The sequence below is a fragment of the Crotalus tigris genome, unplaced genomic scaffold, assembly GCF_016545835.1.
Source record: "Crotalus tigris isolate CLP2741 ecotype Arizona unplaced genomic scaffold, ASM1654583v1 scf7180000024453.458620722:586385, whole genome shotgun sequence".
NCBI lineage: Eukaryota > Metazoa > Chordata > Lepidosauria > Squamata > Viperidae > Crotalus > Crotalus tigris.
The window spans coordinates 8775-152953 of record NW_024100622.1 but is presented as its reverse complement, the minus strand read 5'-3'; the positions used below and the strand labels follow the sequence as shown (position 1 = coordinate 152953).

Here is a 144179-nt window from a genome sequence, read left to right as displayed (position 1 = left end):
AAATTCTTAAACTGAAGTACTGTACAGGGTGATTATCAGCTTTTCTCCATTTGTACCTGACCATCACACAAACATGCTTTGCCAACTTTTCTATGCTCCTATGAAGTTGTCTTCTTCTTGTCCTCAACCTATACCTGAGACAGGATCCAATCTGAGTCGGTCCCTGGAACCAGATTTTTAGACTTTTGGATTCATGCTGGAGCCCATCCTCAGGGAACTTCTTTCTCTCCAGAATACTTGCAATAGCTTAAGGCTATCTTTAGCTATTCTGGTATTATAGTGCTATTTTCCCCTTAAACAACCACCAAGCCACAGCAATGTTACTAAGTCTGCATTATAATATAATTCAATGTCATTTTTCATGCTGCTTTTGGCTAGAATGAGGCACTGTGGATTGTGGCTTCTTTCCTGGGCTTTTTACTTTAAGCAGTGGGATAGTCTGTTTATTTAAAAAACACAAGTTTAGCAGGCTTCACGAATAACATTGTATTTGTGTTCTTTATTAGCCCAATAACACTAGACAGATGTAATAGGAGCACTAAAGGATAATGAACCCCAATATGAGATGGGGAAAGAAAGAGAGTGAATGAGAGAGATGATTTATATAATGTTTGTCACCTGTTTGGGCTGATTTGGGACTTTGGACCAAGCTACAGAGCAGAGATCTCGTGAGGAGAGATTGTCCCACTTTTTCTACTATCTTCCTCAAGCCAGGACTGGAGAGGTAGCAGTTGAAAGTGAAAGGCAAGTTGTTACAGATGGCTAAACCTTCAGGTTTGACTATTTATGAGAATAATCACAAAACTGCATGTAGTAAGTTTTGTGGGTAGGAGAACTTCACTGGCTAGTGATTTTAAGAGGTGGGGAGAGACATTCATTCTGATGTGAATTAAGAGGAATATTGGCATCTGGTTGCAAGCTACAACAAAGATAGTTGTGTTGGTAATGGGAACAACAAATTGTATGCAAGAAAAAGTTGCCCACTTTTGCTTTAGAGCAGGAAGCAAACAATATATGAGGAGTAAGGCCACAGCTCAGCCTTTTAAATTTATGGAAGATCTCAGGAGGCTATGCTGAGATCTTGTAGCAAGAACATTCATATATTTTAGTAAGTTTTAAGGTACAGATTACGATATAGGTCTAAGTGAAAATACCCTAGATCAGTGATTCTCAACCTGTGGGTCGGGACCCCATTTGGGGTCGAATGACCATTTCATGGGGGTCGCCAAACAACGCAGTCCGCCATTTTTTCCCCTTTTCCTTAGCTGTGCTACTCCCTTTTATTCTATTGGCTTTTGAAAGCCAATAGAATTATACTCTATTCAAGAATAGAGTCTAATTCTATTGGCTTTCAAAAGCCAATAGGAATTGTCCAGGCTGTCTCTGCCCTGCTGAGCCCACCAAAAGTCCCATTCTGCAAATGGTGCTGCAAGTTGTCTGCAGTGAAGGCGAGCTGTCTGGAAGTTTCCACCCCTCCCTGCTGAGCAACTACTAAAAATGTAAGTAAAAGAGGGCCAGGGGTGGGAGGTGGGAGGCCGGCAGGCGCAGGGAGGGTTGCTGGCACATGTGGGGCCCGGTGGGTGCCTTACCTCCCTTGGGCTGGGCCAGCTGGTGGCCCAGCCAGTGGTCTGCCTGCGCCATCTCTGCTGCTTGCCAGGTACGCCTCAGCTGGCGCAGGGGGCGGCACCACGCATGCGTGGCGCTCCCAGGCAGGGAAAGTTCTCAACTTACGACCAGTTGGGTAGACCTCGACTTATGACTGGTTGGGTAGTCCTCGACTTACGACCAGTTGGGGTCGCAGCATTAAAAAGGTTAAGAACCACTGCCCTAGATGTTTTGTTTTCCCTGATGGCATAGTGGTTAAAATGCAATACTGCAGGCTAATTCTGCTGACTTCTGCTGCCAGCAGTTTGGGAGTTCGATTTTCACTAGCTCAAGCTTGACTCAGCCTTCTATTATTCCGAGGTTGTAAAATGAGGACCCAGATTGTTGGGGATAATATGCTGACCCTGTAAACCACTTAGAGAATGCTGTAAAGCACTGAGAAGCAATATATAAATCTACATGCTATTCCTATTGCTATTTCCATTCATAAAAACCAGAAACAAGCTGACCTTTTGTCAATAAAATTTGGTTATTTTATGGTTGAATATTGGTAACAAGCTATTCAAGTCCTGGAAATTTATGCAGCCTGCATGTGGTATGTTGCCTATTTCTGCCTTAGGGCCTTGCTGGGTGTTTTTGCACTCAAAGAAAATGTTACTTCTTACTTTACAAAAGCATGGTTGAAGCATCTGGCTGATCAGTTCAAGACTTTCTTGGGGTGGGGGCTTCCTCTAGGGTCATTTGATGGTCATCCAGATCAGAACTATCAGTTCCATAACACATGGTATTCTTCCATAACTATCTGAGGGCAAAAGCAGAATTTCATATAATTTTGATTAAATTTAAGATGAGCCTTATACCATTCACTCATATTTATGTAAATTTGGGTAAATTTGTAATCTTGTGCATTGTTTTCTGTTCTGCCATTTATCCATTGGTGAAGCATGACAGAGAACTCTGAGTACATTGCTGTTAAACGACTACAAGGTTAATTCTATTGTCCTTCCCTTTTTTTTCTTGAATTATAACCTATGGCATTTTATTTATTTCAAGTGCATCTGTAACAACAGGCATTCATGAATAGTTTGAAAAATGCTATTGATGTGTCTTGCAGGAAGAGAGGTCTGAGACCATGAACACTGCTTCCTATGTTTCCTATAGCAAGCAGGAGCATTATTTTAAACAAAGTTAAATATTCAAGCTGGCTTCCTGGGAAAAAGAAAGAAGGCAGATTTTAGCCATCTCTTTGCTACCAAACAATGGAGTTTACAGTGGCTGCTCATCTTACAATGTTTTGTAAGAGATGTCTTCCCCATTAGTTTTTATGTTCACATATTCTCTGTGTGATTGTGTATGCATAAAATACACCTATAATAATTAAAATCTAAAATAATTCTAGATTATCATTTCACCTAAAGTATAAGTTCATTAGTAAAGAAAATTTTAAAATGTAGCAAGCAAATGATCAAACATTGGTATAATCAGAGGAGCCTAATAAGGATCTTTGTTGGTATAATCATATATTTTCTCATCAGCTACTCATAGTTGGATTGTGCTTTGTATTAAATTCAATTATCCTAAGCACCTAATATGCGTCCAAGAATGCTGAAGTCTTATAACTATTTTTCTATCTCTTAATTATGTTAAAATTATTCACTCCATGGACTGTCCATTCCCATTTATGATGAACAGAAACTGTCAGAAATCACTGCTCTTTAGGCAACATTGTGGCAGCCACATTTTTCCTGCTGATTTCTCTCATCCCACTTTCTGCCTCTCCTTGTCCATGTTTTCAGTTGTCAGCATTATTACCATCTTCCCCCAGTGTTGGAAGATTTCCAAATTGGGGGTTAACTAGTCATGTCTTCTCTCTCATCCTGAAAGTCTGCAGACGCCTGGCTGCTGGCTGCCTGCTTGTCATCTTTGAGCAAAAGACATTTAATAAGCACGCCAGACTCACTGGCTGTTATAGTTTACTTTAAGAAAGGGCTGGCCTTGTCAAGCTGCAGTCTCACATCAGCTTGGCCTTTCAAGGTTATCTGAGCCATTCCTGCCTCCATTTCAAAAGTGTGAGCCCTTCCCCACCATTATTGCATCCAGTCTTCGAGATTTCAAGAACAGTTTGAAGACAATGCGTGAGCATTTTCTCTTCTGCTACGCTCACAGCACTGATAACAAAGGGCAAAAATCGTTATCAAGACCTTAGCTGCTGCAAGACAGTAATCTTCTCACTGACCTCTCCCTATGAAAAAGAGGCTGAAGTAAACGCCTTTTGTCTTGCTCACATCCATTTACTTATTTCATACAATGTGCACTGTCTGGCCATTTACGGAAAAAGATCCCAGGGATTTCTATGAGAGGAAACTGAAAACGGGTCAAATTAACTTTCCCTTGAGAGGCCTGAAAACCAGAAGAAGAAGGGAGGGAGGGAGGGAGGGTTGCAAGTGAGAGGCACATTCCCCATCAATTCCCCAGAGATGGTATTTCAGAGACAGAGGACTTTACTGCAGTTTCAAATTTACGGTCACCATTGGCTCAATTTTTGAATGCTGCTGGCACTAGAGGATCACAGAGGTTCAAAGCTGCTTTCAGTCTGGTAGATTCTTTCTGTGGAAGTCTTCTAAGGTCCTGCCCTCTAGGTAGAGCCATGTGGAGAACTTTCTATTCAAATTGCACATATTGCCTTCTAACTGCAGGCTTTCCTGTCACGTTTTTGCCAGTGCCCAAAACTGAATCAAAGGTATTTTAGCAAGTGAGGTGACCAAAGTCACATGTTTTCTATTTAAGTTTTTTTCTGCCTAAAGCACCTTGCCCCAGTCTAGCGCTTCAAGTGTGCTTCACTGGAAGTATCCATCCTACACAAATTTAAGGGCAGAGAGCTTATATAGAGAGCTCCAGGTAAGGAAAACTGATTTACATACTATATCATGCCCACTCCAAGTGATCGACGAGATGGGAAGAATAACCATTTGCCTCTACTCCTTCATATATAGAAATCCTTGCTTATTTTAAGGATTTACCATTTGATACAAGGCACAAAATCAGCCTATTATATTGTCTTTAATAGCAGGTTGATGTGCAAAAAATAGCAGGGAAAAGCAATGCAGCTTATTAGGAGATATGGTTACTCCCATAGAACTGATTTTTAATTTTAAAAAAATCCAAATCTATTGTGCTAGAGAATTGCAAAAAAGGCCATTGGGAATGATGGCAATGCTCATGAAAAACTAACAAAATACATTGAGCCATTCACGTTATATTAGGACTGCAAAAATCTAAGTGACCTTTAGATGGCAGTAAAGGATTAAAGTCATCTGTACTCTCTGTTGTCACTTAGTGTTTATTTGGTTTTCTGCAGCCTAATATTTACTGCTGATCACAACTGCCAAAGCAAACAAATAAACAACAAATGGTTCAGACACACAAACTCTGTTTTGAACAATATGCTTGTCATAGACTTAAAGCACAAAGTAGTCTGAAATTTTCCTGTGATTAATCTGGATGAATGACATGTGTTAGAAGAGTCACAGCTGATATTGCCCTTTAAAACAAACCTGATCCTATAATTCCAGTGAGAAGTATCGGAAAGTACATAAAATGGTTTGCTGAACGGTAAAAAATAAGGGAGAAGTAGCTTTGTTCACAGAAATCTAACATAAAAATAACAAAAAGTTATCTTTAAATTTTTATTTAAATAAAATGAGGGTTAATAAAAGAAAAAAAATTAAATACAGTTCAAATATATACAGTGTGGTATCAAAGTATATACACAATTGACTTTTGAATCAAAATGAAAAGAATAGAGAGTCACCAATACATGTTTCATAATAAATGAAGAAAAAGCAATGGAAAAATATATCAACTCATTTATCATTTTGAATTATACAATTTCAGAATTCAAGTGATTCCAGGCAAAATGCCAAACACAGTTTGACATTTAAGAATATTGAAAACAGTCCTTCTTGTAATATAGTAACCCCAAGTTTGTTCTCATAAGACGGTCAGCAAAATTAATAGCAACATATCTATTGCATTTAATGAGATTTGTAGCCACTCATCAATGAACAAACAAGGTTCCCATAACATAATGATCTTGGTGACATCAGGCAGACAAAATGACAATATTCTTTGATCAATAGAGTTGTTTAGCTCTGTTGAAACTGAAATTAGAACTAATGCCTTAAAATAGAAGTGAAAAGTAGGACTTTTATCTCATTTGTGCCTATTCCCTTTCTGTTTTTACAAACTGTATCCAATGGCAATACATATCTTTCTGCACTATTTAACTTGGAAAACTCAGAGTTTTGGCAGTGTTTTTGTTCTCATACTTATAAGCCCAGTCTGAATGTTCAGTGCAATGCAAGCTAGAAGTAATGAATTTTGGGATCACTGTTACATACATAACTTTTTAAACTCCATGTAACATTTTCACCAATATAAGTATTTGTAAAATACTGTAACAAATTATCATAAAAATTCCTGAGCTATAGTTTGAATTCTTTCTAAAATGAATATATCATTATTTAAACCAGAAATCCAGAATGAGAAACTCACCATGTTTAAATCAACATTTTCTACTCATTATGTATCAATAAAGAGCTGCAATGATGACAGCTACAGACCAAGAGCATCTGAGTGTCCATACCACACCTGCTTTCTGTGCAGTTATATCTTAATTGGGCATTATAGCCCCTCCTCTTTTTGTGATTCATGACTTGTTCAGAATGAAAGGATGTTGAGCTGTTAAACAGAACTAAATTATCAGTTTTGTACTGATCTAGAAATTTACATCAATGTAGGATTTACTTCCACAGCCATTCTACTGGGATAAACAAGGAACAAATAAAAAATAGCAATTATTTTTGTTTGCTGTTATATACCTAGAAGTTAAAAGTTTCATGCCATTTCATTATCATGCCCCCTTCCCAATTGCTGTTCATATATCTGTATAAACTTACTTCTTCTACACAATTATACATATCTGAAAGTAAGGAATTCATTCAAGTGGGCTGCTGCTTAGTCACTCAGTGATGCAAAGATTGATTTTTGCACTTACTATTGCTGTTAGTCACTTTTAGATTAGAATGTCTCATTGAGACATTTAATAGGGTAAAATATTTGTGACATTAGTTGTCAAATTACTGATTATTCATAAGCTGAAGGAAGGCCATGATATTTCCTTCAGAGAAAAAAAAATCCTTCTCTGACTTTAGTAACCAAGCCATTCTGTTTTACATTATATTTGGGCTTATTACTTTTCTTTCAAAGTTCCAATAACATAATAATCCATCCTGGTGATGGATGGATCGACGGCAGAAGAAAAACTGATTATAATTTTTTAAAAGGTCTTCAGAGCCTGGAAATGCTAGGAATGTTGATGGATGGTTTCTGAAGAACCTTCACTACTGTCCTTGAGCAGGGCTATTTCGGTTGATTCTCCTAGTTCATCAATAGGCATTTCTTCTTCAATAGTGAGGTGAACATCTGGCAAGGAAGATTCACTGCTTCCCTCCACAGAACACAAGGTGCAGGAAAAAGCTGGTACCATGCTGTCTTGTAGCATACTGATCATCATTGGAAACTGGACAGACCTCAGTCCTGATACTGTTGGCAGAGACTTTACAGCTTGTCCCCATTTCCTCTGCTCATCTTTATAGAGCAGCAGCAAGTTAGATTTCTTTTCTTTCCTCTTGGAGTTCATATAGCCTACCATGATTCCCATTAAAAAGATTCCATAGAAGGTCATGACAATCAGGATATAAAAGTATTCATTGCTACTACGTCCATTCTTTTCAGACAGGGAAGCAACAGAGCCAGAATTTTCAACAGCCAGCATGGACTGTGTTGTGTTAGGATGATCCATTGCAAACATCAAAGCTTTTGGAAGAAGGCTGGATCCTGGAGAAAGTAAGAGATCAAGGCATGAATATCAAACAATGATGATAGAAAATTAATCCTAATGCATATGTGAATTTATAGTTATTTGTTGGTTATTGAGATATGCCAAATGATCATCTATGAACATTTGATAAGAGTTCATGGGAATTAGCTTCATAATATACATAATAAACTGTTTTGTACATCACCTAAGCTTATTCTTCCTTTATGTAACCTAGTGTTACATTGTCCACTTAGACAACTCTGAGAATCTCAGGAACAAGTCTTTAATACCAGTTGCCTGATCTTCTAAAACTGAAGACAGCAAAAATTGAATCCAGGAATATCTGCATGTACAATATGAGATCTAAGTGCTAGTGAGCCACTACTATAACTTATTATAATGCAAATCATCAGTTTTATGAAAATATGTACAGTACAGCAGCTGATAGACCTACTAGTAGATTGGAAAAGTGTTGCTTAATTTTGTTCTCTGAGCAATAATTTCACTATGCCCTGAATGAGCAGGTAATAGGCTTGAATTTGGTTCTCTTCAGTCCAAGTCCAATACTTTAATTATACTACACTGACTCTCCTTTTCCTTTTTCCCATCCTACTCAGCCTTCCCCATTAAATGTATTAAGACTAGTTGATGACATTTTACACAGCCTAAGTGCTAATGGAGATTATTGTGATTTTTGGACCATTTAGTTTAGAAACACAGAATTTTGCAAACCAAAATTTCCATTGAAGTAGTATTTCTAGTTATATCCAAATATTTCTTTACATGAGAATACATAGCAATGAATGATTGAAAAAGTACTTCTGAAATTCAAGGAGAGACAGAGTTGGTTTACAACCAAACCAGTTATTGTAGTGAAGCATCGCATAGTTTACCAACTCTGAAACAATGGAAAATTGTTATTATATTCAGTACCTTAGAATAATAATAAAAAGAAACGTTCAACAACTTACGTGAGCCTGCAAATAATTCTGTGCTTCCCAAAGCCCTAAGGAAACACTACATCTGCCGGATTCCAGAAGCTCTGAAACTTTCTCTTGCTGCTGCCAGAATTAATAGACTTGCTTGGATGAAATGTTATGCCATGTGACCCAGAGTATATAATAGTTTCATGCTAAAGTCAGCCCACAAACTGAAATGGCCTCACAGTTTTAACTGGTTAAATTCCTGACACATCTGTAAAACGAAGAACAGTGGGATGGCTGAGTCATTCTTTCCTAAACAAAGGCCAATGCTAGAAAGTTTGGACACAAAACTTGGGTCAAGCACTGACACTTTGCAGATGAATTATGTGACTTGGGCTAAACACTGCTTTGTATGCACAGTGGATTGTCATCAGCAGAAAACCCCTTTCATGGCTATGTGTAAGCACTGCTTCCTTCCTAGTACTCTTGCAGATGGCCTTTATAACTTACAGAAAAGTTTGACTTCATTTAAATTAAAGCTATCAAATCTTAAATTTAATCCATCCCTTGGATCAGACAAAAAGGCCCCCTGAGACTTGCAGGGTTAGAGTTAGGATGTTTCGGTTTACAATACTAATATAAACCATTTGATTTCATGGGATTTGTTTCTTTAGTAAAAGTGGTTAGAATGGGTATCATAAAACAGCATAAAATAGTTTGGAGTTGCAACCTGGACTACATTCCACTTAACTGTGGTTGTAAAATGGAAGGTGCTTAAGGTAATTATGAAAATAATCATGAAAATAATCAGTAGCATCTTGTATTAGACAAAATGCAGGTGATATTGCCATGGGAACCAAATCATAAGCAGATCATTCCAATAACCAACATACATTTGTATAGAAAAATATATCACAAGTATATGAAGCAGTGGACAGGGTATGTGGTAAATTTCTGAGTTATTTCCAAAATATGAACCCAAAACTTTGATTTTCAAATGTTTAATACTATAAAGGATGTGCTTCCCACAATTCCATTTTGTTTCTGAAATGAAGAATATTGGAAGGAAGACAGGGCTGTTATCTAGCTGTTTTAGTCCACTGATGAGGCACAGTTTTTACATTTTCTTACATATTAAAGCTAAGCCAATAACTCACAGTCTTTCTGCCCTGCCTGGAGAAACTGGTTTATCAGGACATAAGGGAAGGCATTCACAAGCCAAGCTGGAGCCCTGACAAGGCTATGTTGCAGACAGACAGCTTGTTCAGGGAAAGTGAGGAAAATGCCAAGTTTTGGCTTAGATACAAGAAAATTTTAGAACTTAAGCTCTTAATGAATATTTCAACTTCTGATACTTCAACTACTTTTTAATAAAATTTGATGTGCACAAAACTTGTTTATTCATAAAAGTCGCTCCCCAGTTGTTATGTATACATGCAACTATTTAGTTCAATAGAACTAGATTACTTCAACACAGTTCTAAGCAGAAATAAGCAGTGATTGGGATGTAACTGATACCCCCAAATTAGTAAATTCTTCAACAAGTATGCACAAATTTAGTTAGTTAGTTAGTTACTGAATAGCCAATATACCATTGGCTTTATTCAGGTGGTCAGTGGTTCAAACATAAAATCCACACAAGCATAAAATCTATTCCTCCAAAATGAAACTCTGGCATCATAGCATATTCTACATTCTTGTAAAATTGATTATCTAACTATGTGCCATATCAGCAATATTAAAAGGCGGGAATAAAAGGAGGGAAAAATAGTTTTCAAATCATTCATACTTTCAGTATCCACCCTCAAGAAAGATATAAAACTCAAGTCTTTGGTTGTTTTTTGTTTGTTTGTTTTTAAATAAAACAACCAGGAACACATGTTCTAAATTTTATCATCATGGAATATCATCCAACTCAAAATAATTATTAAATAGAATAATTTTTCTCTCAAGCCTATTCTAAAGCCAACCACATTGCTCAAGGATTTCTATGTTGATTATATTATTTAAAGCAAATTCAGGAAGTCGTAATTTTAAAAAAGTGATGAAAAAGTAGAATTTTTCACTTTAAATTTTAGAGACTTGGAACACTGAAAATTTAGATAACCCCTAACTTATTTCTGTTATTTATTGGTTTGTTAATAAATATATATGTGGAAATATGTGTGGGGATTGTTCCTCATCATAAAGTCACCATTATTAAATACATTGAATCAGATGGTAAATTATTGCCTAACTTAGATAATATCCATAGAGAAAAGCAAGATGAAATGAAATTTGATATTGCTGAATAACCAAGAACTGAATTCTTGACTAGTAGGAGGGTGGTTTAGATAGGAAAGAAAATCCTAGACTGAAGATTCCTTATACGAACTATAAAATGTTTGCCTCAGATTTGGATGGAATTTAGAATTCAAGGAAGCACAAATTTAAAATCTGGCATACCCTCACTCCCTTGTGGCTTAAAGCGGGTGATGAAACTTTTGGTTATAGCTTCATTCTGGGTACATCTCTTGGTAGTAATCCGATTTATCTTGCCCTGGAATGATTACTGCACAATAGCCATATTTATAATACTCTCTTATGTGTCTTAAACACTTAAATGAGATTTGTTTAATTAATCCAAATTTCTGAATGTCCCTGCCCCACAAACATTGAATCCTAAACTAGCTTTACTTTCTGGATTTGTACAACACAATTTGCTGTAAGGATGCTTGGTAGATTGTTCAATAGATTTGCCAATGAATGTGAACTGAACATGCAAACTTGTGACATGGACAGGTTTGTTAACTAATTAGAAGCCCACTTTAAAATGTCAGTATTCTAAAAGAAATCATTTTTATCCCTATTTTAAAAAAATTCCAAATAAGATCAGCAAGCAGTTCTTTGCTCTTCCCATCAAATGAGGAGGAAGAAGAACTGAAGAAGGAGTTGAAATGCTCTGGGAAGGAAGCCAGAAGCCAGGAGCAACCAGAAAACTCCCTAAAGAGTTGAAAAGGCCTATTCTACTTATAGAATAGTGTTTGTAGAAAAGTTCACTCTTTATGAAGAAATGAAAATACACCAATTTTTTCAAGTTATATGACATATTGACCATGGTAACTTATCATTAAGATCACGTCTTCAGAATAGCTTGCGCTATCTTAAATTCTCTACTGATGCTACAATATAATAACAGTGAATTTTTTAGGAACTGGGGAAGACTACTGCTTATTGGGATGAAAATGTAAGAAAAAAAGAGAGACACCCATTTTAAACAAAAATATACCAAGAACAAGCCTCCAAAGGAAACAGAATCATGAATCATTTCAAAAGAATGAGGAAGACCAAATAAAAACTAGAACAATTGAAAAAGACTTTCTTAAGTCAAAGATTTGAATAAGTTAAACATACTATATGTTACAAAAGGAAGGAAGAAGATATTAGAAATTTTAGGCATGAAAAATTGGTTAAATAGTCTAAGTGAAATAGGATAAAATAAGTATCAGAATGAAGATTATTAATAAAGATTTAATGAGCAAGAAAAAGTGATATCGTAGAGAAGACCCCTCAAATACCCTTTCCCATGCAAGCACTACATTAATCTGAATTTAGTGCAATGGCTCTATGTTCTGGCAATGCACTTGAACTACAGGAATCTGAGCCAGTCAGCAATCATTTCAGAAAAAAATATTACAAAGAAAGTTTTGCAATACTTCTGGAATTGAAGGACAGGTGATTTCCCACTGGTAGGATTTGTGATCTCATCCTGGCTTCCAGGATTTCCAGTCTTCACAGAGGTCAAGATGCCATGATGCCTTGCTATCATTACTTGTCCTCTCACCAGTCTGTGTGAGCATAGAAACATCTGTGTTCCATCTTGATTGAGCTTATTGTCACATTGTGAACAATTCACTGGGTTCTAGTGTCTCAGAGTACAATCCTAGTGGAAACTGAGGAGCTGCCAAATTCCTGCAAATGACTAGTAGATATTTGAAGAAATGTTTTAATACTTATTAGAGAATAAGTAACTTTTTCTTCTCAGTCTATCTGGTAACTTATAAAATTATTGTGAAATCTAACTTCCATGCAAAGAAACAGGAAACAGAAAGTAAGACTGAAATACTAAGAAATAAATTATCTTTAGAAATAATTTAGATTATATTATTGTAATTTTAAGACATTTTTCTTTTGGTATTAATAAAAGTGAGGATAATTTATTTTCATTGCGTAAGGAAGGTCACCAGAGTGCTTTCTCTATCTGTGGAGGGACCACAATCATGTGGAAAACTTGAATAGATGGAAGGTAGTATGAGTACTGTAGATACAGTATATAGTGCTATTATAGCTACTCCCATTCCTCTGAATATGTATAGAGAATCTTTATTTTTAATAAGTACTAAATAAATCTATTCAACCATCCATAGTAAGCTAAGATACAGACTATATAGAATGCAGAATAACTATCAGTTGTTTCTGATTGCTCCCTATTCAAAGTTATCAAGGATAAAAGAATTATGCAATATTATGCAATATTTTTTTTAAAAAAATCAGAATGATTCAGTGTAATTCAGATTATCAAATCAATTTTCACTGATTCAGGACACTTTCTATGCATATTTTAATTATTCAGATCAGTTGAATATTTTTTTAAAATGAATTCTGATCTGATTAAGTATTTGATTTCTATACCCTGTTAAGAATTAGTAATTTTTCAAAGGACAGTTAAGCTACTGGTTATCATTCTTCCAATTGAATTTTACCTTTTCTAACTGCCATTGAAAGTTTCCCAAATTAGATTAAATATGCCAAGTTCTTACCATATAAATAGAAACTTAATTCAATGCAAGAAAATTGAGTATGTTTAAATTAAGAGAGTACACAGCAGGTAGTACTGTAGTAAAAGGGGCAAAGGAGGAGGATACATTTAATTGAAGGCAAAATGGTTCTGAAAGTATTTAAAGTCGTTCTATGAGAGCCAGTTTGGTGTAGTAGTTAAAGGCACAAGATAAGAATCCAGGAGACTGTACATTTTAGTCCTACCTTAGGCACAAAGCCAGCTGGGTGATCATGGGATAGTCACTTTGTCTCAGCCCCAGGAAGGAAGCAATGGCAAACAATTTCTGAAAGACCTTGCCAAGAAAACTTCAGGGACTTGTCCAGGCAGTCTCCAAGAATTGGACATGATTGAATGTAAAAAAAAAAAAAAAAAGTTCTGAAAAGCTTCCACAATTTTTTTTCACTGAACAAACTAATTATGCAATTGCATTTTTTGTATATATTATTTTAATCGTCACAGATTATGCCTTAAAAAACAAATACACTGTATTAGGTTTTTAAAATATGAATGATGACTTTTCTAGATTAAATAGCTAGCATGGAAGCTAACCAAGAAACTATCCAAATGAAAATGAAAACTTCTCTTTTTTGCATAATAATTTGGATAAAGATAAATTCTTTTCTGCTTTTCTTTTCACTTGGCTTGCTTTATATGGTTTTCATTATTTGTACTGTAAACTGCCTTAAAGGAATGAATTAGCTAGAAAGGCAAATACCTAATAAAATATGGATGCAATTTAGCAGCTGTTTTTGTTCATTGTATTTTCAAACAGTAAATGTAAGAATTCACTCTCTGCCATAATCCTGTCTGTTTTCTGTTGATTGAAATTGCATATCAGACAAACCAGTCTAGATTCAATATATGAAAACAGTTGAGAATCAACCATATTTTGGATTTATGATATAGATATTGCCTTGGCTGAATCACTTTCAGAGAAAAGTATAGAAGAAAAACCATTTAGATTCTTATCATATGAGGATTCTTCGATAGCATCATAATTTCTCTAGGATAAGATCTAAATAATTCTTGGCTCTTCTTTACATGTTAAAAATGGTGTTTTTACAAAAATCTATTTTTTCAGAACTTTTGCACACAATCTCTCTTTAATGCAAGATGTACACTTGAATAATGGGATTTTTTTTTTATTCCTGCACAATAATTCAAAAGTTGTTGATACTGGATTCACGCTCACTGAGATCTGATGCAGCATTGTTTTACTTATCTTTACTTTACTTTTACTGTACATATACCATTATAATGATCTTGTTAATATTTACTTAATTTTTATCATAACTGCCTTTTTTATACATATACTTATAGCACACATCAAAATATTGTATAAAAGATTAGCAGGGGGTTAATAAACTAAATATTAATACCAAAGGTTTGTTTAACCCAGTGCATTTTCTGGCTTTACAGAACTTTATTGGAGTAAAGAAAGTTCACCCAAGTATGTTGCCTCCATTTGAATAAACCAAGGAAAAACAAATAAACACAGAAGCTTTTCTCCAGGGTGGTAAGGAGATTGCTACAATAGACTATCTAGCAATCCAGCTGTAACAAAAACAAATGTAATTAGCTATAGTGGGAACTTTTTAGCAAAATTCATGTGACTACAGATTTGTCCAAACTACTCCTTGCTTCCTCTTTTGCTCCCCACACTCCCAAATTCATAAATTTTGTGATAAGATAGGCAGAGAACAAACAAAAATTCTTTCTGGATGTTTTTTCTGTAGCTTTGCATCCTGTGTTTGTTCCATAGTTTTCCAACATAAAACAAAAAATTGATCCTATCATTGCACACTAGCTAAGAAGTGTGGACAATTTCATTCAAACAAAGCTCTCTCATCAGACCGCTTTGAGTCAAAGATATTATTCTAGTATCCCAGAGGAAACCTGGAATATAGTTGGGCAATGGAGTGAAAAAAGACATTCAGCAAACTGCATAGCTCATATGATTGCATAATTGCTTGCATTTTTATAAAGGTTCCCATAATATTTGAATGGATATTTCTCAACAATCTTTGCCACTGTATTTCCACATATGTTTCATCATGCATTCCAACTGTCTGCACTGACAGCAGAAAAATTGTTTCTGGAGCCATACTATCACTCTTTCATCCCAGTTTCTATGTTTTGGAATAAAGCCCAACAGCAAAGTGAACAGGTTTCAAACTAAATTAAACAAACATATTAATTCACAGAAAAGTTGCTTTCTGTGGCTACTTCAAATTCTGCTTCAGTGGCAGAATACCTTTGAATCCTGAGAAACATGACCAACATCATGCCATTGCACTCACAATCTTTAAATCCTTGATTGCCTACTGTGGGAATAGAACATTGCAAAAAGGAAGCTTTCAGTCTGAATCAGCATGTATTCCCATGTCTTTCTGAAGATTTTTTATACTTTATTTATTGGAAAACTTTCCACTTATTTATTGGTAAACATTCAATTTACTAAGTTTGACGCCCATAATATGGTGATGTCCATATTGTGGTGATATCCTGATGTCTTTATGGACTATCACCATAATATAATGATGTCCTGGTGACTTTGTTTCTCCCCCACACTCCCCTCCCACACACAAAATGGCAAGCAGTTCAATGGGTCAGCTGAGGGAGGAAGGACGAGGAGGAGGAGGAAAAGGAGACTTTACAATGCTCTCCTAATGATCATGAGGGAAAAGGAAATGGTGCAAGCATATATTATATGTGGAGAGAAGAAGGACGAGGGAATGAGTGGCAGTGGGTGAGGTCTGGCTGGCAAAGGGTGAGCCCTTTTCCTCCCTGGAAAGAGATGGCCCTCGGGGACATGTCAGGAATAGAAGTGTAGTTTTTCTCATTGTCTGCTACTCTTTTTGTCCCCTGCCCTCCAACAAAATGCAGGCACTTATGCAAGAGGTTTCACTGGGATCTCCTGAGTTTTGTGAGTTGAGGGGAAATGGTGAAAACCAACATTTATATATGGAAAGAAGAATGACCCAAAGAATCACAGATTGTCTAGTCTTCAATATAAATGTGTTTGCAGTAACATTAGACAATCAGAGAGGTATATTACATGCCATCCAACTGCAGGTAAAATTTTCTTTAAAATAACAGTAGCAGCAGCAGCAGCAGCAGCAGCAGCAAATAACTCAGTTTACTTTTAAAACATACTTTGTACATGAAGTGGAGGGGCATCTTTAAAAAAATGTTCATTGGATAAATTGGCAGAGTAAATGTGCATGATCAACAAAAGTCAGAAGAGAATGTTGGGCCCTACGATATGATGACAAACAAATTAGGGGAAAACAGGCAAAACATGTTTTTTGGAGTCATTTGCAACTCATATACCAGCACTTGTTATATGTTTGCATGCCTTCATTCATTGTACAGGATTGTCTATATAAGCTCTACTCTGCCTCATGTGACTAGAGGTTTGGAATAACTTAATTGACAACATTTTGAATTGTTACCCTAACTGCCTCCTCCAGAGAGACTTGCAGTCCCCTGTTGGATCTGATAGACTTTTTATCCAGATCTTTCTTTTGCTAGCTTCCCCATCCATACCAAATAAGATAGCATTCTTTTTATGGCTGGAGAAAATAAAATAGTACAACACTTTAATTAGTATTTAATATCAAATCTTGAAGTTGCCAAGTTATACTCGTAACTGGGAAAATATAAATTTCTTATGGCTGTCCAGTCCATGACATGTGACATTCCAAAGAAAAAACCTGATAGCTTGTGATTGTGGCATACAGCCCAGCCTGCACACTTGCCCACTCTCATGCCAGTTCTTACTCTGACCACTAAAAAAATATAGCACCCCCAGTGGGCTATGGCATTTTGTAGTGCAAACTGACTTTTGATTTCTTTCATCTAAAAAAAGAATGACCCTCCCCACAATTTCCTAATGTTACAAAAAAGGCAAACAAATCTTACAGCATTATAATCCAATATTTGCAACTTAATATGAGGATTGAGGGAGATGGGCAGTCTAGAAACATGAAATATAAATAAATAAACAAATTAAAGAAATAAACAAATAGCATAGATTCACATCATCCACTTTGAACAATCGCAACAACTATTTTAAAGGCGTTTTATATCATATGATAATGGTGCTGAAAAATTCCCACCCATCCCCCCACCAAATGACTCTATGTTTCATCCTATTCTACAGCATTTCCGGTTTAAAAAAATGTTTTCAAAGGAAGCTATAGGATCTAAACTAAAGCAAACATTTTCCCCAGGAAACTGAACAGTTACCATCCAGCACATTACAACTCATCCATATTAACCCCTTGAAAAAGATCATCCTTTTCCAGCTATGTTTATTTGCCGGATTCTCTCTTGTCATGAGTCAATGAGGATTAATGGAATCAACTCCCAGGATTTAGTAAATTTTAAGAAATTAGTCCCCATTCATTTCCCATTGGCTTTTCATTTCTGTACACGCAGCTGACTTGGTGTTAGCCTTTTCTGGGGCCATCTGTTTATGATCAGTGAACAGGGCAAGAGAATAATATGTGTCAGGATTTCTCCACTTTTAAAACCAAAGACATACTGAGAGTGAGACATGCAGACAAATATGAGGAAAGCCCAAAAGTTTTCTTCGTAGGCAAAAGATTCCCATTTCTGTCTTCCAAATAATAATCCAACCCTTCAAATAACCTTTCCAAAAGAGATAAGTCCTTGAATAATTTGGGATTGGGCTGAGAGGAAGTCTTCTGCTCAGTTTGGAGTAATCTTTCATTTTTACAGGTTTTGTTTTTTTTTATTTTGTGACCTTACCCAATCCATAGATTATATCTGGACATTATTCAATGGAGTAATAATAAGAATATTCTAAGAAAGAAACCAAAGACTAAAACTATAGTTAAGATAAATGCACAAATCTACCTCAATAGGTTCAAGCTGAAAATACATGGAACGGAGCTGTTTAACTGTCTTTGATAGAAAGCAGGGAGCCACCTCTGCAAATAGAGTTCCATAATGTGGAGGCCACAACGAAAAAGGCCAGTCTTTTCATTCAAGTTCCCCTGATTGAAAATAGCCTGAGTAGATTCAATCTTCACAAGATCAAATCCATTCCAATACTATGCAATACTGTCTCTTAATGCCCTTTTTTATTGGGGGGAATCCTTTCTCCCAAATAAATAGGTAAAAATCTGCTGTGTGGGACGAACGTTTTTTCACTTAATTAAGAAGCTAAAGAAAGATGCAGGTGTACTGTCTTTCTTTACATCAGTGCTTTTTTTCTTAAAAAAAAAAAGGTGCCAGAATTCACACACGTAATACAACCCGCCTTGCCTACCCTACAAGGTTCCATCCAAAAAAGGTGCCGGAACTCTGTTCTGGCCATTCTATGAGAAAAAAAGCCCTGCTTTACATAGTTGTCTCACTGATAGGGAAGAAACCTTAGGAAAATTATTCCTATGGGCCTTTTTCAGGTCAGGAAACATGGATAGCTTGGGAAGCCATAAAGTAATGAAAAGATGCATAATTGGAAAAGTGAAACAAACAATTGCAGTACAGTAATAACCTGAAGTCAGAAGTTCCACAAAAAGAGATTCTAAGCACCTGGAAAATGATGTCCAAAACCAAAAGTCTCCTTCACAGGGAAGAAAAATTGGAGAAACAGGGAGACAATTTTTTTCAATATGGCTATCTGTGGTGGGAATACTATTCGTTTACAGTGGGACCTGGGATTACAAGAGACCAGACTTGCTTCCACCTTCACAGAACTGTTCCTACTCTGACCAATTTTACCTTTTCCTTCTCTCTTCCTTGAGGCTGTTTCACGGTTCAAGTAAGCCTACAAGTGACACTTAAATAAAGAGCAGGAAGGGAATCAGCAAAGAGAATATTATGTCCATGGGAAATACATTCAGCACTGGGCTTTAAGTTAAACAGACATAGATATTAATGCAAAATGTTATGTTGCTCTTTAAAAGGTTTTTTAAAAAATTAAAACTTGTGAATGCTCATAAAAACATTGCATGTGAAATTTGCAAGTGGCAGGAAAACCCCAGTGGGTGGGAATCCATTTGAATTGCTGTACAACAAGGCATTTGGGGTGGGGAGAATGTGAAAATAAAACATCTGGTATATGTTTAAGCTTAGAATGACCTCGTCTGCTCTTCTGAGATAACTATGAAATATGGGGGAAGGGAAAGAGGTTCTTTCCTTACTGGGCTTCAAAAATGCTTGGAAAAGAATAAGACTGCAATTTATGTCCTTTTCTGAAGCTGCAGACTTGGCTTGGGGGGCTTACTGGGAAGAGGGGGAAATTGGGATCTGATCCCATGATTTATGTTACACCATATCTTTGATCTGCATCTATGTGGTTTATAAATATAGTTTCTGATGCAGCATGAGATGTGAACCCAATCACTGTAGATTATTCAACAAACTGTGGTGAAAAGAAACTATGACAGTACAGAAGTGCACAATCAGATGATCCCAGGACTGCACACAGGTCTTGAAAGCTTTAAATAATGACCATTAAGCCCTCCAAAAGTTTCCATTAAATCACATGTTCCAAACTGGATGGAAACAGAGAAAATAGTTTAAAAAGGGGAGAATAATTTTGTCAACTACAATTTATTTATTTACATTAATTTTAATATACTTGCATTTAAATTATATTTTTAATGCTAAGTCACCTACTTTTGGAATGAGTCTCTGGCATAAAGCCAAAATATAGCCCTGAGGCTGAGAAAAGTTCTGCATCCCTAACTTAGTGCAGTGTTGAACCTGGCCAATATGTGAAGTATTATTTTATAACTACAAGAGAAGAAGGGAAAGCATCTTTGGAGCTTGTTCAAGCTCTAACCTGTTTATTCAATTTCCTCATAATAAGATGATTTTCTTATTTATAAGAATGTCTATGGAGATTCTCAGTCATCCAGGTCGTGGTTATCCTAAAGGTGTTTTTGCAGACCTGAAGAAGCTTCTTGGATGAGAAGTGAAACATCTTCAAAGAAAAACAAGAAATTCCAGTTGCCTTTTAAAATAGCACCTTTGGGACATCTAACATCTCCCTTGATCTTTAATCTATTCCACAAATTTAGTGAACTGTTAAACAGGCTGATTAAAAGAGAATTCACATAGATTTTTAAAAGGCTGCAGCTAGACATTGCAGCTAAAAACCTGGGTCCCATTCACTGAAATAAGCAGCATAGCCCCCAAATCCTGGCCTGTCTGATTTTGGAATAAGTAAACAAGTGTACAATGCCATCTTTGAAAGACCTCCCAGTAATGCAAAACCAAACTCAACCCCTTATGGGTTAATTATAGTGTATGTGGAGATTCTTCTCCAGAAGATGGTCCTGAATGTAACCAGACCCAAACTGCATATGACTTTATAAAACCAAACCGACACTTGGGAATATATAAGGAATCAATACTACAGTCATAGTAAAGAAGTTAACAGTCCTGAAATTGCTGTTATTCATCAGCAAGTAGGCTATCAGAAAGCATTCTAAAGATAAAGTGTTGATGTTGCTATTGCCAAAACCACTTGCTCAAAGAAAGGCAGAAGACATTTAACAACATTGGAGCAAGAACAGAGGAACAGGAGCCAAAGCCTTAATCACAGAATCCTCAGTCTTGAAGACTAACAGCTGGAACCAGCCTTTTTTAGAAGGCATGAAACCACTGCAGAATGATGCTTCCACTTCAACCCTTTCAATAACTTCTAATACTGTAGATATCATGGTCAATGGTAGACTGCTCTTGAGTGATCTAACAAAAGTCAACCACTACAGTGACCAATGCTATTTCTATCTTACCCATAGATCTAAACAGAAGAGATTAAGTTAATTCATTCCATCCAAGATTCTCTATAACTAATATAACACACCTTTCTTCAAAATCTTTCCTAAACAGAACAAATTTGTAGACCAGGAGGAAGTTCTCAAATCCAACTGGATCAATAGAACACTTCTTCAGAATGACTGTATCACCATTTTCTTTAAGACAGAAGGAACATCCTTCTTCTCTCGATACATAAAAAAAGTATTAATAGCCTTCTAATTCAGTCACGTGCATCCTGCAGGCTGCTTTGTCTTGTCTTGTTCTTTGGTTTCAAATAGATTTTTCAGCTGAATGATTTAAAGACAGAATTGTATATTTTAAACAAAAGCTTCTTGTAAATCTTATGGAATGTTCATAGTTTTGCTTATAGTTTTTAAATCGTAGTCAGCTATTTTCCAGGCACATACAATTAGATGTTCAATATAAACAATAAACAGCTGGTGTATAGAAATTTGTGTGGTCCTTACTGCTATATATAATCAGTTTTTGAATATAAAATAATCCAGGACAGGGAATAAAGTGAGTATTTAGATATGGGATAGACAGTAGTTGATGGCTGAGAACTACCCTCCTTGGAATGAACAGGAAATAAAATGATGCAACATAGCTGATGCCATGCCATATGTGAGGGATTTTATAGTTTAGTTTGGGTTTTTTAGTTGTGTATGTTGGCTACCCTACCTAAAGATGCATTCTTGGGCAGCCATTCACTTTTTTTCTAAGGTGGCCTAATATCTAAGCCAAATAATTCAGATGAGAGACAACCCTGCAAGATGCTACACCTTCACAAGAGCTGTTCTCAAAGGGAAATTATGGAGTACCCCATTTGAACAATATTTTCTCCCTGTGGTGACAGAATTCTTGAAATTTACCCTCTTTTTTAATACAGTATTTCCAAGTGATTGAGATTCTTCTTATGATTGTTCCTATCAATGTAATTTCATTTTTTTTCCTGAATATGCCTGAATTTTGTTTTGCTACTTGCAAAGTGTATCATATTTCAATTCCCATCAATTTTATAATTACTAGGTTTTACTGTGTTTTTTACATCTATCTGGTTTTTTGGGAGGGTGAGAAGGAAAATAGTCAGTTACCTTAATAGAGTACTATTACTACACTGGAAGTACTTTACAGCTGTTTCAGGGAGTTTGCTTATGACTTGGCTGAACATGGCTTTGGCTGACAGAGGATTCCCACAGGATGGCTTGAACATCACAGCCTGAACCGCAGTGCTTCTGACAGGCCTGTGAAATGAAACAGCATTTGGGTTCCATTCAACAGACCAGATAAATTTACATATTCCATCACGCTGACAATATGCTTATGGCTTGGGTTTAGAAGAGGAATCATATTTAATCTAAGCCTCCCTCTGTCTCTCTCTCTCCTTTTTTTTTTTTTACAAAAAATAGTGTTTTTAATACATACTTGCCTAAAATATCTCAAAAATGAGGACATCAGTACATGAAACAGCTGCCTGCAAGGAGGCAGAAAAACGGTTTACTACTCTTTTGCAATATTTTGGTGTTTCTTCATTTTATCACTTTCTGTAAGGAAACCACTTCTTTCTGGGAGATCTGATTTTGGTTTAATTATAGTAAAATTTTTATTCTCTGATTTACTCAACTTCAACAAATTACTGGGAAAAATCTTTCTTATGACAGCTAACTTTTATTTTGGAGAAACAGCTGGCCAGATGCTGAGAACTGAAGTGTTCTGATTTTATCAGTAACATATTACTGGAAACACTTTTGGAAATCCTAATGCCATTGGTAAAACTGGGGGTTTTCATACAGCTCAACTGATAAGCATGCAAGTTTGAAGTTTGTAATTAAGTACAAAGGTTAAGTATTTTAACTGTATTAAATACATTCTCAATTTCACTTCTTTATGTGTTAAACAAATGATAGCATTTCAAATATAAGTTTTGATAGAAGAGATTATTTGTAGCTCAGGGTTGAACTGTGAGATTCTTAGTGCTTTTTGATCGTGGTGTTTTTTTTGTAGATGTTTCATTACCCAAACTAGATTAATGTTATCAGTATTGTTTGGGTAATGAAATGTCTGCAAGAAAACCACCAACTCAGAAAGCACCAAGGACCCCAAAGTATAAGTTTTCTGGTCCTCCACCAAGCTGAATGTAGATTATGTAATGGTAATGGTGCAGATTGTGTAATGGTATTGCATTTAAAAATTGGTGCACTTTATAGTTAACACAGGTTTTATCATACAAATAAGCACAATGTAATAGACATACAGGCAGTCCTCAACTTACGACCACAACTGGATGAGTTCTGTTCTGAAGTGGCTGTTAAGTGAGTCACACCCCATATTATGACATTTTTTGCCACAATTGTTAAGCAAATCACTGCAGTTAAATGAAATCGTGTAGCTGATAAGTCAAACTGGCTTCCCCCATTGACTCTACTTTTCAGAAGCTGGCTGGGAAGGTTGCAAATGGTAATCCCATGAACCAGGAAGGGGGGGCGGTTTCAATCATTGTAAATATCTGCTAGTTGCCAGGGACCTGATCATATGACCGTAGGGATGCTGTGATGGATTGCGAGACCACTTGTAAGTCCCTTTTTTTTGAGTGCCATTGCAACTTCAAATGGCTGCTAAATGAATGTTTGTAAGTTGAAAACTGTCTTATGAAAATCACAGCATCCCTTTGTATCACTTTAAGATCTTAAAGAGTTATATGGAATCAGATAAAAACTATCTATTCTTACAAAGCAAATGAGATACCACATTTACAAGCAGGATTTGAACTGAATCACATAGAAATTAAATGCTGGATTAAACAATACTTTTACAAGGTTATTAAATGAATATTTTTCTTTCCTTAACTTTCCATGTACCAGTTTCACTGGAAGACCAGAAGAAAAATCCTCTCAATTTCCCATTGTTTCTGTACAATTTGATACAACAAATTACGCTTCTCTCTTTTTTATATAAAAAATCTTTCCCAACATCGACAGACTTCCAGTCTATGTATCTGCTTATATTTCAGTGTGATCTTAGTTTCTATATGATATATTATTTGTTTACTTCTCTTAGAACCAAATTCACTGAACCCCACACTTAAGTTTCCTGACACATATGAATGTGAATAATTCTCCATACACATAGGACAGATCGTAATGATTCTCTACTTTTAGAAATAAAGTGGTACAGATAACAGAAACACCAGGGTTTTTCTTTTTCTTTTTGCATTGCACTTAAATATGCTTGCACATTCACCACTTCAAAAACTATTAACTCTATCTGTTGTGGATATAATTTTTAGAAACAAATATAAAAGAGCCAGCAACAGATGAAAATAATTAAATCGTTAACCTTTTGGCATACTCTGGGAATAAGTACATCAGATTATGCCAAAGTCAAGTTAGGAACTTTGCACATAGATGAACATTTAATGCAAAAGGGCAAGAGGACAAGTTCTGTTAATATTGCTTGTAGGAATGTAGAAAGTATTTTGATTCCTACAGTCACTAGAATCAGTTGATATGATTTGAGAATTAGAACCTTGAAGTAGAATCTTTCAGAGTAACCAGAATTGCTGTTTAAGACATTCTTAGCAACCTTTACATTTAAATGCTGTTATCTGTAATGAAATAAAATTTGTTTTAAAAGCTGCAGCTTCCTGATACATTTATAGGAGGGGGTACTAGCACATGTGAATAAGTATTGTGTGGTGCAAAGTCTCTTTCAAGAGACATACTACAGCACTCAATATTAAACTGTGATATGATATTAAACTGTGATATGATCTAATCTGTTACTCTTCAATATGTTGGACCACAGTTGTCAATTATAAGTCTGAGGGGAGATTGGAAAGGCTAGATTTTTTGTGTGAAAATCAAAGTCATTATATATAAACAACGCTGCCAAACTGCACAATCTCCAGTAGAGAAAAATATTTGTAACTCAGGTTTGAATTATGGGGTCCTTAGGATTCTCTGAACCTGTTTTCTTGCAGACATTTCATTTTCCAACTAGGTAACATCATCAGTGCTAGAGGGGAGTGGGTTTGCTCTCTGCACAATCTCCATCAGCATCATGATATACAGAATATTGTTTCAAAATATAACTTTAAAATGAAGTTCATATACAATAATGCACATCTTCTGATCTCTTTTTCTTGACAGTGGTTTTTTAGAGATAAGCTAAGGCAAAAAAATAATTATAGACTTGAAAGTGTAACTTGACACCAAATAAAATACTGTACCATTCATATACATAACTATGGCTAAAGAACTCACATTTTTTTTTAACCTAGCTTGCTTTCCAGGCAAGTTCATAAACTATATAAGCAATAAAGCAGTTTACTTAATTTTGACTTAGTATATTGTGTGAATCCAGTCATTGTGATTTGTAAGCATCATTATCCTTAACCTATTCAAAAAAGGCATAGAAAGCAACCTGTATTTATAGAGTGTCATGCTGGGGAGAAAAAATTCTCATTACAACCAGTACTATTTTTTTTGTGCTGAATTGGAAGATGCTCTGAAAATTGTTGTACTAATTCACTGATAAGTTTTCTACCTGGTCTGAAATATTACTAACTGGTTCCGGGAGGTGTGATGAGTATTAAAAACGATTGAGTACAAAACAAATTTTTCCCATAAGGAATAATGTAGTGAGTCAAAAGGCAGCTGATATCAAGTTCTAGCTTGTGCATTGAGTACAAACGTTGAGTACCGGGACAAAATTTTCACGTTGACTACCAAATTTGACGAGTTTCAAAGCAGTTGAACCTCAAAGTACCTATTGTCTCCATTATACCATACTGTAAAGAGCCCGAAATCCCATCGCTCAAAGATTGGATTAAGCAATTGCAAAATACCTAGCTGATTGTTCATAAAGCACTTGATGAGGCCAGAGAGACCTACAAATTGCAAGTGGATAAAAAGAGGATGGAACAAAAACCTTTCAAAGTAGGCAAGCATATTTCTTTCCACTAAATATTTAAAATTGTTACAACCCTCAAAATAGTTAGGATCTATGTTGGGCTTTTCCCAATTACACATATCATTAACCCAGTAACAGTCGAATTAGATCTGCCAAAGAATCTACGGAAAATTCACCCGGTGTTCCATTGCAGCTTGCTGAAACCAGAAGTCACCTCCACTCTCAGGCCCCCTGTTCCACCGTTACCTCCGCCGTGATTAGTTGAAGTGGGTCCTGATAATATCCCTCTGTACACTAAATCTGGTATTGGTTCATATTCATCATTTTCTAGAGCAACTTGCTAATTTAAGATAAAATGCTTAACTGCTTACAAAAATTAGAAGCAGACTACTTTTCAAAGTATTTTTTCTTCTGACCAATAGGCATTGTTTGAGCTAATAAGTATTTCAATCCACTTTTCTTATTTAATGCTCATATAAGCAGGATGGGTTATGGGAAAAGAGAATGTGATATGATGACTGTAATGATAACCTGGGTGTTTAAAAAAAAAAACAAAATTGCTTCTTTGTGCAAACTGAAGGTAACAATTTCTGTTCAGAGTGTGCCATTATACTTAGAAATAACTACTTTTCATATATACATGTATAAGAGTTCATGTAATATTCTATGGCAGGAATGGCTAAAATGTGTCAGGTTTAGAAATTCAACTCCCAACAACTGTAGCTGGTGTGGCTAACAGAGGATAGAATATCTGAAAGACCATGTTGCTTACCCCATTCTAGGAGGATTAGAATTAATGCCCCTAAAGTGAAAACTCAGACACAAGAAAAAAGTAAACTTGTGAAACTCAATTTTATTTTGTCCAATGAAATGTCCAATGAAAAATAAATAATTATATAATAAAGCTCTGTGGTAATAGACACATTTTAGGCTGTTCAGAATAACAATCAAGTCCATGAATTTTCATTAAATAACCAATTGCTAGAACAATTGGTCATCCAGTTCCATTTTTTAGTTTGGTGTAACATGGGTACAGCCTTAAAGTTCCCTCTTTTTACCTGGTTAGAAGACATCCATTGCAGATAATTGTTTACAGTATAAAAGAACATTAACAATTAATATACTTGAAAAATCAAAATCAAAATAAGTGGAAATGAAAAGCAGAAAAACAAGCTTATTTTTATGTTATTTTCAAAGGATTTCAATTTTGTTGAGTTTACTATGCAAAATCTCAAGCTTTAATGGATGAAACACATCTGTGTTTCAATTCAATATTTTTTTTTAAACTTTATTTAAAGCAAATGAGAATCTATAACACAGGTACAGGGCTTCGTTAAGCTTTTAACTGCACACTGCATTTAACAATTGTGGCAAAATATCTTTCAAATCCAGCAAAATATTTTACTGCTAAAGGACAGTTTCCCCTGAGGTAAACAGAAGTAATATAGCTGTAAACTGCATCCACTGGAAACTGTTTTCTGACACTAAGGATGCTGCTGCTATAGTTATTTTTAATAGAATTTGCATGGGATTCCATCTAAGTGAAATGAACTGAAACTGGTTAGAAGTAGTGCTTTGACTCTTTCATGCAGTATAGCCACGCCCAGAAAGACTGAAATTCTATTAACAAAGAGACAACCCTTTCAGTTCTTATCTCATTTTCAAAGGGAAGACAATAAGGCAAAAAACATGCATGTGATTGCCTCCATTAACATTACTGTATTTTTATCCACATACTGTGGAGATGAAACATGAAGCAAATATACCCTGCAAAGAGTTTAACGTAACTACAGCAAATCTGCTTATTACACGACTCTAAAAACATAAAAATGTTACATAGTAATCATGAGATATTTCCTATTGTAATTCCACGCGAAGAACATCAACTGAGGAAATTACATCATGAGCATTTTTAAAGTATAAACCTATTTGTAAGTGAATAATGGCTCAAAGTTTTGTAGGGGGAGAGAAAGGAGTATATTGCACCATATTCTATGTAGCCCATACATTGCCTATATCCCCTTTGTTGTAAACCTCTACACAAGGAAGTCTGGGATTGAAAACATGTGGAAGAGCACAGTATGCAGTTTCTCCCATTACATATTTCAAATTCTCACATAATCCTTTGAAGGGAGGAATACATTTAAACAATTCTAGAAATAACAGTGACAGAGATTAGCCCCATAGAATCAAATACTAAAACAAAGGATTAGTTTGTATCCAAATGCCACACCCAGCTATTATACAATAGAACTAGAAATATGCGAAATCCAGACAATATTCATTAGGTTTTTACAACACTCCTGGTTTTCTTTTTTTTTTTTTTTTTACAAATTATAAAGTGAATTTTAACAGAAAAACACACATTGTTGATTTAAGCATGGGACTTAAAATTTGTATTTTTTTTACTGACCAATTTCATTCCATGTGGTAAGCAGAATAACATTTTCATGAACTGGAACCCAATACAGATCACTCTTAGTACAGATTAATTTTCAAAACAATAAAGCATTAACCATTATAAATAACTTCCTGTTGCATATTAGAAGAAAATGTTCTGCTGTACACAATTTTTGTCTTTCTAATTAAAATGCAACTGAATTGTATTGTTTCTCAAATAAAAGCTATTGTGGAAAGCATAGAATAGCATAGTCTATGCAAAATTAAACAGTTGGAAAACTAGCATTTCTGACAGGAAAAGAAGAAGCAACAAGCACTAAATTGTCAACTGAAGCCAATGACTTCAAAAATACTTAATGTTGGCTGAACAGTGTATATACGTAATCATTACTGCATTACTCAGATACAGATTAAAAATCATAGGGTGTGCTACTGTGCTAGTTTGTTGCATCACAGAAAGGAAATCAAAGCATTTTGCAAATAACATCGCGAACATATGTTTCATGTTCTTAAGTTGCCTGTATAATTGGATAAATGAAACTCATATTTAGACCTTATATATGTGGAACTTTAACTCATCATGAATATAGATGCTCATGCAGAAGAAAATAATCACCATCTCTTGAATGGTAAGAAAAGCACACTTCCATGGTGCACCTGGGCTTTTCCCAGTTTGGGGTCAGGTCTGCTCTGCTTTTGCAAAAACATCTATACGAACAAGGGCAGATGGTCAAGAGCCAAAGGTTTTGCAGTACTATTTCAAAGGGACCAAAAAAAAATGGAACTTACTGTCAAGTGACAGGTTTAGTGCATAAACAATGTTTAGAAATCCAAAGAAAATTGGCATGGATTATGTCCACAAACATAGCTAACTAGTAAGAATTGTTTACATTCCGCCCAAATAATACACCCAAGATTCCTATAACCAGGTAATTAAAAATATCACTTCTATCATCATTCATGACAGTTAAAACAAAGAGACTATAAAAACAAACAATGGTTCATTGGAAATATACTCCAAGTACACAATCCATTATAAACTGATACAGGGAACTTTCCCACCCACCATATCCTCTTCCCCATTGAAAGGTATGCAACAATGCTGATCCATTTTAGCTGACTCATGCAGGAAACGGCCATAATGGACTTTAAATTTATTTAATTGAACTTTTGATTTACACATACAAATAAAAGGAGTGGGTCTGAACTGTAAAACAATACAATCAATATAATAAAAGACCCATTGAGAAAAACAGATTACCAATCAAAATGTAATTCAATTAAAACTGAGTTCTCACTAGTTTCGATAATTCATTTTTTTTGTTAAATGGTCTGAATGCATTTTGAAAAGTGAATTACCTGTGTTAGGCAGGTGATTCACAGATGTAACATTTTCTATGTGACGGCATACTCTGCACAAGTAAAATATTGATATACTTTCTTTTGCAGGTGATCTCACACATACAGCATTTTGCCATGAACATTTTCCATATCTGAGATTAAAAATAAAATATATATGTAGGAGGAAATTGTCAGGTATATATTTCAGTTGTTCTCTATTAGTCAGAATCTCAGATGATTTCTCTGATAATTTGATCCAAAATAATTGCACAGCAACAAATAACCTCCATCTTCTGGTTAACAATGATTTTCAACTGTAAGTGATTTTATTGTACATAATTTCACATTGATAGCTTTTGAATATTGAAATATGCATGTAAAAAAGGCTTAGAATATTAATTTGTTTTATAGCCAAGTTCTTCCTCTATTTAGCCAAACTTCAAAAAAGTTACAAATAAACAGAACATTATACAGGATCTATAAATCCGGTTTAAAAATTTGAGGCTTCAAAATCATGGTAGTCCAAATGGACTTATAGGAAAATTTGCACATTAACAAGAGACTGGAACAAATGAAGACAGACAAAAAGTTGCTGCCTTAGAATTTTACTAATCCTGTCAGTTTAAAGATGGTGATATTATCAGAAGTAACAGCATATGCTAAAAGGAAGGAGAGATGTTTTAAGGTTGGTCCCAAGTGGTAGGACTAAGAGTTCAAGTATTTCCTATTTGATCTGAGCTCACCATAGCAAAGTGATAAAAAATAAAAAAAGACAAAGAGAGAAAAAGAGAGGGATGAGTTATTTTACTTTTGTTCCATACATTCGATTAATATCTTCTTGATAATGTGCAGTAAGCTCTTTACGCTTTAGTTTGAAGGCATCTGTCACCAAACCCATTTCAGGGGTCCAAGGTTCAGGAGACAACCGAATTTTGAGGGGAATTTCAAATTTCTCCAGGTCAGCTGTAACAGAAAGATAAAATTTCAGCTTACAAATTATATATTTTAAAGGTTATTATAATTCTGGAACAAATGCTATAAACTTGGAATAAATGCAGAAAAAGATAAAATGTAAATTTTAACACTTTTCCTTATGAGAAGCATCTAAAACCTCTGGGCTATTTGACCTGAAGTCAGAGATCTGGCAATTATAAATGTTAAGAAATGTACAGTGTGGGAAAGAACTTTTACTCTTTTTTTGAAATAATATTAGAATTTAGGATCATAAAGAAGGCAGCAAGATTTAAGAAATACAGTGTAGTATTTGCTCATGAAGTGTCTGGACCCAAAATTTAATGATGGTTAGCTTTGAAGTCTTTAGAAAGCTCTTACACAAACTCAGCGAGAAAAGTCAAATTATAAAAGTTAGCATGCAGTATTTGCACAATCAAGTCCAGTCCCCAGTTCAGTGGATGAATTTAAAACATCCCTATTTAAAGTATCCCAGACAGAAGGCTAGCCAGCCTCTCTTGGAACACATCTAGCAAAGTAGTGGGGTAACAGTTTCCATTATTCTAATGTTAGAAAAAAATATTTTGAAGTATTCAATTAGACTCTTCCTTCTACAACTTAAAATGCATTGTTTGGTAGCCCACATTCTAGAACAGTGGAGTAGAGCAGAAGTCTCCAACCCCCAGGTTGTGGACAGGCACCAGTCTGCAGGTTCCCACAAACCAGGAGGCGCAAGCGAGTTATGCCCCACTGTGCATACGTGGGTCCAGGCAGCATGCGAAACCATGCCCTCCCGGTCTGTGAAAAAACTACCCTCCATGGAGTCGGTCCCTGTCACCCAAAAGGTTGAGGGCCCCGGGGTAGAGGACTTGAGCTTTATCCAGGCAATATCTTTTCTTCTCTTCCCATGATTAAAATCCCCACTATTTTCAATATGTCTTCACAGAACCTGATTTCTAGTCCTTTGATAATTTACATTCCATTTTTCTGAATCATTTTGAATTTACCTAAATTATTCCTAACTATGGTACCCAAATTCAAGCATAATACTCTAGCTAGAACTTGATCAATTCAAAATAAAATGGACATTTCCACAATTTAAAATTGTATTACAAAAATATCCTTTTGTTTAGCCACATCTACTGGCATATACTGTATTAAGTTTGTAATATAATTATTGCCAAGGCTTGGGATGGGGAAAAGGGTACCTTCAAGACATGCTTGACTTCTGGATTAGTCCCTGAAATTTTCTTGGTGATGTTTTTGGAAGTAGTTTGCTACTGCTTTCTTCTTAAGGAAGAGAGAGAGTGACTGACCAAAGTCACCCAGATGGCTCTGTATTTAAAGCAGGACTGAATTCTACATTATATCAAAGTATCAGTATGGATACTTTGATATAATGTAGAATGGATCTTTTTCATTTTAAAAACAGAGGCATTGTCTGACTATTTATTATTTTTCCAGGATTTCCTAAAAATAATACAGAATAGTTAGTCCTTAGCCTACAACCATTCATTTGGTGACCGAAGTAACAATGACACTGAAAAAAATGACTTACAACCAGTCCTCACATTTACTATCAGTGCAGAATTCCTGGGCTCACATGATCAAAATTCAGGTGCTTGGCAATAGGCATATATTTATGATAGTTGCAATGTTCTGGGGTCATGTGATTGCTATTTGTGACCTTCCCAGCAGCTTCTAAACAAGCAAAATATATGGAAAGATCCAGATTCACTTAACAACTGCAGGGATTTGCAAAAAAGGCCGTAAAATCAGGCACAACTCACTTTACAATTGTCTTGCTTAGCAATGGAAATTCTGGTCCTAAGTGTGGTCATAAGTTGAGGATGACCTATTATTAAGCTTCCTTCAATAACCTGGAATATAATTCATCTGGCCCTATAATCAGTTCTCATAGTGACTATTTCTTATTTCAAAGAAAATCTGCATCTGAGTAACACTGTAGGAAAGCAATAGCAGGAGGATGGCACTGAAAAATATTTTGTACATGCACAGAAATATTTTCACATTGTTTATGTATCAATTGAAAAAGGCTGTTTTGATGTCTTATTCTAGAAACTTGATTGTTCCAGATTGAGGTATCTTGAGCGTTCTGTTTTAGCCGCTCAGATTGGAAGTTATTTAATATTTTGTAAGCATTGGGTGTTATCTCTTGCATTCTTCTGTGTGGGTTAGAATAGCAGAAAGAAATAATTATATCCCAACTGCTGCTCACATAGGTTGAAGTGGGGGCAGAGGTATGTGTTAATCTGGGTAGAATTATGAAGTGATGCATCAGGCATTTAAATAGCATGTGCTACGAAGGAGCTTTCTGGACCTGTGTTGTTAAAAGACTGATTAGAGAACTAGCCCCAAGGAAGAAACAGCCTTGAGAGTCTATTGGACCCAATGCTGGAATAATGGGGACTGGTATTAAGGTTTCTGGTTGCCTCTTTCACTTTGAGATAACCTTCATAGATACTTTAGATCCCTGTGAGTATAAATTTATAGCCAGGCTAATTTCTGCACTTCAGCTTTCTTTATAAAGAACCTTTACAATGCAAAGACAATCACAATAAGTCACGTTTTGTCATTTTTTCCCTCTTACAAATATCCTTGGGTGAACTCCAGGAGAAATTGGCAGGCCAGACTGTAAAATCATGCAGTGGCTGAACCCTTGGATTTGAGAAGTATTTGCATTTTCCAGCCTATGTGACCAAGAGTGAAAGAGATGACAAGTCCACATTGGTCATTTCCCCTGGTAGATAGGGCTTCTGGTTGCAGAATGGCAACCAGGGGGAGAACAAAATTTAATATTTTTGCCAGCATGTCTGCTTTTGTATCTGCTTAAAGGGTTATGTGTAGTAAGGAATCAAAATTCAGAGTTAAATTATCTTTCCTCTCATTCCTTTCAATCTGAAACCTATCCACCAAGGACAAGTGACTGTATTTAAAATATAAGGAAAATTAGGAATAAGATTACCAATCTGCACTGAAAATATATGTATGACTGGCAGCAAAGTCTAACAGCTTCTACATTACTTTCTTATTGTTCAGTGGCCATTATTATTATAAAACTGACTGATTGATAATTAAATAAATTTGAAGCCAAGAAGTATTTCTGAATCTTGCTCTTTCCCATAGTCCACACATAAAAAAGGATTATAATTTTTGTTGTCTACTGAATCATGATTGATCCAATATTTGGTAGAACTTCCATGATTCAATATTTTGAGTTGAAAATAAAACACCTTTTCTATTTTATGCACATGGGTGCTTCTTTCATATTCTGATTATGAGCTTCTTGGATTCATCTGATTTGTCATAATGGGAAACAGGGTGTTGAGATACAATTTTGGGCAGTTCTATGGGATTTGTTTGTCCCAATCCTATTGTAATAATAATAAAGAAGAATCTTAAGAATATATTTCAGCATATCTCTAGGGGACACTAATGTATCCTCATGACTTCTTAGTAATTTTGTTTTACATGGTAACTTGAACAAAACTGGTAACTTACCTGTTCTAGCAGCCTCAGCCAAAAGCTTCTGTGCTTCTTTCTCCACTTCAGAATTATTACATATCTCTTCCAAAGTTCCTCTGAATCCTTTCTTTCTTGCTAACTCTTTAAGTTCTTTATGATTTGGCACAACAAATCCAATGATATAAGAATGGAAACTAATACAAAAGATAAGTACAATTTCATAATTAAGTTCCTCATCTGTTTAATAAAATGTCAGTAATTTTCTACATGTTTATTATATATTTTTCTAAAAAAAATTCTCCAAATATAATCAAGCAATTTTTGTCACAAAGGTTTCAATTGTGACAGCATCCCTATTTTTTCACAGTTCTTAATACATTATTTTTATGTTCCTCAAAGAAGCAGTAAATCCATCACATGGGTTATAAAACAGATATATTTAGCAACAGAATAGCATTATAGTAGATTCTTTAACTGCCTAGCATTAGAAAGACTTTAGAGGCCGCCTGGTCCAACCCTGTGCTCAGTATAGGAATCCTCATACCATCCTGGAGAAATATTTGTCCAATATTTTTTTGAAAACACTTACACTTGTGTGATCCACCAAGATATCCAGATCTTTCTTAAAAGTACTATCACTAAACTAGGTACCACTTCTCTTGTACCTGTGTAACTGATTTTTCTTAAGTGTAGAACCTTGTATTTCATATCACTGAAAATCATTTTTTGATAAGCCAAGTTGAAGTCTTTCAAGATTCTTTTGAAGCTTGAACCTGTCTTCTGGGGCAATTCCCCAAGTTTTGTGGAATCCCCAAATTTTATGAGCATGTAACACATCCACATCTGCTTATCCAAGGTCCTTGGAAAGGACCCTTTAGGTAGAAACAAAAATGCTAAATCCAGCCTGAATATTTGGTATACTTTAAATAAAAAAATTTACACTGCTACATAATTTCTCTAGTCACTTTACAGTATAAAATTAAGAATGTAAAACACACAATACAAAATTGGAAAAATATAAATAAAAAAAGTAATGTAACTTTATTATTACGTAAGTATTGTCTTATCTACAAGGGATTTAATCATAAGGTCTTATAGAACCAAAATGACAAAACAGAATTTGGACATCAAAATAATGAAAATGTGTTAAATTGGGAGAATAGAGAAGTCTTAGACTAGTAATGATAGAATAATAGGAAAGGCTGAAAAGCATTTTGGAACTGTCAGTCAGAGATATTTTTTCATCTAATGACTAGTGGATTTTAATTTGTTAAACTCTAGTGATATTAAGGAAAAGACAAAAGAGATTTGGAATTTGAGAGTTAAATGCTCTATCAATTAAAAACACAAAATGAAAAACAAACAAGAAACTCAGTCAGGCAGAAACATGGTATTTTTCCTCAGGCAAAAATCTATTCCCAACTTCTCTTCTCTTGTTTGGGGCTCTTTATTTTTCTTAAAAGGGCAGAGAAAGGTGATGGAGGAGTCAGGGCTTCAAGACACTCCAGGGAACCTGTCCGGTGAGATAGCTGTGGGAGAGAGAACTCCAGGATTTTAAAGTCTCCTAGTATACACAGCTGTAAGAAGCAAACAGGCTCTAGGCTGAGAGATCATATGAAAATTCTGATTCTGGGGACATTGGGAGAAAAAACTTATCAACAGCTGTCTTTCAGAAAGAGCTAAATATGGGCATTTCTGGACAGTAATTCAAAATTAACTGAAGTAACCTAATAATGCCTGATGTTGAGTGCAGCCAAAAGGAATATATTTTTCTGCAAAATGTGAACAGGTTTAAAAGGCAAATACTGCTTTTTTCACAAAAACTCACAATACCAAGGAAGACATTTCTAGAAAATAAATGTTGCCCATGCAAAAATGAATAAAAAGTTACACCGCTTTACTTACCTGCTTGCATATACACAAATATTATCTACCAGGGGAAGATTCTTCAGAGCTGCTTCAACTTTACCAAGGGAAACATATTCACCTGCTTGAAGCTTTACAAGATCCTTTTTACGATCTATTGAATGAGAAATTAAAATGAATGTTATAATGATTAAACTACAAGATGTCTAGATGTAAAAGGTTAGATTTATGAAGGTCTAATTATTCATTTCTGCTTTAAAATTACTAGCATTTAACAAATCTGGATAGAACAACTTTTATTAACTTACAGCAATATGCATTTAACAACTCCAAAATATCTTAGCTTTTATCTTGAATTGAGCTTTCTAAATAAATTCACATATAATGCTGAACCATAACTAAAGCATGAACTACTCTGTCAAATGAATACTGATTTGGAAATTAACCCAATATGTTAAAATAACGAAGTGAAGGCAATGTCTTGGCCACTGTGTATCTTCCCAGAACTCCAATTATCTCAAATTTACTCTAATAACTACATCTAAAACGCTATCTAGTAAATAGAGAGAGTTATCTAAAATACAGAAGTTGTCCAAAAAGAAATATCCAAAAAGATATTGTCCTAATATCCAAAAAGATATTATATTGTCCAAAAGGAGAAAGAAAATAATAAAGATATAGACTTTTACCTCTAAATAACCATAGACAAGAGTGTCCTATAACTTAGTAGTCACACTGATTGTAAAAATGTGTAAATTTAGTACATTGTGTCTTACACTCTAAGGCAATCTCCCTAGTGTATTATGTTCCACAGCTCTTACCAATCACCACTGACTAGGAATTCTGAGAACTTAAATCAATATATTTGGAAGGTGCTTAAGGTAGAGAAAACTAATCTAAGGTTACAGGCCTATCCCAGGAAGAGACTTAATAAATCCAATGAATCAAACGTTCTATTTTCCTCTATTCAATCATGTCCTTGGAGATTGCCTGGACAAATCCCTGCATTTTTCTTGGCAAGTTTTTCAGAAGTGGTTTGCCATTATCTCCTTCCTAGGACTGAGAAAAGTGAATGGCCCATACCTAAAACAAGTCTAGAACTCGTGGTCTACCAGCTTTTGGCCTGATGCCTTAATCACTACACCAAACTAACTCTCCAATGTATTGAAAGTAAATGCTATTATAAGCAAGAAATGAACTTTCAATAGAACATACATATACTTAGCATTAAATATACTCAAATAAATAATAGAGAACCCAATCTACCATAGTGAAATGATTTTGCAGAAAAAAATATTTCAATTAAATTCTGCATACTACACTCACCAATAATTTTAAGACAACCGTCTGATTGGAATTCCCCAATATCTCCAGTGTAGAGCCATCTCTCTCCATTCTCATCAACTATAAAATCAGTTCTGGTTCGTTCTTCATTTTTGTAGTATCCCATAGTTATATTTGGACCACCAATAACAATTTCACCTCTAGGGTATGGTTTATCTGTGTTAAAGTAACCACCTATAGAAAAGATATATATCAAATTCAACACAAGTAAATTTCTATAAACAGATACATTTTTTAAAAAATGCACATATATATACACACTACCATACCTAGAGAAAGCAGCAAAACAGGATTTCCCTAAATTTGTTCCTGTTCCTGCCAATGGATGTAGCTAACAACCCCAATTTGCAATGTCCTAGTTTTGGTTTATTATTATATATAAACAAGAATTCTGCATTGCTATGAAAGAAAACAAGAAAGGAAAAGAAGTCATGGTATATTATTAAATGTTGACTTCTAAGGACAGAAACAACCAGTTCATACAGATAATAAACACATGGGTTCTGTAGCTGTTCCCAGTGAGAAAAAGAATCAAACATTAAACACTGGGGATGTGGAGTGGAAGAGCTCTACAATGAAATACTTTGATGGACTAGACAGTATGCAATTACGCATATACACATATAAATGGTTATTGTGCAAATGGTTCACAAGACATAACGAACTGTGTAATACAGCAATTAAAGCTGCAGGCACAATTCTAAACAATGAATTGAGAACTATCTCTCCAGCATCCTATATTCTATATCCTATGTTCTATCATTCAACACTGGTCATCTGCTTAGTAGCTAAAAATTGAAATTAAGTTCTATCAATCTATAAATTCTGTTCAGGAAAAATAAATCCCAAAAGGGCTGACTTAGCTTGGAATCAAAAGCAATGTTCAGTTTTCTTTCTACCATTCCCAAAACTTTCAAGATAAACTCAGGTTTGCAGAGTAAAAACAAAGGTTACCTTCAAATTATGCAAAGCAGGTTAACTGAAGAAGGTATAGTGTGTGTAATAGACCTGAAAATAGCATCTACAATAAATATTTTAATTCAAGGCTTCTTTAGTTAAATCCAGTATAATCCACTGTTATCACAGTTTTTAGAGTGTCAGCTCCACAGTACTAGCCTTTTATATTTATCTTATTAACAATGACTAAATTTTTCCATTGTGTGATCCAAGTATAAACAGCAAAAATAATTTATTAGAATTTTGATAAAGTCATCACAAATATTATGGAAATAAGATTTTAAGACCAGCAAATTCTTCTGTGTATTTTCTTCACTTAATATTATTTATAAATCATACTTAATACATATATAATTTTAAAATGCAATATTTAGTGAAAGAACCCTAACTATTTGAAATAGAATAAACATGCAGAAAGTATTATTAATCTCTCATCTTGCATTTTTTGTTCAAAATTTATGTGTACCATGTGACAGATTATTTTTTTTAAGATCTGGCTGTAGGAAGTGCAGCTAGAAAATATATATTAAAAAAGCATGTATCATGCATGTACTTTGCTTCTACATTACTTATGAAAAGAAATCTGTATACTTCTGCAAATGTTTATGGTTTCTTGATAATACTTGTAAAGTTGTTAACATACACACATTAGATGCTAATTCTCTGTCTTTCAGAAAGCCCTCAAAATGCCTCTGCTGACACCAGGAAACCTGCACAGTAGCTACATCATACATAACATTTTGATTTTAACTCTTTCATGATCTTGGTTTTGAAATAAATTGTTGGTTTTATTGATGCCCCCCCCCCAAATTCACCTTGTGTCAGATGGCAGCCATATAAATTTGATAAATACATTAAAACTAGAAAACCCATGACCTGTTAGGTCATCCTACTTTCCATGTATAATATAAGGTGGCACTGTTTTCCCTCCCCTCATGACCCTAAGTAGAGCCCTGGTGAAGTCTCATCCTCCTTTTCCTTCTTGGCTGACCTTTGGCATTGCCTGCCACTTTGCTGAGAGAACGTTTGGGGAAATATAGTTGAAAACTACTGCTAACTATGGAGATATTATAGCTGTCACAACTTTGCAAATAGAACTGATGTGAAATCCTTGAAATTTCAATTACATGAAAGCAATGGTCCCAGATTTGTATGCATTCTTTATGTTATGAAATTTGGAATCTTGACTCAAAAATATACGATGAGGCACCATTTGGGCTAATTTAAGGTTACAAACAGACAAGAGAGTTTTAATAATATATACATAGAATATTCTCCTGAGATGATAAGATCAATGTCTGTGCCTGAGGACAGTCACATAATATCAACAATAATACTAATATTTTTATACTTAAATAAAAAATCCACTTACAATGGAAGGAATTGTATGGGCATGCAACAGGTTACTTATTCAACCAACTCATAATCAAAAGAACTTGTTTACTGCTATAATATATGAAAACTCAGGACTCCCAAATCTATATTGCCTTTATTCCATCTGTGATATATCACAGGACATGTGATATAAAATTAATCAGGATACAAAAAGACAAGGATTACTCTACAACCAATCTTTCTGGGAAAAATGGATTTCATAGAATTCCTCCTACCAAGGGTGCATATATTTTCTCTTGGCTTATGATCACCAGTGATCTATGTGCAACATTTAAGCTTTATTTTTATTAGATATATACTGTCTTTCATTGGATAGCTACCTCCTCCTCCTTTTTTTCTTTATAGCAACTCTGTGAAGTTGACAGAGCTGGGCGAGTGTGATTGGCTGGCGATTCAGAGAGCTTCCACAGTTGAAAGACTAGAACCTGGATGCCCCTGCTCCTATTCCAACACCTCAGTCTCTATACCACAATGGCTCCCGTACCTCAGCTGAAAGAGAACATCTATTGTTTCACTTTGTGCCAAATAAATATTTTAAATACCAAATTTCCTAATGGCTCCAACTTGTAGTAATGATCAGAATCACCCATATGTAGAACCATAGGGTAGCATAGAAGATTTATTGCTTTTTAAACTAAAAATGGCAAAAGTAAAAAAGTGTTCTGAAATCAAGATGGCCTCTTAGAACCATCAATCCACTTCTTATTTTCTTCATAGATGAAATTGCAACACTAACAGTGAACACCAAGAGGCTACAAATAAAAACCTGTAAGATCAGATGGACCAAAATGCAGGAGGCCAGCAGCAATAAGGGCTGGATGAACAAGTCTTCATAGTTCCTCTAAACAATGGCAGAATTCGGGTTATCCAGATCTTGGTGGGAATCTTGTTTCAGAGGGCAGACACTGCTACAGGGAAGGTGTGCTTCTGAGTCTTTATAAATGACTTTGTCATAGGTAACAATCAGCACATTCCCAAATGCTGAGAATGGTGGTAGGACTCGTTTATTAAACACTTTATTAGCAAAGTAAGATTGCTTATTGCTAGTATTTTATAACTGTATACGCTATTTTTTATGGTAATTTTTATAATGTATTCTGATTTTATGTGCTGTTTAATTTTTGTTAATTTGGTGGATGGCAAATAATCGGTAAAACTTTTATTTATATGTCTAAGAAAATTTATTGTTCTGTTATCTTCTGTTCTGTTTACAACTCTTCATTTCTTCCTTTTTATTATTGTAAGTCGCCTAGAGTAGCCTCACAATGAGATGCACAGCAAATAAATATAACTGATATTAATAGTAATATTGAAAAACAAATGTCCTTAATTCCAGAGATAACTATCAAGACTAACGGTATCAGCATTATATGAGGTGAAAAATTCAAAATCTGTAATTTTCTTTGTTGGAGGAAGAGATAACTACTGATTTTTCAGGCATTGCAATTTAATAAGAGATTCAGGATCCCAGCTCTCCTTTTTTACTTTGATGAAATAGGATTTAGGAGGCATTTCACAACATGCTGCTGGGAACTATACAAACCTAGAACAAGAAAGAGTTTGAGGTGCTAGCCTTAAACTTAGTAGGACTGAAACAGAAACTAAAACAGGGCTGAAACCTAACAGCTGTCAGATCAAATGTTGATAGCAAAATTATTGAAAATCTGCTTTATTTAGATGAAGGGATTGTTAAATCTATTGAGCTTCAGAGAGGCCTACTTTAGAACTCAGAGAAACTAAATAGAGAACCTGCACTCATTTCTGCCACTAACAATAAACCCTTTCCAGTATGTTAATGTGTTCAACTTTTTCCAAAAGAACCATCACACAATCATTAAAGTTTCTTCCTACCTTCTTCCCAATTCATCAGCTTGATTTCACAACAAACTAAGGGTGATCCCACTCTGCCTGTTGTGTAGTCCCAAACTGAAATTTAGGAAAATAAAACATAATAAAAAAAATCAGCAATAATTTCAGGAGCAATTTATTATGTCTCTGAATAACAATATGCAATGTCAGTGTTTTGAAATAATATCAACCAGTATGCTGATAACACCCAATTATATTGTTACAATCTACTAGCAATTATATTGTTACAATCTACTAGCAATTATATTGTTACAATCTACTGATCTAAAAATACTACTCACCTTCTGTTATTGTTCCAGCCCCAGAGGATTCTGTCAGGCCATAGCCCTGTCCCACAGGACAACAAAAACAGATATTCATAAACCTCTGAGTTGCTGCAGAAAGTGGAGCTCCTCCACACAGTAAGACTCGTATCTTCCCACCTAGTAGCATCCGGACTTTCCGGAAAACAAAGCTAAAAGAGAGAGGGGATGGGGATGGGAGGAAGAAGAACATGAAGAGTTGTTTTTTTTACTTAACAACATCAGTTTATCCATCGATCAGAAGATTTAACAAACTTTGCAAAATGAGGTTTCATAAAAAATGCAATTGCATCCTATACATGGCTACCAAGAAATAAATTATCCTCTTCTCAATAGAACACTCCCTAATAAGAATGCATGTTACAACCAAAGACAGATAAATAAATTTATACAATAAGGTATTATTTTCTTTTAAAGAGTCTAGTTGAAAGTAACTTTCCAAAATAAAATTACTGTTTTGTAAGTCTAACTTCTGCCATTTCCCAAATGGGCTCTTTTTAGGAACCTTGTACCTCTTCATAAAAATGTTGCTCTTTGGAGAAAAACAAATCAACCTCTCTTACCAACCTGTCACATAGTGGAGTGCTGTAGCCTTTTAAAATCTGTTCCATCTTGTAATTATAAGCTAAAATAAACAAGTTGCGCTGAAAACTGGACATTTCATTAACTCGAGTCATAACATTTTTGTAGATTCGATCCATGATTTCCTAGTTATAGAAATAAATTACATCAAGCAGAGATAAATTGCAGTGGGTTATACATTAATCTATTTACTGTAATCTGGAGGCGTACTATATGGTTTAATATTAGATAAAATCTTAGATTGCCCCAATAACTTGAACATTCAAACATATAAGAATACAATTTCAGATAAAAGGCAAAACTTTGAAACTATTCCTGCAAAAGAATGTAGTGAAAAATTATTACAAGAGTCCCATTTTTTTTTCCATGCTCACATTCACATCATTTTTCAAGGACCTAAGCACTACTTTAACATAAGGCTATAATGAGTATTTATACATTTCGTATGATTGTGAGCCTTTGAAAGTCCAGAAGAGAGAGGAAACAAGGATGCATAGTCTCACAGGGTACAGAAAACTGGTTTTTGCTTTTGTTTTGTTTTTTCAAGCAATGAACTACATGATTGTGAGGTACAAAAACTATTCTAAAGATTCTGATTTACTTAGAAAGCTTTTTTACAATGTTAATTGACTTAAAATTTATATTTCCCGTTTCCCTCTCCCTCTCTCATCGCCTGCCTGAAGTATGCTTACCTAGAAAAGAATGGATAGTGCTATATATAAACGTATTCTAAATGCAATTCAAATGTTTAAAAGACATAAATGCCTAAAATAATTTCCATACATTGTCATTAATAGAACTTCTTTTAATTAAAATTGTCAAGTTTTTCTCCTTTTTTAATTAATTACTTCCTTAACTTGTTAATGCATTAATAGTATACAAATATGAAGCATAATAAGAAAATAAGCTGCATTTTTAGTTATTCTGTAGCACCTTAAATTAATCATGTTACTTTCATGGGAAAAGACATGAACAGCTGAAATGAGAATGAAAAGCAAAAAAAACTAACATTTTATTAGCTTCTTTTAATCTGCAGTTATCAGATCTAACTAATATTATATGTTTAAAGTAATTTTATAAACTTCTTTTAATCAGTAATTATCACATTCTAATATTACATGTTAAAATAATTTTATAAGCTTCTTTTAATCTGTAGTTATCATATCTAACTAATATTACATGTTTAAAATAATGTTATAAGCTTCTTTTAATCTGTAGTTATCAGATTCTAACTAATATTACATGTTTAAAACAATGCAGTATTCATATGTAGTATATGACCATATCATACCACTATTATGAAGGTTGCATATACTTCAAGTTTTTTTTTTATTTCTGGGTGCAATTCTAGGTACTGATTATTATCTCTAAAGCCTTACATGGCACAAGATCAAATTATCTGCAGGAATGTCTCTTCCTGATGGTATCCTTGGTTAAACTGGGTACACTCCAGATTCCTTCCCTTAAATATTGCATCTAGTGGGACCTAGGAAGTATGCCATTTCTGTAGTACCCCTTATCTTGAGGAATACCCTTCACCCTTCCATATTCTGTCTTGTAGAATAAAAGCCTCAGTTTTTTCTGTAAGGCATCCGTTCATGTATCCGAAGGGCATTATATACACCCTTGGCTTTCTCTTCTCAAAAGTCAACATTCTCAATTCCCTTCAATGTTTCTTCACAAGGATTAATTCTAGTCCCCAATTATCCTCACTGTCATTCTCTGACCCTATTCTAATTTCTTCAAATTCTTCTTAAAATATATTTCCTAGAACTATATACAGCAGCTGAGTTAGATTTTGACCAATGCAAAATTTAATGGAATAGTTAAAACCCTTGATTAGTTAGTACCCACTCAATTCGATCCATGATTTCCTAGTTATAGAAATAAATTATATCAAGTAGAGATAAATTGCAGTGTGTTATACATTTACTGTCACAACAATATGTAGGAATGTTGTATGGTGATGATGCATACCAAGCCAGATATGCTCAATCTGATGCATTTACATTTTACCTGCATTTCCTAGGATATTTCCTACGATAATAACTAAGCTATTTCTTGTTCCCATCTCATGCTTTTGTCCACTTAGAATAGGGGTGTCAAACTGCTGGCCCACAGGCTGGATGCATCATGCCGAAACCACGCCCACCCCATTGCCGGCAATGGAGAAAAAGTTGCGATACATCGCAACACGTCATGTGACTTTACGAGTTTGACAACCCTGATTTAGAAGGAAAGGTTGTTAAAGACTATTCTGCCTATTAGCTCTTCTTGTTCATTTGGACAATGAACTTGGTCCTGGAAGTTGGCTCCCTTATATTCCAGGCTCTGCTTACTCAGCCTGAAACAATCAATCATTCATTATTCATGCAGTTTTAAGAAGATTCTAAGCATACAATACATAAATATGAATATTTTTCTTTAAAAATATGTTTTCCATAATCACATAGCTCACATGCTGCTCACAAATATTTTCCACATATATTAAATAATATTTTAAAGTTGCAGGCATCAACTTACTGGAACAGCTGCCATTAAAGTTGGCTTCAATACAGACACATCACCTTTACTCCCTTTCTTTATTTTAGATGACTGAAAGAAAAATAGACGAAGTAATGTGTTACCTTCATCCAATCTGCTTTTATTTGTTCACAATGTAGCATATACTAAAGAAAGAAAGGTTTTTACTATGACTTCAGAAAATAGGCCAAGAATATTTTGCCAGAAATACAAAAAAAACACTGATTTTTTTTTTTTTAGACAAATGGATTCGTAGCTGGCTGACCGGCCGTACTCATGAGGGAAGTGTGTAATGGGGTGCCCCAGGGCTCTGTTCTGGGCCCAGTGCTCTTCAACATCTTCATCAACAATTTGGACGAGGGGATAGATGGAGAAATCATCAAATTTGGAATAGCCAACACTCCAGAAGACAGGCTTAAGATACAGAAGGATCTGGACAGACTTGAACACTAGGCACTATCTAACAAAATGAAATTCAATGGTGAAAAAAGTAAAGTTCTACATTTAGGCAAGAAAAACCAAATGTACAGGTATAGTATAGAGGGTACCTTGCTCAATAGTAATAACTGTGAGAGGGACCTCGGAGTCCTAGTGGACAATCACCTAAATATGAGCCAGCAGTGTGCTGCAGCTGCCAAAAAGGCCAACACAGTGCTAGGCTGCATTAACAGAGGGATAGAATCAAGATCACACGAAGTATTAATATCACTCTACAATGCCTTGGTAAGGCCACACTTGGAATACTGCATCCAGTTTTGGTCACTGCGATGTAAAAAAGATGTTGAGACTCTAGAAAGAGTACAGAGAAGAGCAACAAAGATGATTAGGGGACTGGAGGCTAAAGCATATAAGAAACGGCTGCTGGAATTGGGTATGTCTAGTTTAATGAATGTTCCAACACTGGAAGTTTTTAAGAAGATACTGGACAGCCATTTGTCTGAAATGGTATAGGGTTTCCTGCCTGAGCAGCGAGTTAGGCTAGATGACCTCCAAGGTCCTTTCCAACTTTACTACTACTACTATTAAATACTTCCATTTTGTATTTAGGAAATACTGTGAAATGTAGGATGTCATATTTATTAAAAAAGTTTACCTGATCACTTAGAGTTTGAGGTGATGAATAACCAATTCGGCAACCATGGGTCAAACAAACAAGTTCAGCACTTAACTCTAAAACATGAGCAAGGGGCAAGTAGCCAATGTAAGTATCTTTCTCTCTGAAAATAAATTAAGATATTTGTCAGACTATGCTAACTCATTGCTAAGATGATAATAATATATTCTAAAACACATCTTGGCACACTGCATTCTGCATCAAGAAACCAAACAAAAGAAAGCATAATATGGATAAAAAATGCAAATTCTCTTATAGTATAAAGAAAAGCACATATGTCCCTAAGGATGAAGCCCAAATGCATTTAACAATATAAACTGTTTACAGTTCTGTTAAATAGTTTTTCACTGAAAAGCAACCATTCTTTCCAGTCAGATTTTCTTCTATTATTTAGTTTTCTATTATAACCTTGATTTAATGAAAGCATTATCATTATAGTATTGTAAAGAAATATAAAAGCTATTTAAACCCCTAAAGTGAATTTAATACATACCCCAAATTTGGAATCCTTTCAGCCATCCCTGTTATGGTAGAAATAAGATTACAATGGGAAATCATGACACCTTTTGGGACTCCTGTAGAACCACTTGTATACATAATAACTGCAATATCTGATGATACTGGTTTCAATTTCTGTTTGAAAGATGCTTTACAAAAAGAAAAGGTACAAACATAAATATTCATTAGATAAAAAGGCATGTGCAAAAATATTTTTAAATTGTCCCCAAATATACACATTCTAAGAGATAATAACCAATCTCCTTTTCTTGACAACAGCCAACACATTCAGAATCTTGCAAGCTTTCAGCAGTCATATTAGAATGAAAAAAATGTCTATGGAGATCAGTCATCTAGGTCATGGTTGTCCCAAAGGTGCTTTTTCAAAGGCAATTTTCTTGTTTTTTCCTTGAAGACTTTTCAGTCAGAACTGAAGAAGCTTCTTCGATGAGAAGCAAAATATCTTCAAGGGGGAAAAAAAAGTCCAGTTGCCTTTTGAAATAGCACATTGGAACTAGAAAAAAAAAAGGGGGGGGGGGTTTCCATGATATTCTTTTTATTATTTTTAAATATACTTTATTAAATTTCTGCAAAAGATAAAATATAAAAAACAAGGAAAGGAATTAAAAATAGGGAAGGGGAAGTGCAAGGGAAAAAAAAGAAAAATAGAAAAAGGATCCCTTCCAACTTTTTTGATAGTTACAAATGTAAAATACATTTAGATGAATTAACCTTTTGATCTAACATTGAATATTATACAATATTTCTATAATAATAAACAATTCTAATCATCAAACCCCCAAATTAATGAGCATGTTATTGCCAATAGATATTGGCTTTTATTGAAAATTTATGTTATTGACTTATTTATATCCCTCCTTCATTATTTTTATAAATAACTCATGGCGACAAACTAATTAAATAGGCAAAAATTTAGATGTAATATAATGCTAGATCAGTGGCAGAATAAGTGGAATAAGGGACTGAAATTCACTTTGAAAGAATCTTTTTGCAAATTGGTATTAAACATCTGATAAATTGTCAAAGATGTATAATGGTGTGTCAAAGATATGCTGGAAATGTAAGAACTCTTGTAAGAATAAGTAACAAGAAGGCTAAGAGTTATTGGGATCAAATATGTACTTTAATTCAGAGAATTCTTAAAATAAGTGTACAATAGAAATTGTAGGTATTTGTTTAAATGTGATAGATAAGCGATTGATGGAAAAAACATGATATTTTGTTTTTATATATGATAACTGGAGTAAATATTCACAGAGATGGAAATACTAATAGATTCCCACAATGAATGGATGGTGAAGTTAATGGAATTGGTAAATGGTGAAATTACGCATCTTTACTGAAGAAAAGACCATCTAGCTTTGTTTCTACATGGATACTACTTCATTTTTTTTTTGTTAAAACCAAAATAAATACTATATTCTTTATTTGTTTCTTGTGTTTTTCTTTTAAGTTTTCCTCTCTCATATCAATAAAAACAATTAAACACATTTGTTTTAGGTTTGATAAATAAGGGTTAGCCACATGTTCTTGGAAAAGATACAGACACTTTAAGAAGCTGCTAACAGAAGCTACCTGTATGCCCAAGCATGCTCTGTTAGTGCATTGTTTTCCTTCAGATCAAAGTTATCATATATCTTGATCTCTACTGATAGGCATCTGTGGACTTATTTCTGAAGGGAGCCTCTGAATTCATGCCAATTCCTATTCAAGGAACTGAATTTAACTGATATCTTCTTTTAAAGGATTGGCATAACAATTTTTTTTAAAAAAATCTAATGATTATTTGGATACATTCTGCAATGAAGCTTTAACATAAAATATATTAATTTTAATTATTATCCTCCCTTGGTTCCTCTCTTTCCCAAGGAACATACACAGCTGTTTTTCATTTTAGTCAGAATACAGGTCCTACTAGTCCAATATTGACAGCATTCAGCAGCAAGAGTTTCCAGGATCCAAATAGCTTTATTTGGAAATGTGTCAAAGACCTTCTGTCAACCTCTGTTTGCCTTTTCTATTCCATCACCATAAGAAAAAAAAATCAATTGATTGAATATTACATACTGTTTTCTGTTTTTTCTCCAATAGCTTGAACAGATGACATGGTCTGAACAATAACACCTTTTGGAAAATCAGACCATGATGTTGGCTTGCCATCCACAGTAATAATGTGACGTAGTAGAGGAATCTGAGAAACAATATTCTACAGAGAAGAAACATATATAGTGCTTAGAATCTTCGTAACGGATAGATTTTTAAAAAATCTGCTAAATTAAACTATAATCATCTTAAGAGCAAGTAAACTATAATCAGCTTAAGATCAAGTAACAGACATTAAAATATATATTACGGTACTTCACATCTACTTCAGTGCATTCTACCGCTGACTCCTTCTCCGAAAGATATTTTTAAAAACATTTGGCAGTATATTATCTGTTTTAATATATAGCAGATTATTCAAAGGTACATAAAATGCTCAAGTATGCTGGGTATCAAATTTTTGGCCCATGAAACTAATATTCAAATAAGATGTTTTCAGTCCTTTTATGGGAAAATCCTCAGATATGACATGATTTTTCCATGGTTTGTTCCATTGGGTACAAACAGATAATAACCCATTTTGTCACTTTTAAAATTTATCAGCCTTTCCCTCCTTTCCATTTTAAGTTGCTTACACTGTAGGAATGATTAATGGGCATAACACAGCATTTATAAAATAGCTGCTCAAAATTGCTTGCACTCTTTCTTTGCATGTTAAGTTATATATATTATGAACTATGCAGGATTTATGACGCAAAAGCAAAAAGATGCTTTGTTCATGTATAACATCTCTGCCACTCCTTATAGTAGCTGAATCTTTTCCAGGGATCATACAGCTGCCCTCTATAATTGCAGCACAACCCTAGAAAAACAGAATTAGATTTCAGGAGTTATATAGAGGTCCTAACAATAGCAGAGCACCCTTCTGCCTTCAGCTTGAAAAGCTGTGCAACTCTAGTTAATATGAAATGGCTATCAAGAACAATAGACAGGTGCATTATGCTCTGTCATTCATGTAAACTACACTATACCAAGCAGAAGAAATAGCCCTTTTTAAAGAGGTAAATATAATAATAATAATAATAATAATAATAATAATAATAATAATAATAATAATAATAATGATGATGATGATGATGATGATGATAATGATGATGATGATTATAAAGTTGGAAGGGACCTTGGAGGTCATCTAATCCAACCCCCTGCTCAGGCAGGAAACCCTATACCATTTCAGACAAATGGCTGTCCAGTTTCTTCTTAAAAACTTCCAGTGTTGGAGCATTCACCGCTTTTGGAGGCAGGTTGTTCCACTGGTTAATTGTTCTAACTGTCAGGAAGTTTCTCCTTAGTTCTAGGTTGCTTCTCTCTTTGGTTAGTTTCCACCCGTTGCTTCTTGTCCTGCCTTCAGGCGCTTTGGAAAATAGCTTGACTCCCTCTTTATTGTGACAGCCCCTGAGATATTGGAACACTGCTATCATGTCCCCCCTCGTCCTTCTCTTCGTTAAACTAGACATACCCAATGCCAGCAACCGTTCCTTATATGTTTTAGCCTCCAGTCCCCAAATCATCTTTGTTGCTTTTCTCTGTACTCTTTCTAGAGTCTTATACTTAGTCATCTAGGAATGCAAAAGACTATGCTCACACATTGCAGTAGACCATAGTTTGCTCTACAATAAATATTTTTTTAAAAAACACAATGGTCTAAATTCATACAAACTGTTAAGCCAGGGGTGTTAAACTGCCGGCCTATGGATTGGTTGCATCATGGAGAGGCCGCATACATCCCAGCTCCAGCAATGCAAAAAAAAGTTGTGATACATCGCGACATGTCATATGACGTGACGAGTTTGACACCCGTGTGTTAAGCCATAAAATATAGTTTACACAGCATTGTTGTGTTTCCATATCATGCTAAATTAGAACAAAATGACAACATTATTCTTTAGCACGATACATAGACACATCTAAATATCAGAATTATTTAAACATTAACTTAGGGACCACAGAAATTATTAATTATCTTTTCCTGCATACAAGCCATCCTAAAGAAGAAAGATGTTTTATATATATCTCAATCTGGAGTACAGAACAATATAACAATAAAAAACACAAAACAACTCCACAAATATTCTGACCCCACTCTTAATAAACCACATGTAACATTTTCTTCCACAATATTAAAGAAATAAAAGAGGTTTATATACCTGAGGGCTATATTTACCTTCAATTTTGTTTCCATCAGTTCCTTGCTAGTAATAATGGTTGTCACCTCAGTTTCATTTAATCCATGCACTATTGCAGGGCCTCCGAGAGTAGCATAAAGTGTGACAACTAGTAATAAAGGGGAAAGAAACAATATATTTCCTACGGCAAATATTCAGAATATTTCAAACATGTATGACATAGTGTAAATACGAACACAGTATAACAATGATTTAAATACAATATTTTGAACTGCAAAAACTTTAGAAATTCAGGAATCAAGTCCAAAATTTGAGCCCAAAATTTCCATTGCTAAGGAAGATAATTAAATGAACTCTGCCCCATATTATGCCTTTTCTTGCCACAGTTGTTAAATGAATCACTGCAGTTACACTTAGTAACAAGATTGTTAAGTGGTTCTCATTTCCCTATTAACTTTGCTTAACAGAAGGTCGCAAAAGCTGATCCCAGGCCCCCAGGACACTGCTAGTTGCCAAGAGTCCGAATTTTGATCACGTGACCATGCAGATGCTGCAATGGTCATACGTGTGAAAAAGTCACTTTTTCAATGATGTCATAACTTGGAACAGTCATTAAATGAATGGTTGTAAGCCAAGGACTACCTGTTTCACAAGCTATTCATTTTCTCACTGCAACTATGTTTCTTCAAATACTGTAAACAGAATATCTACATGTAGTCCTCAACTTATAATGGTAATTGGGACCCAAACTTCTGTCACTAAGGAATGTGGCAATAAAGTGTGATGTCATGTGTCTGCACTGGGTAGTTCTGGCAATCCCAAGGGTCCCTGTTGCCATTGTTAAATGAGAATGATGGGTTGTTAAGTGAGGACCTCCTTGTTACTTCCTGCCTGTTTACAACAAGCAAAGTCAATGAGGAAGCAGGCAGGAAGTCACAGGGAGTCTGTCCTGGACTGGAATGGATGCTGCTGCAGCCCAGCAATGTAGTGCAAGTAACTAAGCAGTGACCAACCCAGATTGGATCCGACTACATCCTGGAGCTCTGGAGATCATGTTGGGGAAGGAGAGCAGGCCATTCTGTTCCTCAGCCTCCCTCCCAAATTGGCACCTGCTTCCAGGATAAAGCCATCTGGCCTCTACTGGGTAGGAAGGCCATGTGATCCAGAGACTGCTTCCAGAAAATGATCTACATTACAAAACAACTAACTAATTGGTGGCAGTAAGTGGGGAGGAGGATATGGGACACAGCAGGGTGGAGAGCAAGACCAAGGCTTGTAAAGACTCAGTGGGACTTGGAAGCAGGTCCAAGGCCTATAGGGACTCTGATGGGTGGGAAGTAAAGCTTCAGGTGCGTTGGAGTATGGGGGAGGCCTTGGAAGCACAGGTCAGGCCATGTGTGGAAGTGAGGAGGTACTGCAGTATGGGCCTGGGTCTGCATTAGGCTCCCTCCTGCACCCAAGGCAGCCTGTACAACTGTGCAACAACTGCATTGAGGAGAGCAGGGATGGGAGGTCATTAAGCAAGGCAATCATGTGGGCACCTTGCTTAATGACTGTCATGATTTGCAACCATAATCAGCAGGCTTCATTACGGACATAAACTTATAATGATGGAAACTATGATCTTTCTTATTCCTCTTTCAATTGTTTGGCCAGTAGCACTACCCGTGCAGATCATCTCCAGACAACCATTCACTTATTCTCCAAGAACATGGGTATACAGAATGTTAGGAAAAGTGTACTTTTCAAAAGTCACTTCTTCCAGGTTAATGACAAAACTATTTAGTTTGGAAACAAGGAGTTAGGGCAGGAGGTATATGTTGTACAGAATACATAAATTGTTGTAAAGCAAATTCACATTTCTTTAATTTGGTAGGAAAAAGTACAAAATTGTTAGTTTCCATGTGCTGCTTGTGCTTATTCCAGTGACCCCTATTATGAAACATAAAACTTTCCTAGCCAGCTCTCAGCAAGCTATAGCAAAAAAAAAACCCAATCTCTTAAGTAACTATATAAACAAAATCAAGTTCATGGCCCAATGAACTTATGGAACAAAAGAGGCAAGACAAGCTATACCAGTTGCAATCCAAATTTTTGAAGAGTCTGGTCTACTGAGTTGCTACTGTACTTAGCACTGCGCTTAAGCTTTTTTCATGCATACGTGTCACAAATAAAAGTAACAAAGAACAATATCTGTAAAAGCCACTAGGTTAATATTTGTGGTTTTCTATCAGTGATTCAAGTTAAAAAGAAAACCTATGGGAAAACTATACATAGCATCAGAAGAGAGTTATTTAAGCTTGCGTAGCATCAGAAGAGAGGTATTTAAGTTGTGACAGCAAAATTTATTATGCTCAATATTTCTCTAAAGTTGGCTGCAGAAATATATAATCAGGTCAACAACTAAATGGTTATCAACCTCGAAATTATAACATTAAATACATATAGTCCTCAATAGGGACCCCAAAAAAATGCATTGCTAAGCAGTGCATCATCAAGTGGGGCATCACATGAACACACCCGATTTTAAAATCTTTTTTGCCATGGTCATAAAACAAGCCATCTGTGATCATTAAGCAAGATATCACATGACTGCAAAGTCAATGGAGATGCCAACAGTAGGTAGTTGCAAAGTTGACTTTGCTTGTCGGAAGCCAGCCTGGAAGTTTACAAAAAGCAATCACGTCACTGCAGGACGCTACAATTACATAAGCGCAAGCCAGCTGCCGTGTGCCCAGATGACGAGCACATGACCATGGGAATGCTGCAATAATTGTAAATATGAGGGCCAGCTCTCAGTTACTTTTTTCAGTACCATCGGAACTTTGAATGGTCACTAAATGATGGTCATAAGAGAAGGACAACCTGTGCATGTTTAAAAAGGATATGAATGGATAGTGTGGATGCTATATTTCCATTTATTATAGGGCTTGAATAGAACAAATATCTTGTACATTAACACAATTCTCAAACAAAATTCAGTACCAGAATCCAATCTGGGTTGGTTGCCAAGACCAGAGGTTTTTCAGTACCGATGCGTACATAATTCTCTCAAAATATCAAGATATTTTTAAAAATATGATACTGTTTTATGCTATTTTATGCTAAAAATAAGCTAGGATTTTAAAAATTAGCAACTAACAAACATTGTAATAGCAAGCATATTTATTGTGCAAACTTAAATAAATTTTAATTCATTGTATTTCACTGGTCAATTCTGACTTTAAAAAGATGTCTACGTGAAAAGTGCACGGCAATGCTTCCATCTGCCAGCAAGTAAGTCAGCCAAGTTCATTAATTTGGGATCACAAATGCTGCGTCATGCTGTGAGCTGAAGCACGTCTCAGGAACTTCAAATGTCCAATTAAATACTATCTCTCTTGTTACCTCACTCAAATCATAATTGCAAATATTTCTATACCAGATGTTTCATTGTTTCATTACATTATCACACTGTAAATGGAATCCTCTTTTTGAAAAGTTACATTTACCGAAGACAGAGAAACTTGCCAAATTTCCTCATAAGAAATATATAATATTATTAAAATACTTTGATTTCTTTCTTAGCTGTCATTTCCTTATTAACTCTCTGAGGATTTTCTTTATAACTGACACTGATCCAACACAGTAACTTCCAATGGAATTCACTATAGGGTCTGTAATGTCCCTGAACAAATATACTAGACTAGTTCAAGCAAAATATTAATTTCCAAATAAAGGGAATAATTACATATTTCAATTCCTAACTTGTACTGGACTGTGCGGATGACCTTGGGGATAAGATCAAAGAGATGCTGCCTAAGAAACAATTTAACAGTTAGGAAGGACCTACCCTGACAGATCAAGCAGTTATAGGTAGTGGTGGGAAGTTTATACTTTCAGACTTGCAAGATTCTGTCTAATGCATCCTTGCAATAAAGTGGAATTAGTTCATTTAGTTCTATTTCTTGTCTGGTTTACCTGGGAGGGCTGACATAACTTCAGTTCTCTCTCCGGAGTCAAAATCCTAAGCAAACTAAGTATTTCATTTATTTAAGTACAAGAAGAGGAATATGGCAACACATATCAGACTTTATACAGCATCAACCCATGGTTATAATTCTGTCTGAAACAGGTCAGAGTAAACAAGTCTTTTTCTCCCTCTGTTTGAGATTACAAATTCACTATTAATTTCTTCCCATACTTCACAACTGAACTATTTGGATGGAATTTTACCACAAAAATATTACTGTGGATGAGGATGTTATTCTGTATTAAGCCACATTACAATCAAACTACCTTATTCCTCTTTAACTCAGCACGTACAAAATCCAATTTTTTGCTATTCAAACACTTGCAGATTAAATCCAATTTACTTAATTAAAACACAGCTGGAGCTACAAGCTTTTAAATTATAAGAACCTTCATAAACAAATTAAAAATGCCATGTCCAGAGCTGATAATTTACTACAGACAAACTATACGTGTATGTGTGTCTTTGAATCAGTCTTAACTTCATGTGACTAATGGACAAATCCATACATTTGTCCTGGCAATTCTTTTGGAGAGCTGAGAGAAAAACTAGCCCAAAGTCACTCAGCTGGATCCCGGGCTTTAGAAAGATCTCCCAGCATGTAATTCAGTATCTTTCACTATTATACCAAACTATGCTCACAATCAAATTACTATATTGTATGTAATCCTTATTCCAAAGTAACTGGGATTTAATAAAGATTATTATTCCAGAAGTGGGCAGAAGATTGCAGGCTTAAACCATGTAGGACCCTGAAAATGAGAACGACATTCCAGAAAGTATATATGGGAAGAAAGAAAAAGCGATCTCTGTTTCTTCATAAAGATTACCATCTGTGAACTCAATACTCCTTTAAAGGCTTACCCTACTTTCCAGAATTCTTAATGCCATATAACCCAGTACTGCTCCAAGATAGAAGGTTGCCTAGCTATTAATTAGGTAATCAGAGTTATTGTAAAAATGGAACTGGGACTTTCCAATGATTATTATTCAATCAACCTCATTTTCCCCCTCATTATGTTTTTTTCTGCTTTCTTTATATAGTGCCAGATCTGGAAGAATACTACATTAAAAACAAAACGCTCTTCAATTTACTTTTTCCTTTTGCTAAAAATAGAGATCAGAATTCAGAAAACAAATTGCAAAAAGGTTATCCAGATTTCCTTTATTTCTCTAAAAGCTAATCTTCCTAAATAACAACAGTATGACTACAATTAGTCCTCGAGTTACAACCACAATTGAGCCCAATTTTATGTTGCTAAGTCAAACATTTGTTAAGTGAGTTTTGCCCCATTTTATGAATTTTCTTGCCGCATTTGTTAAGTGAATCACTGTAGTTGTTAAATTAGTACCATGGTTGTTAAGTGAATCTGGCTTCCACAATAACTTTGTCTTAAAAGGTGATCACATGATCCAGGACACTGCAACTGTCATAGATATATGTCAGTTGCCAAGCAATGGTCATAAGTCACTTTTTTTAGTGCCGCTGTAATACTGAACAGTCACTAAATGAACTCTTGTAAGTTGAGGACTACCTGTATTTGCCAATAATGTCCCGGATGACAGGCCAATCCTTCTATGGTATTTTAGGTAGGTTGGAACTATAGCTCCCAGAATTCCCAGATGGGTAGTTCTTCAAATTGTAGATTCTCTTTGAATGCCTGGATAATTATATTAAACTAGTATACACACAGAAGCACAGAAAAAAAAACCCCAAAGACTGATACTGTACTCACGCTGGAAGTTGTTCATGAAGCAAGCTTGTGCTACAATCATCCATTCTGCTCTAGTTTCACAGAAAATGGCAATGTTGGTCTTTGGTTGTTGGCCCAGCATTATTAATCCATCACCAAATGCTTTAGCTTTTTTAAAAACATCATCATATGATAACCAGTGATATTCGCCAAGTACAACCTAAAGAAATCATAAACTTTTTATATATAGAAATTATACCCACAGACACATACAAATATGTTCTGTAATTATGTATCCTGTATCCTGTGCTCTTCTTCCTCTTGCCTTTTATTTATTCCCGTGTTTGTTCTTCTTTATCAAAATTTAATTCAAGGGGGTAAAATTTATCTTTGTTGAAAATGCACCAGAAAGCAACTTACATAATTAAAACTGTTCATATAATTTTTAAAAATATGTAGAAAAAGTAATCAATTGGACATACCGTTATTTATCTTTTTAGTAAGATATCTTTCACTTTCAAATTACAAAATACAAAAATAATATATATAGGTAATTATCTATTTGGACTACTTAAGAATGGCAAATATTTAGTAACATTTCCATAGTCTATCCCTAAAAGTGTAGCACACTCTTCACTGACACAATCCAGCATACTGTAGTTATATAATCATTAAGTTCTATCTGACTTAAATACAACTTCTATGTATTTTAAACCTATCACATAGCCCGTCACAGCTAGTTCTCTGTGCAGTTTTCTTCAGTAGATATATTGTACATAGCAGCAGTAGATAAGAGATACAAAAAAAATCTAAATTTTGCTATCTGTCCAGAGTCTTCTAATTTAGAAACTGTATGCCCCTCTCCATTTCAATGTTGCAGTTTCAAAAAATTTTAAAAAGCATGCATTATTAATAAAGGTAATTTAGATATAAAATGAAAGGGATTGTTCAATGACTTACAACAGGTTATTTGAAATGTAAAAACTGATTGCAAATTTGATTTTTAAACCACCCCTCCCTTTGGCATCATCTATCTTTCCAGATAAAGAGACTAAGGCTACTGGAGCTATTGCAAAAGATAATTGTATCATTGCTTTATACCAGGCAGAGCCCTTGTCATCTACCCTTTAAATTTATTCTTCCTCTTTTAGTATCACAGCACCAACTGAGAGAGAGGCAGCTAAGCATAACAGAGCCAATCAGCTTTTAAATGCAGTATTTAGTATGCTGGTCTAACATATGCATGGACATATATAAAACATATACAAAACAGCAATCCTGTACTCTTAAGCTTTTGAAAAGGATAAAGAGATAAATTGTGCCCTCTAGTGTGTGCTACTTGCTATATCATTTAGATTAATAATAATTGCATTTAATATCATTTAAGCAGTATTATTCATTTACAAACAAGAAACTTATTCGCAGCAAGATTTAAATTTACTGTCAGATCAATCTAGTGGAGAAAGTTCAATTTTATTCAGATAATTTTATTTTTAACCCATATCAGAAACACATTGTTTTAAAATTCTTCAACACAATTTTAACACTATTGAATCATAAACTGGACATAATATATAAACATATACACTATGTTTATATTGATCATTCTTCCTAATGAGGCACATCTGAAGCCTACCTTATTATCCTCTTGACAGCAGAAAAATGTTTTTCTTTCATAGGCTTTCTCATATATTGTTAACTTCTTAATTTTTCATGTATTCTAACATATTAATTTTAAATTTTATTTTAAACTTAGTTATAAAACATAAGTTAAACATAAAGCAAGCACAAATTAGTTATAAAACTTATGTTTTATAGTTAATTATAAGTTAGTTATAAAACTTAAGTATTATAACTAATTTGTAACTAACTATAAAACATAAATTTTATAACTAACTTGTGCTTGCTCCGTAGGCTTTTTAACACCTTAGGCATGAAACCTGGTTTGATGACTTTTCATAAGTCACTCTGTTTCAGCTCAGCCCACCTCACAGGGTTATTGTTGTGGAGAAGATAGGAGGAAAGAGTATTAAGCATGCTCTCCACCTTGTTTTATAAAAAATAAAGGCAGTGTAATAAGATACTTCCATTCAAAGAGGGATACATCTTATTTACAGAGCTTGTAAGATCTTCCTTACCAAGGTTGTTTCTCAGCTTCTTTATGGTGTCCCGATTTGCACATTTAATACCTTAGAAGCTGCTAACCAATCCAAGTTTATAAGAATTATCCTTGCAGCTTCAAATTGCATCAAAAAGCTGCCACACAGTTAAGCACAGACCTGTCTCATTAAATTCTGTTTGCTCTTTTTTCCTTGTGGATCTGGCTCCAGTAGTTTTCAGACTCCATCTTAAATCAGACTGGTTAATAAGAGCTAATAGCCAACTCTAATCTTTAAGTTCCTCTTTGGAGAGATTCTACCCATTTGAGTTTGAAAATGTCAGGAATGATCTTACGCAATCTATCTGGCGTATAGCTAGTTAGTCTATCAACCCTATCTATAGTTGGTAGATTTTTCTCAAATATGCATAATCCACTAGCCTATTTCCCGCTCAGTTTAAAACTAAAATTTCATTGGGATGAATACACTATCCATCACAGTTCCGCAGGGGCATTATAAAAACATATTCAGCAGCAATCCCCAGTGACGGAATAGTTCTGGGAGTCCCTAAGAGCATCTGTGTTGCTCTGTGTACAGGACATCTCAGAAGAAATTCATCTATCCCATTTCCAATCTTGAGAGTCCATACAAAGGTAACAAATAATCAAATCCAAATCACACCAACTCAAGAATTTTTCAAGAACACAAAAGTGAAATTGTTGATTTGTTAGCAAAATATGTATTTCTTTCTCAAATTGGCCAACAAACTGGAGGTAAGAAATGTGACATCAGTTTTTAAAAAGGGATTCACTGGAAATTCAGGGACTTGCAGGTTGCTCAACTTAAAAGCTTTGATTTGCCTCACTAACCTTCTATAGTTGTTTTAGAGTATCAAAGGCCCACGGATGAAGTTGAATTGCAGGATAATGAGCTCCCAGGTCATAGAGAATAAAACTATAAATATTTCCCTCTTTCCATAAAAAAATAGACACTATGTACCTTTTTAAAAATTTTTCCAGATGGCTGGATTTCATCTTCTTCTTGTAATATTTCCCTTGTCCCCAGGAGATTCTTGTCCTTAAATTTACTTCGAGCGTATCTAAAAGCTTTATCAAGGGTATCACATCCAGGATATAATACAGATGCTAAGCAATGCAAACTATTAACAGATCTATATGCACTTCCAGGTGTGCTGTTCACTGGTTTTGCTTTAATTTGATTTGATTTGGTTATGATATATTTTGATCCAGAAAATAAATACCATGGAATAAAAGTTAAAAATGTGTATACCAAGACAGCAAAGTTCATAATATAAAGAAGAAGTGGATTAATATCATGCTTTAACTTCATTGTATCCATCTTTGAAGACTGTTACGTTATTCAGAAGAATCTGACAAGTCCTATGTATCACATAAAAACCAACGACGACCTGAAATAGGAACAAAGTATAGTGTCACATAATAACACTAAGAATTTAATAAAACAAATATTTTTATGGTGCAATTAAAAGGAAGACACAGCTGTTGTATTTTATTCCAATTCATGAATGAATTGTGTAATTGGAATTATGCAGTGTCCTTACCTGCTTCCATCACATTTATATTCCTTCCCACTTGTTACTAGAAACCATTAACTGACAAACTATGATGAGCATTTTGGCTCCAAATAAGACCAATTTTGTTTGGAAGGAAAGCATAAATAATCTTATATTATGATCTGGTTTATGATTTTTGAAATCAACCTTTATTGCTATCTTTTTTTATAGTCCTCTAATGAAGATAATATGTGGAGCTTGTGCATTATTTATATATAGAGAGAGAAATTATTTCTTTTTTTTTATTGAGAATTTTTAAGAGTTTTTACAAATAACAAAAAAAGAACAATAAAAAACAAAAAAACAAAAACAAAACACCCAACCCCTCCCAAACCACCCCCTCCATCCCCCCCCTGAGCTTCCCAGAGCTGAATATAGGCTTAATTAAAATTTTAAGAAACCTAAACAAGTTTTAACAACTTATAAAATAGTTAATAATAAAATATAAGTGACATAAACATTAAAAAGAAAAAATACTTTAAAAGGAAAAAAGAAAAGAAGAAAGAAAGAAAGAGGAAAAAAATAGGAAAAAGAAAAAAAAGAAAAAAAGAGAAAACAATCCATAAAATATCAAAAATTATATACAAGTTATAAAAAAGCTAAATGATATTTTTATATCCAATTTATGTTGTATAAAATTTATCCATTTTTCCCATACAACAAAAAATTTCTCTTGCGATTGCTCCTTTAAAAAAGCCGAAATCTTTGCCATTTCCGCCAGATAGGAAACTTTAAAAAACCACTCTTGCAAGGTAGGCAAAGATTCCTTCTTCCAATATTGCCCTACTAACAGCCTTGCAGCTGTAATCAAATTTAACATCAATATAACCTCCTTAGCATCACAATCAGTAACAATACCTAACAAAAATAATTGCGGAGTAAATTTTACCCTCCTTCTAAAAATTCTTTGAATATTCCACCATATCTTAATCCAAAAAGCTTTTATATTTTTGCACGACCACCAAATATGATAATAGGTGGCGTCCAAACAGCCACATCTCCAACATTTAGGCTGTAAATCAGGGTACATAAGAGACATTTTTTGTGGATCAAGGTGCCATCTATAAAACATTTTATAAAAATTCTCCCTTAAGTTCTGGGCTTGTGTAAATTTAACATTCCTCACCCAGATAATTTCCCAGGTATCCAGTGGGATTGGTTCACCAAAATTTTGTGCCCATTTAATCATACAATCTTTGATTAATTCAGATTCTGAATCCAATTCCACTAGAACCCCGTAAATCCTCTTAATGTGAGTTTGTCTTTGATCCTTTACTTGTTTAAAAAGATTTTCATCTTCTCTAAGCCAGCCCATATTACAATCCATCTTCCATCTGTCCACTAATTGTCTATATTGAAACCATGAATAGGTAATATTTTCATGTACTAAATCTTCCAAAGATTTTAACTGCCAATTTTGACCATCCCATCTAAGTAATTGTGTGTAAGAAACCCTATCCATTTTAACTCCTCTCCTTATCCCCTCTATCGCATGCCAAGGTATAGCCCATAAAGGTATTTTAAAATCACTCTTATAATACTTCCTCCAAACCCGAAGTAAAGAGATCCTTATAATATGTGATTTAAAAACTCGATCCACTTTTTTATTAAAAATTAAGTAGGCATGCCATCCAAAAAGTAAATCCCAACCCTCCAGATGGAGTATTTCTACATTTGTTAAGTTTACCCAATCACTAATCAATGTTAAGGCCACAGCATCATAATATAATTTCAAATTCGGCACCTTGAGTCCACCCCTCTCACGAAAATCTTGCATAATTTTAAGCTTTACCCTTGGTTTTTTCCCTGCCCAAATAAATTTATTAATGCCTTTCTGCCATTCATTTAAGTTAAGCTCATTCTTTAAAATAGGTAGCATTTGAAACAAAAAAAGAAATTTTGGTAGGACATTCATTTTAATCACTGCAATTCTACCCATAAGAGATAGCTGTAACTTATCCCAATTCTTCAAATCTTTCTGTACCCTGATCCACAAATTTTCATAATTATTCTTATACAATTTTACATTAGAAACAGATAAAGTAACCCCCAAATATTTTACCTTATCAACAACTTCAAAATCTGTTAAATTAACCAAAATCTGCTTGTCCCGGTTAGTCATGTTTTTAGGTAATATTTTAGTCTTATTATTATTAATTTTAAAACCCGAAACGTATCCATATTGATGAATCAGTTGTAGTAACTTTACTACAGAATAAGTAGGTTGAGACAGAGTAACCACCAAGTCATCTGCAAAAGCTCTTAACTTATATTCTTTTTTGTTAACTTCTATTCCTTTTATTTCCTGCGACTCTCGAATTTTAATCAACAAAATTTCCAATGTTAAGACAAACAATAACGGTGACAATGGACATCCCTGTCTTGTACCTTTTTCTATTGTAAAAACCTCTGACAAACCCCCATTGACAATAAGTTGTGCCGTTTGTTTTTGATATATAGCACCTAGAGCTTGTGATATTTTTTCTCCAAAATTCATCTCCTCAATTAATCTTAACATAAACTGCCAATTCAGTTGGTCAAAGGCTTTTTCAGCATCTAAAAATATCAGCCCTGCAGAGATTTGGTTATTCTTATCTAAATATTCTAATAAGTTAATAATTTGTCTAACATTATTTTTCATATACCTTCCGGTTATAAAACCCGATTGATCCTTATGTATAAGCTGCTGCAAAACCCTCATAAACCTATTAGCTAAAATTTTTGCAAAAATTTTATAATCCACGTTTAAGAGAGATATAGGCCTATAATTCTTTGGTAAGGTAAGATCTTGATCCTCTTTTGGAATTAAGGATATAAAAGCACTGTGCCATGACGGAGGAATCTCTGAACCCTGTAATATATTATTAAAAAGCTCACATAAAGGTTCAGTCATCTCTTCTACTAAGGTTTTATAGTAAATGGATGTCAAACCATCCGTACCCGGTGCTTTACCTAATTTTAATTGCTTAATAACTGTCACAATTTCCTCATTAGTAATTAAACCATTGATTTCTTATTTCTGATCTTCTGTTAGTTTAAGAAAGTTAGCCTCACTTAAATAATTATTTATATCTAAAGTTTGTACATTAGTATTCTTATATAATTTCTGATAATAATCTAGAAAAGATTTCTTGATCAACTCTTTCTGATACACTAATTAACGTTATAATTTATTTTATCTATAATTCTCTGTCTCTGTTTCTTTCTTAATTGATAGGCCAACCATCTCCCTGGTTTATTAGCGTTACAAAATGTATTTTGTTTCATAAACATTAGATTAGTTGCAGCTTGATCAGCCATCAACATATTAAATTGTGTTCTTAACAGCTTTATAGCTTCTTTAACCTTTTCATCTGAAGGATTTAAAATCAAAAACTTCTCTTTTAATTTAATCTCATCTTCCAATTCTTTACGTTTCTGAATCTGCCTTTGTCATACATAATTATTTCTTCATCAATTAAATTTATATAAATTTTCTTAATGTAAATAATGAAAAAAGTTTCTAATCCTCAGATACAGAGCAACTATATTTTCATTGAATGGATTTTTTTTCTCAACCCCCTTGGCATTATTTTCTTAAGTTTCTTAGTTTTTTCTCCATTCATGTAACCAGAAATACAAGAACTATATTTTAGATTTGGCAGACTGGAATACAAAAAGTATTTCAGTGGCTTAATTCATATATTGTTTAAGCAATCATCATTTTATTGAATGAATCACAGAGGCTGGGCTCATACAAAATATTAAGGCAAAGCAAATATACCGTAAATGCCGGCGTACAAGGCGACCCGGCGTATAAGACGACCCCCGTCTTTATAGCCGGGCCGCATTCCTAGAACATCGTCTTATACGCCAGAAACTACCAGTATTTCCGGCGTATAAGACGACTCGGCGTATAAGACGACCCCCGTCTTTGGCGCCGATTTCAGCGCTCGCAGAAGTCGTCTTATACGCCGGCATTTACGGTACCCAACAATGTCCTAACATATTGTTTGAAATTCCCTGATGTTATTCATCCAATAATTGGCAAAGCTTAGTTTAACATCATGTACAAATTAAATTGTTACGTTCATCTGGACAAATTACTGCCTGGGTCTATCCTGACTAAATTGTTCATCTTGCTTTTTTCTTATTACACCTAGTTATCAGTCTATAATATAAGCTACACAAAATTCCATGCCTTTTTTTAATAAAAGGTCAAAAGAAATAAATGCTCAGATTTGTGACAGATTCAGTATATTTTCAAATATGACAATGACCTTTAATTTAGAAAAAATACTATGCTACCTCATTCTAAAGGTCAGAATATGTTGTAATATAATTATAACGGTCTTAAAGTGTGTTAGGATGTTGTATGCACACATATATAACAACTGAATAGATGGCAAACTCTTTCAACAACCATAAAGTAAAATTAAGAATATGAATAATGCCTTCCTAGGACCATAGGTCTAAAAACACCTTCTTGTCTTAACCCAGAAAAACTTTTCATCTTTGAGAAATTATATTAATCACAAAAAACACCACACCTTACTTGTTCACCATGCTTATTAAACCATATTGTTATATCATGTATCCTTTAAACGTTGGTTAATTTCATTAGAACTTGCATTAATGTTTACTATGATATCTGCAAGAAAGTGAAAAAAATAGTGCATTAGTAACTGGCAATGAATATATAGAAATAAATTCAACTGATGAATTTATAACCAGCAGCATAAAATAATTGATAGAATAAAAGTAGGTTAAGAAACCGTCTTAAGACCATTGTAAAAATTGTAGTTATTTGGGAATGGATTTTCTTATTAGTAGCATACTCTCACATACATACCCTTCCTCCAAGTAGCAGTTTACCATTTTCAGAAAGACATGCTAAGTACTTACTATGTTGTCTTTGGAGAGCAGGCAAAGGGTCTTTTTTTTCCCTCTCAGGTTTTTAAATTTAAATTAATTTTAATTTGTCTTATTGGCAAGGAAGCAACCATTCTAACAAATGAGGGAGGAGAACTGTTCTGGAATCTGAGTATGCTGAGCAACTAAGAAGACTTTTTAATGTACACAGCTTCATATTTGGGGAGCCAATCTGGAAGGGAATTCTGGATATTCTTTGCTATAAAGTAGAACGTGATACCATATTGATTATCTGTCGGCATTCTCAAATGCTTCCCACCTTGCTTTATTGCTATTTCATACAGTATTCAGCAGCTCTTATTACACTTATTACTTTCAAAGATGGTGTTCGTTAATTAAGAAATAGAAAAAATAACAATCCCAATCTTGCTGGCCTTTTGCAAGGCTGTGAAGACTTGGTTATGTGCCCAGGCCTGGGATACCGACTGTGTTAATAGTCCTGTTTCCTAGCTGTATTACCAACCAGAGTAATAATTTTACTTGGTGACATATATTTTTATTTTGTATTGTTGTAATTGTTTTTATGTTTTATGATGTATACTGCCCAGAATCACTTGTTAAGATGGAAGGTTATATAAATCAAATAAATGAATGTATTCATCTTTTCATTGGATAACCTAATGAATTAACCTAAAAGAAAGCACAAAGTATCAACACAAACCTTAAATGATTTCTCATTATTATGATTGGTATCAATGGGAAAACAATTTCCAGACACTTCAGCCTCACTTGGTTTGTTCACAAATATGATTGAGCAAACCTAAAAATAAAATGTTAAAATAAAATAAGCAACGAATAAATAACAGAATTAATTTTTTATCTAAATTGAAATAAAATATCTATAAAGTTTTATTAATGCTCTAATTACTTTGGATTTATTTACATGATTTTAACTAACCAACATAGCAGACAAATTCATATTAAGATTTTAAAATAAACCTTAATAATTAAGCAAGTTATGCAACTAATTACAAGTTAATGATGAATTCTTGGAACAAACACCAAAATCAGGGAATACACTGGTTTTCAGTCCAAAGATAAAGGGTTGAAATAATCACAGGCAAAATATTAGTGTAAGATAACCCATATAACTGAAAGAGTTTGCAAGGAGGGAAAAATGTCTTGTTCGTAGTAAAATTGTACATAATTGCTTGCATTTTGGGAGGAGGCAGGTATAAGGTTTTAAACATTTTAAACCCGCACAATCAATGATAATGTTCAGAAATCTGAAACTGCAAGGTCACATTTGATGGAAGGAGAAGCTAGTGTTCTAGCAAAATTTGGCTCTCAATCCTATGCCGTAACTATATAGATTCTAGAGATCAGAACTAGTTCTCAGTTTAATACAAAATAAAAACGAATATAAACTAAATTAAAAGAAAAAAAGAAAAAAGTTCAGAAGATGCAGAAAAAGGAAAACAAGAAAAAGAAAAAAAATAGAAAAGGCAACAAAGGCACTAATAAAGAAGTGGCTTCCAACCTTCCAACCAACCATAAGCTAATATCAGTTTTCAAGAACTTTTAAAGTTACAAGAAAAATTTATTCTCCCATAGTTTAACTTTTAGCTATATGCAATTCAAAAATTATCATCTTTTCAGTACTAATTCAGCAAAAAGTCCATTACAAGTTTCCAGAAATATCAAATAGTTTATCACAAGTCAAATAGTCCAATTTTATATTCTTTCTTTTGTTCTATACAATCTCAACCTTTAGATCATTCCTGTAGCATTGCAGGATTTGATCTTTCATCACTCTTTAGCATTTAAAGGAGTCTTCAAAGCCTACTTTGTAGATTTCATAAAGAGGCATTGTTCAGAATTTCTTGTTGAAGCTGTTCCATGTCCAGATCTTTTGTTAATTTGTCTTTTGAATTCCCATTTTGGTAAACTCAATTTTATTGTTTTTCATGCCTTCAAACTTTATATCAGATAAAAGTTTTTCTCATCCTCTTCTAAAAATGTATGCATGCACTGAAATCTCTATCCTTTCTGCAATATTAATATTTCAGCCCATTTTTCAAAGAAAAAATCCTCGAGATAAAAAAAAGTTATAGTTGGTTTAGCCATTTTAAGTCTTTTTGCCTGGTCCTTAGTTCCCTCTAGGGCAGGGGTGTCAAACTGCCGCACGTGGGCCAGATGCATCATACCGAAACCACACCCACCTCATGGCCGGCAATGGGAAAAAGTCACAATATATCACAACGCATCAAGTGACGTTGCAAATTTGATGCCCCTGCTCTAGGGTTTATTTGCAACCTGTATCAGGAACTGATACATTTTAGATCTCTTTCAATTATTTCCCACAAATATATTATATACTTGCTTTATATTATTTAATTACAGTCATGTTTTTCAAATCTTTTAGTAAAAATGACCAACATTCCAAATCTCTCTGGTATCCCAATTTGTTTAAAACTTTCTTACGTATTATTTTTTTTCTTTTTGCCAATTACATATTATTTTAAATCCTCAAGTCTTTGTTTAAAATTTCTTAAACTGAAGAAGGTAAAACACCAGGTGTTAAATTAAGCTTGCTGTTTTGAAGGTCCCTAATATCTATAAAGTGATTAAATTGAATATTTCTGAACTTGATTAGAAAATGAGTTTGGCTGGCTTAGTGTCTTTATTAAAGGTGCCACCAACTACTGAGAGCAAAGATGTCATCTTGCTTGGATCCTGACACTCAAGCTTGTGAAAGAAAATACTGCTGTTTTGTGGTTTCCTCATGAGGAGTTGCCATTAGCACGCTTGTGGGCCATCTCCTATTCTCTCCAGGGAAACCAGAGAGATTCAATGGACCAGTCTACCCATTGGTCTTTCATTTTTCACAGTGGTTATCTCCTCTTATTTTTAGAGATGTCTTTAGTCAGCCATGATTCACATCAGAGCTTTACAAACACTGATTGTAATCATTAAAGGTGTACATTTTTGGTGTTCCTCGTATCTGAAGAAGTTGGTTTTATTATATGCCTTTCTAATGTCCTTTTAACTCTTGTTTCAGCTACCAATACTGTTTCAAGTTCAACAAGAAAATACAGACTTCTAGATAAGACCTACATCACACATATACGGTACCTTTATAGAAAGGCATGTAAACTCTAGTATTCCAAAAAAGGAGAAACCCCTTTTGAAAAAATATTTAGTGCTAAAAGGGATTAATACAGTTGATTATTCTAACTTGGTTTATGCTCATTACCATAAGATGATCAAGTGAATGCTTCTTGCTACAGAAGCTACTGCAGAGACTACAGAAGGAACAAGTGGAAGCAATTTCCTGAATGCAAGCTCACACAATAAACAAATAGGGAGAGCTAACAGGAATTTCACTGGGGAGGTTTTTAAAAAGTCCCCTACAAATGATTATTGAGAAATGGAACACTTCTAAAATAATGGATTACTGGCCCAAAGTGGGTTGGTTCTCATAAGAATTGATACAAATGACTTAGTGAAGCATAGTGACTTTGATCAGGAGGGCTTCAAATTGAAATCTGTGGGAACTGAAATGAAAAGGTTGAACCAAGGACCTAAGATAAAGATTTAGGAAGAAGACTATTATAACATTCAGTAAAAAATAAACAAACAGAATATTTGCTTATTAAGTTCCTGACCTTCATTGTCTAATGTTCCTAGTATGGAAAATAAGAAAGATGAGCTTAACGTCTTAGTACAGAAAGGCAAACGTGACTTAAGAGAAATCCGCAGTAGGATGACTCACATGACTGTATCCTTTAACTATTGTATTCCAATTTATTTGAGAGAGAGAGAGAGAGAGAGAGAGAGAGAGAGAGAGAGAGAGAGACTGAAGAAAAAGAAGAGTTCCATTTCATGTTAAAAATAGACACATTTGCACAAAAATGCATCTGAATGAACTTCATATCATCAGGAGCAGACAAAAAATAAAAATAATATTGTTGGCAATATGGGTGGTACTTTCCAGTCTTCAAGTAGTAACACTGATTTAAGATTTTAATTATCTCAATGTAGGTAGTCCTCAACTTAAAATTCACAAATGAGCCCAAAATGTTGGTCGTAAGTCTTTGTGGTCATTAAGTAAGACACATGTGATTTATTAGCTCAAAGAATCCCTGTTGGTTTCATAAACCATAAAGAGCCCACCTGTTTTTGTGCGGCTTCTAGAGGCAGGTTTAAGGATCAGCACAATGCAAAATGCCTGAATTTTGATCACAATCGGAGGAATCCTGCAATGATTATTCATTCATGAAGGGTTCCTAAAGTCCTTCATTCAGTTCTATCTGAACTCTGAATAGTTGCTAAACAAACATAAGTTGAGAATCACCTGTATTGATGTGTTACAAATTCTGCCAAGCAAAACAATCAGGAATCTGGTAGCACCAATTAACAAATTTTATTAAAAGACAAACAATTCCATGAGCTGCAGCTTGTTTCACATCATTCTCAACTTATACCTTTGGGAAAAAATACTATAATATTCTTCTGATTTTTGCTGCAATAAACTAACAGCTGTCTTCCTACAAGCTATGTCATGAATAACTTAACAAAGTTTCTGACAATTTTTTGCTGACTATTTTCAGACAATGGAAGAAGATACAAGAAGACAGTATCCATACCTTTATAGTAACTATACATTGAATGAAAACAGAAAATAAGTATAGTTCAATTTGTATACTGGATTTTAAGAAAACATATTTTAATAAACACAGAGCAATAATAATTCCATGGCAAGAGAAGCTTATGGGAAAAGAGTTTGAGATTCAGGGGAATTCCTTAAGAGATATTAAAAACACAATAGCAAAAAGAATACCAAAGGAGAAAAGGATGACAGCAAACAATCCAGAATGAATAAAGATCTAAAAACTACATACATACAGGAAGTGAGAAATAAGATAGGTCAGCAAGGAATAGTACTCATAATTCTAAATTATAGAAATGCTAGAAGAATAGCTAAAGCTCAGAGAATGACAAAGGATAAAAAATAAAAGAAAACCTCTTCTTTAGATGTCTTCAAAATAAACTGATTAGAGCTTATTGGCATCTTCATTGAACAGTTAATAATCTGTTATTTTTCAGTTTATTTTGAAAATAATCTAAAAAATATTAAGCCTGTAGTGGTTGAATAACTTTAATTTTCTTTGCAGGATCAATTTGTTTTTTTAAAAAAGATACTATTCCAACAAGCAATTTTGAAAAAGAGAATGAAGAAGCAGAACTGAAACTTGAGACTGAAGGAGTTACAGCCATGGAATTTCTATTTACTTTGAATTGGTTTAATTTTTTGAAGCCAGAAAATTGAATTATGGAGTATTACAGGAAGTTGCTCATGGTTTGGCCAAATAATTATTATTTATTATCTTTGAGAAATCCCAGAGATGAAATGTAGTATAAAATGATTGAAAGAAGGCATCTGTTATTCCAGTTTTTTTTTTAAAAAAGAGTCCTGTATACCTAAACTTTTGTGTTTAAAAAAAAAAAAAAGAACGAGGAGGTATCTTAAATTCTAACCTATCAAATATGCAGATGGCATAAACTCAGTGAAATAATATCTCAAACTCAGAAAACAATCTTGATGAGTTAGAGAAATGGGTAAAGAATAACAGAATGAAATGTAAAAAAGATAATTATAAAGTCTTTTACTGAGGAAAAAAATAAATGCAGTTATAAGATAGAGAGTATCTGCCTTGACAGCAATACTTGTGAAAGAGAGTTTGGAATAGTTACTTATCACTAATTAAATATCAATCAGCATCAGATTGATTATGCAAGCAAAGAAAAGAAAAGAAAAGAAAAGAAAAAGCTATTGTCTCAAGTATAGTTTTCAAATCAGAGAAGGTAAATATTTTACCTGATAATGCATCTAACCCATGAGTATTCCATTTTGGGCACCAATGCATAGAAAGATTTTTTAAAATGGAATAGGTATAGCAACAAGAATAATCAAGGATTGCAACTAAATTTAGGAAAGCAATAGTGAAGATTTAAAGAATGTGCAATTTTGGGGAGAAAGACCGAGGGCGTCATAGAGAAAGCTAAGACCTGTTTTCTATCATCTGGGAGTACAGGACATGAATAACGGATTTAAGTAATAGGGAGCAGATTTGGACTATTGGAAAAACAGTAAGACAGTTTTACAAATGGAACCAAATACCCAGAGAGCGGTGGCCTTCTTTTAACTGATGTGCTTAGCAGAGGCTACATAAAATATGTCATGGATGCTTTAGTTGATTTCTAGCACTAAGCAAATAGCCGCATCTGACAGCTTAAATGCACTTAAGTTGTAGATTGTTAGGTAAGGTATACTGAACATGCAATTAACTATATATCCCCATATGGAAAAAAAGCAAAAGAAGATTAAATGGCCAGGGACTGAAAAATAGCTGACGAAAGACAGAAAATAAAACAAGAGACAGAAAAAATTGCTCAACTAAACACTGGGTTCCAGAAAACAGCAGGAAAAGGCAGAGGCATATTTATATAAACAATGCAAAGACACTGAGGGAAATATGTAAGAGACATACTGAAGAAAGAAAATACAGATAGTCCTCATTTAGTGACTACCTCATTTAGCAACTATTCGCAATTAGGATAGTGATGACAGTGATGACCAATAATTGCATTTATAATCTTCACAAGTCTGTAAAGCAAAAAAGATGAAATAAGATAATCAGCACAGGAATAGTTTCACTTAGTGACTACTTTGCTTAACAACCCATGTGTTCACTAAATCAAGATTACCTATACAAAGAAGACATAATACAAATAACAGAATTGTACAAAAAAAATCCAAAATCAATTAGAGGTATGAAGGTTTAATCACTGAATTAGAACCAGCTATCCTTGAAAATTAAGTTAATTGGGTTTCCAAAATATACGGTAGCTAACAATTATGCTGCAGAAGCTAAAAAAACTCTGGAAAACTCTTTAAAAACTTATTGAATGGATCTAGTTAAAAGTGCTATGTGTAATTTGTAAAATAAAGCCCTCAGAAAGATCTATCGAACAATTTTATTTTTCTCAGACTTCCAACAATACATAATAAAAAAGCTACCAAATGTACAAGCTGCACTCAAGATGAGACAGAAGCATCTGAAATCATACTGGGGAACAATTACTGGCTACTAGGTGGTTGTACAGTAAGGTAAAAAATTATTTGATCCCTGCTGATTTTGTGCATTTGCCCACCAACAAAAAAATGATCAGTTTATAATTTTAATGGTAGGTTTATTTTAACGGTGAGAGACAGAATAACAAAAAAATCCAGAAAACGCATTTGAAAGAAGTTATAAATTGATTTGCATTTTAATGAGTGAAATAAGTATTTGATCCCCTATTAATCAGCAAGTTTTCTGGCTCCCACGTGTCTTTTATATAGGTAACAAGCTGAATGTCATGGTTGCCACCGGCTGAGTGTCATACTGCCACCGGCTGCAGTAACCCAGGGGTTTTCCCTAGGATTCTTTTCATTGTGGCACATACGGTACAACTCTTTACATAGCTAACATCGGATGTTCTTGCTTGACACTGAAATTAGGAACCCTCTCTTAAAGGGAGTGCTCCTAATCTCATCTTGTTACCTGTATAAAAGACACCTGTCTGCAGAAACAATCAATCAGATTCAAAACTCTCCACGTTGGCCAAGACCAAAGAGGTATCCAAGGATGTCAGGGACAAGATTGTAGACCTACACAAGGCTAGAATGGGCTACAAGACTATCGCCAAGTAACTTGGTGAGAAGGAATGTTATTTTACCTGAATGCCTTTTCCCAGCACGAAGATGGAGAATCCACCAATGGGTTTAGACTGTGTTCCTGCCCAATCAGATCAAGTCAGCCAAACTTGCTACGCCTGTCCTGGACTAGGGTGTCCCAGTCTCGACATGGGCAAAGCCATTGATTGACAGTATGACGTGTTGGCTCACAGAACCTAACCCTAGGCCTAAAGGACCTGAGAGGGTGGGAGTGGATTCTCCATCTCCGTGCTGAGAAAAGGCGTTCAGGTAAGACAACGCCCCTTCTCCAGCACAGGAGATGGAGAATCCACCAATGGGACATACCAAAGCCTAGTGTCCCTGAGAGAGGGAAGCAGACAGGTCCGGTGTGACGCCTCGAGATACCACCTGTTGGAGAACTCTCCTGCCAAAGGAGGCCTTCGCAGAGGCGAACCTGTCCAGTTTATAGTGTCGTATGAAAGGCAAGGGTGAAGACCACGTAGCCGCCCTACAAACGTCCTCAATGGACGCCTGAGGGCCCATGCCGCTGTACTGCGCGTTGAATGGACCGTGACCCGATGTGGAACCGGCAAGGAATCGGAGTGGTATGCCCCCGCGATGCACGCCATAATCCACCTACCAATCGTGGAGGCAGACACCTTCTGACCCTTGGAAGAAGGGTGGAAGGAAACGAAGAGGGCCTCAGAGTTGTGGAAGGCAGCTGTCCGTTTGATGTAACAATGGAGCGCCCTACGAACATCCAGAAGGTGCCATTGCCGTTCCAGATCATGAGATGGATTAGGGCACGATTTCCTGAGCCCTGTGGAATAGGGAGTTAACCTTAGGGATAAAGGTAGGATCCAAACGAAGGACCACTCGGTCTCAGTGAAGGATGCATAAGTCATCCCTGGTGGAAAGTGCCGCTAACTCAGATATCCGTCGTGTGGACATGATTGCCACCAGGAAGGCGACCTTGAAAGATAAGGATTGCAGATCGCACTTCCTGAGAGGCTCAAAGGGCAGCCTGGTGAGTGCCTGAAGAACCAGCGGCAGTTCCCAAGAGGGATACCTATGCACCACAGGGGGCTTCGTGTTTGTGGCACCTTTGATGAACGAGCGAATCAATGGGTGTTGACCCAGGGATGTCACGGTGTCACAGGTAAGTAGGGTGGAGAGAGCTGCGACTTGTCTGCATATCATACTAGGTGCTAAGCCCCTCTCTAGACCCTCTAGAGAGGGTGGCTGGCTGTGGAATTCTGGGAGTTGAAGTCCACATGCCTTAAAATTGTCAAGGTTGAGAAACACTGCTCTAGAAGGTAGTCTAAGATCCTTGGAATCGTCAAGTCTGAAATAGTCAAGTGATGGTTTGTGCACCACAAACAGAAGTTCTTCCATGTGGCCTCATAAATACGGTTGGTAGCAGGCCGTCAGGAGGCCTGGATCATGGAAATGACGCCTGGCGATCAGGACTCCTGGGATAAGATCCTATGCTCAAGTGCCAGGCGGCTAATTGGAACCATTGAGGATCCGGATGATGCAGGGTTCCCTGGCTGAGTGAGATGCAATCCGGAGGAATCCTCCACGGATGCGCTATGGAGAGGTTCATAATTTCATCGAACCATGGTCTCCGTGGCCAGTACGCAGCCACTAGAAGAATCTCTGCCCTCTCCTGAAGGAGCTTGCGGATGACCGCTGGAATAAGACAGAAAGGAGGAAAGGCGTAGAGCAGTCTCTTTAGCCACGGACTCCGGAGAGCATCCACCCTTTCCGCTCCTAGGGATGGGAATCGGGAGAAAAACTTCAGTAGATGAGTGTTCGCCAGGGAGGCAAACAGGTCTATTATCGGTAAGCCAAAGCGGTCGCAGATCTCCCTGAAGAGGTCCGGATGCAGACGCCATTCCGAGTGGTCCACTGTCGACCTGCTCAGGAAGTCTGCTTGCCTGTTCGCCTCCCCTGATATGTGGTTGGCCTTGATGGAGGCAAGGTTGGCCTCTGCCCAGGAGCCCAACAATTGGGCCTTGTTCATGAGGGCACGGGATCGGGTATCCCCCTGCCGGTTCACATGGGCCTTTGCCACCACGTTGTCTGTGAGGATCAACATGTGATGCCTCGTGACCTTGTTGTGGAAGTGACAGAGTGCCAGGTGTATGGCCGAGCTCCAACCAGATGTGTCTCAGGTCTGAGCAGGCCCATCGGCCTTGGGCCCACTGCGACCGAAGGTGTGCTCCCCAACTGAACAGACTGGCGTCGGTCGTGAGGGTGAGTCGATTGGGTTCCTTGAAGGAGGACCCTCTGGGAGCCACCACTTGAGAGATGCAAGGTCTGATGAGGGACTCTTACCATTCGATTGGAGGAGCTGGTGCCCTGCCTTTGGAAGGGGAGTAGGAACCACTGGAGGTTCCTGGAATGTAGCCTGGCCCATGGAACGATCACTATGGCCGATATCATTTTCCCTAGTAATTGGGAGAGGATGGCCAACGTCATTGTCCGGTCTCTGCATATGTTGAAGACCAAGTCCTGGATACCGTCCCGGCGTTCCTGGGACAGATAGACCCGGCATCCTACCGTGTCTATGATGGCACCTAGGTGCAATAGCCTGGTTGTGGAAACTGTATGGCTCTTGGGAAAGTTTACCAAGAATCCATGGTCCTGGAGGACCTTTATCACCAGCCTGAGATCTGACTGGGCGGCCTGGATTGACAACAACTGGATTAGGATGTCGTCCAGGTAGCATTGGACCCGGACCGGCACCAGTCTCAGGTGAGCAGCGAGTACCACCAGAATCTTGATAAACCACACTCGGAGACGAAAACAGGCCAAATGGGAGTGTCCTGTATTGATAACGGTGACCCATATAAGTGAACCTTAGAAACTGGAGGTGGTCGAGAGAGATGGAAATGTGGAGGTCTATGGACATCAGGAAGTCTCCCTTTCTTACGCTGCCCAAGATGGACTGGAGCGTTTGCATCTTGAATTTTCGATATGCAAGATGATAATTCAAACCTTTGAGGTCCAGGATCGTTTTCCATCCCCCCCAAGGACTTCGGGATGACGAAGAGGATGTAGTAAAATCCCCGACCTCTCTGACCTTCCGGCACCAGTTCTATGGCCCTTATGTTCAAGAGGTGACGAATAGCCTCTTGCATGAGTCCTCTCTTTGTGGGATTTCTTGATTGAGGGCAAGATATGAAGTGCCCCGGAGGGCTGGAAACGAATTCCAGGGACAGATCATGATGAATGGTGTTTAGGACCCAGACGTCCGTGGTGGTGGCCTCCCACTGGTGGGCAAAGAGGGACAACTTGCCCCCTATGGGAGGGACCGCCTGAGAGTCACTTAGACTGTCAGAATGGGTGTCCTCCCTCTCAAAAGGGCCGTTTGCCTTGAAATTGTTGCCTGGGCCTGGGAGCCGTCCTGTCAGCCAGGCGGTCCTGCCTGGCTGTGAAGGGATGGTTGGGCTGAGTACAGCTGGGAATAGCTCCTGACCGAAAGGACTGCCTCTGGGCATAAGGGTTGGCCCATCTGTCAGTACGTCTGGTAAGATGGTTAAGTACCTTATGTTTGTCCTTGTTCTCGGTCAGGTATGGCGCTAAGGCTTCCCTGAATAATTTAATGCCCTGGTACGGAGCTGCTGCTGCCAGGCGCCATTTGGACTTAGCATCAACATGCCAGTGTTTTAGCTATAGCATGCGACGTGCTGTCATGTTGAATGCCATGGCCCTGGAAGAAAACCTGGCGGCGTGTAGAGTGGCATTGGAAGCATATTCCTCTGCCGCTAACAGCTTGCTCAGCTCCTGATATGTGCGAACATCCTCCGGGGGGATCCTGGCCTGGAGCTGTTGGAGCCAGAGGAGAGAGGACCTGGTAAAAAAGGATGCTGAAATGGTTGCCCTAATAGCCCATGCCACCACCTGATAGGTCCTACGGAACGTAAATTCCCATCTCCAATCCTCCGCCTTCAGTGCCTCAGACATATCTCCTGAGATCGTGGTGGGGGATATGAGAGGGGCCAAGGGTTCATCCACCGTAGGCACCTCCATCGCATCTGCTAAATCTTGAGCAACGCTGAACAATTTTTTATCGTTCCCACTGGGGAGGGGAAAGGTGCCAGGGGAGACCCACTGTTTCCGGACCACATTGAGAAATAGGAGCGGACAAGGCACATGGTGCTGTGTTGTTACCAGTTCGGTGAAGACAGGATCCGCCTCTGAATCGGGTGCAGTTGTTGCTGCTGGTGTAGAGCGATCAGGACCAATGTGAGCTGTGGAGCTGGCCTTACGAAGCAGGGGCAGAAAAAGAGAGGGGTTAACAAGCCTGCCGAATGATGGTGTTTCCGTGGGAGGATCTTCCTCATTCGACCACGGGGCATCTAACTCCTGATCATACTCCTGAGGGGATGAGGCCCTGCTATATGAGGATTGGGACGGGGAGGAAGGTGCGTGATATCCCGCGGTTGGCCATCGGGGAATCAGGAGAGAAATAACCGAATTGGCCCTGGGCATCTGTGACCTGGCCTCAAGAGCCCGATCTACCACCTGAGCAATTAGCGCTTGAAGGCAGTCCTCAGGGAGAAAGGTAACAGGCTCAGCTGTCCTAAGTCCAACAGCCGTGGGGGTGAAAGTAGCTTCTGGAACCGGGCACTGGGCCCGTGGTGCAGATGGAGGTTAAGAGATGGAGACATCGCCATCTGGTCCAGGCGGAACGGAAGAGGTAAGGAGTTCTCCTTGCGACCAGACCCCCTGGGTAGAGGTGGAAGGACCCGGGGTAAATCAAAAAGAGGGGCCTTGGCTTGTTCAGCCTCAACTCTGACCTGTTTTTGTGCTTTGGAGAATTCTTTCTCCAGGGCCTGGTGTCTCCTGCTGGCATGCTTCTCTGCCGTTTTGGACGTCTTCCCCACAGAAATGGCCTTGGCCGAGATCCTACCTGCGGCCTCCTGGTTGGAGGATCTGTGCCGTTTCTGGCCTGAGGAAGGAGGTAAGGCGTCCTTGTTCAGGGAGGCCATGTTATCCTCCATCCTGGTGAAGGTAAACTCAGGTGCACGAGAGGGTACCCCTGGTAATGAGTTGTAGGCGGGAAAAACTGAAGAGCAGGGGATAATACTGATCACCCTGCCCCCCTGGTCACCAATACTACTTGATGACCAGTCGCATCTACAGCCACGGCAAAGTCACCGAGGTGTCGACACCCAGCCTGCTTGTAGAGTTGTGCGGTGTGGGCAGGCCAGCTAGGTGAAAAGTGGCAGCACGACTTGCATGGCGGGTGGATCTATGAGGCGGCAGAATCCCTTGCATGCTGGTCACAGTCCGGCATCGCCCGCCAGGAGGTGACCAGGTAGGGAGACACCAGATCGGGCCTAAACGTGGGACCAATGGAAAGGAAACTGAACAAAGGGAATTTTTGTTTTAGAAGGAATACGTAACGGGAGTGGTACTGTGCCTTTAAGGGAAACCAGAAGCTTACAAGAAAATCACTTTTGTGCGGCCTACAGAGGGCTAAAAATACTTAGGCCTGTAGACCAGAAAAGAATGGTCCTGAAGGCCTCCCAAAATGGCGGCCGTGGTCCGGGTTAACTCCCCTGTGCCGAGTGTTTAAACGCCAGATGCGGGGACAAAAAGGATCTTACCCACCCCACTGCTTAAAAACCTGAAGAATTAGGTGGTTGAGAAAACTCCGTCGTGTCCTTCGGCTTAACAGTTAGAGAGCCACACGGTCCGCAAAATGGTTGCCGCGTCAAAGAGGACTGTTCCCCCGAACTGATGGTGTGGGCGAGAGGTGAAGCTGACTCGCGCTCCCACCTGAGGAGCCCTCCTGCGAAATGGGTGAGTCAGCGACCTCCCAAAGGGCAGCCACCGAGTCCTAAGGATGAGAAAACTCCCTGGAGCATGATCCGAATGCGCGCGAGCGCCAAATGACCACTCCAGCTGGTGTGCTTGTTCGGCTGCTGGAGCTGCAGCCACAGACTCTGACGAATGAAAGATTTGAGAGAGGCCCATCCCTGATGAAGGTATGAAGTGAAAACTGCAGCACTGAGCCCAGTGCTGTTTGAGGTGAACGGGGAAAAGGGAAAGGCTCCGTTCTGCCAGACAGGCAGAAGGCTTTCAGGTGTTTCCGTCAGTGGGAAGAGAGGGAGAACAGAAGCCTCCGTTCAGTTAGGAAAAAAAAAATTGGTGTTGGACAGTCAGACTGAAGCAGCGCTGCTCAAAAGATTGAGGTAAAATGGAAAATCCACCAATGGGACTGAGCTACCTGCCTATGAGCCAAACTTGTACGTCTGTCCTGGGCAAGATCAAGTCGAGACTGGGACACCCTAGTCCAGGACAGGCGTAGCAGGTTTGGCTGACTTGATCTGATGGGCAGGATCACAGTCTAAACCCATTGGTGGATTCTCCATCTCCTATGCTGGAGAAAGTGACAACAGTTGGTTCGATTATTCGCAAACAGAAGAAACAAAATACCTTCCGTCTGGGACTCCATGCAAGATCTAACTTCTGAAGTTTGCCAATAAATATCTGAATGATTCAGAGGAGAACTAGGTGAAAGTGTTGTGATCAGATGAGACCAAAATCGAGCTCTTTGGCCTCAACTCAGTGTTTGGAGAAGGAGGAATGCTGCCTGTTACCCCAAGAACCCCATCCCCAACGTCAAACATGGATGTGGAAAAATTATGCTTTGGGGGTATTTTACTGCTAAGGGGATAGGACAACTTCACCACATCAAAGGGATGATGGAGAGGGCCATGTATTGTCAAATCTTGGGTTAGAACCTCCTTCCCTCAGCCAGGGCATTGAAAATGGGTCGTGGATGGGTATTCCAGCATGACAATGACCAAAAACACACGGTCAAGGCAACAAAGGAATGGCTCAAGGAGAAGCACATTAAGGTCCTGGAGTGGCCTAGCCAGTCTCCAGACTTAATCCCATAGAAAATCTGTGGAGAGAGCTGAAGGTTTGAGCTGCCAAACGTCAGCCTCAAAACCTTAATGACTTGGAGAGGATCTGCAAAGAGGAGTGGGACAAAATTCCTCCTGAGATGTATGAAAACCTGTTGGCCAACTGTAAGAAACATCTGACCTCTGTGATTGCCAACAAGGGGTTTGCCACCAAGTACTAAGTCATGCTTTGTGAAGGGATCAAATACTTATTTCACTCATTAAAATGCAAATCAATTTATAACTTTTTTGAAATATGTGTTTCTGGATTTTTTTTTGCTGTTATTCTGTCTCTCACTGTTAAAATAAACTTACCATTAAAATTATAGACTGATCATTTCTTTGTCAGTGGGCAAATGTACAAAATCAATGGGAGATCAAATATTTTTTTTCCCTCACTATAGTTGGTCTGCCCTCTTTGAAAGGCTTGGAAGGCTGTTAGTCTCTGCTGCTTCTTACTCCAAATGTCAGCTTCAAGTCTCGTTACTCATTCTACTTTTCCACATAACAAATTGTCTTTTCCTTCAGTTTTGACTATCCTTCTCTTCTCTCTTCAACCATTCCCTGCACTGTCAGAGATTTTCTTTTATCTCTCTGCAGTATAGGTGTGGGTCTCTACTTCTTTAAACTCTCAGGGACCCAAAAACACAAGAAAGTAAAACCTACATTAGCAGTTTTGAGTTTTTCCTCCCACATGGATCAGCTTTGGGCTGCCTTTCCTTTTGGAGCCCACTCAGAAATTCCAGAAGATAGTACCCCATGTACTATCTGACACTGAAATGCAAGAGCACATTACATTGGTTCTTTTGGCCCTGCTCTGGATTCCATTTCCATTTTTATAACCTTAGGATGTTGAATTTTAAGCCGTCTATCACTTGTTACCAAGTTTTCCCTCTAAAAATGGTTCAGCTGTCTTAATTTTACCAAAAGAGGCATTTGGTGATTCCCCGTTTTTGGGGAGTGTGGGGCACAAGGTTCCAAGATACTAGCTTTCCAAAATAGCCTCTCATTACAGCTCAGGTTACCCCCAAAATACCTTCTGGAAGCAGCTGGAAAAGGGCATTTTGGACCCAATGCTGAGTTGTTGGTTTTGTTTTTCTGTATATACAGAATTTTTTTAAAATATTTCTATCTTTAGGTAGACTGCGAATATTTTGTTTATATAGTCTTATAAAATGCCATGACTGAGAGACTGTTACTAGGTATAAATGTAATAATTAATCAGATTCCTCATAGGGAGCACAGACACTGAAGCTAAAGCCTAACTATTTTATAAATGTTAACACAAAGACAATACTCCTTAGAAAATGTCTATGGAGATTCTCATTCATCCAGGTCATGGATGTCCCAAAAATACTTTTCAAAAGGTTCATTTCAGTTCTCAAAACTGAAAAAGTTTCTTGGATAAGAAAAAACAAAGAAGTCCAATTGAAAAGCCCTTTTGGGACAATCTTTAAGAAAAGCAAAATCAAAAGTTCTTGAAAAAAGGGCAAAGAGAAGATAAAGGGGTTAGATATCGATGAGATAAGCTTGACTTTACAAGGACTCAAAGAAGCAGTTACTCACAATGCTGACAAAATTATTTTACTGGATTACAAAGAAATGGAAACAACCAAATGATTGTTTATGATTGTATAGTTTAAACTACATATCCATGTTTTAAAATAATGTAACTATTTCAACTATTATGAAATTTTTAACTGTCTTATTAATTTATTTACCAAATTGACTTGTAAGTGAGCTATGAATTTTAGATCTCAAAATGCACGCCAAAATTGGATTTAGCTTATCCACAGACCGGATTATCAGCAAGTATACATATATGGTGTACAGATACTTTAAAAAGATTTTTTAAGTTTTTAACTTTTTTAAAGTACCTGTATATGCTCACAGAGAAGTCCATCTATAGAAATTTTTTAATTTTTAACCAAACTACCATGAAAAAGTACCACCCCAGATAATTATGAAAATTAGGTGAAAAATATTGAGGGTCAGGATACCACATTTTTATGCTCTGTTGGTTAAATAATATCTGCAGATTGCCTTATTTAAGAGCATATACAGTAATAGTTTTAGTTCTTATAGCATAATGTTATTAAGATATGTTTTTTTTTTACAACAGCTACTTCATCAATTCATTTCATATAGCACTAAGAGTTCATTAGTAACACAATACGGTGTCCCCATGGTTAAATGAATGGTTAAGGGGTTTAGGCCTGCTCAAAACTGCTTGATTTTAAAATGGCCTTACGTGTTCTGTATAAATTAATGTATAACATGCATATCACTAAGATAGCTAATTATGTTACTTATAATAATCTATGTGTTAATATATCTGTATACATATAAAAATAGACTTCCACTTCTTTGGCTATTTTGTAAATTTCCAAGGGCATCTTGTAAGAGTGCTGAAAACTGCTGGGTTTACTACCCCAGAACACTAAGGTAGAAACATGTTGGATCAGGTTGCACATTTCTGTAAGGTGTTCAAAATGCTAAAGCAATTTCCCTTCTTCTTAAAAACCATATGTTCAAAATGGTCTTTTTGAAACAAGAGTTGTAGTTATAGTTTCTAATGATTAAATGCAGACCAAATATTAATGCATGTAAAGATCAAGGGGAAACACATTATGATACACTTTAAGAGTTCAATATATATTACTAGTCATGCAAGTACATAAATTATTTAGCATATTACATGGAAGTGCACATTTTCATATTTGGAAAGTGGTAAAAAACCCTTGTAATTATAGCTTAATTATTAAATTGAAAAAAATTCTAAGGTTACTTTGAGGATAAAATTACATCAAGGTTTTCTGGATATTTGTATTTAACCTTCCAAATAGCCAGAACTCTTAAATGTACTTTAAAGGAATCCACTTTGGCTCTATTATGTCAAATGTATCTTTAAAAATGTATTAAATATAATTTAATGCAGTAATCTATTGAGAGCTGGCTTGGATAGTGTTAGGGCATCCGTCTAGAAACTTAGAGACAGTACCGTAATTCTAGTCCTGCCTTAGGCACAAAGCCAGCTGGATGACTTTGGGCAAACAATAAAAAAGCACTTTTGAAATTTTGCAAGAAAAGTGCAGGGATAGGTCCAAACAATCAGTAGGAGTTAACATTGACTTGAAGTGTTTTCCTTCAGGTCTATCAGGGCAACCTGGTCTACCCCAAATATGGGACAGAGTATACTGCTTCCGCTTTCGCCTTTCAGCCCCAATCTAGGAGCCTTCACAGACAGTCATTTTCTATAGAAATAGCTATACTAGCCTCTCTTTAATTCTTTGTCAGTTAATTTAAATCATTGACTTGAACACACAAACACTTATCTATTGACAACATCTAATTACTATTCAGTGGCAATATAGAACTTAAAAAATAAAATAAAATCACAATATCATTTGTTAGCAACGTAAGTGTTGCTACAGCAAATACGTCTGTTGTTCAAGAATTAAACAACGAATCTATTTTTGCAGATGTAATACAGAAAACAATGTTTAATAACATCCATCTCTTAGGTTTAACTACAGTTCACTGTTATACTCCAATATGTAAACTACACAATATGTAAATCTCATTGCAATCATAATCAGCTGCTATCAACAGCAACTAAAAATGTGAATTTTTGAACCCAAATGGGATTAAACATAAAAATTGTTAGTCTTCATTGGATAATAAAAGGAAAACATGTCCAGGGGCAGCATGCTAGTAAGTTATCAGAAACATAAAAAATAAGAGTTAAGAGGAGGGATACTTTTCTGTGAATATTTTAATTTAATTTGTTTATTCTTTTAAGTTCCCAGGGTTAACAGGAGTCAAGTTGATGATTAACCAGGAAAGTTTATCTGTTTAGTTGTACATTCAGAGAAAACAACTGCCCTCTAGTGATCTTTTTTTTAATTGCATGATTCAAACTAGTTAGCTTTCTTGAAATCTTTTGTTTATATACGTGTTTACTCAGAGCCAATGTGGTGCAAGTGGGTGAGAAGTACCTATTATCGAGCACCTTTCAGATTCGTATCTTTTTTTTAGCTGCAGCTCTCTGCTTATGGAAAAACTTTACTGAGAGGCCCCCGGTGGGCGGGAGGGCAGCAAGTTTTTCCCGCTATCCTTCCATCCACCAGCTAGCCCTCCCCACCTTCCGTTTCTCCAGGCAGGCGCCCTGCCATCCATTTCTTCTACCTTGGGGGTTAAACGCAGCCTCCGAAGAGGGGTTGCCGTGGAAACGTAAAAGCCGCCTTGTGACGCGATTCCACACTCGCAGCTTTTCTCCCCAGCCCCCACTTCTGACTCACGCAAAGGCGGGCAAGTAGCCCGTTCCTCGCGCGGCTCCAAGCCAACACGTACCGGCCCAGCCCAGCCCGGCCCATCGTTCGTCCCAAACACTGGAAGTGCTCCCGGCGGAAGATTCAGGCACTGATAACAAATCCAGCTTTCAAGCGCGGCTACAGCACTTCGCTATTAAAGATAAGTGAAACAACTTTAGGGTTGAAAAGGGATTTGTGCTGGAGTCTTTTTTGTACTGAGGGAATATTTCCCCTTTGAATAATTGCAAGTTTGGCAAAGTGTTCTATTTTGTTTTTTTAGCAAAAAAGCAGTGTTGCAAGTTTCGGCAGTTTGGAAAAACCTGTCCCTGTACATTTAAGCAACTTAGTGCTCTTCAGGTTTTTTGTCCTGCAGCTCCCATTCTCCCAACTTTTAATATTTATGCTGACTGATGTGGTACACAATTTTAATCAGTTTGTTTTAAAACCTGCCTTTTCATAATTTTGTACATATTTTGAATTACGTTTTATAGTGATATTAGAAGGTTTTAAAATCTTTTTATTAGGCAAATAGAAAGAGCTGTTGTGTAGCCTATTAAAAATAGTTTCAATAGTTACAGGAAACAACTTCCAACTAAACAGATTAAACCCTTAATTATAATATTAATATTAATTATATATTATATATTCAATTTGTTATGTTGAAACTTTTTTCAATCATTTTCAAATGTTCTAGCCATTAATCTAATCCTATTATGCCATACAAAAAGATTAAACTGCAATCTTGTGCACTGTCATTTAAATCCATTATTCAACTATATAGTAGCTAATAATCAGCATTCTGTGAACTTCAGAAATGAAGATAAAAATATGGTTATGGAGGATGAACTGGATGTTAACACAACTTAACAGCATGTTTCAGATTCTTTGAGGTTTATTCTTATAAATAATGGGATGTATTAGAATAAGCAAGTTGTTCTAATATTACTGTTGGACAGGAGCCAGAGAAAAAAGAAACTTCTAATTTATCAATAGGATTTTGAAGAAATAGAAAATATGTATTCCAGTTTGAAATGGTATTATTCAATAATAGTATTGAATAAAAGCTGCTTGCATAAGCTGGAGGACATTGAAATTACCAATGACACTTTAAAATTTATTTCATTATAAAATCCACTTCTTCATGGAAAGCTCCTATGGTTTTCAGTTATGCTTTAACTTTTTATCAAGCAAAATATATATTAATAACACAAAAAAGTAGCAATATCTTCCAGCTTTTGCATAATCATTTAATTTCTCAGTAAAATGAAGATACAAAAATATTCCTGTGGGTTTGCTTTACTGACAATTACATTAATTGCCACCCTTAACAAAAATATAAAATTGTATTGCTGGGTCAGGATGTTGGGAGCACAATATCAGTACTGTACATCTTCTGGAATTTTTATATGGTGCCTCAGTTCTTACCTTTTCCTTGGACTGTATTATTGTAATAATGGAACATGGTTATTCATATTGTCTTTGTATGATTCCTGCCCAGAATTATGTATTTAAAAAGGCAGCTATATAAAATTGCTAAATAAATCATTTTAAGGTTTTGCAAATGTAAACATCCATTATTTATTACAAGTAAACTACAAAGTATATTTCTCTATTTTTTCAATTACTACCACTGCAATTCTTCCAATTTTTGCAACTCCAAGATTGAGAAGGTTCGTTCAATGCAACTGTTCTTGAAATGTTGTTTCAGACAAGTGGAGTTTTTTTAGCTCAGCATTCTGCCAGCAACAGTGGCTAACCAGCTGCAGGTCTTAGTATTAGCTCTGTTCAAAACAGAATTGCACGGAATGGGAAAGATGAAATAATATTGCCATTAAATCTGAATGTCTAAAACTGACCAGAGAAGAGCAAACTTTGCCTTAATTTTCAAAAAGATATTTGGCAACGTTCTAGACTGTTAAGTAGCATATATGATATGAACACTATCATAAGGATCCAGCATGATTTTGTCAAGAACCCAAGTCAGACTATTTTTTTATGATGAGTAATTTCACTATATCTTTATAGTGAGAGAACACAATGCTTCAATTTCTTACACAATATCCTACCTCAAAATGAAATAAAGTCATTACTTAAAATCACAGGTGTCAATCTTATTGGGGAGGGGGGTGTATATGCAACCATTGAGAGAATGTAAATATGAATTTCAGTTTGGTGAGACTAGCCCCTTGGCTCAAGACCAGATTAGGAACACATCATGGGATTTGAAATATGGTCCTTAAGAATTTAATTGCACATTCTTGAAAGGGGCAAGTCTTAAGACTGAATTAGGTTAAAGGCTGAATTATTAGAGTAAGCACTAAATTAATGTTATTATCATTCTTCCTACTAATAAAATGCAATGACAGCTTTTGGGGAGGTATCATGTGATGTGGATACAATGAAAAGTAATTCAAGTTTGCAATATTTATTATTTGGAGTATCTATCAATATAAAGTGATGAATCTGCTGGTGAAGGGAAGTAGCTTTCTTTAAGATAGGATTAGGTCCCCAATTCAAGCTGTCCATGAATACCAGGCCCATAGTTCCAAATAAACATTACATTTTAAATATTTTAATGATGCATCCAAGTAACACATAAATCTAACTAGAACAAAATCTTATTTTATTTTGGCTCTAAATCTTGTGTAAGGTCATCCAATCCCAAAGCCCAAGAAACATCTGCTGATGTTTCAATCATTTTATCTCAGTATACCGAAATAGAGACTGGTGACTTTTTTTTTGTCTAAAATGGATTTCTTTCTGTTTGGGGAGGAAGGTATGCTCAAACAGTCATTTGTAATTATTTTGGTCACTGACTAGTAAAGTGTGCCTCATATACACAATTACTGCATACCTTCAATAATATACCTTATTGAGGACCACCAACAGAGTACTTCACAGAATCCACTGAGCTACACAGGTATTCCTGCATGGACAAGTTAATGTTTATAATGTTTCCTGAAGATATAAAGTTAAAAATATTGTTATAAACATTCCAATTCAGAAAGCATTTGGAAGAAATTCCAATGCACTCATTGAGTTCTTCCAACAGTTAGTACTTCCATGCTAAACTCAATTGAAGGACAAATGCAGTAGAAAAAGGGCACACAGAAGACTATAGTCTGGGATTTTAATTTCTTAGAGGTATGCATGTTTTCAAAATAGCAGGTCATTACATGCTTTTAGTAGTAGAAAAATATATATAACAGTATATCAAAGTTACACAACACAATAGTATCAGATTAGATTTACATGTACCTCTAATGCAAGGATGTCAACTCGCCACGTCATGTGACATGTTGCAATGTATCGTGACTCTTTTTGCATTGCCGGCAATGGAGTGGGCACAGCTTCAGTATGATAAAACCGGTCCGTGGGCCAGCAGTTTGACACCCCTGCTCTAATGCATCATGTGCTTTGTTTTAACATTATGTTAAACAAATCCAACTATTGCTGGTTTGTTACTATATATAATATTTAGGCCCAGTGTTTGCCTGTCAGAAAATATATTTTTGAAATGCATTTAACTACCATTGCTGACAACTAGCATGTCCACAACTGCTGGCCAAGTAGAATGGATTTTGTAATTATTATATAATTATAAATAAACCAAGAATTTTAGGTGCCAAAGTACACTCTCAAAATTAGTTTCAACTTGTTAAATTTCCTTATACATAGATAGGGTTATTCATGAGTACATACATTAATACTTTTTAAAAGTACCTATATAACCTGTATATACTTGTAAATATACCCAATGGAGAATAAGCTGACACTCAAATTTTTAACCAAAATACATGAAATAGAAACCCATTGATTACCTATGAATAAGCCAATAGTGAAAACTAAAAGATACAAAATGGGTGACACATTTTTCACAATATTTTGGTCAAAAATTCAAGGATTGGTTTATATATACACCGAAGGGGTTATAAACATGTATGGTAGTTTACTTAGTCTTTTTCTGATATGAATTCATATAGAAAAGACCTGTTTGCAATATGTATCTCTTATAACTAGGATAATTATCAGTTTTCTCATAATACTGTTTAATTTCTTGCTTTAGAAAATTCAAAATATATAATTATACTATTAGGATTAAATGTGTAGAATAAAAGAGCTGCAATATTTATCTCTTATTATTTAAATGAGTACCTGTAGAAAAGTCCTAGTGATAACCTGAGTATTTATTAAATATGAGCATGCCTATTCTGTATAATTGTCCAGGATAGGGCAGAAATCATTAAAGAGATGGTTCTTCAGATATTCAGGCCCATGCCATGAACATCTTTATGGGTGGTAACCAACACTCTGAATTATACCTGGATGCTAGAAGGCAACTAGTACAGGTCACGGAGCAGAGGTATCATATGGGTATAACATGGTTAGCCCCATCAAGGACTGCACATTCTGGACCAACAAATTTCTAAGTGGTCTTCATCAGCAGGCCCATGTAAAACATTTTGCAACAGCCCATATGGAAAGTGATAAAGGCATGAGTGATTGTCTGCAAAGCCCCCAGTCTAGGACTTGCAACTCTTAACTGCAAAAGGGTCTTTTTGCATATAAAGATTTTAACATACATACCAGAGCAGCTGGATGAGGTAGATTTACATCATTCCTTTTCTGCTTTTATTATGGCCATCCGTAATAAAAGAATCTGTGTACACTGATAATATAAATTTTAGTATGCCTTTTAAAAACAATATTTTTGAATCTTGTTGGTTGTCTTAAAAATAAGCATTTTTTAAAAATAAAAATAAATTTCCCTAATATGAATAGGATTTTTAAAAGTGAATAGTTAGATAATACATCAAGAAAAAAAACAATCAGGAAGATCCTAATCAAATGAAAAATTAAGAGAATTAAGCTGTAAAAACCATGCCTTCAAAATCTCTATGATGAGCTGATATTAAAAGACTCATTTGAGATCAGATATAGCGATCACTTATTTACCTGTAGATTCACCAGAATTATTTCTTGAACAAAAAATACACGCTAATATGAGTGATGGAGCTAAATTCTAAGCAAACATTAGTGCATACCTTCTGATTACAGTATCTCTATTATAGCAAAGTAATTCAACAGGTTGTCCATTTTGAATTCACATGACATGAGTCTGAAACTCTGAAAATAATACAGCAATTCAGGAAGAGTCTCAGGTTTTATTTATCTTACTGCTGAAGATTTCTTCATCACAGAATGCTAACATGGCTATGAAGAACTCAGATGAAGCTAAACACTATGCTGGAAATGCAACATATCTATAGATTGATACAGATCAAATGTATATGTTGTTGTACAATTCTGAAAAAAGTAAGGCTCTGCTGGCCATAGGTTGCATATTCCTGATGTAAAGAATCTATAGTTTGATGATCCAAAATTGATGGTAAACCTTTTAGAGAAACTTGTCTCACAAGTAATTGCATGATGGTTAGAATCATCTAACCAAAAGGATATTCCGAAAACTGTTTATAGCAGCAAGTGCTGAAAGTTACATTACAATCTTTCTAAAAATAGTTTACTATCAGTATTTTCAGCTACATAATATTGGCTTTATTATACTGATACAGAAAATTATCCAGTATTATTTATTTTCCTAGAAGCCTGTTTATGTAAAATCATATAGAACAGGGATGTCAAACTCGCAATGCCACATGACGTGTCGCAACCTTTTTGCCATTGCCAGCAATGGGGTGGGCGCAGTTTCGCTATGATGCATCTGGCCCACGGGGCCAGCAGTTTGACACCCCTGATATAGAGACACTAAAAAAGCAATGACTTCCCCAGTCATAAGTTAATATTAATTTGATGAATAGGTTTACAACTAGCCACAGCAAAAATAATTAATATGACCCTCAATTTCCATTTTCTGGCTGTAAAAATGTACTGGAGTCTCAAAGTTGAATTCTGTAGTAAAAATAAAGTCCCGAGTAAGCTTACTTTCAACTTTCTATAAATTCTCCAAATATATTGAAGATTACTGGACCATGTTGCAGATATCATTGCAATTTCTATTAATGAAAATGCATAAAGCTTTGGATAAGTAAGGATTACAGTAGGTGAAAGCTGCTCTCTTAAATATGAAAGGCAACTTACATACTGATACACTACCTGTACACAGCAAAAGTAGTCTAAAAGTAAAAAAAAGTTCTTACTCTTTTGAAATATTTTATATACCTACTACAGTGATCCGATTTACTACCATATTGTATCATAAATTGATTTAACAGTTGCTCCTAACTACTCTAAAGCAGTATTAGATTCTAGCCATGCAATCCCATTTATAGAAACACATGTGTGCTCATATCAGTGATGCTAGTTTGCAGTAGTGGTAGTAAGAATAGAACTGGCACATGTACATAAATGCTCATATGCTTTGGATGAGTAGAACAAGTCCTACTTCTATATTCACAATTGCTAATCCAAATAAGAACGAACAATCACATATGAATTAGAAGAGTTAAAAATTACAGAATTCTTTAAGCAACTTATGAATAAAAAAAGTGAAATCGTATTAGGTAATTGGCATGTGACCTTAAGCCTACTTTCTACTACTACCAAAGGAAGTCTAGCAGATATAATGGAGCTTATTCTGAATCAATATGCACAGGAGATACTCCAAGGACCAACTCAAGAAAGCATCATGAGTGAATAATGCTTAAAATTTGCACATGTGGCAACTACCATTTAGCATACGTAACTATGAATATTCTTGAGGTAGGTTACGACAAGGTAAGAAGTGGATACACAAGGCTGTTAAAAAACAGCTCGCCCCACTTCACCGCGTGCGTGACTTACTCGCCGGTAAGCTTACACGGAGTTGCAGCCTTTATCGGCCTAACCCAGGGAACTGTGGAAGCGGGAAGAGAAATTGCATACGAGTATCTTGATATAAAATCAATTAACCCTATTAATAAATTTTGGAACTATGCAGCAGGCCTCTCGGGTCCGATGCTGAACTCCAAAGCCTTTCGTCTGCTTCCCAGAGGCACCTCCGGGTGTCTTCCTCGAGCCCGTACTGGGCCGGCCCTGATCCCGCTCCTCTTAAGAAAGAACTGGCTGGCTGGCTGGCTTGCTTGCTTCCTCGCTCGCTCGCTCGCTCTGTCACAGCCTGGGAGGCTCCCAACACGATCCTAAAAGGGCCCTCGTCCTCCAAACCCATCCGCTCTTCCCTCCACAGACATTCCGTCCCCTTTCCCGGCTCCCGTCGGCTCTGCCGAACTCACCACTGCGGCCAGAGGGGAAGCTGGTAAGCGACGTTCCTCGTGTGTGCCGGGAGCCCCCTCTGCGGGCGATGCGTTAACTCCAGCCTTGGGCGGACCAGCCCCGCGGAGCCAATGAACAAGGCCCAAGTCTCCGTGATGAGGCTCCCCCTCCCCCTCCTTCCGCCTCGAGCTGGCGCACCTCACAATCGCCGCCGCGGACCATCCTCATTCCGTATGCCGCAGCAGCGAATCCTCATTGGCTCGCGCAGGGTGGCGCGCGAGGGGCCGTCTCTATTACGTCCTAAAACGGTTGTGTCGGTGAGAGGTGGGGGAAGCACGCGCGCGGAAGAGAACAGTGCAAGGGTTACTCTCGGTCACTTTGCTTTGGGGTCACGGGCGCTGGAGGAAAGCGGCTGCTGGTGGTGACACAATAGACCCGTTGAAGTAGCTATAGCGGCTGAGGCTAAAGGAAAGCAAAAGGAGGAAACTGCGTGAAAATACTGTATATTCTTTGCAAATTAAACGCCAGCGTTTCCACTGCTCAGGCGCAGCACAGTTTATAGAATTATTGTTGCCACCGTTCTTAGCCTCGCCAACGTTGCACTGTCTTGATCCAGGTCACCTGATAATCTAAAGGCACCAGCAGCAATTTATTATGCAGATCCATACCGGCTACTGACTTTAGTAAATTAACTTCCGAGGCTAAACAAAGAAATTAAAAATAAAGATACTGGGCTTCCTGATCTCGTTTTCGTGCTGCAGCTGTAGGACGAAATCATGAATGACTCGGGAGAAAACGTCTGTTTGGCCGATTTGAAGGAAGGGTATAAAAGACACAGTAGTATTAAAACGGGAAACATTTCTCTCCCGCCCGCCTTTAGCTGCTTGTTGCATTTGATGCTTTATAACAAATTTGATTTAAATAAACCCTGTAAAATTTATACAGTATAGCAAATGAAAGCTTTAAAATGGAACTTTCTAAGGCAGTTTGTATGACTGGAAGTTCACCTGTGGTCTTGATCCCTGCTCTTCGTGCCTCCTTTAGGACATGAAGGAAGATGTGGTTAGTTGGATCTAGGACAGACATGTCAAACACAAGGACCAGGGGCCGGATGTGGCCCAGGAAGTAGTTTCATGTGGCCGGCAAAGCCATCCTGGAAACAGTGAGGGAACGGCCCCTGCTGCCTTGGCCCTGGCCCAGGCCTGCTGGGAGCCAATGTACAATTTTGTGGTGGCCATCTATGCTGAAACACATTCAGTCTTAGCTCCACAAGGCAGTCTAGAAACAGTGAGGAACCAGCTCCTGCCATGTCAGCCCCAACCCCTGGGTGCATGCTGGGGAAGTGTCACCCTTTGTGAGGAATGAAGAAATGGACCATGCCTTGGCACTTGCCTCGGTCCCACCCCCTTCTGCCAGAGACCCTCAGATCTGTCTCACTCCTGCCCAGGCCCCCACAGGCACCCTTGACGCGAACGATGTAGAGTTGGCCATGCCCACACAGTAGGTCACACCCACTCCATCCATGCCCACCCAGTAGGCCGTACCCATCCTGGCCACATACCCCCGCCTCCCCCCCCATGAGGGCAACTGCAATGCTGATGCAGCCCTCACTGAAATTGAGTTTGACACCCCTGATCTAGGAGGTTATCAATGCTTCTTTATGACAAGGTTGATGCTTGCAATCTTGAAACAGACTGTTGTGTCCAATCTAACTATATTTGATAACTATTGTACAGCTTTCCCTTTTTGAAGATGATTGTAGGCGTTTAAGTACTTGGTGCTAAGGAAAATGAATTATTTGGAATCATTTCAGGTACTGGTGATTATTAGATTATGCCTGTGTTTTAGTCCTCATACTGTTCACCGAAAGATTTCCAACTCAATTTTAAAAAGCCCCAAATCCATCTTCTCCTAACTCATCTGGCCCAATAGCTTATTCTTGGGAGGAGAAGCTTTTAACCATATTACAGTTTTGGGAAGTAAGGGCAACTGAGGCCAGGGGTACTGTTTTTAAGCCGCTGAGAAATGCTTTCCATTAGAATTAATATTTGCTACATTCCTTTTGAGTTTCTATAAGCCGCTTATACAGAACTTTTCCAAAGAATATCTGAAATAATTTCTTGACACCTTTAATTTATTTTTCTTTCAGTTACTTATATTGTTATTTTATTTGAGTTTGTTAAGTTCTATTATTTGTAATTGTAAATTGAGGACTACTTGTATGTGGAAATGCAACTGCTTTCTTTATCTATTTTGGTAGAGTCTTTAGTGAGATTTTAAGAATCATCAGAACTGAAACACTTAAGGAAAAGGCTGAAACTCAATCAGGGAAGTTGCAGTTGCAAGATTTTCTGTTGTACAAGTTAATGGATTACTTTCCTTTCTATTTCTATGATTGTTAAGAGCATTCTGTTCTACTTTTTATTGAATTATTAGTTTTTTCTCTATGTGGAGTAGGAGAGAGAAAATATTGCAGAAGCAGCAGTAGCCAAAAAAGTATTAATATGTGACAGCAATCAGTAAAATCAGCAGACAGGGTAAAGTCAACAGATAAGAAAAAAAATGAACAGACAGGGTAAAGTCAACAGGTTAAGTAACACTTAAGTGAGGCCATTCTGACAATACTATTAATCATCATTACCAATAGTTTGTGTGCAAATAAAGTGGCTACTAAAGAAGTCAGCAAAGGTTTCCCCAGTGACCTACCCAGCAAAGATACCATTGCAATCCTGGCATTAAGAAGATATATAGTAGAACACCTTCTAAAATGGACTGCTTGCAATTTTTAATGCAAATATTTTACCAATGTGTTACAGTCACTGGGAAAGTGAAAATACAGACCAAATTGGTAAGGAAAAAAAGTTTGCATGTTTTGAAGAACAACTTCCATAACCCTGGATTACTAGCTATATCAGAAAGGTCTAATGGTGGCCTATCATTTGAAGCAGGAGTCAGTAGCAAATAGCCCAGCAAAACTGCAAATGCCATCAATTCTCACCATTGGCCATGTAAGGCTGATATGAATGGTGTTTTAATAACAATGGTGGGATCACACATTGAATTTCCATAAGAGGTTGGACTAGGATTAGGGTAACCTTCACTCAGCCAGACAGCTTTTAGAACTGAGGAACAACCATTATTTCTTTGTGTCAGAAGGTTCTGAGAATGATTCTTTGATAAACTACAGGTAATCCTAGCATAACAAGTACAATTGAGACTGGCAACTCCATTGTTAAGTGACAGTAAGTGAGACATCACATGGCTTCACTTTTTGATTTTACTGCCAGCTTCTTCATTGACTGCATGTCAGAAACTGGCTGTGAGGCATATAAATGTTGATCACATGACTGCGGGATGCTGTGACAATTGTTAGTGTGAGGACCAGTTGTAAATGTGAGGAGCACTTTTTTAGAGCCATTTTAATTTCAAACAGTTGTTAAACAAGGGGTATATGGAACTGGAAATTTTGGGAGCTGTAGTTCCAACAATGCCTAAATCCTAAATCACCTAAATATGAGCCAGAGGTGTGCTGCAGCTGCCAAAAAAGCCAACATAGTCCTAGGCTTCATTAACAGAGGAATAGAATCAAGATTATATGAAATGTTAAATACCACTTTATAATGCCTTGGTAAGACCACACTTGGAATATTGCACTTAATTTTTGTCACCACAATATCAAAAAGACGTTGAGACTCTGAAAAGAGTGCAGGGAACAGCAACAAAGATGATTAAGGGACTGGAGACTAAAACATGAAAAACAGTTGCAGGAATTGGGTATGTCTAATTTAATGAAAAGAAGGACTTAGGATGACATGATAGTAATGTTCCAATATCTAAGGGGCTACCTACCATAAAGAAGTCATCAACCTATTCTCCCAAACAGCTGAAGGTAGACCAATAAGCAATGGCTGGAAACTAATCAAGGAAAGAACCAACCTAAAAATGAGGAATTTCCTGACACTTAGAAATCAGTAGAACAACTTGCCTCCAGAAGTTTTGGATGGTCCAACACTGGAGGTTTTTAAGAAGAGTTTGGACGACCATTTGTCTGAAATGGTATAGGATTTCCTGCTTGAGCATGGGGTTTGGACTAGAAGACCTCCAAGGTCCCTTCCAACTCCATTATTCTATTATTCAAAGATAGCCTGGCCAAGAGTGCATAGTTTACAACTGTTCAAGAGTGTAGCATGCAGAGTTACATTTATTTGAATGTAATCAAGTAGGTAGCAAGCAGGGAGCATTAGTCACTCCTACTTATGGACAATTTCATTCCCCATACTGACTCATGTTTAAGTCTTAATCTAAACTGGTATGCTTTGTATGATTTCTGAAGGCCAAAATGCATGCATTGTCAAATGTTTAAACAGGCACATTCACACTGTGAAGAGAAAGCAGCAGAGCTTCAAATCTGAATTAGAAACCTATAATAACTCTCTGTATTTCATCTGGTTGCTCTTTGTCTCCCAAAGTGGTATTTACAATCAGTAGCACATAGGAGAAGCAAAACATACCAAAGGAGAATAATTTTTAAAAGCAAACTGATCAGAATCCTCAGTGATTGGAGAACTCTGCAAAGCATGGGGCAAAACAGAGAGTGCTGTTCTTTCCTAATCAAGATGCCTGGCTCCCCAAAGCCAATCCAATTATGTAGACAATGAGATAGATGATTCTCCAGTACAGGAGATGGAGAATCCACCTATGGGTTTTCTCTGTCTGCCTGCTCTTGAGACCAAGTAGCCAAATTAGCCACGCCCCTCTTGCCAGGAGACCCAGTCTTAACTTGGTCTCCTCTCTTGCAAGACTTCTGTGACTTGGCTCTCATCAATTGCAGGTTAGATAGAATTACTTTGGTGGATTCTTACCATTTCTTTATTATTGGCAACTCTAAATTGTCATCTTTGATTTTTTTCCCCACCAGGGCTGGGATCAGCTCTGATCTCAAACCTATTTGAGAGGTGGGGGTGCGTGGGGGGGGAAATTTCCCATAAGTAAGGGGGGGGGAATCCACAGCCAAGGGGGGGGAAATTCCCCAGTTTTGGCAGCAGGATTCCTCAAACCTTGTCTTCTTCCCTCGTGGTCGTTTTTGCATCCCTCGACTGACTAGGCCTCATTCTAACAGCGGCGGCCATTTTAGCTCCACGTGGAGGCCTATTCAGGCCCATCAGGCCTGGCCATAGATATCAATACCATGTGAAACACTGGTAAATCTCATCCCCTTTTCCCTTCCCTTTCTCTCTTCCCCAAGGCCCTGGGTGGGGGGGGGAGAGAAGGCAATAGCAGGGACTGCTTGCTGCGCCTTTTCTCCTGCCCTCCCAGCTTTCCTTCCCCAATTTGGGAGTGGATTACAGTCTCCTGCCTCGGATTCAGCTTGAATCCGGACTGTCAGAGGCTGTATAAGCAACCCAGAGCCCTCGCGGATGCCATTTTCACAGCCGAAATTTCGGCTGTGAAATTAACTTTCCCTGTTTGGTGCACAGCACAGGGAGCATTCGGGGGCCTGCGCAATCACATTGCAATGCCCCCAGAATGCTCCGATCGTTCAGGGGAGCCCAGATCTCCCCGTGGAGGCCGTGGAGCCTAAATTTGGTGGAATTAGGTCGCGGCCGCCATTTTGAAAGCCCAAACGATCCGGGGAGCCAGATTTTGCTTCTTTTGGCTTGGGAAGCAGGGGGAGAACAAGCCACCATCACAGGCCTCTTCTCCATCAGTTAGCCGCCAAAATTGCAAATTTTTTTATTACTGGTGCACACTGCCTGGCCACCTAAGGCCTCCGGGCGGAGCCCAGAGAGTGGTTCCAAACGTGCCTTCGGTACCTGCCTCATTTACCATGACCATAGTCCAGAGAGAATTATTTTTGGTCAGGGGAGCAGTCTTGGTATTTGCTCCAATTTTGCTTCCGCCAACTACTTGTCCACCAGAGCTCCTTCTCAGTGTTTTTCTTACTGAGATTGCTCAAGTGGGATGGAGGGATCACCGTTGTCTCAAACCTTGGGCATGCCCTCTCCATCACCCAATTACAGCTGCAATAAACCTTCTGAACAGAAGGCGGTGGGCAAGTGCAAAGCTAAGACAAAACATACGCTAAAGAAGACATCCAAGTTGGCGGAAAAGCAAGTCAGCCATAGGCACCAGGTTCTGGAGAAGGAGTTTTCCAGAGCACAGAGGCAGGCCCAATTGGACATGGATCAAATGGCGGCCACCGAAATGGAACTTCCCTTGGGCCCATCAACATCATCTCAAGGGGTGGGGTCCGTCCTGGGAATGCCGGTAACATTGGGTTCGCCTTCCACATTGGCTCAGCAAGCGACACCTGTCCCGGGCACCATCCCTGAGTCCACATTCACGCCTACGGCTGCGGGACTCAGGGATCCAGACATCAGAGATATTTTCTCCGACGGACGCTTGGAGGCATTGTTAACTAAGGTTGTGGACAGAGCTCTGGCTCAGCACTCAGTCCACTCCGAGCAGGAGGCCTCCACCTCAACCATGCCACCCTACGAGCTCCCTATGGAGCCCCCAGCATCTCAGGAACCCGTCTCTCCCGGCCAGTCCTCCATGAGTGGATATTCTTCCCCTCAGGAGGAGGAGCAACCAGAAATTACTCTCTTGGAGGATGAGGAACTCCCCCCGGAGTCTTCCACTTCAGGGAGTTTATTTAATGCCAACCTGTTCCTAACAATACTCCGCAAGGCCACCCTGATGGCAAATATAGGGGCAGACCAGTTCCCTCAGCCGCAGGGAACGACAGGCACCCTGTCACGGCCAATTTTTGTCGAAAAGGTGGCTACTGAACATCACGTTCCTTGTCCTGCCATGTTTCTGAAGGGGATCAAGAAACAATGGGACACTCTATCTTCTCTCCCTTCAGTAAGTGGAAGGGACAAAAGGCTATACACCACATCCACGGATCTCTCTGATGCCCTGGAAGTCCCCAAGGTGGATAAAGCCTGGACTCCGTTGGTTTCCCAAACTGCCATGGCAGGGGACTTATTGGAGGCGCTAAAGGCAGATGACAAGAGGTGGGAGCAAACATTCCGCAAAACACATCAATCTGCAGCATGGGCTGTCAAAGCGGCCACATGTGCTTCCTTTTTTGTCCGCTCCACCCTTTTATGGTTGCAACAACTTCAGGCCAGGGTCCCAATTGAGGACATGCGCACTCATCAGGACCTGGCCAAAATGGTGGCAGCCACAGAATATGCGGCAGACGCAACACTCCAGTCGGCCATATTTTCCTCCAGATCCATAGCGTCCAACATAATTTCTAGGAGGATGTTGTGGTTAAAGTATTGGCAGGCTGACACCAAGGCCAAGTGGTGCCTAGTAATCGCTCCTTATCTAGGCAGTAATTTGTTTGAGGAGGCCCTCACACCTTACCTAGTCGAAAATAAGGATAAACGTAAGGTCATGGGACATTTAAACAAAAAAGCTGAAAAACTGCCTATACCTTATTTTCGGAGACAGTCCTTTCATCAGCAGGTGGCCAAAGCCGCCAGCCAACCCCCCAGAACATATGTCCCCAGACAGGACAGGTCGTACGACCATCTCTACGACAGGCCAGGTTTTCGACCCAGGCAACAGAACCAGTCAAAACGGCCTTTTCGTGGAGCAGGCCGCCCCTTCCGTAAAACCAAATGACTTCTACTCCAATCTCCCAATCGGGGGAAGGTTGGCCCGTGGGAACAGACCTCCACGGACAACTGGGTCCTACAGACCATACAGTCTGGGTTGTCCCTGGAGTTCCTTGCAACACCTCACAGTCTGCTCAGTATCTTGGGATCCCAGCAAACACAGGCTTATGCAGGAGGCCATCCAACATCTCCTGGACTTTCAAGCCATGGAACAGGTTCCGACAGGTTACAGGGGCAAGGGGTTTTACTCCATCCTCTTTGTGGTTCCCAAGGCCTCAGGAGGATGGAGAGCCATCCTGGATCTAAAAAATCTCAACAGGTATACAAAATACAAAAAATTCAAGATGCAATCCCGCCAGTCCATTCTGGGAGGCATCAGACAGGGTGACTTCCTGGCGTCAATAGACCTCACGGAAGCTTACCTTCACATTCCAATTCACCCGGCTCACTGTCGGTTCCTACGTTTCTGTTACAAGGGCAACCACTTCCAATACAGGGCTCTTCCTTTCGGCCTATCTTCAGCACCCAGGGTGTTCACGAAGATTCTGGCAGTGGTAGCAGCCAGACTGAGGAAAATCCCAATTCATGTCCAATGCTACCTGGACGACATCTTAATACAGGCAGCATCCCTCCAGACAGCTCAGGCGGACGTGATGACCACCATTCACGTTCTGCAACAACATGGGTTCTCAGTCAACTTCAAAAAGAGCCAGACAACTCCTTCATCCAGATTACTGCACCTGGGAGCCATCATAGACACATCAAACTGCATGGTCTATCTCTCCCAGGAGTGTGTGGTCAGCATCAAGGAACTGGCTCGCCAGGTATACAGGCAACACACAGTTCCACTGGTCTTACTCTCTCAGTTACTGGGCAAGATGGTCTCCTGCATAACCATAGTTCCCTGGGTCAGACTCCATCTGCAGGACCTTCAATGGTTCCTTCTCCCATACCAGCGACAGAATACCAGCACATCCAGCCGCCTGGTCAAGGTTCCGGTTCACATTCGAAGGACGCTTCGCTGGTGGTGCTCTCAAGCAGTGACCAAAGGGTCACTCTTCAAGGAACTGGAACGAGTCACCATCACAACAGATGCCAGCCTGTATGGTTGGGGAGTCCATCTACGCTCTCATTTCACGCAGGGACGTTGGTCCGCCGCGGATCTGAGAAACAATATAAATTGGTTGGAGTTCAGAGTCATCCACCTAGCGTTACAACACTTCAAACACATGATCAAAGGTCGTCACGTTCTAGTCCTCACAGACAATGTGGTGGCCAGAGTGCACATCAACCGACGGGGGCACCAGGTCCAAATCCCTCATGTCTGAGGCGCAACTCCTGTTCACCTGGGCAGAGTCCACCCTGGAGTCACTCAAGGCAGAACATATTTCAGGGGTCAACAACGAACAAGCGGACTTCTTAAGCCGCACCACAGTGGACCCTTCGGAGTGGGGCCTACATCCGGACTTGTTCTCAGACATCTCTTGCAGGTTCGGTCGCCCAGTTCTCGACCTGTTCACAGGACAATGCCCAACTCCCCAGGTTCTATTCCCGTTACTTCCTTCCGGAGGCGGAAGGGACGGACACCTTACGGACCTGGTGGCCACAAGGCTTACTTTACGCCTTTACGCCACTACCACTCATTCCGGCGACCATCCGCAAACTAATTCACGAACAAGTGGAACTGATACTCGTGGCCCCTTACTGGCCACAAAGGCCCTGGTTTGCCGACCTGATGAACCTGTCCTAGTCACCCCCATGGAGGATTCCCCCGCATCAGGTGTCACTGCATCAGGGAATCCTCAGTCACCCGGATCCCCAATGGTTGCAACTGACCACCTGGCACTTGAACCCAGCATAATGGCACAAGAATCATTTTCCTCACGACCCATTTCCATGATTCAGGCTGTGCGCTGTCCTGCGACCAATCACATCTATGATTTCACTTGGAAGAATTTTTGCCTTTGGTGTAGGAGGCGACAACTTGTCATATCCAAATTGACCATTCCCCAAATAGTGGATTACCTGTTGGACGGACTGGACAGAGGCCTTGCCCCTGCGACTATTCGCAGACAAGTAGCGGCCCTGTCCACTCTTCTCTCGTGTCGGGATTCGGTTCCCTTGGCTCACCATCCCAGGATTTGTGCATTTATCAAAGGGGCGTGCAACACCAGACTTCCTGTTGTTCACAGGTACCCAACGTGGGAGTTACCGAGAGTCCTCCGTGCTCTCACAAAACCACCATTTGAACCTCTAGGAACCATTTCATTGAAACACCTGTCCCTAAAAGTGGCATTCCTGATAGCCATCACATCAGCCAGACAAATATCTTTGTTTCATTCCGATCGGCTTCCATGGGACAGAAGGTTTCTGCGGGCACCATTGGCAGGTGGATCTGAAATTGTACAGCAGAAGCGTACCAGTCTGCTTCCCTGCCGACTCCAAGTCATCTTACTGCCCATTCCACTCGCAGTGCTGCAACCTCTGCGGCTTGGGCCACTCAGGCATCCATTGAGGAGATTTGCAGGGCTGCGACATGGTCCTCGCCATCTCCATTTGTACGCCACTACAAAATTGACTGTTTTGCTTCGGCAGACACCTCCTTTGGTAGGAGGGTCCTCCAGCAAATGGTCTCTGGGGAATCTATTCCGGCCTTATCTGTTTCCCACCTATCGGGACAGTGAGGTTTTGGTATGTCCCATAGGTGGATTCTCCATCTCCTGTACTGGAGAAGGGGCATTGTCTTACCTGAATGCCTTTTCTCAGTACGGAGATGGAGAATCCACACCCACCGTAGGGTCAGTTAGGCCGTTCTAGGGAATTGAGAGCCAACGTCAAGTTCATCTTCAGCCGCTTCGCCCTTGTTAAGACTGGATCTCCTGGCAAGAGGGGTGTGGCTAATTTGGCTACTTGGTCTCAAGAGCAGGCAGACAGAGAAAACCCATAGGTGGATTCTCCATCTCCGTACTGAGAAAAGATGTTCAGGTAAGACAACGCCCCTTCTCCCATTTCCCAGAATTACTTACTGTATGTAATAACTGAAATAATTTAAAAGGTGCTGCAGTTTCATGGACTCTCAAACTTGATTCTTGGAGTGGCCATCTCTTTTTGCTTAATGGTAGAGTTGACCCAGTGAGACCTCCGTGCAGAATAGAAATACATTTGCTTGGAATTGTCTGATTAAGCAGTTAAAGTGGGCATATCACATGTAGTTTGATTTAAATCATATGGACCATGAGACTGTGTTAGACATAATCTTTTACTTATTTGAAAATATTTATATATATGCAAAATTAAATGCATTGGTCCTTTGATTAAATTTAAAAGAGACAATTTAAACATTATTATACAGTTGGAAGAGACTGTTTAAGACCATCAAAACACTGGTCGTGCTCTATGAAGGAATCCAAATGAAAGGACCTGTATTTTTTATACTCAAGGTTTATATTATGCATGAACTAAAATATTTCAGATGAAGAACAAGGATGGGTCAAGAATCAAAAGCAAAAAGTAGTTTCAACAAGATGATGATTTAAATCACTAGTAAAAAGGCTTGCTTTAAATCAACTCAATTTAAATAATATTTTTTAAAGAGAATCCTGCAGCGGCTTCTCCTCTGATCCGCTGTTGACTCACCGACAGTTCCATTCACTTTAATGGGATGGCAATGACACAACAAGGTGAGGGATGTGGCAGGCAGCAGGTGAGTAGATGCCCGCTAATAGGCGCTCCATGATGGATGTGAAATGACAGGTGCTCTTTAAATGTAAGGACTCATTCTTGCTGGTAATTAAAATATTTAATATTATTATTTGCTAACAAAATGAAGGTTTCCTATTTAGAATAATAAGCTGTCAGGTTAGTAAGACAGCGATATCAGAACCGATTTTAGGTTAATAGCTTAATCACACATAGTTGGAAAACTACTCAAATTCTTTTAATTAAAACACTTAGAGCCTGGTACAGGTGCAACTCTCCTCCAACAATCATACAGTTTGTAGTGTACATATATTTGCAAAACAATGGGATAAAGGAATATTCCTGAACTTTGTTTTATGATTTATCTCATAGTTACTTTGAAATTGTGTGAATGCATAGATGCAGTGCATGTTATCTCAGCTTGCAGAGCTTGGATTCATAGAATGAGTTTACCAAAAATGTAAATATTGCAGAATATACAGTCTCATGCTACCTAACTAAGCTCCACTTCATGCTGAATAAACTAAATTATTAATGTATCTTAAATATAAAACTATCTTTAGATAGATTTTTTACTCCAAAAGCATTTTATTAAAATAAATTTGATAAAAATAAAAAAAATCCAATTTAAATTAAAAAATGCATTTTTTATTTTTAAAAAATCATTATTATCCACCCTGGGGGAAGGGTTGCATCTCTCAAAGCAGACAGCATGAAACAAAATACTATTAAAAAAGGTTCTGTTTTGAATTATAATTAAGTTTACGATTTAAAACCATTTACTGGGTAAAATTGCAGGTACAGATTCAAATGACAGAACAGATTGCTAAGGCATTCTGCCAAGGCACTTGTTTCAACAAGTTAAAGCTGCCAGATAAATTGCAGAAATATATAAATATTTATAGAAGAGAAATGTTTGGCAGTTCCATTTGTATTTCATCAAGGTCTTTATTTCTTTTTCTATTTTATGGGAGTTGCCCAAATGTACATATGGATGGTTGGCTTTGCATGAAGTCTGCACTGATCCTGTGTTTTTTTATTTTAGCCACAGCTTTGAACCAAATGGTCTACCAATCTTTAAGCTTAGACAAAGAAAGGAAATATTTAATGTGCTCTAAATTGGACATTGATCTCAAAGTTGCCATAACAAACAGACCTAGGAAGTTGGAACAAAGCAAGCACATTTGAACTTTACTAGAAACCTTACTCCCTTTTGTATCTTGGAGAGTTATTTTAACTGAAATACTATCTCCTGCACTTTAACATCTTAAATGTTGGGTCAAGGTCCATACCACTATTAGTTGTAAACGTTTCCCTTCTTTAAAAAAAAATACTTGGGGACAGTGAGCAGGAACAATTGGATTGGCAGTTCAGTTTTAAGAAGAGGGGCCATCCTCTCTTTCTCTGGACTCCAATATTTTTGAGACTGGATTAAGTCTAATGTGGCTTACTTACCTTTCTGGCAAGTGGAAGTAGAGCTGTTGGGGCCACAAGATAGATAGTGCCTCCCTTTTTATCACAAGTATTCAATTAAAAGGCAATTAGTTTCATTTGAGGGAGAAGACTTAACACCGGTGTCCAAGGCTTGCATATATTAATCACTCTCAGGGACAAATGTCAGCAGTGGTAGCTCAGAGTGATCTCTTGGGGATGGCTTGGTACGAGCAGATTATACCAATGCTACAAGTACCAGATTTTAATAGCAAAATCCTAATAACCATCAGATGGCAACAAAGAGTTAGGATTTTCTGTATTCTTTTTATGCTTTCCAGTGTTCACCCGAGTCGCTGCTCCTACCTGCCACTGCTCCTATCCATTATGCTGCCCAAGACCCCTGGTCTTTAAATTTGGCCCTTTTATGACTTGTGGACTTCAACTCCCAGAATTCCTCAGCCAGCATGTCTGGCTGAGGAATTCTGGGAGTTGAAGTCCACAAGTCATAAAAGGGCCAAGTTTGAAGACTCCTGCTCTAAGCAAATGCTTAGGTTTCTTTAAGGTTGTATCTTGGTTATCCAGATTGCTTTTATAAAATGTAATGCCTTCCTTTGCAACATTCTTTATGCCTCAAGAAGTTAGATGAGAACAGCCATGATTGTTCATGGTTACTAAAAAATTATGCAAACCCAGTTCGGTTTTGTTTTTTGTTTTTTTAGGATCCTTGCCTGAACTTAGGCAAGCCCCCATCTCTAAGGCTATTATCAATATACTTAGAACTATTCATTATTTTTTGCCTCCAATATATCTTTTCTCCTGGAAAATATCCCAGAGAGGATAAAAAAGTGTTCTACAAGGGAAAATATGTCACCTTTGTGTAAACTTTCAAATCTAGACTGCAGCTTTCTTAAAGCTACCCAAATTCAGAAAAAAATACTTTTTAAAGGAAAATATGCCTCAGGAATTATATTCAGACCATATTAAGCTAGTCTGTTGCTATTCTTGAGTAATTAATCTCTTTTACAGACTTCAGCCAGCAAAACTTAAAAAGAAACCCAGTAGCATCAGAAGCACTGACGCTAGAATTCAGAAGAGTTATTGTTATCTAATTATAATCAAAGTCATAGTAAACTAGCTTTACAGTGTTAACTGAAGCCCAGAGTAGAATCATGGTTCTGAGCAAACAAAATACATTTCCAGATAAACTGTGAACTTCTTTTCTTGAAATCAGTATGTTCAGTAGTGTACAGCAAACCTTATAAAGCCTACTTCCTGCAGGCCTGCTTAGCAATCATAATTTATTCAACTTTTCCCATTTTTTAGGTTCTTGTGATATGCTGAACAATAAGGTGACCAACTTTTTTACAATGAAGAGGACACAAATAAATTGAAGAAAAAAATATCGTAAATAAAAGAAACATTTTATTCATTGCAACAATAATACAGAATACACTATAATATGATAAATGCATAATAAAAACCAATGTAACAATAACATTTTATATTGTAATTATGCTTACACGCCTATTAATTATTATTTAAATGAGTACTTTTCCATTAAATATTTTTGTCAATGTATCATCTTCTAACAATATATTGGAAATATCTGAACAAGAAATATCCTTCATATTGAATTTTATGGCAAGTGCTGCAGCTAGAGTATCAACATTATTGCTCTAGCAGGGCCGAAGATCAAGAGAAACTTACCGTGGCATCACCGCTCCAGTCTCCTCCAGGTATCTTTGGGACTAACTAGGAGATGGTGTAGTTGGGTAGCAGGGAGGGGTGCAAAGTTCCTGCCAATTCGCCTTCGCTGCAGACAACTTGCATGTGCAAAGTTTGCCAGCCGGGAGTTTTGGTGTGTTCAGCAGCAATTCCTATTGGATTTCAAAAACCAATAGCGAGAGTAGCACAGCTCATGCAAAAGTTGAAAAAAAACCCACCATGAAACCAGTTGAAAAAAAAGCCCTGCAGATTAGTCTTCAAATATCAAAAAGGAGGACATGTAGGAGGACACTTTTTGAGGGAGGACAGAACTTACAAAAGGAGGACTGTCCTCCCTAAAGGAGGAAGGTTGGTCACCTTATGAACAACCATTAACTAGCCATGTTAGCTAGGTCTGCATGCTGTATGTGCAATAAGGCTTCAAACTATCCAAACTTATTTTAACCTTTCATACTGTGCACGTCCAATTTGTGGATTCTTGTATTTATCAGGAGTATCCACAAGGGTAGGTTAAAAAGAGGCAAGAAGGCAGATGCAGCCACAGGATGAAATCCCCTAATTATGAGTCATACAAAAATGGGGCATGATCTTGATCACACTGTTGCAACAATCATTTTGACTCTGTTAACTTCTGAAGACCACTATTGTTTATCTTTAGGGTGTGTGTCATCCCTCTTATGAGGAAACAGTAGAGAAGCTGCATCAGGATCTGTCCAATGGGTAAGAGGTTCAACTCATATTGATAAACAGCTAATGGCAAAACATAGGAAACAGTTTTTTGCCAATGGGTATCCGCCAGATATGTTAGGATCAAGGCATTGGAAGAGCTCCGGTATCAACACTGTCTGGAAAATAATATTGCAAAAGCAGTCATAGAATGCAAGGGGGTTCAGCTCATAAGCCTTTCTGTGGGGTAGTACTGATACATGAGAAAGCCTGATGTTCTGGTTATATTTATATGGCAAACATCCCAAAATAGATCAGAATAATTCACAGCCTTGAGAACAATTTACATGCATTTTTTTGTTTTATTTTTGTTGTTGAGATCTGAAAGGACATTGTGACATATTATTTCTTCAGAACAGCTTTTTTGCTTCCTTTGTTTCCACAAAGTTTAGTATTTTTAAGCTTGGCAACTTTAAGAGGTGTGGACTTCAACTACCAGAATACCTTAGCTAGCATGAGGAATGCTGTCTGTCTGCATCCCTTAAAGTTGCCATTTTTAAAAAAAGAAAACCACTGTATTAATTCTTCACCCTGCCATTTTTCAATTCAAAAAGTACAAAAATAATTTGTTACTGAAATGGATAAAACACAAACGCCAGACAGAATTCCCTGGTTGGAGCAGAACCTGTTTTTGCAGGTGAGCTTTTAAATCCTGAAGATCAAAAATAAGTCAGGAGTAAGCAAGGGGGAAAAAAGATGAAAGGAAAACTTTGATATGATTTATAAACATAATTTCCTTCATTCTCTAGGTTTTTAGACTTTCATGCAGACTGCAGATGTTGGATAACACTGAGACAAAAGTAGTTTTCCACAGCTCAAATTTGTCAGACAAATGGCTAATTTTAGGAACTGATGGGGAAGGATTGTTTCAAAAAAAAAAAACTGTATGTTTATTGTTATTACTAACTTCTCCTTCATATTTTTTCCATGTCAGTTTACAATAAAAGGTCAAAATAATAATTACAACTTCAAAATAAACTATGTGAAAATGAATTAGATATGTACACCTGCATATCAAATGTAAAAGTCAAAAGAAAATAGTTTACTTATGTAGACTAAAAAAAGTCTCATTCCTCAACTCCTAGTACCCTTGTTTACCGAAATATTTTATAATCAATTTGTGTACTAGTTGCATCCCAACCTGTTCAGACCTGCCATTATTGCTATATTAGCTCAAAAAATGAGAATCAACAAATAGGCAAAATTTTTTTTTTAAATCTTCAATATGTTGAGCCAAATTTATTAAAGTTTATTAAATATGATATTTTATGTATGTCTTATTGTGCTGTTTGGGACAAGAATAAAATTTTAAGTAAGTATTTATAAATGGATTATTTGATTTATATTCCATTGCTCCTTTATGAGCTCAGAGCTTTTTCCCCACATCAATAGTGCTCTGTACTCGAACCGAATGAGTACACAAAGTCATTCCCTGAATGTTTCTGGCAGAAAGTGAAGTTGAACCTGTCCTGCAAGGTGCTGATCCAATATCTTAATTGCTATACTTTACTGGCTCCCTCTGTCTTTCTCTTTTAAGATAATATATGCTATCTACTTTTATTTATATTTTCAAAGAGCCCAAAGATGTTCAAAGCAATATCTTTCCCAGGCAGTAACTTCTGTAGATTCAGACTCAGTTTGTAAATAATAATAATAGTAGTAGTAATAGTAATATAATAACAACTACTACAACTACAACTACCTTATTGTCACTTTGAATGTACACCAATCAGCACACATCAAAATGAAATTTTGTTGCATACAGCTCTCAAAGGGCCACCACCTCCAATATACACTCCTTGTTCGTGGCCAGCTCAAATTTCAGAACATCCATTTTAGTCTCTAAGGAGTGAACAATGGCAAACAGGGCAGATGGAAATGGAGCTCCATGTGGATTAGCCATCAAATTAGTTTGTATTCATGCATGACAACCTCGCCTCCTTTTCTTTTTCTCATCCTGTCTCTTCCACCTTTTTCTTAAAGGGGCCTCGCTCCTTTTTGCCCCTAGAACATGCTGCAGCCTCCAACTCCTCCAAAGGCGTCTCTCTCTTCCTCTGGGCCTGCCGACAGCTTCATCCAATTCCTTCGCTCCATAAGTCCCGCGACCTCTCTGCCTCCTTCAGAAACAGCCCTGATTTGTAATAGAATCTGTCACTGTGCCAGCAGTCAGATCTTGCTGCTTGCAGAACAATTTCAAGCAGCTATCATATCATGCTAAATTTAAAGCATAACGTGGTTGATTTCTGGTTTACAAAAAGGCACGAACCCCTGTATTATAAAACAGGCTAATATGACTTACTGAACAGTTCACAAACAGTGCTTTTTTAGTATGATGTGTGAGCTTTGCTTAATCGCACCAAGATCATTATCTTAAGGCTGAGCGTGTAGAAGAAAACTACAAAAGTATTCCATAAAAGGAATACAGAATTAAAACAATAGTGGTTTTACTCTTCTAGGTAGATGAAGTTAGATGATAGATAGATAGATAGATAGATAGATAGATAGATAGATAGATAGATAGATAGATAGATAGATAGATTCATTAATCTTATCCCTACATCATACCAAATCAAAGTAAAATGTAAGGTCTATTTCCAAGATAAAAGAGATAAGGAAAATATAATCCTAAAATGGAAATGTGCTAAATACAAACAGCCAACATTCACATAAATACATGACATTTAGACAATACCCTGTTCTGATCAATAGATACATTATCAGTGCTGGTGACTTTTTAAATCAACTCTTTCACTCTTTTCCTGGCACAAATATATATATTGATCCATTACTTTGGAGTAAAATATTCAGAATGCTCAGAATACTACCAATGACTGTGTATTCTGCTTATTACTGAGAAAAGTCTCCATATAAGTGTGCATAGGGGTGAAACCTTCATATAAACCCTCTGCTCAAATTTATTTACAACCTAAGCATTATGACTCAAAAGTAAATTAGTCTTAAGTACTATAGCCATTAAATGTAATGGAAGAGTGCTAGATAACTTTCTCTTGCATTTACATCAGCACAATATAGGCTACAACTTATTCTTGGCACAAGATAATATAATTTTTAACTAGCAAAAATGAAGAAATATCACTCTGCTAACTTGGTAATTATTTTAATAGTTCACTGCATAAGCCAGCAAACTGATTATAAAAAAATGAGTTTAATTGTTCACTTTTGTTTAAAGGTTAGCTTAAGTTTTACTTTGCAGAGCCAACTCCCATGTAATGGAACTCCTCATCTTTTTTGCCAACAGTTTCCACTTATTTGACAAACTAAGGTGCCATGTCTACCATGGTGTATTTACTGCTAGGTCTCCTAGCAAAGGGATTTTGTATATATCTTTCCTCCCTCAGAAATAAATGATAACTATTCACTTATGCAGGAGAAAACAAGCATGGTGACACATGGTTTCCCCCATTATGCACCACTAAGTCAGAGGTGCATAGCAAGATCAAGTTGTGTTCTAGGGACCACATTCTAAAAAGTAACATGTGGAGCACGTGGAGGCATAGTAAAAAAAAAAAAAATATTTCACATACATTTTTATTAACATTACATATATCCACTCACATTTTCCCTACCTTTCCATCATACTTAAAATTACAATTTTAATACCCTGAGTGTGTCCTATGGCAAATGGCAAAGTTTAAGTTGGAAGATACATCTATACAATCAAAACCTTGACATTGCAAACAAAAGGCCTTTGAACAAACAGCTGTGCCCATTGTCTTGGACTTTTGAGGAAGGGGTACATGCAAGATTGTCTGAACCTCTATAATGAAGTATTACAGCTTTGGGTTATATAATGGCTTGATGCACTATATAAATATAAGTTCTGTGATTTGTAAATTACAGTTTATGATTTTGACACGTTATATGAATCAAACTATGGTTCATTCAAGAAGCCACTGATTTAAAGGAATACCTGAATCTTACAAGAGAGATTAACTTTATACTCAGCTTCTCATTTTCTAAAAACTGAGTCTGTTATTCTCTACATGTTGCCAGTTTTTAATTTGGAGGATTGTCTTCATCACGTAGAGTACTTTATTCAGTCAAAAGAAACGGCTGGATTCACATCACATAACAAATCAAAACCAGTATATTATATTCCAACACAGGAAGTTTTTAAGAAGGGACTGGACAACCACATGTCTGAAATGATATAGGTTGGACTAGAAGACCTCCAAGGTCCCTTTCAACTTTATTATTCTGTATATTCTGTATGTGTGAGTGCAGAATGTGATCCAGTCTTTTTTTTAAAAAAGAATAATGTACAGAAATATATATATTATTATTTCAAAGTCTGTTTGCTAGTCTAGGATCAAATAAAAATTGATTGATGATTCCAAAGTCAACAATATGAAAAATATGAAACATTTAATCAGAATGCCTCAATGGTTGGATAATGAAATCATATATTGCCAGGGTTCTGTTGGGCTTTGTACACTGTAGATAAATAACTGCTGATATATTTAAGTCTTAAAAGTCAGGAAGGAGAGTGAGAAGACGAAAGGAAATAACATTCAAAACACAACAATAATAAAAGTAGCAAAACCAATAATGTAATTAAGAAGCAGAATTATTTATTAAAAAGGCTTATCATTTTTCCATTATCTGCAGATAACAAACAAATTTAAACTAATCAAAATTCACATACAGAAAAATGAAAAGATATCAATTAAAACAGTTGCACACTTCTCAGACTACTTTCTGATGGCCTACATTCCCCTAATAAACATTTTTTTAGAGAAAAAAGAGAAAAAATTACAATTAACATTGAATTTGGGCTAAGTTCAATGGTTCTTTTAGATCAGAGTAACACAGTAAATAGATGATGAATTCCAAGCAATTCAATTTACTGATATTATTTAAAAATATTATTATTGTGAGCTACTATATATATTTTCATTTGCAATCTGTAATTTTACATGCTTTTGAAATGAGAACCATTAATATTCATTAATAGTCTAAGGTCAAATTCAATAAAATTCAGTACAGTGTAATACAATTTGCACTTAATTAAAATATAAAGGGAACTATTATTTATTATAAATAAAGTGAAACTTTAACCTCCATAAAAATCAAAATGTAACAATTATAATATTATTTCAGAAACTATAGCAATATTTTAAAAACAGAAAGTGAATTAGAGTAAGAAAATAATGAGGCCAATAATCTCAGTTCTGTTTTTATCCTTAAAATGCATTCTTAGCACAAGTGCTGTGTAAAGAAAGATCACAGCTTTTATGACTTTTTAATTTAGTGACAGGAAGAATCAGGCAGGAATTCAATGTAAGTATAAAAATTATGCATTATGCATCCTTATCTCATAGTACTAGAAACTATGGTTATCCAATGAAGTGAGATGATGTGATTTGGAACAACTAAAAATAAACTTATCTTTGCACCATACATATTTAAATTACAAAATGTAGTTATATAAGAAATTGTGAGGACAGATTTTGGCCAATGTGAGATAAGGCCATCAGTATATCTGATATATATCATTTCCTAATGGCTATACACAAATATGCGAACAACCGGTTCTTTGTGTGGATCCCGCTTCCAGAAGTCCATTCTGGCCTGGGCAACAAAAAAATTAGCTACCGGTTCTGCCAAACTGGTGCAACGTGGCTGAATCCCACCACTGGCTATATATTTTATCAAGTTTTAGAGATAGTATACTTTTAATACCAGTTTCTGCAAAATGCAAATGTACAATGCCATTGCAATCATGTCCTAGTTGTGGAGTTTTATATAATCCAGATGACCAGTAAGAGAACAGGCTGGTATCTTTTCACTTGGCTTCATACATCATATTAATATAATGCATAACGTGTTGAATTTAAGAATTGTGTGTTGGAAAACTCCAGTGTTTGTGATTTATAAATCATGCTTTATGGCTTAAATGCATTATGTCAGTGTTTCTCAACCTTGACAATTTTAAGGCATGTGGACTTCAACTCCCAGAATTCCACAGCCAGCAATGCTGGCTGTGGAATTCTGGGAGTTGAAATCCACATGCCTTAAAATTGTCAAGGTTGAGAAACACTGCGTTATGTGAACCCAGCCAATATGATTTATTCAATACAAGTTAAAACAATCCATGACTCACCATAATATAAAAACAGCTTAATCCTTTAAAATGTTAACAATTACATTTGTTCCCTTTCTTTTTATTTATACACAATATTAGAAATTACTGATATGTTTATGCAGCTATTTTGTGTTAAATTGCCAATTTTGATGACATTGCTTTACAATCTTGAATGTGTTCATACTGGACAGGTTTCTGAGAAATAAATGATTTTTTTTCTGAGTAAATCTGTGATGGTTCTTTCTTCTTTAACTATGGTAAGGATCTTATTTTTTAACCTGTTAGTGGATTTTCAGTGGACAAAAATATCAAGGATATAATCTAAGAACTGAGAGCCACTTTCTCTTCCCAAAAACTTGAGCCAGTCACAGAATCCACTTCTGGAAAACTTGCCAAGAAAACTGCAGGGACTAGTTCAGGCAGTCAGCAATAGCCAGTATTGACACGAAGGCATGTATATGCACACACACACACACACACAATCTGAGAATTACTGTCTGCAAGTTAATTTATTGATGAGACATTACTTACACACATACACACCTTCTTTTCCTAAAATAAAACTCAGACTCTTTTCCAGAAGATTAGTAACAGCTGTCATGCTGTATATGCAAGCATCAGCTGTCTGATTCTTTCCCCAGACTGTCACCCTAGTGAATCTTTTAATGTTATGGATTTATAACATTCAGGACATAATTTTCATTCTGTTCAGCCTTGTGAATCAATGTCAAGAATTCTGCCCTCTGAATAATGCATGGGCAATTGCATCACAACATATCAGAGCAGAATATGTATAGGAAATGATTGTTACTTGGGCAGAAATAGGTTGTGTTTCTTGCCATAAGTTTTAAATATTCTTATGGCATTTTAATCTTTATTATCAGTTTGTCCAGAATTAACACATCAGCAGTGTCCCTTACTATGCTGTTTATCTGTGGCTGCCTCCTATCATCTGCTATCAGGCACTCTTTTCAGACACAGAAAATTAAGACGTCATGAAGAAGCAAAATCAAACAAATAAACAACATAGGTTCAGTACATGATATTGAGAACTTCTAATATGTACTAAGGACTATGGCAATCGTCTGTTTAAAAGGTTATAAAAATCATTAGTCAAAGTCCATACAAATTGCATAGCAGTAAAAAAGATTGCTCAGGTGAAATCTTAGCCTTCGTTCAGTGGGTGAAAGTTCACTTGATAATATGGTGCAAGACAGGCAATGTGGTTCTACTGGGTATGTATATGTGTATGTGTAAATTAAGACCTCATGAGCTGTTTTCAAAGCAAGCACTACTAAGTCAGAATATGATTTTAATTCTATATTAGAATACTGCTTGTACACTGAATTGTGAGGACCTTGGTATGCCCATCTAAGATATTCTTAGGAAAATCATGTTGGCAAGTAATTTCCCTTCAGCATTTATGTCAGAGTTGAAGAACTTGTGATCCTTTAGATTTTGTTGGACTCCAGCTCTTATCAATCCTACTCAGTCTAGACAGCCATCAAGAATGATGGAGGCCCAGAGATGTTCTACACAATGTAGCACGTAAAGCAATGAGTTTGCCTGTAGCATGTATTTTTTTTATTTATTTGACATATTTTACATTATTTAATATGCTGAAACTTTGAAGTAGCTTCCAATGCAAATAATAGAATACATTAAAGAATAATAGCAATACTTAATAAAACATTCATTATACAAGTGGGAGGGGGGAAAACCTAATATTCATACTGAGGAAGCAGGTACATTTTCAACATGCATGTAAAATGTTAAATTGTGAGCATTTTTCAAATTTCAGGAACATTCCAGAGTATGAGCACTTCAGTAATAAGACCCATTTGTAAGCAGCTATAGCATATAGTATCTGAATAAAATAACTCTCTGCTTAGTTCTTTGTACATGAAGTAGGAATTTCCCAATTATTTGGTTGTAAGCTGCCTAGAGTCACCTCTAGGTGAGATGGGCATCATATAAATTTAATAAATAAATAAATATTTTAATGACTAGCCAAGTCTTTATTGGTGAAGAAGGTCTTACATGTATGCTAGTCCCAAGTAGTTTAGATCTTGTATCTTGTAACCTACCCTCTTAGTCTTCTTGGAGGAGGATGAATTCCTGGCTCCTCACCCAAGTACTCAGCTGGAATGGAAGTGAGTCCAGTTGGTTAGAACTAGTTGGAAGTTGTGGCACTATGGGGGATGAATAAACCAATACTTAACTTGAGTAGCCAATTGCCTGTCATTTGTGGCTGCTTCAACAAAGGTAAACCTGCTTACTACACCAGGGGTCCCCAACCTATGTGCTGCAGCCTGGTACCAGCTTGTGGCCTATTGGCCACTGGGCCCCAGGAATAGCTGTCGAGCTCTGCCTCACTTGCAGTAGCACCACCGCGCAGGCAGTAGCAGCCCCATTTGCGCATGTGCGGGGATGCTAGCACTGCTGCCAGTCTGTGCATGCACATGTGCACCAGTGTGTTGCATGTACATGGGCACGTATGACCCATTTGCGCATGCACATGCACACTAGCACCGCCTACATGCGCGTGCCTGTTTGTGTGCTTTTAGGATTAGTAAAGTTACATTAGGAAAAAAAACAGATAAAGTAATAAGATTTCAGGAAGGGGAACCACAATTTTATCAAATACGATTGGATTTTATGATTTATTTTAACAGCAATAGATTCTAATCTGGTATATTCCTTATATATGATAGATTTTCAATGTTTTTGTACCTGATTTTTATTTATGTGGTAGATTTTTTTTGTAATCTCTCTCTCTCTCTTTTGTATTTAACTTGGCATTATGTTACTGCAGCTACCTGATACTGTAATATAATAATTAAACTAAGAAAATGAAGAGAAGGATGAAGGGGGACATGATAGCATTGTTCCAATATCTCAGGGGCTGCCACAAAGAAGAGGGAGTCAAGCTATTCTCCAAAGTGCCTAAAGGCAGGACAAGAAGCAATGAATGGAAACTAATCAAGGAGAGAAGCAACCTAGAACTAAGGAGAAACTTCCTGACAGTTAGAAGAATTAAACAGTGTAATAACCTGCCTCCAGAAGTGGTGAATGCTCCAACACTGGGAGTTTATAAGAAGAGACTGGATAGCCATTTGTCTGAAATGGTATAGGGTTTCCTGCCTGAGCAGGGAGTTGGACTAGATGACCTCCAAAGTCCCTTCCAACTTTATTATTATTATTATTGATCATCGCACAGTCAGCCAGATGTTCAGACTGTATTTGGCATTTTGTCTACCTATCGAGTCCTTACCCAGGACCTGGGATAGGCAGATGTGGATGTTTGATGGTATTACAGATATTATTATTATTATTATTATTATTATTATTACTATTATTATTATTATTATTATTATTATTATTATAAACTACTAATAATAAAGGGTTATATATTATTTGCACATGAGCTTTCTTAAACTATGCTCTCTCCTATACTATGGTATATATGTTTTAGCCAGAACCTCATGGAAACGGCTGGGTTATATAAAGATTCCAGAAGAAAATGCTGCTATATCTTATCTTTGATACTTTATTAAACATCGAGGAAGGTTATATTTAGAACAAGTTCCTTTTTAAACTGATTAGGCCACTATTTTTTGCTATTCCTTCATTACAGCAAATAATAAGACCAAGACTGAAACAACCCAATGTCATGTCTTATCTATTCTTCACAGTGTATCTCCCATCTCTGTAGCAACTTTTAAGTATCTGAAGTGTAATCACAAAGAAAAATGGGTGGATTTATTCTCTGTTGTCATAGCACCAGAGGGTTGGAAGGGCCCTTGGAGGTCTTCTAGTCCAACCACCTGCTCATGGCAGGAGATTTTACATAATCCCAGACAAATGGCTATTCAACCTTTTCTTGAAAACCTCCAGCAATGGTGCCCCACAAGTCTGAAAGGCAAACTGTTCCATTTATTATTTGTTGTCACTATCAGGAAGTTTCTCCTTAGTTAGATCTCTCTTTAACAAGCTTGCACCCATTGATTCTTATTCTACCCTCAGGAGGTTTGGAGAATAAATCAACCTCCACGTCTCTACGGCATACCTTCATGTATTGGAAGACAGCTGTCATGTCACCCCTAATTTTTCTCTTCATTAAGCTAGGCATACCTAGTTTCCTTGACCATCCCTTCATAATTTATGCATTCCCCTTATCATCTTAGTTGCTCTTCCTTGTATTCTTTTTAGGGCCTTAGCATCTTTTTGCATTAAGTGTGGCCTCACTAATGCAGTATAAAGTGGTACTATCACTTCCCATGATCTTGATGCTATCCTCTGTTAATGTATTGGCTTTTTTGGCAGCTGCGGCACGCTGCCTGCAAGTGGTGGTCCATTAGGACACCTAAATCCTAAGACCAGGATCAATTGGTTAAAACTACAAGGAAGAATATTCCACATTATAGAATGATCTGCCATGGAATTCACAATGTGACAAATTCTCTTGTCAGAGATCTTCAGAGGTTTTTGTCAGAGGTTCTCAGTGCAGGGATTGATAAAATCTTCTAATTTTATAATTCTGTGATTTTTCTGCCATGCATTTCTATGAATCATGTCTTTGAAGTGTGTTCTGCAGTGAATACTGCTCTTTCCCCATCCCCCCTAATATAGTAACTTTGAAAGACTTCATAAAATTCTTTCTTTTTTATTCTCCACTCATTTTATATTGCTAGAAGTATTATTTTGTTGTTGTTGTTGTTAATTGCGAAGTCGTGTCCGACCCATCGCGACCTCATGGACAACGTTCCTCCAGGCCTTCCTGTTCTCTACCATCTTCTGGAGTCCATTTAAAAGATCTTTTCAGCATCAGACTTTCCTTTCACCACCAGATGTATCCACAGCTGAGTGTCCTTTCGGCTTTGGCCCAGTCACTTCATTCTTTCTGGTGCTACTAGTACTAGCCCTCTGCTCTTCCCCAGTAGCATATTGGACACCTTCCGACCTGAGGGGCTCATCTTCCAGCGTCATATCTTTTTGCCTTTTGGTACTGTCCATGGGGTTTTCATGGCAAAGATACTGGAGTGGTTTGCCATTTCCTTCTCCAGTGGATCACATTTTGTCAGAACTCTTTGCTATGACCTGTCTGTCTTGGGTGGCCCTGCATGGCATAGCTCATAGCTTCATTGAGTTACGCATGCCCCTTCGGCATGACAAGGCAGTAATTCATGAAGGAGTTATTTTTTTTATTGAATACAATTAAGGGCAAAGGCAATTAGATAATTAACTTGGCCTTCAATCTGCAGTTGAAGGATAGCTATCCTATATCAAGAATCTTAGGAAATTATTATTTTCTTGAGCAGTGATCAAAAGCAAAGTGGAGAGGTTTCTGAGTAAGCCTAGCTGTCTTTGGTAAACTTCTGGTGTTTAAAAGATAAGATAGAAATCAGAAATACATTTTTCCTCGGGAGTTCTTAATGATAAAAATAAGCCAACAGGAGAGATAAAGGATTTTTGGTCTTTTTTTTCAGAAGTGGTTGCAGTATTGCAATGGGCTTGTGCAACTTAATTCTGTTTAAGATGACTGGAATTTTATAATACTGCCACCCAGGAATAAGCTTTCTTTAACACATTTCTTCTCAAACCTGAATTTTAGCATTGCAGTGTACAGTAGCAATTTATCCAAATATTCTATACAAAAAGTTTTTTAGTATATGTTATTTATTGTTAGGAAAAAGGATGGCATAATTTGTGGCAAATACATTGTTTAATTTTATGTAAGATGGCTGTAATCCAATACAGACCTATGTCAGAAGAAGCCCCATCCAATCTAGGGTGACTCATGTCTACGGAGAGAAGCAACTTTTTCTATTTGAAATTTTCAATTTCTAGGTAGATTTGCAGAGTGATAAGTACTGTACTATATGCAGTTTTTGACTTTGTGTTAATAAACTTTGTGTTTATACATCTAATTTACTTTTGGTTTCAATAAATGGAATATGAAACTTTTCCTGGAATTGTGATGAAAAACATTCTCCATCCTTAGGGTAAAAATGAAATAAATGAAAACCTGATCTACCCATTTCCATCCACACACTATTTAGACATCTTGCTTGGTTGGACTATCATTTAGAGCAGTGTTTCCCAAACTTGACAATTTTAAGGCCAAATCAGGAGGATGAAGTCAGGAAAGCTAATGCTTAGAATGATCTAAGTCTTGCAACAAAAGCCAAAAATAATTAAAATATGTTTTTTTCAAAATGTGAAAAACAAGAAAAATATCAAAGAAATGATTGGTCCACTAATGGAAGAAGATAGCAAAGAGGAGACAGGTACAGGGAGAAAGTGGAACTACTTACTTAATTAATTAATTGTGGCTTTACGCAAAAATCTACCAAAAAATGGTACTGTAGAAGACAGAATAGGAATACAAATCAAAATAGGCAAGAAAATGATAAGAGAACGCTTATCCACTCTAGACAAGTTCAGATCACTAGGACCAGATAGATTCCCAGGATTCTGAAGGAACTGGCAGACGTGATCTCAGAATTACTGAACAAAATCTTTCAAAGCTCCTGGAGCCCTGGGGAAATACCAGATGACTGGAAAAGAGCTGATGTGGCTCAAATCTTCAAAAAGGGAAAAATGGACCTAGGAAACTACAGACCAATCAGCTTGATATCAATACCTGCAGAAATCCTGCAAAAGATAATCTAGCAATGGATTTGCAAGCACCTAGAAATTAGCAAAGCTATTAATAGAAATCAATATGAGTTTGTTACAAACAGATCACACCAGACAAACCTTATTACGTTCTTTGATAAAATGATTAAATTAGTGGATTAGGGAATTACTGTGGATATAATTTACTTAGATTTCAGGAAGGTATTTCAAAAACAGACAATAGCCTACTTCTTGGTAAGAAAGAACAATGTGGGATAGACAACATCACCACAAGATGGATTTGCAAGTGGTTGACCAACTGTATCCAATGTATTGTATAGCCCTCAATGGCACTTCATCTAAATGGAGGGAAGTATTGTAGAGGGGTACTTCTTAGCACCAGTACTCTTTATCAGTTTCATAAAAGATTTAGATGACGTTATAGAAGGGAAACTCATCAAATTTGCAAATGACACCAAGCTGGGGGGAATAGCCAACACTTTGAAAGATAAACTCAAGATTCAGAAGGATTTTGGCAGATTTGAGCATTGGGCTCTCTCTAACAAGATGCAGTTCAGTGATGAGAAAAATACGGTCTTGTACTTAAGTATGAGCCAGCAGTATGCTGCAGATTCCAAAAAAAGCCAATGCAGTCCTAGACTATATCAACAGAAGATAGTATGAAGATCACATGAAATGTTAATACCGCTTTATAGTGCATTAGTAAAACCATACTTGGAATACTGTATCCAGTTGTGGTCATCACAATACACAAAAGCTGTTGAAATTCTAGAAAGAGTGCAACAAAGATAATAAGGGGTCTGAAGGCTAAACCATAGAATGAATGGCTGTGGGAATTAGGTATGTCTAATATAACAAAGAGAAGAAGTGGGATGATACGATACCCATCTTCCAATACTTAAGGGGCTGTCACAGAGAAGAGGGGGTGGACCTATTCTTCAAAGCACTGAGGGCAGGACAAGAAGTAATGGATGGGAGATCATTTAAAACAGATCCAACCTAGAACTGAAGTGAAATTTCCTGGCAGTGAGATCAATTAATCAGTAGAATGGCTTACCTCCAGAAGTTGTGGGTGCTCAATCACTGGAGGTTTTCACGAAGAGATTGGACAACCATTTGTCCAGAATGGCAGAACTTGGACTAGAAGAAGTACCTTCCAACCGTGTTATTGTATGTTCTATGTGCATATTATTTCCTCTTATTTTTCCCACAACAAAAACCTGTGAGTTAAATTGGGCTGAGTTTGTGTCACTGGAACAAAGTCATCTGTAAGTTTTTATAGTGGTGGGTAACTAGCATCTATCTCCCCTTGCATTCAAGGTACCATATTTCTATAGTAATTGAGCTCTCTCCCCTCTTTAGATCAGTGGTTATGCTGGCTGCAATTGGTGGGAATTGGAATACAACAAAATGTCATTTTTGCTTTATTTTCTTAGAAGTGACATGAATAATGGTATAAATATTAAGAATTCTTTTCTTTTCTAATATTTAACCAAATCTATAATATTAGATCCATTTCATTTTTATTAACTATCTTAGTGAATTGAAGTGGTAGTAGGCTTTAGATAACCTGCATTCATCTCAGGAAAACAACCTGCTTTTAATATGACAATTTTATGTTCAGTATTTAAGATCCCTTGAAAAATGTCCATAACAATGCCCATCACCTCATTTTCCAAATGATAATTCACTCCCTCTGTTTCCATAGTAACAAACTACAATGTTTACCTTTCTTTATTAAATTTGATAATGCCATATCATGAACAGCTGCTACTTACATTCATACTAAGTATAATGAGATAATACTTCATTGAGAGAATTAATCAAGCCTTATTCCTTTCTTGGTTTATATTATATTGCAGCATGTTGCTTTATTTTCATAGTGAAAACAAGACTACAATTACAAACATCCAACATCTTTTATCTGGGAATGAACTGAATACGTCTTTTAATTAGTTCATGGACTGGCTGCTAGTATAAACATTTCACATGGAAATGATAATATCATATAAAATTTTTTCCCAACTTTCATTTAGCAAATTTTTCCATCAGAAGTAGTAAAGAACACACAAAAAGTGTTCTAAGCACACACTTGTTTCAAAATAGTTTATTGCTTCTAGTCTTCCATTCACCCAAAAATATAAATTTTAATTATTATAATATATTGCCTTAGCTAGTTGTAATATACTGCTAGAACAAAGATAGAAATATTGCCACTAATCATAGCAAATCATAGACATTTTGAAATTTCATGTACTGTATGTTTAATAGTTACAATGATTCCTTATTGATTATACTGATCATTCCTATAAATACAGTTTTGGAAGCATTATTCTCACTGTGAATGAGCTGTGGGATCTCTCGATCCACATTGACACCAAGCAACACCAGTTCTACTGGAACAGAACAAAAATCATTGGCCATGCCACCACACACCATGCAAGTGAATTCATCAAAGCCTGGCATTCAACCAATGGATCTATCAATAACATGTTGATTTGGAGCCAGCCTAGGAACCCATAAGGAGCTGAATCAATTGAGCAACCATCCAACAACAGCACCGACAACCTCTTCACTTGGTGATCTTCACACACAATGACCAGCCAGCCACATGATCAGTCATATGGCATGACTAGCCGGTCACATTAACTGCTGACCACATGACCCCCTGAGATCAATAAAAGTGGTGAAGAACTGAAACAAGACCCTTCAACCAAAGTTCTGCTGAGGATATCACCTAGCCTAGCGAGGAAACATTCAGAAGCTAAAAAACAAGCTCAAAAAACATACCACCACCACCATGACCTTCATTTAAAACACAGACAATTGCCTTAAGTAGAGTCATGTCACTGGACTACAGGTAGTCCTCAAGTTACATTCATTCATTTAGCAACTGTCCAAAGATATGACTGCATCACTTGGCGATGAGAATCTTGATCTCAATTGCCATCATAACCGGAGGACTTTGAATATGTATCTCTATTACTACGAAGGTAGCAGCAGTTCTTCAGGGTTTCATACAGAATTCTTTCTGAGTTCATCTAGAGATGACAGGGACTATATTTGTGATGCGCTGTTTTGCAAAGTATGTGCTCTATCACTGACTTACATTCTTTCCCCTATTTGCCCTTAACAGTTATTGACTGCTGTAATAACATCACATTCAGCACATGCAGTCTATAATCCATACTTGGCTAGAAAAAATTATGCAGGAACAGGAGAAAGAAAAAATGACTGCCAAACCATCTACATGGAGAGGAAAACTGCCAAGAATTAAACTAGGGTAAAGTTGAAAGTGAAATTAAAGAATATTCACTTCAGCCATAATGGAACTCACTAACAGTCAATAGCAATTGCTCAAATTTGTAAACCACAAGGATGTCAATTAATGCACTATGTATATTTAAAATTCACATTTACTTTTCAATATGCAGTTTTTGCTTCTTAAAAATTACACGTGGCTGTATTCATTTTTATAAAGATATTAAAGGATAAAGATAAAGCTAAATCATAATAAAATAGCAGCTATTTGGATACGGCATTTTCACATCATTTATAATTCTGGTTTGTTTAAATGGATGAAATCATGACTTCTCCCTCAAGTCCTGATATTCTACCTCATCAGGAGAGTGTACTGGAAAGAATGTTTGGACTGGGTCCCAAGAATATATAATTCCAATGGGTCACCCAAAATGTGAAGGACATCCCAGCTGCCCATTTAAAATAAACAGGGACCAGTGATACAGAAAGATACAAGAGACAGATATTCACTTTATAAAATATTTTCATTTTAAATGACATGCATTTATATCCATAATATCATGAACAGTTCTAATTCTCAATATTATATATTCTCCAAACATAATGTTCTCCATCATCAGACAACAATCATGTGCTATACAATTTAATTGAATACCAAACTAAGTCAAAATATTGTTTGTTTGTTAATTATTTGTTGTATGTATTACTGTAACCTGTAAATGATGGTTTCTCATTTGAATGAATTCCATCAGATGTGATTATTCAGTAAATGTTTTAGAAAACCATTGCTGTATGACAGTCATTTGCTATGAGATGGGCAGCAAATAAGTTAAATAAATAAAAACATCTGTATTAATTTATCAGCCTGGGTTCATGATGGAAACTTCAGTTAATTTTTTTTATAAAATTATTCAGTTAAAATATATATTTATATTCTAAAGCATTTAAAAGATGCAGACAGAGAAAGAGAAAGCTATTGAGAAAATCAGGCAGAATTTTGCAATAATCAGGAAACTGTAGTATGTTGTCCCTTTACCCACTTTTTTTAAAATAGAAAATTGCATTAGGTAATGCAATACATTTGGAAATCAAAAGCAATGCCCATGAGATGTGAGAAGTCTACAAGGCTGTTATTGGCCAATAGAACATTTAGAAATAATAATCACAAACATTCTTCCCAATATAGGAAGTTTCCACATTTGTGACTCCTAAACTATGTACCAACAGCAAAGGGTATATAAAGTCTAACATCTATATAAGGTTGCAAACCAGAGCACTCTTACCCAGGAATAAATCTGGCTATATTCAATGGGATTGTATAAGCCTAGCCATAGTCATATATAAACTTGCTTAGCTTGATCCCAAAAGATGAAAAAATAACAACAGATTCTAGTTTAAACTTGTGTGTATACCCTATAATGCAGAAGAGGACAAGAAGTAGATCAGGATCCCAAGATAAATGTGGGGATGGTCAGCAATATATATATTTGTTTTTACAATATGTAGTTAAAACATCTTATCAAATAGACATAGATAGAATGGAATTTCTACTAATGGTAAGCAGTAGATGACAAGGCATTCTTTCACCCCAAATTAGGCTTTTCCTATGATGAAAAATGATAAGGGAAAAGTAGTTACAATTCTCCTAAAGATATGTATGAAAGTTATGGACCCTCGAGAAGCAAGGACAGTTTGCAAAGCTAGAACTGTATGGAGAAGAATAGCAAATGGTATTGGCATAAACACAGTTTAATTTACTTGTTTTGCTTTCTGCTTTGATCACAAGCTCTGTTAAATTAAAAAATCTAGCAACTCTGTTTAAATTATCTTCCAAAAGGCAAGAAATATGTAATGTATTTGAATGAAATACATCCTGCCTTGATTGATGATTCAGTACAGTGGTTTGGCACAATGGCTTGGCTTAATAAAACTGCCTTCCTTTCACCTCTTGATAAGGATGTCATATTCCTTAACATGAAGATTATATCGAAGTATGAAAAACATATTAAGTATGAGCTAACTATGACAATTGAGGCAATTCAGAAAATTCCTGTCATAACTGCAATTGGGAAGCTAATACATTCAAAACTTTTATGCCTCAAGCAAATCCATAATCATCTCTAATTTTCATGTGTTCTTTTTAATGAGCTATTACACAAAAGTATTATGTAAATTCATGATTCAGAGTTCAACTGAAGACATTCCTTAAAAGGATTAATTAAACCTAAACTAATAACCAAACTGATAACAAGCTTGGGCACATCAGATTTTTTTAAAAAAATCCTGCGTTTATTACTCTATAAATAACTCAAGGTGGTGAACATATCTAATTCTCCTTTCCCCTCCTATTTTCCCCACACCAACAACCCCATAAGGTGAGGTGAGCTGAGATAGGATGGCAGGCCCAAAGTAATGTATCCAGTTTTTCATGCCTAAGATGGGACTAGAACTCCCAGTCTTCTGGTTTCTAATGTACTAGACCAAACTGGTTTGTGAGAAAGATGATTGGCAGTAGAGCTTCTCTGTGGGCTAGAGAAAGCAGAAAGAGGTCAAATGAATAAGTAATAACCCATCTGTATCTGACATCCCAGAAGCCTTCTGAACCTCGTTATCTTCCACCTGAGTTGAATTACAGTCACTGGGAATTTGCTTGAAGTTATAGTCAATCACATACATTACTTAAGGAAAAATAATCTCAAATATCATTTTTGTTACATTTCAGTTTTGCCTCTGACTAAAAGTTTCCTGTCTTCTACAAATATTAGTTCTCTCCAGGACTAATATTCAGGAATGGCTTTTCCCAGCCTTAGTTCGAACATTACTCTTACCAGTCAATCAGAACAGAGCTGGAAGGTACCTTGGAGGTCTTCTAGTCCAACCCCCTGCTCAAGCAGGAGTAGCTATGCCATCTCGGACAAGTGACTGTCTAGCCTCTTCTTTAAAATCTCCAGTGATGGAATGCCCACAATTTCTGGAGGCAAGCTGTTCCACTGGTTAATTGTCCTCACTGTCAGGAAGTTTCTCCTTAATTCCAGGTTGCTTCTCTCTTTGATCAGTTTTCAACTATTGTTTCTTGTCCTGCCCTCTGGAGCAGTGGTTCTCAACCTTTTTAATGCCGCGACCCCCAACCGGTCGTAAGTCGAGGACTACTCAACTGGTGCAACACCGTTTGCAGAATGGGACTTTTGGTGGGCTCAGCAGGGCAGAGACAGCCTGGACAATTCCTATTAGCTTTTGAAAGCCAATAGAATTAGACTCTATTCAAGAGAGTCTATTCTATTGGCTTTCAAAAGCCAATAGAATAAAAGGGAGTAGCACAGCTAAGGAAAAGGGGAAAAAATGGCGGACTGCGTTGTTTGGCGACCCCCGTGAAATGGTCGTTCGACCCCAAATGGGGTCCCGACCCACAGGTTGAGAACCACTGCTCTGGAGCTTTGGTGAATAACGTCATCCCCTCTTCTTGGTGGCAGCCCCTCAAATACTGGAATACTGCTATGTCTCCCCTATTTCTTCTTTTCTTTAGACTAGCCAAACCCAAGTCCTGCAGCCGTTCTTCATATGTTTTAGTCTCCAGGCCTTTAATCATTTTAGTTGCTCTTCTCTGATTTTTTTCCAAACTCTCAACATCTTTTTTGTGATATGGTGACCAAAATTGGCTGCAGTATTCCAGGTGTGGTCTTACTAGGGTTTTATAAAGCAGTACTAATATATTGTGTGATCTTGATTCTATGCCTCTGTTTATACAACCCAGGATTATATTAGCTTTTTTGGCTGCTGCTGCACACTGCTGGCTCATTGTCAAGTGATCATCCACTAAAACTCCAAGGTCCCTCTTCCAGTTACTGTTTTTAAGCTAGGTCTCACCATACTTGTACCTTTGATTTTTCCTGCCTAAATGTAAAACTTTGCTTTTCTCCACATTGAAATTTATTTTGTTGGATAGGGCCCATTGTTCAAGTTTGTCAAGATCTTTTTTGATCCTGAGTTTGTCTTCTGGGGTGTTGGCTACTCCTGCCAGTTTGGTGTCAACTGCAAATTTGATGAGTTCCCCTTCAATTCCCTCATCTAAGTCATTGATGAACATGTTAAAGAGTACTGGGCCTAAGACGGAACCTTGTGGTACCCCACTGCTTACTTCTCTCCATGTGGATGTAGTGCCATTGAGGACTACTCATTGAGTACAGTTTGCCATCCGGCTACAGATCCATCTGGTGGTGATGTTGTTTATTCCATCTTTTTCTAACTTACCAAGGAATAGGTTGTGGTCTACTTTATCAAATGCCTTATTGAAATCTAAGTATACTACATCCACAGCATTTCACTGGTTTACTAGTTTAGTCACTTTATCAACGAATGAAATAAGATTGGTTTGGCATGATCTATTTTTAACAAACCCATACTGGCTACTAGTTATAACTTTGTTTGCTTCTAGTTGTTCGCAGATCTGTTTTTTTATTATCTTTTCTAGGATCTTTCCAGGAATTGATGTTAAACTGAGTGGTCTGTAGTTTCCTGGGTCTGTTTTTTTCCCTTTCTTGAAGATGGAACCACATCAGCCCTTTTCCAATTTTCAGGTACTTTCCCAGTGCCCCAGGATTTATGAAAGATGTAGTGTAATGTTCTGAGATAACATCTGCCAGCTCCTGGAACTCTGGGATGTAATCTGTCAGGTCCCAGTGATTTATATTCGTCAAGGTCAGATAGGTGTTCTCTTACCATTTTCTTATTTTAATTTTTGTTTCTGGTTTGCCTTTTGCAGTAGTTTTTTTGGTATGTTGGGCTGTAGTTTCTTTTTGTGTGAAGACTGATGCAAAGTATGAGATAAGCAGCTCTGCTTTCTCTCTGTTGCCTGTTCCTTGCCATCTTCTCTCTTTAGTGGACCTACAGTTTCCTTGACTTTTTTCTTGTTGTTAATGTGTTGGAAGAAACTTTTTTTATTATCCTTGATTTTTATTGCAAGTCTTTGTTCGTACTGAGCCTTTGCTTTCCTGATTTCATCTTTGCATGTTCTGGCTGTCTGCTGATAATCAGCCTTAGTTATGTGCCCCTCTTTCCATTTTTTCTATTTGTCCTCTCCTTTTTGTCTTTCAGTTTGTCAGAGAGATCTTTGTGCAGCCATGTTGGTTTCTTCTTGAATTTCTTGTTTTTCTTTTTCAGTGGTATTGTGCTGGTCTCGGCTTTTATGATCACATTTTTCAGAGTTTCCTATGCTTCTTGGGTTGTTTTCCCCTTTAGGATTTTTATCCTAGGTTCTCTCTGAGTTTGTTAAAGTCATCTCTTTTGAAGTTTAAGACATTGGTTGGATTGTTTTCTATTGCTAGTGTTTGCATTATATTAAATTCCAGTATGATGTGGTCACTTTCATCTAAAGCAGGGATAGGCAACCTTGGCTCTTTTATGACTTGTGGACTTCAACTCCCAGAATTCCTAAGCCAGCATGGCTGGCTCAGGAATTCTGGGAGTTGAAGTCCACGAGTCATAAAAGAGCCAAGGTTGCCTACCCCTGACCTAAAGGTTCTGGCAATTTCAACTCCCTGTATCACTTCTTTATTAGTATAAATTAAGTCCAATATAGCTTTACATCTAGTTCAGCACACCAAACCATAAACTGGTGTGATGGTTGGGTGCATACATTGTACCAATCCAATCCAATCCAAATCACATTATGATTATATGTGGTATATATATATATATATATCTGTTTAATTTGGGATTTATTTAAACAATCATGATCCAACATAAGGTTCCATCTGCATAGTAGAAGTGTCATATGCCAAAATTGATGAACTGAATCCAAACTGATTAGAAGGTCACATTATGACATGGGTATGGCCTCACAGAAGAGAAAATTTGCCCTTCTTTTTAAAGCCACAAATCTACAGTATTCCATTGAACTAGCTATCTTTCATCTGAAGGATACAATCAAAGGAATGAATTGTTTTCTTTTGTCCCACATTGAGAAAAGACTTACTACTTTTCTGCAAAGATGAAAGATCCATTTTGTCTTCTCCCCAAGCAAAGTGAATCTGCTCTTTTTACTAAAGAGTCTAGTAGAAAGAGTCCACTTCCCTGGCAACTGATAATACGGACTATAGGCTAAATCATCAGGAGGGCATCAAACAGGCTTGTTCAGCTAAGCAGCAGCAATCCATTTTCTATTTTTTAGGGTCAAGTATTTCCCCACATCCTGCAAACTATTATAAAATAATTTCTAAAGTGATTCATATGCTAGAATTTATCCCAATCTAAATAAAATCCAATATAGGACACCTATATCTTTGTGGTTAGGTTTGCTTTTCTGTTGCACACCCTAATGATATGAAAAAGAGAGCCCTAAGTCACTGAATAAATTAGGTTAGGGGGAAAAAACCATATAATTTTTGGATGGAAGGAGTTCTTCAGGGTGGAATCAGTTATGTCAGTTACATGAAATTATGTTTTGTAGGTTGTAAATGTGATCATGAATGTGGGGACTGTATGAGACGGAGAAGTTGCATACATCTAATCGTCATAGAGAACATGAAAAAACTAATCCATGCTGCAGCAGATAGTTAAAAAAACTTTGAAAATAAAGCTGAAAGATCTCCATATATATAGAGATTGCTTACCGGTATTTAAATCCTGCCATTCTTTATGGAAGTGGATGTTTCTTGAAAAATTAAAATTTGTAAAATGTTTAAAAATTATCGATGTTAATTCCAATCTACCCCCACCTCACCCCCTGAGCTATGTAAAAAAAAGTCCGCTTATTGGTTGCTACCAGTTTTGGCTGTGCTATTCTTATTTATACATAGGATAGCCTTTATACCCCAAAACCAGGGGATGAATCATTTTTGCTCCAATATACAAGAAAGGTAGTACAGATGATCCATCAAATGATAGGCTTCTTAACTTATTCAGTACTATAAAAATAAAGTATGGTACACACCTAGGCCTTAAGATATAAGAAAGAGATTATCCAAGAATAAAGAATTATCCAGGAGGAAAGAGTTATTGAAGAGCAAAGAGCAACTTTTAGACACACAATAATAATTTAATATTAGCTTCTGAAAATCTTCAAATGTTTTTCAAAGGAGAATTAATCTTCTCTCTTTATACACTGCCTCAATCATTTGATATTTATAAAGGCATAAAGCATATTAACTGCTTTCAACTGTATATTTGCAGGGCAGATATACTCAAATTCCTGCAGTGTATTTCTTGTGCCACATGGTACATTAGCACAAGCTAATTTTTTTCTTCTTTCAGCCAGAATTCTGATTAAAGATTTTATTGTAGCTTTTGGCTAATAAGGATTTTATATACAATATACAATGTTTTATATACAATGTTTCCAAAGTTGTTACTCTAGCCTTCAGATATCAACAAATGATGATCTCTATAGCATAGAAGTGAGGATCATCATTAGTATTCTTATTCTTAATTATATATATATCTTAATTTTTAGATATATAGGTTTATGGATTACTCTGATGTTTTGTTTTTAAAGAATTATTTTAAGTGTGTGGGATTCAGGCTGCAATAACTTTCAGTTTGATTAGATTTTTTCCCCTCCCTTTTTAGAAAGATGTATATTTTGGGATACCTTCTGTAGTAAATTACTGACAAAATTTTATATTTTGCAAAGATTGTTTTAAAAATCCTTCCAAAAGAAATCCTTCAGATAAGTGCAGGTGTAAGTGAGACTTTTATTGTTGTTTTTGCTGTCTAGTCAGTGTTTTACTCCAGCAACTGCCTGGACAAATCCCTGAAGTTTACTTGGCAAGGTTTTTCAGAAGTTGTTTGCTATTACCTTTTTCTCAGGTCTAAAAGAGAATGACTGGCCCAATGTCACCCAGATGATTTTGTGGCTAAGGTAGGACTAGAACTCATGGTCTCCCAGTTTCTAGCCTGACCTGTTAAGCATTGTTTCAACTGGCTTCCAATAAAAACTATTGCAGTTGTCTACACATAGATTATGATTCTCTGTACGTACCAATCAGTCAACTGTTTTGTAATAATCAAATCTATGGTAAAATTACTAATGCATCCTATATGTTGGCCCAAAAATTTAATGCTTTTTACTCCTTGATAACAGTATATAAAGCTATATTATGTTTTCAAAGTTTTTAAAGAAATTATTTTGATCTGTTTTAGCTCTGTTTTCAGAATGAATGCAGACGTGTATGTATTTGGCCTGCAACATGCTGTATGTAACAGCAATTAAAATGAAATAGATATTCATCAGAACTCTTATGCATTAACTATCAACTGGTTGCAATTTCTGGAAGCCAGACTGCAGGCTGTGATCATTTGTCTAAGCAATATCTAAATACTGTAGCTCAAATATTAAGCTATATTCTGACAGATAAGTTATCAATAGGTAGGCTATCCTCCACTCAAAATCATTTCATCAAAGCAAGTTAGCCACTTTTGATACAATTTACTTGAGTGTTTGTGTGTACTCAATTTTTTTTTTACACCAGCTAGATTATACTGGGAACATTTCTCAGTTGCTGTGGCTTTAGCTTCTTATATTTTACTGAATAGTGTAAGATATTGTTCTCCAATCTGGTGTTTTAGCTGGGAATTTTAAGAATCAAAGTTCAACAACGCTGGAGAGCATTGGTTTGGGGAAATTTGGTGCAAAATGTCCCAAAATCTCTCTTCACTAATTCTTCACAACACTTCATTCTTTATTTTGCTGTATTAGCCGCATTAAACTTAGAAATTCCATTCATTCATACCATTTAGAAAACCTTTGCTTTATTAGATCTGAAGAACAATAACAAGAAACCTTATTCTATCACCTGTTTTACTGGGCTTTGAGTTAAAGTTCCTTAAAGTTCCATTCTACTTTATGTGTGACACTATGCCCTTTGTCTGTACAGATGATTAATATGGGAACAACTGCTTATGGTTGCCTGTTTGTTTTGAATGGTGACCTGTAGCACAAAAACAAATCCAAATGAACTATAAGCCAGACATTCAAGCAACAGTGGTCTGCTGAATTCAGACAAAGGGCTTTGAGCTGGTATTAATCCTGAAGAAATAAAGATATTGCTTAACCATTATGCAAGATAGTCTTATGATCCCTATTAATGCCCATAATATAAAAAGAGAAAAGAGATTCTTCCTGAATTTTCATTTATTTGAAGCTTTTGTTTATTTACACAATGGCTGGAGTCACACAATATACTATGACTTAAAGTGATTTATTTGCTTTTGTTTAAGAAAGATCCATAATTTGTGGCCCCTGAAATCAATTCCATTTGATAGAATTGATGGGGTCTATCTGAAGACCTACTATCTAGACCAGTGTTCCTTAAAGTCTGGTCCTGGAAGTCTCTCAAGATCCTCTCAGAGGTCCATGAAACCAAAATTATTTGCCAGATATTGAAGATTGATTTATTCATTTATGTAAAACATGTGTATAGCTTCTCTTCTTATAACAAACTCTGGGTGGCTCCCAGTCAAAAATTAAATCAACATAAAAATCATATTAAAACTATAAAACTAAACATATTGAACATAAAAACCTGGTGCCAAATCAAGCTTCCTATATGCAGTCACCTCATCCTATCATATCGCTTGGGGGGGAGCAGGGGGGAGCTAGGTCTTCAGTGTTTTACAGAAGGCCAGAAGGATAGAGACCTTGCAGAACCTCAAGGAGAAAAGTGTTCCATAAGACAGGGGCTGCCATGGAAAAGGAACATTTCTTAAATCCCATAAGATGGCAATATTTAAGAGAAGGGACAAGGAGTATGTCCATCTTATTATAAACTAGTAGGATGGGTAGATATTCTTAGGGAAAGGCAGTCCCCATAGGTAACCTGTGCCATTTAGAGCTTTAATGGTGATACCAGCACCTTGAATTTGCACTTGAAAAGAAACTGGAAACCAGTGAAGCTTGCATAATGGAAGTGTTACATGGGCAAACCTAAGGGTAACCATCACTATACAAGCTGCCCTTCACTGGCACCCATCACTACACATTATATTTGTAGAAATTTAAAATAATGTCATTTTCTTAGTCTTATTTTTGTTAAAAATGTAGAGTTTTCCATGAAACATTTTAGTTATGTTAATATGTAATGAGCTTAATACTATATTGTTATTGTTACAGGATTCAATAAATATTATATAAGCCCTACAAATCTTGGCCCCAAGGTATATCCAAGGTATATTCAAGACTTCTTCAACCAGTCTAGAACCATACAGATGTCCTGACAGAATCTGTTACTGGTCTCCCATTTTCATGAAGAAGACTCACACATGCTGTTTCTCTGCTATTGTGCTGTCCAGTGGGCTATCATTTCCCTTGAAGTATGAATGAAATTTATTAGCATTTTTTAATATTCACAACCAAGTTATTTAGGGAAAAAACACTTGAAATGTATGATTTCAATATGATTGCTGCATATATTTATTTATTGTTTATTATCTTTGGTAATCATTTATGTGTTTTGTTATGTGTATTTTTAAATTTTAAATTTTTTTTTAATTTTAATCACGGGCTATTAATATGATTATGTACCATTACGTCAGTGTCAACTCTTAGCAAGCAGATAATTTTCTTCAGGATAATATTAATATTATACTTTGAACATATTAATGAACTGAATTATCTGAGAGACGTTTAATTGCCCCAGGTAATAAATCTAATAAATAAATTCCCAAGGCAGATTCCTTCATTGTTGAACAGCCTTACACTGTTAAGAAATTTTTCCTATGCCCAACTAAATTTTACTTTGTAATTTTATCCAATTGTTACTTGTCCTGTTTTTGAAAAAAATGTATCCATTTTTCTGTAAGACAATTTTCACATCTATCGTGTCTCCCTTGTTGCATAAAGACCACAACTGTGTTTTGTAAACCAGAACTTAAAAGTTTACAGTACACATGCTATCACTAAATACTACAATCATCATTAGAAAGCAAACAAATCCCCTAACTCCCCAAAATTCTGTAAATTTTGTGTCTGTCCATATTGCATATTGCCTTTTGTTTAAACAATATCTTACGTTAAATCATAAACATTTAATACTATTTAGATATGTAGTTAGAATTACTCTGGAAAGGAGTGCTAGAGATTTACAGCCATGTCTTGTAAGTACTTTCAAAACTGTGATGCCTGAATGTATCCAAACATGACTTATTCAACAAACCATGCCTAATAATATCATGAGTTTATGTAATGTGCAAATCCAAGCAGCTATTACAATGTGAATCAATAAGTGTCCCTAGATTCAAATGCAGCAATTCCGTTTCCCTGGAAGCTTTTGAAGAAACACATACACAAGGGCTCTGTATATCATACGGAAAACCAATGTTGTTTTTAACTGGAAGCTTTAAGATGTGTGAACTTCAATTCTCAAAATTCTGCTGACTCGGAATTCTACAGTTGAAGTCCACACATTTTAAAGTTGCCAGTTTGTATAAATTACCGAGAACAATTTTACTTTATGCTGAAAGCAAATAGGAGTATAAATTAACACAATCTCATTCATAAATCCATCTGAAACTGCAAAAAAAAACCTTCATTCTATTTAAATTGATTTACACATCGTACTTGCCTATCTCAGAGCTAATATTCAATTTAATGCCAACATGTTAGATTGTACTAACTTACTGCAAAAGTAACTTACAAGTTGTTTCTTGCTACGAAGTTGACACACGGTGCTACGCGAAGCCCATTCTACCCTATTTACTGTTCGTAAATCTATGGACCAAAATATGTCCCTTTTCCCGTCTGATAAAGTGGAACGGTTAGCTGTCCACAACATGCCTTATCAACGTAAAACAAACTTTATACAAGTTTCTGTCTGCCAGATTTTCACCACTTTAAGAGCACAGTATTTTGACGGACTTTATACTACCTTGATTCTTCTGGAGGAAGGAGATGAAGGAAGAGGTAGCCGAAAAAAGCAGCCTTGGATCGGGCAGAAATTTAGTCATTAACATCAGGGAGTTCAAGTCCTGGGGCCTTCCTTAGTGACAGTGAGCTTAGCGCATGCGCCGCGAAGGAAAGTAATTGGCAGGAACTGCTAGTGAGCCATGCCGACCGTCGGCGTGAACCGAGATCTGCTTTTTCAAGCCTTGGGAAAAAGTTACAGTAAGGAAAAGATTGGGGGCTTGTAGTGAGCGTGTCTTTTGGTCAGAAGAGGTGGGGAAAGAGGCCGTTGCGACTGATATTTTGCACTAGATATGGGGCAGTTCAGTTATGGGTAAGAAAAGGACACCTTGGTAGATTTAAAGCATAAAGGAGCCTTCATAAAGTTCTCTGAACTCAGGGGCGAAAAGGTACATTATTCTGCCCTGATTTGGTACTTACCAAATATATTGGACTACAGCTCCCACTGCTTTCGACCAAGTCCATTGTGGTCTTGGCAGTTGTGTACCCTGCACATTCAGCCGGTACCAGGGTGGAGAGAGATTAAGTGACAAAAAAGTAATGGGAGGAGAAGGGGGGGGGTATTTTCCAGCAGGAAGCCAAACATAAACAGCCTTACTTATTGATTAATACAGATTATTGATCCATGATAGCTATGAAAATGGAAGGATATTACATTGGCTGCTTATCAAAATTGCATCATTTCCTATTGCTTTGTGCCACCTCTGAAGTCCTTCTGAATGACATTTAACCAAATATTAAGATGAAATCAGTTATCTTTTTCTAAAAGATGCATTAATTCCACTTTAATTGATAACCAATCTTAAAAACAATATTTTTTGCAGCTGATGAAGAATTCGATGAACTGTGTTTTGAATTTGGTTTGGAACTTGATGAAATTGTAAGTATTTTTACTGTTATATTAATTGCAGACTCACAGTAGATGTGATACATGTAGTGTAATGCAAGAGTCATATAAAGCATTTCCCCCTAATTCTTCAGGATTCTGTTTTGTAAAAAAAACCCTTACTTAACAATGAAAACAGTGGTTCTAATTATGCTAATACTTCCTTCTTTTTCAATAATATGTTGAGCATCTAGAAATAAACAAGGTGATTACTGGAAGCCAGCATGGGCATGTTAAGACAACATACCCATGCCAGATAAACTTTTATAAAGTGATTAAATTAGTAGATCAGGGAAATACTGTGGACCAACTGCATTCAGCATGTAGTCCTCAATGGAGCTATATCTACATGGAGGGAAACAAGCAGTGGGGTACCTCAAGGTTCTGTTTAGATTAGATTTTTATTATTATTTTATCAGTAACTCAAGGCAGTGGATATACATAATATTCCTTCCTCCTATTATCCCAACAAGAACAACCCTATGAGGTAGGTTTCTATTCTATTTTTGTGACACCGCAAAGGTTTTTTTTTTTAAAAAAAGGAGACTCCATTTTTTTAAGGAGGTTCCATTTGTTTGCAGAGTTTATGAAGTCTCCCTAAAATTGAGCCCCCTACAGGTTCATGAGAAAAAGATCTGTTTTGCCAGGAGGGTAGCTCTAATCCTTTATCAGGCTAGGTGCCTCTCTTAGAAGCTGCAAAAAACAGAAAAGTAAATTGGATGTTGCTGGTCTCTGGAATAGATTTGAGTACTGCAAGTCCTTTGGAGGGAAGGAAGCTGGATATTTGCAGGCTTTGGCCAGCCTGATCTCCCCTTGCTTGCTGGATGGGAAGACAACTGGAGCTTGAAAGGTGCAGCCAGCTCGGTCTCCCTTTGTTTGCTGGGTAGGAAGGAAGTTGGAGGCTTGCAAACTCCAGCTGATTTGCTCCCACCAGAGCTGGCCTAATCTCCTTGGGTGGATGAGTGGCTGCAGAGACGCAGTATTGTGTTGAGCACTGCAGCAACCCTGTGGTTTGTCATAAGGGCTAATGACTGCAAGGGTGCTTCAGCTGCCATAACTTTGAAACCAGATCATAAATAGCTTTTGGATAATCTGTCATAACTTTGCATGGTTTCTGAGTGACCAGTCATAAATTGAGAACTACCTGTAGTCTATTTTTACTGCCTTCACTATTTCAAACAAGCCATTTAGGTAGTTTCTCTTTTCCATCTGCAAGCTTCCATGAACTCACATCCTCTCAAAAGGTTTTCGAAGCACTCAAAAGCAACATTGGTAAAGCTGTATAGGAGGAGTTAAAATATTGTAAAAGGCTCATGTTGCTTGACATTGATGTCTGCTCATAAGTTTTTGTTTGTATGCTTTATATATCTATATTTTATTTTAGACCTTTGAGAAGGACATAATAAGCAAAGAAAAAGGTGATGGAAAAGCAGAGGGTGCATCAGAAACCATTCTGTATAAAATTGATGTTCCTGCTAATCGATATGATCTCCTTTGTTTGGAAGGCCTAGTCAGAGGTCTTCAGATTTTTAAAGAAAGGTAATACTTGACAACATTTGAGACTATTATTAAATGCTGTATTAGGCTTATAAGTAAGCAGTCAGACGAAAATGTCAAGTGCTGAATAATTTTTATGTGCTTGTGCTTTAGCAACAACCTTGTTCAGCAACCGTTTGAAGTTGCAACGGCACTGAACAAGTGGTACTTACAATTGATCCTTGATATTCCAGTTCATACCATGCCCCCGATTTCATGATCGTGATTTGGTTGCTTGGAAACTGGTTTGCCCTTACTACAGTTGTAGTGTTCCACAGTCACATGACTGCCATTTGCAGCTTTCCCTTTTGGCTTTCCACAAGCAAAGTTAATGGGGAAGCTTGCAGAAAAGGTTATAAGTCACACTGATAAATCTCTCTGGCTTTCCTGTATTTGTGCCATGCAGTGCCATGCCATCGACCCACTCCAGCCTTCCGGTGCTTTTGCCCGCCATGCCATCCACTCCAGTAGCCTTTCTATGGTACAATGCAGTGTGCCATCCACCTCCAGGCTTTCCTCCATTTGCACATGGCCTACAGCAGGCCTTCCCCCAACTCATATGCAGCCTGCACCGGTGATCCCAGGGCCTCTTTTTGTGTGCCACACCTTCTTACCTTGGACTGCTATTACTTTCCGATTAACAACTTGCCCATCTTAAGGTTATGATGGGAGCCCACATTGCTGGGATTTTCATTACTAAGTGATGTGGTCATGTGAAATCGTACGCTACAATCGTATTGCTTAATGATGGTAATCTTGGCCCCAATTGCTGTTGTAACTCAAGGTCTATCTGTATCCTTCCAAGATTGGTAAAATGAGGGCCCAGATTGTTGGGGGCCATATGCGTACTCTGTAAACCTCTTAGAGAGGGCTGTAAAGCACTGTGAAGCGACATATACAGTAAGTCTAAATGCGAGTAAAGGATAGATTCAGAAATAACTAGAAATTCAGATTGCTTGAACTGCTTTAGGTACATGTAATTTATATTTGCCTGTGGTTTAAACAATATGTGAAATTATAAACATTTATTTTTTTTTAGATAAGTAAGAAATTGAAAAAAAATTCTGAAAAGATATGACAAATTATTTCCGTATTGTTGTTCAGAAAGATATTTAATAGCATTTAAAATATTTAAGACACATCCAATCCTTTATGTATGATTAGAAATCTGATAATGGCAGAAAAAATTATCTACTAGTGATAGGCAAAATATTTCAAATTTTTAATTTTTTTTAGCTCAAAACAGCTTTTCGAATCATGCTGGAAGTATTTGTTTGTTTCTGTGTGCTAACTGGATATCAGTTGGATGAGGGGAGAACATTAAGGTGGAGCCTGCTTTTTTATGCCTCCAAAACGGATCTTTAACATTAAAATCTTATTATTTTAGAATAAGGGCTCCACGATACAAAAAAATCACACCACCCAATGGTGCAATTCAAAGACTTACCATTAGTGAAGAGGTAAGTAAAGCTGAATCCTCATCTTGATGCATACATTGTAAATAAATGTTTTTCAAATTTAAGTCAATTTTTGTAGAGATTAGCTAAGAGTCAGTAAACATAAAATTGCTGTTATATTGATTAATTGTACTGCTGTTCCTTTCCTTTGAACACAGACATTTAAAAAATACTTATTTTTAAAATATCCAGGATTAGTTATTTTAAATGTTTTGGTTTAAGATGAAGGCTTAATTTTATTAAATAATGGATTGCTTTATGGAGCATATAATATTTTCATTCATACTGTCTTTTGCTAATAATTGTATCCATTTTATGGCAGACTGCCCAAATCCGTCCTTATGCAGTAGCTGCAGTTCTTCGTAATATAACTTTTGTCAAAGACCGTTATGATAGTTTCATTGATCTACAGGAAAAATTGCATCAAAATATATGCAGGTTAGTTGTATTCTGAAATTTATTTTTAGTGAAATATTAAAAATATTTGTGAAATATTTTACAGCATCTTGAATTAGAATGTGTTTAACCTGAAAATGCTGAAGAACTCTGTTTTTATGTGGTATTTTAAAAATCAGTTGTATGTAAAAAGGGAAGGAAACTTCTGCATATAATATGCATGTATTCATTTTTCATATGCAGGTTACAGTGCAATATTCAATGTGTATTATTTATGAATAATATTTATTACACAAGAATATAACAACTGTCATTTTATCCCTATTTTATCAGTACCCCGTGTAATTGATATTTAGTAGATAGAAGAAATGTTAATTCATTTTGTTTTCTTTTTAGGAAGCGATCGTTAGTTGCAATTGGTACCCATGATCTAGATACAATCTCTGGCCCATTTATTTATACAGCTAAACCACCAGCTGAAATTAAATTCAAACCATTGAATCAAGATAAAGAATACAGTGCTCCTGAAATCATGGAAATGTACAGGGTAGGTTACTTTAAAACAACAAGATATATTTCCATTTATTTATGATTTGGTACAATTTATTTGGCTACCTATCTCAGCATAATGACCTTGGGTGAATACAATATATAAATACAAACAGCATCACATGAAAGTATAAACAAGAACTGAAATGTCTATAAACTGGAAAAAAATAAACGTACACAATACAAAGTAACTGAGGTTCCTAATGAACTCATGGATTTGGGAAAACGGTAACCAGCCTTATATACTGCACTGAACTAACATCCAGCTTTTATAACTAGGAATGTTAGGAATGTTCTAAAACACTTGGCCCATAGTAGAAAAACCTTAGATCATGCAGTAGTCCAGTAAACCTTTGAGCATTGCTAATATAGGTTTTATCTTTTTGTAAATTCATTTCTGACCTCATAGTACTGCTGCTCCTTGAAGTAGAATGTTTGCCCTAACTATGATTTGTTTATTTAGATGTCATAGCATAGAACTCTGCTTGAAGACCCACTTTGTGGCTTAGAGACATTACAGAATAGTTTTATCTGAAAGCCTTTGGTATAACAATCTTGCTAAAGCTAAGTAGCTGTTGCTTACATTGATGCTTGGATTAGAGACCATTGATTGGTCTTCACATATCTTATGCTTCATAGAATCATAGAATTGGAGGGGATCTTGGAGATCTTCTAGTCCAACCTCCTGCCTAAGCTTGGATTTAAAAGGCAATATATAAATATATTCTATTTATAAAGGAGTCTGGCATCAACATGAGCTTCCCGGGGTTGTGCCCAGATGCCCCCTATTGTGATCATTCTGAAATGTCTGGGGATGGCTGTTGCTCCAGAAGAAAAAATTCTGCTCAGACAAGTAGCTACATTGGCACCATTTGTTTTTGAATAGGAAAATTCTTGGAATCTACAGAATTATTCTCCAAGAATAAACTTTGAATGTCTCTATTTTTCCCTCCTTTGATAAATGTTATTAGATTTCAGTGATTTTTAAGTACATGGAGCTACTCCCAACAAAGAAAAAAAAGAAAGACAAAAAAGGAAACTCTTTATAAAATGGATGTTGAATCAAAATACATGAGTCTGATATGTGCATACCAAAGCTAGCAGTCATTGACCTGAGTGAACAAAAAGATAGAAAAACAAAAGATGGGAGCAAAAATAAGATTATAGGTTTAAAGCAAAAGTAGTACTCAAATAAATAATCCTTCATGTATTTCTCTATACTTTCCCTGCCAAATTTGCTTTAATGGTTCCATTTTCCCAACAATTTGGGGCATTGGCCTGAAATCTTGTGTCCAGTAAGACAAAATCTGCATTTAATGTTTTTCTCCCAGAATGGATAACATTAGAAATTTATCTTCTGGTGATATTGTGAAATTATTGTACTATGTTCACAGTGTAGTGGGTACTACATACTGTTATGAATTTGTCAACATTCAAACTCCTTCTTGTTTTATATAGATTAACAATAAACTGAAAACCGATTGAGTTTTTACAAATAGTTTTATGTTTAGTTTTATATCTGCTCATAGACTTTTGAATAAGGAATGTGCCATAAGGAATATACTAAGAAATAAGTGAATTGCTGATCACCTTCCTAGTATATAGTGATATTTTCCTATGAACAAATTGTTCATATATAACATGTACAGTTTGCATTGCTTCTAGGAATTAATGTATGTTATAGAGATATTATCAGATGATACTGTGCAATGGTTTCTGAGGAAAGATATAAACATTAATTTAACTTTTGTTTGTTTTAGATGGATAATCATCTTAGACACTATCTACATATTATTGAAAATGAATCACTTTATCCAGTTATCTATGATAACAATGGTGTTGTTCTCTCAATGCCACCAATAATTAATGGTAAGATTTTTCTTAACAGCATTTGTTTTAACCTCACTATATGAGAGAAATAGGAAATGGCACACTGTTATAGTCTGAAATTTGTTCTGTTTATTTCAGGACATACTCCTCAATATAAGATTTTTTTTATGTTTCTAAGAACTTTATGCTTTTTGAATAATATTCGCAAGGTCTGATTGTTTCAACTCTTTAACAGAAATGGAATATAAACTTTTTTAAAATTTTAAATTAGCTGAAGTTCTCATATGTACTAATAAAGGTGAATATTTGTAGTTCAGGATGGACATGAGGGATCCTTGGTGCTCTCTGAGCTTGCTTGTTTCTTGCAGACTTGATGATGTTACCTAGTTTGGATAATGAAACGTCTGCAAGAAAAAAAGCAAATTCAGAGAGCACCAAGGTTCTCATATATACACTTAGGTATAATCTACTCAGCAGACTAGATGCTAGTAGCAGATTGGATCCCTCTTCTGTCTGCATCCTTCCCATGTACTGTATATCTGGAACACATTTGGGAAAAGCTCCCAGGTAAGAAAACAGAAAATCTGTTATGGGTACAGATTGAGGCTCCTAGTGAACCCTCGTGGGAAGTGCATTTGTACTTCATAGGAAGCCAGAATTTCAGAATTCTTGCTTACAGAGGAGGAAGTGAAACTACTACTGCACATTGTTCAAATTGCAGTCATTCATTCCTGTTATGAAGCAACATAGTTAATGAATTCTGGACAGCAGTAAGTCATAGTTTTTTTTCTTGTGACATAGGAACTGGGGATTCTGGTCTGCGAAAACATTTATAGAACTTATGACAAACAGTAGTCTTTGTAATTTCAGCTCCTTAAGAAAATACAATGCAGCATAATTTAATCATATTTTTGGGATTACCCTTAATATATATCTGCATGTTTTTTAAATAAATACTGCAACGTTTCAAAGAAATATAATCTATCCATAGATGCACCAATGTTGTCTTTAGCTACAGGTAGTATTGCTTCATTTTTCAAAGAATAACTTTTGCCATTTATTGCAGTTCAAATGACATCAATTTCTTAGGAAAGCCATGATATTTATGCATGCTGTAATGACAGTTAATACCATAATCTTACTATAAAATTATAGCAAATACAGAACCTTCCACTGACTACATTCTACCCTAACAAATAATTTCAGCTGCAGGGCCTGGTCCTCAAAATAATTTATGTAATATTTACACGTCTGGATTTCAAAGTCTCTTCTTAAGAAACTACCCCGTGGAAAAATTCTTAAATATCCTGGTACAAAACTATGAACAGCTATAAACAAGGAAAAACAATAATCTATGGGACCTGTAAGCTCTTGTTCATTTAAAGAAAAATCACTTAGATCTCAGCATGCATATTTATTGTCCTGGTTGTTAGGTTTTCTAGTACTATAGCTCTAAGTCCAATATTCAGTAGAAAGATTTACAAAACTCAGTCTTTTAAATTCAAGAACATGAAAAAGATGCATCTTCAATTCCAGTATATTTCTGTTTTTTAGGAGAACATTCAAAAATAAGCCTCAACACTAGAAATGTACTTATTGAGTGTACAGCCACAGATCTTACCAAGGTAAATACCCTTGACCAGCGAAGTGTTGAGCAAAGTTAATCTTGATCTACAAATAAAATAATATGTCCCTTTGAAACTGACCTTAACTGCTGATAAGTATTTGTTTTTAGAAATGTGACTTGCTTCAAAGTGAATATAAGGAGTAAGTTTGATGCTTTATAAAAGGATTTCAAAATATTGGATCATAGCAATCAATTGTTGGGGTTGTTTTATGTCTCTAGAACTTAAAGTGGATATAAATGTATATAATGTAATGAACTGCTCAGAGTTTGGATCTTTTGTCAGCTTCATAGACGTGCACACATTTCATTTGTTAATTGGTTTAGTTAGTAATTTAGTTACCTGGCTTTTCATGACATTTTTGGAAAACTAGTAAAGTTTTTAAAGATTTCTTATGAACTTATATTGTAATTTTATATTTAAAACATTCATTAATTTAATAAAATTACTTATATGATAGTATTTAATAATTAAATACTTTAAGAAATAGGTATGCTTTCTGTCTTTCAGGCAAAAATTGTACTCGATATCCTGGTTACAATGTTTAGTGAATATTGCAATAAGCCATTCACGTGAGTTAGTCTGACTTTTCCTTTTATAAGTGTATGCATGTGTGTTGTAGCCTGTGCTTTAGTTGTGTGTTTTTACTCTCTTTAAGGGCTGAAACAGTAGAAGTAACTTATCCTAATGGAAAAAGCTACATCTTTCCAGTGAGTATTATAAAACCTAAGATAGGAATTTTTATATATTTAAGAACTGGAACATTTTAATGGGAGTTAAGACTTTTGGAAAGGAAAGTCAGTGTATGTAATTTTTTTTCAGGTATTTTGTCTTCTGAAAGTAATTCTGGATATTTGTCTTTATTCTCTCCTTTCAGTTTATTTCAAATTCCAAATATTTTCAATTTGAAAATTTTTGTTGATATCTATTGTTTTGATATCTTTCCCACCCACTAGAAGTCATTTAATGAAGAGCTACATTTCCTACTACATGCCATTTTATAAATGCATCTAGCATATACTGGTAATATTTATGTTTTCAAAGGTTCAAAAGGTTTGCTTATGTCTAATCTATGTATACATTCTGTAAGAGTTTTTTTATCTATATGATGTTAAATAATTACAATCCAAAGCTTAGTTGAAATCTCAGATTTCTTATGTTCTAGTTATATATAAGGAAGCAAACATTTTTCCATCTCAGAGAACCTCTAACAGAGATATTCTTCTCATCTTTTGGAGAAGAAGACCTTCCTGAAAAAAAGACAGAGTGGAAAAACAGAACACTATGGATCTTGTCATATATTGAAAGAAAAATATAATTCTTAGCTAATGCAAAATATATAACATATAATATACCAACAAAATAGAGGCTGCACATATTTTCAGTATTCCAGAGCATGAGTAACTCGGGTACCACTCCAATCTCTGCCTGGCAATGCATACTGGAGAAGCTTTTAAATCCTGGGGTAGTTCATATTCATGTATAACTATTTATTTTATGCATATCTGATGCTAATATTGT

General features: G+C 36.6%; 3 protein-coding genes and 1 long non-coding RNA gene across 8 annotated transcripts in view; 2 read left to right on the top strand and 2 right to left on the bottom strand.

Annotated features, from left to right (window-relative positions):
- Positions 1-6480: 6480 nt before the first annotated feature.
- On the bottom strand, positions 6481-13481 carry KCNE4 (potassium voltage-gated channel subfamily E regulatory subunit 4). 2 transcript variants are annotated; one of them, XM_039332197.1, is made up of 3 exons: positions 13432-13481; positions 8458-8680; positions 6481-7503 (listed from the first exon to the last, which is right to left on the bottom strand). In XM_039332197.1, exon 3 carries the CDS (start codon positions 7475-7477, stop codon positions 6971-6973), a length of 507 nt encoding a protein of 168 aa, XP_039188131.1. In that variant the 5' UTR covers positions 7478-7503; positions 8458-8680; positions 13432-13481; the 3' UTR covers positions 6481-6970. The 2 variants fall into 2 exon arrangements, with proteins under 2 accessions (XP_039188131.1, XP_039188132.1); XM_039332198.1 differs by lacking the exon at positions 13432-13481 and having other exon boundaries at positions 8458-9083.
- A 13294-nt stretch (positions 13482-26775) lies between these two features.
- ACSL3 (acyl-CoA synthetase long chain family member 3) lies at positions 26776-91430 on the bottom strand. 4 transcript variants are annotated; one of them, XM_039332192.1, is made up of 18 exons: positions 91283-91430; positions 88641-88722; positions 65792-65890; positions 64749-64849; positions 59625-60054; positions 56569-56746; positions 50859-50968; positions 48659-48797; positions 46566-46719; positions 46052-46175; positions 44959-45030; positions 42421-42560; positions 41833-42005; positions 41534-41608; positions 37313-37504; positions 36026-36140; positions 34157-34314; positions 26776-30646 (listed from the first exon to the last, which is right to left on the bottom strand). In XM_039332192.1, the coding sequence occupies exons 5-18, from the start codon at positions 59982-59984 to the stop codon at positions 30483-30485; spliced, it is 2154 nt and encodes a 717-aa protein (XP_039188126.1). In that variant the 5' UTR covers positions 59985-60054; positions 64749-64849; positions 65792-65890; positions 88641-88722; positions 91283-91430; the 3' UTR covers positions 26776-30482. The 4 variants fall into 4 exon arrangements, with proteins under 4 accessions (XP_039188126.1, XP_039188125.1, XP_039188128.1 ...); XM_039332191.1 differs by lacking the exon at positions 88641-88722 and having other exon boundaries at positions 91283-91415; XM_039332194.1 differs by lacking the exon at positions 88641-88722 and having other exon boundaries at positions 64754-64849; positions 91283-91415.
- Positions 91431-105707: 14277 nt separating this feature from the next.
- Positions 105708-107451, top strand: LOC120303062. Its single transcript, XR_005555338.1, has 3 exons — positions 105708-105762; positions 106410-106471; positions 107227-107451. It is a non-coding gene; the product is annotated as an uncharacterized LOC120303062 (long non-coding RNA).
- A 27022-nt stretch (positions 107452-134473) lies between these two features.
- The window catches only part of LOC120303063 (phenylalanine--tRNA ligase beta subunit-like), a 17480-nt gene continuing 7774 nt past the window's right edge, over positions 134474-144179 (top strand). The window contains exons 1-10 of the mRNA XM_039332196.1: positions 134474-134580; positions 135204-135259; positions 136650-136804; positions 138189-138261; positions 138581-138696; positions 139051-139201; positions 140964-141072; positions 142588-142658; positions 143169-143230; positions 143317-143368. Of these exons, the coding sequence (XP_039188130.1) occupies positions 134523-134580; positions 135204-135259; positions 136650-136804; positions 138189-138261; positions 138581-138696; positions 139051-139201; positions 140964-141072; positions 142588-142658; positions 143169-143230; positions 143317-143368 (903 nt within the window). The 5' untranslated portion in view covers positions 134474-134522. The remainder of the gene's footprint in view (positions 134581-135203; positions 135260-136649; positions 136805-138188; positions 138262-138580; positions 138697-139050; positions 139202-140963; positions 141073-142587; positions 142659-143168; positions 143231-143316; positions 143369-144179) is intronic.

Excerpts from the sequence above, each read along its gene's own strand:
- KCNE4 (XM_039332197.1), bottom strand. The coding sequence starts at position 7,477 with ATGTTTGCAATGGATCATCCTAACACAACACAGTCCATGCTGGCTGTT.
- ACSL3 (XM_039332192.1), bottom strand. The coding sequence starts at position 59,984 with ATGGATACAATGAAGTTAAAGCATGATATTAATCCACTTCTTCTTTAT. Across the intron at positions 50,969-56,568 it reads CTTCATGAACAACTTCCAGC|TTGTCACACTTTATGCTACT; the intron begins GTGAGTACAGTA and ends CTTTATTACTAG. Across the intron at positions 46,176-46,565 it reads GAAAGGATTCCAAATTTGGG|AGAGAAAGATACTTACATTG; the intron begins GTATGTATTAAA and ends ATTTATTTTCAG.